At 34.8% G+C, this 118,721-nt stretch overlaps 13 protein-coding genes across 15 annotated transcripts in view; 5 read left to right on the top strand and 8 right to left on the bottom strand.

Moving 5' to 3' along the window:
• The window catches only part of LOC110687772 (galacturonosyltransferase 8-like), a 3,468-nt gene extending 1,720 nt beyond the window's left edge, over window positions 1-1,748 (bottom strand). Inside the window, exons 1-2 of the mRNA XM_021864406.1 lie at window positions 1,199-1,748; window positions 1-754 (exon numbers count right to left, since the gene is read on the bottom strand). The exon at window positions 1-754 is cut by the window's left edge and continues 494 nt beyond it. Coding sequence (XP_021720098.1) covers window positions 1-754; window positions 1,199-1,666 — 1,222 coding nt within the window. The 5' untranslated portion in view covers window positions 1,667-1,748. The remainder of the gene's footprint in view (window positions 755-1,198) is intronic.
• Window positions 1,749-15,831: 14,083 nt separating this feature from the next.
• LOC110687579 (probable fructokinase-5) lies at window positions 15,832-18,176 on the top strand. The gene is made up of 5 exons (XM_021864226.1): window positions 15,832-16,171; window positions 16,730-17,140; window positions 17,252-17,386; window positions 17,526-17,642; window positions 17,830-18,176. The coding sequence occupies exons 1-5, from the start codon at window positions 15,995-15,997 to the stop codon at window positions 17,959-17,961; spliced, it is 972 nt and encodes a 323-aa protein (XP_021719918.1). The 5' UTR covers window positions 15,832-15,994; the 3' UTR covers window positions 17,962-18,176.
• Window positions 18,177-18,545: 369 nt separating this feature from the next.
• Window positions 18,546-20,070, bottom strand: LOC110687771. Its single transcript, XM_021864405.1, has one exon. It carries the CDS (start codon window positions 19,950-19,952, stop codon window positions 18,825-18,827), a length of 1,128 nt encoding a protein of 375 aa, XP_021720097.1. The 5' UTR covers window positions 19,953-20,070; the 3' UTR covers window positions 18,546-18,824.
• Window positions 20,071-37,750: 17,680 nt separating this feature from the next.
• LOC110687770 (wound-induced basic protein-like) lies at window positions 37,751-40,319 on the bottom strand. The gene is made up of 2 exons (XM_021864404.1): window positions 40,121-40,319; window positions 37,751-37,976 (listed from the first exon to the last, which is right to left on the bottom strand). The coding sequence occupies exons 1-2, from the start codon at window positions 40,189-40,191 to the stop codon at window positions 37,907-37,909; spliced, it is 141 nt and encodes a 46-aa protein (XP_021720096.1). The 5' UTR covers window positions 40,192-40,319; the 3' UTR covers window positions 37,751-37,906.
• Window positions 40,320-49,306: 8,987 nt separating this feature from the next.
• Window positions 49,307-50,162, top strand: LOC110687769. Its single transcript, XM_021864403.1, has 2 exons — window positions 49,307-49,390; window positions 49,479-50,162. Exons 1-2 carry the CDS (start codon window positions 49,378-49,380, stop codon window positions 50,099-50,101), a joined length of 636 nt encoding a protein of 211 aa, XP_021720095.1. The 5' UTR covers window positions 49,307-49,377; the 3' UTR covers window positions 50,102-50,162.
• Window positions 50,163-50,253: 91 nt separating this feature from the next.
• Window positions 50,254-53,439, bottom strand: LOC110687768 (protein MAIN-LIKE 1-like). The gene is made up of 4 exons (XM_021864402.1): window positions 53,312-53,439; window positions 51,098-52,435; window positions 50,592-51,017; window positions 50,254-50,496 (listed from the first exon to the last, which is right to left on the bottom strand). Exons 1-4 carry the CDS (start codon window positions 53,378-53,380, stop codon window positions 50,356-50,358), a joined length of 1,974 nt encoding a protein of 657 aa, XP_021720094.1. The 5' UTR covers window positions 53,381-53,439; the 3' UTR covers window positions 50,254-50,355.
• Window positions 53,440-53,540: 101 nt separating this feature from the next.
• LOC110687766 (ethylene-responsive transcription factor-like protein At4g13040) lies at window positions 53,541-57,251 on the top strand. 2 transcript variants are annotated; one of them, XM_021864399.1, is made up of 7 exons: window positions 53,541-53,892; window positions 54,756-54,805; window positions 54,937-55,073; window positions 55,161-55,290; window positions 55,457-55,637; window positions 56,641-56,762; window positions 56,865-57,251. In XM_021864399.1, the coding sequence occupies exons 2-7, from the start codon at window positions 54,763-54,765 to the stop codon at window positions 56,978-56,980; spliced, it is 729 nt and encodes a 242-aa protein (XP_021720091.1). In that variant the 5' UTR covers window positions 53,541-53,892; window positions 54,756-54,762; the 3' UTR covers window positions 56,981-57,251. The 2 variants fall into 2 exon arrangements, with proteins under 2 accessions (XP_021720091.1, XP_021720092.1); XM_021864400.1 differs by lacking the exon at window positions 53,541-53,892 and adding an exon at window positions 54,211-54,491.
• A 293-nt stretch (window positions 57,252-57,544) lies between these two features.
• On the bottom strand, window positions 57,545-61,837 carry LOC110687767 (protein-S-isoprenylcysteine O-methyltransferase B-like). The gene is made up of 2 exons (XM_021864401.1): window positions 61,574-61,837; window positions 57,545-58,683 (listed from the first exon to the last, which is right to left on the bottom strand). The coding sequence occupies exon 2, from the start codon at window positions 58,590-58,592 to the stop codon at window positions 57,981-57,983; it is 612 nt and encodes a 203-aa protein (XP_021720093.1). The 5' UTR covers window positions 58,593-58,683; window positions 61,574-61,837; the 3' UTR covers window positions 57,545-57,980.
• A 1,464-nt stretch (window positions 61,838-63,301) lies between these two features.
• Window positions 63,302-65,790, bottom strand: LOC110687765 (DNA-directed RNA polymerases I, II, and III subunit RPABC5). Its single transcript, XM_021864398.1, has 4 exons — window positions 65,632-65,790; window positions 65,431-65,489; window positions 64,354-64,448; window positions 63,302-63,582 (listed from the first exon to the last, which is right to left on the bottom strand). The coding sequence occupies exons 1-4, from the start codon at window positions 65,665-65,667 to the stop codon at window positions 63,557-63,559; spliced, it is 216 nt and encodes a 71-aa protein (XP_021720090.1). The 5' UTR covers window positions 65,668-65,790; the 3' UTR covers window positions 63,302-63,556.
• A 698-nt stretch (window positions 65,791-66,488) lies between these two features.
• On the bottom strand, window positions 66,489-71,595 carry LOC110687764 (dolichol-phosphate mannose synthase subunit 3-like). Its single transcript, XM_021864397.1, has 4 exons — window positions 71,458-71,595; window positions 69,361-69,487; window positions 69,132-69,239; window positions 66,489-66,910 (listed from the first exon to the last, which is right to left on the bottom strand). Exons 2-4 carry the CDS (start codon window positions 69,460-69,462, stop codon window positions 66,851-66,853), a joined length of 270 nt encoding a protein of 89 aa, XP_021720089.1. The 5' UTR covers window positions 69,463-69,487; window positions 71,458-71,595; the 3' UTR covers window positions 66,489-66,850.
• Window positions 71,596-75,296: 3,701 nt separating this feature from the next.
• Window positions 75,297-86,003, bottom strand: LOC110687763 (FHA domain-containing protein FHA2-like). 2 transcript variants are annotated; one of them, XM_021864394.1, is made up of 3 exons: window positions 85,034-86,003; window positions 77,744-77,901; window positions 75,297-75,895 (listed from the first exon to the last, which is right to left on the bottom strand). In XM_021864394.1, the coding sequence occupies exons 1-3, from the start codon at window positions 85,707-85,709 to the stop codon at window positions 75,686-75,688; spliced, it is 1,044 nt and encodes a 347-aa protein (XP_021720086.1). In that variant the 5' UTR covers window positions 85,710-86,003; the 3' UTR covers window positions 75,297-75,685. The 2 variants fall into 2 exon arrangements, with proteins under 2 accessions (XP_021720086.1, XP_021720085.1); XM_021864393.1 differs by having other exon boundaries at window positions 85,013-85,996.
• Window positions 86,004-98,149: 12,146 nt separating this feature from the next.
• LOC110687762 lies at window positions 98,150-103,566 on the top strand. The gene is made up of 2 exons (XM_021864392.1): window positions 98,150-98,940; window positions 101,881-103,566. Exons 1-2 carry the CDS (start codon window positions 98,648-98,650, stop codon window positions 103,304-103,306), a joined length of 1,719 nt encoding a protein of 572 aa, XP_021720084.1. The 5' UTR covers window positions 98,150-98,647; the 3' UTR covers window positions 103,307-103,566.
• Window positions 103,567-107,230: 3,664 nt separating this feature from the next.
• On the top strand, window positions 107,231-115,830 carry LOC110687761 (oleoyl-acyl carrier protein thioesterase 1, chloroplastic-like). Its single transcript, XM_021864391.1, has 7 exons — window positions 107,231-108,423; window positions 110,916-111,049; window positions 111,126-111,239; window positions 111,711-111,806; window positions 114,775-114,862; window positions 114,978-115,046; window positions 115,320-115,830. Exons 1-7 carry the CDS (start codon window positions 108,082-108,084, stop codon window positions 115,596-115,598), a joined length of 1,122 nt encoding a protein of 373 aa, XP_021720083.1. The 5' UTR covers window positions 107,231-108,081; the 3' UTR covers window positions 115,599-115,830.
• Window positions 115,831-118,721: the final 2,891 nt, after the last annotated feature.

Below are 118,721 nucleotides of genomic sequence, written 5' to 3'. Positions count from 1 at the left end.
CTCCACTATAATCCTTCATTTTCATCATAACCTGCATTGCCCCTAGATTCATCCTGTCTGTCACAACATGGAACACATGTTTAGTGGGGTCTTTTGCATTCTTCACCGCCGAATTTACCACCACGGAAGCTGCAATAACATTATCCGAAAATATTGCATAATGATATAAGTTAGGATCCTCCAATGCAGGCATAGGAGCTTTGCCCTCATCAGAATACTTCTCTGGCTGTGCAATTCGCTCTTCCATCAACCTCATGGATAAGCAGTGCAAGCTTTTAGGTATAGACTTTGCAGCAATCAAGCTTGAAAATGCTCCTTGCTTCTTCGCCTTGGTTAACTGCTCATTCAACCCGAAAATTGTGTCCTTTAGCTTCTGAATCTTAAGCTGATGATCAAAAGACTCTTTGGCTTCAGCAATCAATTGCCTAGTGACCTTGATCCGCTCCTTAACCTCCTTCTCAAATTGGCGCAACTGATACTCATCGATAGAGAGAGCATCGGACTCAAATAGAGCACGATAAACAGGCCTACTTAAAAGATCCGTGTAGTTTCGTGAAAGATCAGCAAAGATCCTCAACATCTTAGAGTTCTCAAGTTTAAGCTTCCTGGCATATGATGCATATGCCAAGACGAGATTCCGGTGATCATCAGCTTGCTTTTTAATTTGATCAACACGAGGCTTTAACGGATCGGATTTAAGTGCCAACACCGATCTCCGAGTCGATCCACCACTAATCCAGTGAGCATTATAACCCTAATTTCACACCACATAATCAATCTATCAACAAAAACTTTTTTTTTTTCAAATCAAAAACGAAATTACAGCCTTCAATCATCTTAACAATAAAACAAATCAATCGCACTCCAATCTCATGCCAAACCTTTCGCATTAAATTTACAGCAAAACAATTTAGCAAAATAAGCAATAAAAAAACGACTAGCGCTATAATTATATTACAATTACTCATTAAATAGCAACCTAGAACATTAATAGAAAAAAAAAAAAAGCAAATCAACAAATCAGTGCAAATTAACACGAAATTAAATGAAGCAAATGCGGCATTAAAATCGACAACAGTACAATTCAGATCGATTAACACTAAAATTAGCAACAAACAATGATCGATCTCAGAAACTTGATTAAGTTTAATAACAAAAATTGCAAAAAACAGATCTAAATCAAACAAAAAAAACTTACAGAAGTGGCAACATCGGAGTAATCGGGATTATGAGTGAAGACGAAGGAAGAGAGAGAAAAGAAAAGAGTAAGAGCAATGGCAATCGACGAAGCGAGGAGTTTATAGGTGATCACCGACACTCCATGCCTCGCCATTGTTGAAGCTTCTTGGTAGATTCCACCTTGTTGTTCAACCAAGATTGTAGAGGGAGAAAGTGAATGTTTTCCAGAAAAAAGGTGTTTACATTTAGATGAGAAGCAGAGGAGAGAGAAAGGAAGGGTTTTTGCGGAGGAGAGAGAAAATGGAAAGAAAAAGGGATTGATAGTTTTTCGTCGGTGGTGGGAAGGGAATGAGCGCGGGGGAAGAAAGAAAGGAAGAAAAGGGTGGCTTTCTTTGCCTATTTCTGTACAGCTAAGAGAGTGAGGGTAGAGTGAATCAGTGAAGTGAGGTTTTTTTTTGGATTTGTTTGATAGGTTGTTAGATAGCATTAAATCATGGTTTTATTATAATAATAATGATGGTTTAGTGGTTTACCTGTTCTGGTCTAGAAAACGCGTATAGTTCAACTCCATAGAACATACGAGTACCTACAAAGATGTGATCTTTATTCCTATTGTGATTCTTGAGATTGGGTGAAGGAGGCTTACATGTAAAGCCGAGTCAGGTTGATGATATGTTCATTTTATATAGTGATTTACCCTTGTCACTTGGTCATAATTAGGAGTATTTTTGGCTCTTCGGAGTCACTTTTATTACTAATATGTGTTTTCTAGTGTTTTCGTAGATTTGGTACTGTTTTATAGGAAATTGCAGATTTGGAGCATTCTCCCGGACTTATTGGAGACGCTACGAGCATTGAAGTAGGAGCGCATTCACTTGATCATTTTCCGTAGCCCAACATCCGTTGGAGTTTTCAAACCGGTAATTAAGGGCTCGGCGAAGAAGAGTTCGAGGCAATGGACCGAGCTATAAAGACCCAAGGAGGATACCCGGATTTGGGCCAAGAGAAAATAGCCCAAGCCGAAGTTGCTCCCTTGCCCAAGAGCCTTCGCCCAACCGGGTAGTGCTCGCCCTAAGGCGTACGGCCGGGCGAGGCAGAAGGAAGAGAAGCGTCCTTGCTCGAAGGCGTGCCCGACCGGGCGCGAGTGAAGATCTTCTCACCAAAAAGGCGCGCCCGGCTGGGCGAGCTTCCGCCCGACCAGGCGCATGTTTCTGAGGGTGTTTTGACGTTTTTAGTTTGTTTTTAATTAGGATTTTTGGAGCTTAAGTATAAATACGTTTTGTTAAGCTAGATACGGGGACGTCATTCATTAGTTAAAATTCTCAGATTTTAGTTTTAAACTTTTGGGCTAACACTCTTGTTTTCTCTCTCTACACTTTTAGTTTATGCAATTCATATTTCCGTTTACTTGGTAACAATTTCTTCCCCTTTTATTTTCAGTAATTAATTGCTTTGATTAATTATGTCTTGTTTATTTGCTTTGCTTTGCTTAGTTTAGATTTAAATATGTGTGAGTATTTTTATTTCTAGGGTTGTGGGGATCCATAAATAATATGAAGGGGTAATTTACTATTGTTGATTGTCAATGCTTTGGTTGATTTCTTATTGATTGATTTAATGCTATGCAATTAGAATAGGCCTGGTTTAATTGTATGAGTTAAGCAATATTGATTCGAGATTCGAGAGATGAGAATTAGTATTAAGGCTTTGTTTCAATAGGCAGGTTAATTTATAAACGTTTAAGTCAAGATTCGAGAGATGCGATTTAACACCGGTAGATTAATTCTGTAATTGTAATACGTAGCGAAAGCCCTTTATGATCTGATTAATTGATGCATTGATAAGTGATTGTTGTGTTTTACCCTGAAATATTATTTATTGGTGAACCTATACCCTAGGATTTGATTTATTGATTTCTCCCTTATTTGATTTGATTTAGTTTTTCTATTTTTCCCTTAGTTTAATTCTCACAAAATAATAATTTGGCTACTTAATAGTTTAGATTATATTAATTATTTAGGTATAAAAAGACTTGTTTCCCTGTGATTTCGACCCTACTTCCCTATCTGCTTTAACTAGAGGAGTTAGGTAGTTCTTTTGACTAGGAGATACGACTTTATCCTGTCAGTTGACCTGAGTGAGGTCAAACCGAATAGCATCTACTTTTAGACACAAATAGATTTTTTTTTATTTTTTTTATTTTTTTTCCCGTTGCTGATATAAGCGACGAATTTTTTATTTTTTCCCGTTGCTAAAACCAGCGACGGAAATAAAAATCTGCTGCTAAGTTCAGCAACGGAAAACAAATATGTCGCTAGTCTCATTTAGTGACAACAGTTTTGCCAACGTAGTAATTCCGTTTCAAAATCTGTCGCTACTTATATTTAGCGACAGAAAAGTACAATCTAGCAACGGATTTGATCTATTGCTAAATGTCTATTTTTTTTAGTGTTTATTGATGGAAATTTATGCGTTTTAAAAGAAGATTTCAATTTTTTTGTCTACAATCAACTAAAATAAATTACTACCTCAAAACTATAACATTTTTTTTTCCTTTTTTTTGACAAGTGTGAAAATCTGATTACGTTTTCATGGCCTGATAACAAAGCAGGGAGGACAATTTAAAAGTACATTAGGGGAAGACCAATGGAAGGATTCATTAATGACATCCATGTATCGATTTCATACACGTCAAATTTCATTATCGAAATGACAATATCATGTTTTATACAAAGTACACAACAAACAGTTCACGTTTCACAGACATAATAGGAGAACTCCACAATCTTCAAATATATTTTTGGCCAATGCAAGACCAAAAAGACTGCTTTACAAGCCAACATGGTAACACCGAATTGATTAAATGGTTGTTCAATATGAAAAGAAAAGCTAGAAGTAATCTGAAAACTGTTACTGCGGTGGAGTTAAATAAAAATCCAAACAGAGGCTTCACATCAAATTGCCCAATATAGGCAGCAAATGGTATCTTCCACAATCAACTGTTATGGATTCTACATCTCTCACAATTCAGAATATAAGTTATGATGCCCAAAAGATAGACTAATAGTTATGTGATTGTACGTACATTTTGAAATTGAACATAATTAAATCAAACAAACACACCAAACTAATCTTCTTGCAAATCTTCGATGAGTTTGTGATTGGCAACTGATAATACCAGTCCATAGACAACTCATGAGACACACACACAAAAAAAAAAAAAAAAAAAAAAAAGGAACTCACTTCTTGCCGATCACTAACCTTCTAGTTCTTCGTCCCTTTCTGGTGCAGATGGTTGTGGCCCTAAATATTTTTCCCCTTCCGTAGGACAGTGGTTGTCGAACTGAATAAAAATTTCAGAATGAATTCCTGAAAATGGTAGTATTCCATTTTGGCCATAATAACCGATCTAAGATAAGAGAAATGATGATGTAAAAAGCCAAAGGAGGTGATTTCAGTAAAGCCATCATGAGAAGCCAAATATTAGGCGCAAGGTCATGGTCAAACTCCAAAGAATTTATTATGGTCGAGGAAGGTTGAATATAGTTACGTCCAATATTAAAAGGAAGTTGAACGAATATATCACTGATAATGGATGAGATGACATCCAAAAGGCTACGATCATTTGTCTAGTTACGAAGCACAAGTAAATAAACTACACCTTTTTTAATAACCGGGCTAATGCGAATTTTTCTAAAGCGCTGAAATAATATATGAGTAGTATTGGGATAATGAGGCGGCAATTGAATATCAAATATGTGACTCCATGTTCATATGGAATATTGGAAGGACCAACCACCATGATTGAGAATACATCAGGCCGTTCTTTTTCATGTTCTCATAAATACAGAAGTTTGAAAACTTCCTATATTATTAGATATTTTAATTTTCTCCAAATACACTTGCGCGGGATTGGGTTACGAAGGAGGGCCCATACGGACAGAATAGGATGGTTCATCTAATATCTCAAAAACATGACATCTTGCGTTACTAATGACTTCTAACTAGTGGCGAATTTACTAAATTTTATAAGTGGGTTCAAAATATTAAAAATCAACTTTTATTAGAATAAAATAAATTTATTGATATAAATCATTAAAAAAAACACGTAAATATATTTTCTTAATGACTTACTAAATAAGAAATAAAAATGTATTTCGTTATTAATTATAATTTTGTTTTGTAAATCAAGGTTATATGTTTTTTATGTTCAAATATATAATACGGTAACTTTAATATTTTAATATAATTTATATACTAAATTTAAGCTTGTATAATGCATAGGTATTATAGTTGAAATAAAATTAATTAATAAGATATGAAAAATTAAATAAAACAAACAATATTAAAATTATTTATGTATAACAAATTACGTGTAACTACATAAATATTATATTACACATAATTAACTACATAAATATTATATTGCCTAAGTATAAGATCTTTGAGAATGATGGAGTTACTGAACAAGAAAAGGCAAAAGCCTTAGTGTTACTAAGGCATCATTTGCATGAAGGCCTTAAAACTGAGTACATGATGGTTGAAGATCCCAAAGAATTATGGGATTGCCTTAATGAAAGGTTTGGACACCACAAAAAGGTGCTACTTCCTAAGGCATTATTTGTCTGGACAAATTTACGGTTCCAGGATTTCAAATCTGTATTTGATTACAATTCAACCATACATGAGATAGTATCTATATTGAGATACTGTGATCATCCAGTCACCGATTAACAGATGATTGAAAAAACACTCACTGCCTTTCATGCAAGCAACATACTGTTGCAAGAACAATATCATGAAAGAGGTTTCAAAAGGTTTAATAAATTAATGAGTGTATTGCTTGTTGCGGAACAAAATATTGATCTTTTGTTGAAAAATCATAATCTTAGACCAACTAGGTCTTTGGCCACTCATCATGAGGCAAATGCAACAAGTTCTTATCCACCCAAGGTAAATACACGAAGAGGTGGACGTGGAAATTACAACGGCTGTGGAAGAGGCCGAAGACGTGGTAGAATTAATTTTCAAAGAAACAGTAATTTCAAAAATTCTGAAAAATAGAAGGGACAGTCATCTGGAAGCCACAAACAAACTCTATCAAAAGGAAAAGACACATGTTACAAATGTGGCATGACAGGACATTGGGGACGTACTTGTCGTACGGCCAAACATTTGGTAGACCTTTACCATGCTTCTGTAAAAGGCAAAGAGAAAAATGCAGAAGCAAATTATGTTAATGAAGAAAATGCTCCATGTCCTACTCTTGATGTGTCCGATTTCTTCATGGACAATGCTGAAATTGGAAATGATTTCATATTTGGAGAAAATAACAATACTTAGATAACCCATCTACTAATGTAATATATACTATGTTTTAATGTATTTTCTGTTATGTACTGTATTTTAAATGTCTAGTCATGTATTTTTAATTTCTATCATCAATAAAAGTTTGTATGATATTATTCTAAACTAATCTCATATTTATTTTATGAAGATATGGATATGCCTGAAGTTGGTTCCGAATATCAGTGCCTTTTGGAAAGCGGAACAACACACACTATCTTGAAGGATTGAAAATATTTTTCGCAACTAAAGTTGTTTCAGGCAAATGTAAACACTATTTCCAGGTCAGCAAAATTAATTGAAGGATCTGGAAAGGCTTGTATAATGCTTCCAAATGGAACAAAATTGATAATCAATAATGCTTTATACTCGAGTAAATCTCGAAAAAATCTCATAAACTTTAAAGATGTACGCCAAAATGGCTATCATTTAGAAACAATGACAACAGGTTAAAAGGAGTATTTATGCCTCACGGCAGGAAAATATGGCAAGAAACACATTTATGAGAAATTGCCAGCATATTCTTCGGGGTTATATCGTATAAACATACGACCCGTGGAAATCAATATGATGTCTAACCAGAAGTTAGATGACAAACATTTGATTATTTTATGACATGATTGTTTGGGACATCCAGCAACTGGGATGATGCAAAGAATAATAGCGAATTCAGTTGGACATTCAATAAGAAATGTCAAAATTCCTCGATCAGATAAATTAACATGCTCTACATGTTCACTCGGCAAATTGATAATAAGGCCATCTATGAACAAAATTGCTACTGAATCCCCAAAATTCTTGGAAAGAATTCAGGGAGATATTTGTGGGCCAATTAATTTGGCATGTGGACCATTTAGATATTTCATGGTTTTAATTGATGCTTCTACACGATGGTCACATGTCAATCTGCTTTCAAGTAGAAATGTTGCCTTTGCAAAATTACTTGCCCAAATTATCAAATTAAGAGCACAATTCCCAGATCATACAATAAAGAAAATAAGACTCGACAATGCTGGGGAATTTACATCCCAAACATTTAATGATTATTGTATGTCAATTGGAATTGATTTTTAACACCTAGTAGCTCATGTTCATACACAAAATGGTCTAGCTGAATCACGAATTAAGAGATTACAATTGATTGCAAGACCATTATTAATGAGGTTAAAATTGCCATCATCTACTTGGGGACATGCTATAATACATGGAGCAGCGCTGATTAGATTGAGACCTACAGCTTATCATAAATTCTCACCACTACAACTTGTTTGTGGTCGAGAACCAAGTATCTCACATCTAAAAATCTTTTGTTGTGCTGTATATGTTCCCATTGCTCCACCCCAACGTACAAAAATGGGTCCACAAAGAAGGCTGGGAATTTATGTCGGGTTTGAATCCCCCTCAATAATTAAATATCTTGAACCATTGACTGGTGACTTATTTACGACTAGATTTGCCGACTGTCACTTTAATGAAGCAGTATTCCAAGCCTTAGGGGGAGAGAAAGTGGACCCACGCAAGAAAGAAATAGAACTTATTTGGAATGCAACACAACTGATGATGTTAGATCCATGAACAAATATGTGTGAACAAGAAGTCAAGAGAATTGTTCATTTACAAAGTGTTGCAAATCAATTGCCTAATGCATTTGTAGACACAAAGAAGGTGACAAAATCACATATACCAGCAGAAAATGTCCCAGCACGTATTGAAATCCCAACTGATAATAAGGCCATTGAGAATGAATCTCAAGCACGCAGAAAGCGTGGGAGACCACTTGGTTCAAAAGATTCTGAACCAAGGAAATTGAAAAGATTGGATGGAATAGAAAATGAGACTAATGATGTTCCCCCGTCAGAAGGTCAAGAAAGATCAAATGTGGATGAAAGTAAAGAAAATGATGATAATCCAAAAGGGGATGAACAAGAAGACAACCTTACGGGGAATGAACAAGATGTTCAAAACATCGATAACAATGAAATTTCAATGAATTACGTCTCTACCAAGACTCAGTGGAATAGGAAAGATGTTATCGTGGATGAAATATTTGCAAATTCTATCGCAATCTACATTGTGTTTGATGAAAATGATGTTAAGCCAAGAACAGTGGAAGAATGTCGACACATAAGTGATTGGCCAAAGTGGAAGGAGGCAATGCTGGCTGAGTTGAAGTCACTTGAAAAATGAGAAGTTTTCGGAAAAATAACTCTTACACTAGCAGGTGTAAAACCCGTTGGATACAAATGGGTATTTGTGAGAAAACACAATGAGAAAAATGAGATAGTTAGATACAAGGAAAGACTTGTAGCCCAAAGATTTTCTCAAATTCCAGGGATTGATTATGAAGAAACATATTCTCCAGTAGTTGATGCAACTACATTAAGATTTCTGGTAAGTTTGACAGTCACAAAAGGACTGCAAATGCGATTAATGGATGTAGTGACTGCGTATTAATATGGGTCACTCGATACAGACATTTACATGAAAGTCCCCGAAGGACTAAAACTACCAGAAAACCACAAGCCTAGACAATTACTTTCCATAAAACTAAAAAGGTCACTTTATGGATTGAAACAATCTGGAAGGATATGGTATAACCGTCTCAGTGAACACCTTATGAGAAAAGGGTTCAAGAACAACCAAATTAGTCCCTGTGTTTTCATAAAGCGATCACAATCAGGATTCGCTATTATTGCAGTTTATGTTGATGATTTAAATATCATCAGAACCCCAAATGAACTTGAGAAAACTTCAAAATACTTGATGAAAGAATTTGAGATGAAAGACCTTGGAAAAACTAAATTTTGACTTGGATTGCAAATTAAGCACTTGAGTCATGGTATTTTTGTCCATCAATCAAACTATACAAAAAGAGTTTTGAAAAGATTCTTCATGGACAAAGCAACTCCAATCAACTTCCCAATGGTTGTTTGTTCTTTGAGTATGAAAACGATCCATTCAGACCACGAGAAGAAAATGAAAAAATTCTGGGTCCAGAAGTACCATACTTAAGTGAAATTGGAGCCTTAATGTACTTAGCTAACAACACTAGACCCGACACAACTTTCTCTGTAAACTTGTTAGCCAGACACAACAATGCACCAACATATAGGCATTGGAAGGGAGTCCGACACTTACTCCGGTACCTACGAGGAACACAAGACCTTGGTTTATATTATCAACCGAAACAAGATGCTGCCCTCATTGGGTATGCCAACACTGGATATTTATCGGATCCTCAAAATTCCAAGTCACAAAATGGATATTTGTTCACTTATGGAGGCACCTGCAATATCATGGAAATCAACAAAGTAGACATTGACTGCAACATCCTCAAATCATGCAGAGTTGATAGCCCTTTATGAAGCAGGACGAGAATGTGTATGGCTAAGGTCGATGATTAGTAATATCCAATAAGAGTGTGGAATGAAAGCAATAACAGAAAATCCAATCACCATCTTTGAAGACAATACAACATGCATCTCTCAAGTAACTAAAGGATATATTAAGGGAGATAGAACAAAACATACATCCCCAAAACTATTCTTCACACATGATCTGCAAAATGATGAGGCAATAGATATCCAGCAAATTCAGTCTTGTGACAACCTTGCTGAGCTGTTCACCAAATCACTTCCTTCCAAGAAATTTGAGCAATTAGTTCATAAAATTGGAATGCGACATCTTCGTGAACTATGCTGAAATCAAGGGGAGTATTATATGCACTGCACTCTTTTTCCCTTCGATCAGATTTTTATCTCACTGGGTTTTTCTTGACAAGGTTTTTAACGAGGCAGTATATCAAAGCATATAATACTTTAGCTATGGTTTTATCTCATAAGGTTTTACCTAGCAAGTTTCACGAGACAACCCATACTCCATTTCATGTGAACGTTCAAGGGGTAGTGTTGAAGATAAATACAAAGTGAAGTTCACATGAACTTCTCTAGTACAATATTTGGTAGCAAACTTAGTATAATAATTGTATAATAGTACAATTGTGCAAATAATTGTATGACAATATTTTGCCTATAAATAAGTTCACCATTGTGAACTATATGGAGATGGCAATAAAAATTAACCGCAACAATATTTCTCTACTTGTTCACTCCTCTATTTTCAATATCATTCTATAGTTAGAAAGTCACCTTTTAACATATATATATATATATATATATATATATATATATATATATAATGCCTATAATAAAAAAACTAGCGGTGAGTTTGACTAGCGTTTTCGAAACTTGCGACACGCTTGTTGCTTCGCGACAAGGTCATGAATTCCGGTGGTTTATCTTTGCAAAATATATCCGAAAATGCCTCTAAATATGAAAGATTAAGGTTTATCGCATGAAAAGTTCTATTCAATCTCAAAATCTTGATCTTATCTTTCGGGAAGGATGAATTAGAATCTTCTAGAAGATTTTAGCTGCCATGGGTTTAGGAATATGAGCATTGCGTTGTACTAAAAGGTGGGCCTAGGCTCAGTTTTATATTTTGGCCATTCGGTTTAAGTCGGATTTGGGCTTATAATATATATTGTTGGAATGCTTTTTTCGAGCCCCATCCATCCAAACAATTATTGAACTGAGAAAACGGACCAAAATACTGGGTTTTGGACGTTTACTATGATTTGGGTATGAAAGGGATATTTTTTATTTTGTTTTGGCTAAAAGGCACGAAATGAATATTTTTGGATTTAAGGACACGAAATGGATCTTTTTGGATTTAAAGATATTTTGGGTAAGGTTAGAAAGATGGTCCAGGCTTAAGGAAACTTTGCGCGACCTTTTGACTCTTTGCCGAACTCGTCAATGAAAATCGTGAAAGACATTCATCACTGGGTTTGGTGTTGGGGAGGCACAGTCAGGTATCTATAGTGGGCTTTGTGGGTAATTTGAACGGATTTGCATATCATACAAAAAGAAACCACAAAAATATAGGCTTCCTTCCGGTCCAACAACACCAATCCGTAAAAGACTGAGCCTTTCTTAGCCCGTATGCATATACCTTCTTAGTTCATCAAGCACATTAGTTGAAGATTGAAGATATGAAGTTGACTCAAAAATATAAGATAAAAAATCAAAGACCATCTTAAAAGGTTCTAGTATGAACTCTTCCTCTTCCTACTTTTGTGGCATGTATTCCACAATATTCCATTTTCAGTAATGGAGGTGAGTTTTTGAGCATCGAAATTGAAATCAGGGCATATTGATATATAACCCTCATACACTCTCTTATGGGCCGTTTAATTCGCACGGGGTAAACGGAATGGAGTGAACAAAGAGAATGGAAAAGAATAGAATGAAAATACGTTATATTCTTTATGTTGTTTGTTTTAAAAACAAAGGGAAATAATCCCACCACCACACAACCACCACAAAACCACCAATTAATTCACTTTCCACCTTTTCCAGCCACTATCCATCCACCAAACCATTCGCCACACCTCCCTAACCACTCGCCAACCTTCGCCGGCCCTCCACTGCCCCTCGCCGGCAGCCACGCAGCTCTCCCCTCCCTCGAAAAACATCCCTCAGCCCCGAAAAATCCTAGAAACATCCCTCCCCCGAAAACATCCCTCACTCCCCGTAAAACCCGTCGTCCGGCCCTCCCCCACCCTCGAAACCCTAGCGCCTAGGGTTTCGAGGGTGGGGGAGGGTCGGCCGGCCGTTTAACAGTGAGGGGGAGGGTTATGCGTGGGTGAGGGAATGATTTTGAGGTGAGAGGAGGGGCGGCGAGGTTCTGGTGAGGGGCGGCGAGGGTCGGGGGATGGCGGAGATATTCCGGTGAGGGGCGGCAACGTTCCGGTGAGAAGTGGGTGAGGGCGGATAATGTGGGTACGGTGGTGGTTGGGGAAAGGGAATGGGAAAGGCTAGGGGGGTGGGGAATGGGAGTAGAAGGTTTTTGGGTAATCAAAGGGGAAAGGGAATGATAGAAATGGAAAAAAAAAAAAAACAACAACAGAGGGAATGATTCCCATTCCCTTTCCCCACTACAGCGAACCAAACGACCCCTTAGTGTATTCCACCCCAAACTCTAATGGGTGTCTTGCACTCTCGACAGCACGAAAGCTCATACCACTACATTCAATCTTAATTTCTTCATCACCTCGTACTAAATACCAAATATAAGAGCATCATTCTTTGCCCCATAAAATCAGCGGATTAGATCCAACGAATCCCCTTCTCTTTCACCAATTCCTTTAAAAGAGGAAGAGTTGCAGTGGTATCATCAGACTTTGATCTGTGTTATTTAATAAGAAAAGGTATATGATGTGATAACAACTATATAGACTTTATGTATATGTATATGACATAAAACACCAACACAAGTTGGTTCAAGTAGTAAGCAATGTGATGTCGCTTAAAGGAGGGAGACTCACCCACCATAAGCCAGGTGTAAGACTCGGATCAGATTTGGATGTATTATTTAATTAACTACTTTTTTGGTTCGTACAACGTACAAGCTTATTTTTGGTATTATTTAGTTATAGTTTTTGTAGTATTAAGCGTAATCTATATTTCTAAACGAACACATGGTTGAGTATCGTTTGATAGTTATTTTGTGAGCAATATTTATTTTCCCTCGCGTACAATTGATCTATTCAGAAGACAAATAGTATTTCTAAAAGTAGTTTATGTTTCTTGTTTTGTGCAAACTAATTGATGGGATAGAATCATAGAAGTCATAGAACACAATTAGACAATTAAGACATACTATTAAAACAATGTTCAAGACGTGTTTAAGGTATCTTGACATTGAACATATAGAATGAAAATGAAGTAATTAGTAATTTTGGCATCCATCTTCACTTGATATTTTTTTTTTTTGCCCTTCCATCTTTCATATAAGAATAATAAAGGAAATTTTGTCAACAGCTACCAATTTAAGTCTTTGTTTTGAAAACAACTAGCACTACCACTCTTAAATTTCCGGCAAGAATCTCCGGTGAGTGGGTCCCACTTTCTTCCTTTCCCTCCAATTTGACCATCCGAATTTACCTAATTACCCCTCTTTTATTCCAGACCCAACTACCTTCCCTTCTCTTCATTGAATTCCCGCCTAACTCCCCTATACTCTCCCTCATCTCCATTTTCAACAACCTTTGAAATTCATAGAGAATATTCTCACCACACACTTTAATTTAGCTTAGGTCATTGAATTTGCCTCACTATTCCTCACGTTTTCTCTCTCTGTCGCGGTGGTCCAAACTTTCAACCAAATTGGAGTTGTCGTTTCTACTTTGGGAAAGCTGGATGGAGAAGGGGAAGATGGTGACAGTTGCTGAAGGACAAATTCCACCTGCAAATACATGGATAACAACCAATTAATAAACCCTAATGTCGATAAATCCATTCAATTTACCCAAAACGCAAAAAATTGCGAAACCCTAATTTCCCCAACTTCCCCAATTTCCCCAATTTCGAGTCATTAAGAACCCTAATTAGCATATAAAATTCTCAAATTACCTGATGAAATTATCTAGAAATTATTCCTCTTGCTCAATTGTTGAAAAAAGGAAGAAATTTGGAGAAAAAAAATAGGAAATTTTGTTCAATTGGAAAACGAACATTAACTGTTATATAGAGAGGAGAGAGAAACAAAATTGGAGGGAAAGGGATAAAGTGGGACCCACTCACCGTAGATTCTTGCCGGAAATGTAAGAGTGGTAGTGCTACTTTAACTTTTTACAAGTTTGTGGTAGTTGTTTTAAAAAAATAAAAATTTAAAAGTAGTTGTTTTCAAAACAGAGACTTAATTTGGTAGTTGTTGACAAAATTTCCACACTAACCGAAAATCTGTATCAAAACAATAACCAATCAAACCAATTAGTACCAAGAAAGGCACAAATAAGAAAAAGCTGAACCAAGGTCACCAAATCAATAACAAAGAAAGAATTTGAAGAGGGTATCTCCAATAATGATCACTCTTAAGTAACCTAAAATAATTATAAATGGAACTTTCTCAATCCTCTATCTTACTACTAAACTCTACATGCACATAATCTTCCAATATTAATCACAATTTTATCTTAGCCAATCTTCCACTAAACTCTTAAGTAGGTACTCCGTATATAAACATAATAATTAGTACTAATTAGCTCGCTCATCGTATATCTTATCAAATTTTAGCAAAATACTTCTAAAATAATATTTCCAATCACAATCACAATTTCAATCCCCAATAATATTACAGCTTAATTAGGTTCAAGATACCAAACTTAAGCTACAATAATCAGAATACTTATCAAGAATGTTTCCTTAGCCAAAGAGCTTTACCTCTAGCAAGCACCTTCACATCAACCGCACTACACAAACATACAATAATTTCCCACAATTAGTAATTGGGGTTTCAAGTAAAAATTATTCATGATTTGAGGTAATTTCATGTATTTTTGAATTTATAAGAAAAAAAATAAGATAATAATTACTCACCAAATATGAATTTGAATATGCATGTGAATTTGATGGAGATATTTTCTGTTAAATTAAGGCCATGTTCACTTCACCTTAAAAAAAATAATATTAAGTAAAAATAAGGTGAATTGAAGGGGCCTAAATAGAGTTAGAATTGCGTTGAGAATCGATCACATGATTCCCTAAAAACGGGAGGGAAGGTCTAACCACTTGAATCATCCCTCACTCTTAGAAGCCAAGAAGTTCAACACAGACTTTATCATGGACTAGAATTGTAATTTGTAGAAGTGTACTAATTTTATGGATAATGGTTAATAACAGTATTGTAATATCTAATCTAATTTGATTGTTAATCAAATTGTATAATACAAAATTTAATCCAATAAAATTTTTAAGTACAAGATAAAGCTAAGGTGAACGAACAGGAAGTTCTATCTATCTATATTCTATATGATAATATATTATAGATAATAGAATTATTAAAATATTTTTAAGAAAAAATAAATAAATAGCATAGTGATTACTGATTAGTGGAACACAATATACTATTACCCAAAAAAAAAATCAAATTCTATTAACAATATACGAAGTACATTCCTAATTAAACCAGTTTCCATATAAAAAGTTTTAATCACTAAAATTAAACCATACGTATTAAAAAATTTAATAGATATAATAATTTCTTTCATTCTTAAATTAAATTAAATATTTATGAGATATAATAATTACTTTCTTAAATTGTTTAAAGAGGCTTTTATTGGATTATTATCGATTAATTATGGACTTATGGTACAAGAAATTGAAAACTTTAGTATATTGTAGAAGATAATCAAAATAAATTTATGGATATATATACATGAACCAAATCCTAAATCAAAACGGATTAGGATTGAATAACCAATAAACATCCATACTACTTGATTGCTTATAAATACCCCTTCATAAATCACAAATTCATCAATCCTCACCCTAATCTTCAATTCCCTCTTTTTAGCTAAACTGTCATAGCCAAATTTGAAGACTAATTCATCATTCATAGCTAAACAATGGCAAGAACACCTTCAATCGTGTCGTTCGGAGAGATGTTGATTGATTTTGTACCGGATGAAGCCGGTGTTTCGTTGGGTGAATCTCGTGGATTCATCAAGGCTCCTGGTGGTGCACCTGCTAACGTTGCATGCGCCATCACTAAGCTCGGTGGTACCTCGGCCTTCGTAGGAAAGGTAATATAATTCCCTCACCCTTTTACCTTCGATCATAACTCTTAAACTTTTTGCAACCTTATTAGCGATAACATTATTCGCCTCTTAATCCTTTCTTTTTTTCTTACCTTAAAAAAAAAAAAAAATTTACGATAACATTATTATTCCGAATTGAATTAGTTGATTGCTAGTAACACAATAAACAAACTATTTATCGACCATTAAATTAATATTATTCTAGCTTCGTAAATATTTTTGAAACCTAGTGCTGGAGAAAGATTAATCTTTCTTTCTTTTTTTTTTTTTTATATTTTATTTTAATTAAGAATGTTGATAAATTATTGTATAGATCCCGTAATTTTTTTGTATGTATATTTTAAATTAAGGCTCAATTAAAGATTAAAATATTATTTGATTAATTGATTATATGTTTGTAAAATATTGTGTCGATTCGCTTGATCAGTGAAAAACCCTAATTGTACGTGTACATGTATTATATTCTCCTAAGTGTTAAATTCACTTAATTCGCGAAAATTTCTTAAATTGATTTCATGTTTCATTTATCTAATTGTGTTATAGGTTGGGGATGACGAGTTTGGTAAGATGCTCGTGGACATACTCGATAAAAACGGTGTAAACACCGAAGGAGTGTGTTTCGATAAGGTTGCTAGGACTGCCCTAGCATTCGTTACATTGAAAAAAAACGGTGAAAGGGAATTCATGTTTTACAGGAACCCTAGTGCAGATATGCTCTTAGAATCATCGGAGCTACCTCTTGACCTAATCAAGCAAGCCAAAGTGTTTCACTATGGCTCGATAAGCTTGATCACTGAGCCTTGTAGGTCAGCTCATATCGCGGCTATGAAAGCTGCTAAAGAGGCAGGGGCTCTCCTTTCGTATGACCCTAATTTGAGAGTACTTCTTTGGCCTTCCCCTGAGGCTGCTAAGGAGGGTATTATGAGTATTTGGAAAGAGGCTGATATCATTAAGGTTCGTTTGTGGTCTTTTATGATAATAATCTTAATTTTAATTGAAGTTGAAGTCTTAACTAATGTTTTGATTGTTATAATTAAAATCTAAATTGTTTTTTGTTTGAATTAGGTGAGTGATGAAGAGGTTGAATTCTTAACCGGTGGAGATGCTAGTGATGACGAAGTGGTGAACAAATTGTGGTTTGACGGCCTCAAGCTCCTCCTCGTTACATACGGAGAGAAGGGTTGTAGATACTACACCAAGGTAATACTTGTTCATATGTTATACTCCCTTCGTCCCTTAATTAGATGCCTATTTCTAGCATTTATTACTACCATAAATCAAAGTATAAAACTTTTGGCTAAGGAAACTGATTATTGGATGAAATTTGAATAATTTGCAGGATTTTAAAGGATCATTGAAGGGTTATTCGGTATATACCGTTGATACAACAGGAGCAGGAGATGCATTTGTTGGTTCTTTTCTCTATTCGCTTGCTAAGGATTATTCAATTTTGAAGGTAACATTAACAATTTTCAATCTTCGATTTCTCCTATATCATTGCTCTTTGTACCATTACTAATTTATCTTCATATATTAATGAATATGATGAATTGAAAGTTCTCTAACATATTTGTTTAGATATCTTTTGGTTCTATTTTTATGTTGTCAATTAATTAATTAATTTTTATAACAATATTGAACAGGATGAAGATAAGCTAAAGGAAGCATTAACCCTGGCAAACGCTTGTGGAGCTCTTTGCACGACCCAGAAGGGTGCCATCCCCGGTCTTCCAAGTTTACCTGCTGCACTTGAGCTGATCAAACAAGGAAATTGATCCAAATTCTATTTTTAATAACAATGTGCTCATATGAATAAGACTAGTTTTAGTGTTTTGTTTAAGTCCGAACAAGTGTTTTATATTTTGAAAGGCTAGACAATGAAGATCCTTTCTATGCTTATTTATTTCTCGCATTTGTCTTTTACACACAATCTCATGATTTTCATTGTTATTTAAGAGTCTAAAAAAATAGAGTACACGAAGTTAATTAGTATGTTGCATAAGCTTGCAACAACAAAATCGATTATCAATGTGTATGTTTCCTGATCAAAGTTTTAAAGTAAGATGCCTTTTTTTAGATAAAATTAAGGCGACATCATAATTTATCCGATGTATAGTTACTTTTGCCATATCAAAGGGGAAACACAATCCATAATTTACCTTATTACGAGTATTTTATTTGGGTAAGATGAGTTTTCTTACAAATAGCATGAAGATCTTACTCGTTTGGGGTGAGAACTGAACCCCTCCTACCGGGATGGAAGGAGGGCCAACGCCATACGGCCTAACTTTTATTGATAGCAAAGCAATAATCTGATAATTAACCAAAAAAAGAAGCAATAATATGATGCTAAAACATCCTCAAGAGTAACAACCAACCCAAAATCTAGTGGATGATTTGGTGTACAATTCTTAATGGATGATTTTACAAACCTTTACATGATGTACAAACTTTATTCACAAGAACAAAACATATTTACTCACTTTTTTTTTTTTTCCTTTGGTGATGATTTTATTAATTTCTCAAATTAACACATTTATTACTACTTCGTAATTTCGTATACATTACCAAATCAACATTAACCAATAATCATACAAAGAAATATAAAAATATTAAAACAAAAAATAAAAAAATAAAATTACTTGAACCCTTTTTTCCCTTGCTTTCTAACATGATTGTGCAAAAATCCAATCCCCTTAAAAGCCTTAGAAAATTTCATCCCCATACTTAAATTCATCTTCCCAGCAGACAACTTCAAAGCTTGTAAACAACAAAATTTACCATTATCTTCATAATAATCATCTTCATCTTCATTAATCATCATTAAATCCTCCATTTTTTCTTCCTTCTTCTTTCCTTTTTTAGTAACCTCTTCAACCTTATTAGGTTTATTAATCTTGTTTAACAACTCTGTTTCATAAGTTTCCCATAACAAATCCATACCTTCTTCGCCTCCTCCGCCATTAACAGCTGCTTGATTACTGCTCCCATTATGCCTTTCTTCGAAGATTTTACATGCCAAAGTTCTCCTCCATTCTTTTTCTTTCCTCATAGACCCAAAACTCCCCATATAAGGTTGCCCACCAAGTGTTTGTGAAAATGTCTCAGTGATTTTTTTCTCATCATCAACCTTAAATGACCTGCTTTTTGGTGTTTTAATTGCCTCGGATCCTATTTTTGACTCAACTTTTTTCAATTCTTCTTCTTTTTTAACCTTTTTGGGGTTTGTGCCAGCTTTTTCTCTCCCCATAGTCAAACTTTCACACAAATCCCCTGTTTCTTTTCCCACAATTGAAGCATTTTCCTCGAAAAATTCAACTACGTATTCTTGAATCTTCTCAATTTTTTCTGGGGTTTGTTGAATTTGTTCAATCTCAACTGGTTTTTCTTCAATTGTGGGAATATCGAAGACAACCTTGTAAACTTCAAACTCTTCAATGTGGGTTGCATTCTCATCTTCATCCTCTGAATTTGGCCGTAAATTCTCTGAAATTGAGTTATAAGCTGTAAGAAGTAAACCTTCTTTAGAATTGATGATTGATTTGAGTGGAATAATAGTAGTGAAGAGTGACAGAAGAAGAAGAGAAGTGGTGAAGAACAGAGGAGATAGAAAAGATAAGAGTTTGAAGAGGTAAGGGGAGAAGAAGATTAAGTAAGAGAAATAGAGTGGGTGAGATAGAATAAAAGAGCAAAAATTAGTGAATTTAGAAGCATTCTTCTTGGTTTTTGTGGTAGATTTGGTGTTTTGAAAGCAAAGTTCTGTCATTGTTGTTGAATTTGGAGAATGTTTGAAAAACAGAGGAATTGAAGAATATGGTGCAAATGAAGGTTTTGGGATTGATTTTTTTGTTTAGTTGTGACTGTGTTTTGATGGATTGGTCATTGAGAGAAGAAGAACAAGATGATGGGAGTTGACAGAGAAGTGAGAATTGTTGGCGTGAATAAAGGAGAGAGAGTGGAGAGAGTGAAGCTAACTAACTGATTGGAAAAAGTGGATGATTGTTATACTCGGTCCATAGTGGATTACTTTATCCATATTATAATCAGTATATCGATTTGACTTTATGCACTATTTATATACGAATATTAGCTTTAACTTGATTTTGTTTTCATAAGTACTTAGTACGAACGTATATTTAAAGTCTTAAGTAACTTAACCAAAGTAATGCACTTATTTAAGTACAGAGGCAAGTAGATTAGTACTCCATAGCTATTAAGTATTAATTAATAATTTTGGTTTGTTTGTATTTGTAATTACCGCATCACATCAATTTTCTTTCTTCCTTTTTTTTGGGCAAATTATATCTTCTTGTAGCTGGAATCTTTGAAGAATTACAGTGTGATGATCTAGATAAATGAAAATAAATAAATTAAACAATAGTTGGTGAAAAGGTTAAAAGAAATGTATGTAAGGCAGTAAGGGTATGTTAAGATTGTTAACATCGTCATAGGGGTAATGTTTTTGTCATCTAATGTTTGAAAGGGAAATCTGTGTTATTAACTTGTTAGTCCTTTAAAAATTTAATAAGTGTTATTCAATTATTCTAAATGAGTAAATCTTCATCACTTTATCCTATCATTTTGACCTCTTCTTGTATTAAGGAAGCCAATGCGACAATCTAATTTTACGACCTATAATGCACATATTGCTCCACATGTATCTCGACTTCTCTAGTATGGAATAATTTAATTCGAATAGATCGAGCTTTAGCTAGGTCATCTAAAGGGTAAAATAAAAACAAATTTAAAAGCTTTCAATTCCATAAAGCTCAATATATATATTCGTTTCGTTGCAATAGTAATAAGTAGCTTAGCATGGTGAATGTATGTGTGTTACATGTCTTGTAATTTTAAAATAGTGGCATTTATCGTTTTCTTACCTCAAAATAATGATGAATAATTATCTCGGTGATTGAGTTGGAGAAATCACATTATAATACTTATCTCATTAATTACTACCCCAATAATCCATTATAAGAAACCCAAAACCGGAAATTGAAACTAGGAGATGATTTATTTTGGATCAAAATCATTCTCTCTGGCAGTTCATCATAATAAAGCCTGAACACCAGCTGCTCGACCACATGTTCTAACTTGAATACCAACATAAGCTACATAACTAACCATGAGTGATAACTCAAAACAATCAACTTTCTGACACTTCTTGGATAAATGCTTTGGGCATTCCATAAGTTATAAATACCATCTTCATCATATCCCAAGACCAAAACCACATTGACTACTCCTTATGACTTCTTATATGTCTATATAACTATGCTGAAGTAAGTTTACGACTTTGGCTTTGGTTTTCTTGTTGCTTGTATTTAAGCTAGACAAGAGAGAAAATTTTAAATGAAGTCACATCTTGCAATCAATAAATAATTATCCATATTTCAATCTCTTCTAATATACGTAGTAGTATAGTCTTATTATTGATGATAACTTTTCTTCCCGTTTAAATATATATACTACCTCCGTTAATTATTATGTGCAACTTTGGGGCATTATTTGTGAGACATAATATATTCCGAAGTTGCACATAATATTTAACTAGATAATATATATATATATATATATTATTTTTTCTCTGTGAAGCACGTATTGTAAACATTTAAGTTCCATCCACAAACACATAAAATTTTCTCAATATTGACATTGACATAATGCATCAGATTACTACTTTTTTTTCTAGTGCTGTTAAATTGAGTCTACACATGTTAATGTAAAGGATAATCAAATTATTATTAGTTATTGTGAAAATTGTGATCCCTTGATTTACTCTTTAAATTGATAGTTAAAGATATCACTAACTCTTAGCTAATGTATCTACACAAATGTATCTAGTCATATTTTATTGCTTACTCATGCACTATATGTCTATATATACTCTTGTATACTCATCAATATAATTAAGCTTTCCAACATTCTCTTTCTCATAATTCTATCCGTTAATTCTTTAAGAAACTTCGTTTAAAGGGTTTTTAATTAATTTTAATTATTTAAATAAAAGATACATGGTTCTTATAAGTATCCCCTATTAATTAATCTTATTTTATGTAATAGTTCGTGCTATTGATTTTGACACTGTCTTACTGATTGATAATGTCATTTTTGGTTTTCTAATTTAACTCTTTGAAAATATTATATATTTGTATATATGCTTACGATTATAGTTTTAGCTAGGTTGGATTATTCAATTGAACATAGCCTTAATTTGTAATTTTAAGATGAAAAGAATATGTGGTAAAGCATATGGTGGTTACCGAAATGCCACAATTAGGGGTAATAATCATGACTTTATCTCAATCAACCACCATCTAAGCCCTGGCCATCGGGGTTTTGGTTTTTAAATAGTGAATCCACATGAATTTAGTAATCATATACTTGTCGACAAAGTTTTTTTTTTTACTTCATAATTTACATAATATTACATACTACTCCCTATATATAAGATTATAAATTGTACAATGAAATTCATATGAGTTCAAATAAGGGGTAATATGTAATAATGTGATTAAAACGAATCATAAGACCATTTCCAAGTTCAGATTAGTTCAGTAAATTTTAATACACTTATAGTACTTTTTTTTTAATTATTTTATTTTATATATATATATATATATATATATATATATATATATATATATATATATATATATATATATATATATATAAGGAGAATGACCTACCACAAATTAGAAAAACGCCAATTACATGGGTCAACTCTAAAGAGCAGAGGGGTGAGTAAGGAATCCCCCAAGCATGAAATTATTTGAGTATTTTATGTATGGGTATGGTCAATGAACTATGAATTATGAAAGTCTTAATTGACCATGTAAAAACTAAACAAATAAATCAATAAAGCTTTGTTGTAATGAATTCTTTTTAAAATTTAGAAAATTTTAGAAAATAACATCACAGAAAAACAAATTTTGATTATAACACCAAAAAAAAAAAAAAAAAAAAAAAACCTTTTATTATAACACCACAAAAAAAACTCACAAATTTGATTTCACTACCACTTAACGGATTTTTGGATGGAATCTGTTAATGGAGCCCATAATTTGACACGTGTCAATAGCTTATAGGTTTAAAAAAAATGAATTAATAAAAAGAAAAAAAATAAAAAAAAATGAAAATCCCTTAACCCAGCTAGCCCCACCACCGGCGCCACCTTGCCTTAGCCGCCGACACCGTAACCCAGGCCGCCGACACCCATCTCCCCCGCCAAAACCGGCGAAACCACCCCACGCCGCCGAATTTTGCCTTCCCCTTCCCCGAAAACCACCCACGTCGCCGAAATCCTCTCCTACACCAACCCAAAAACCGCCCACATCGCCGAAATCCTCTCCCACACAACCCAAAAACCACCCACGTCGCCGAAATCCTCTCCCACACCATCATCGTCGCCGAAATCCTTTCCCCTACCCAAAGCAATGGTCGAAACCCCAACCCAAAACCGCCCTCACCTAAACCCTAACCCGTTTCCAGAAACCGAATTAAATCGGGGCTAAGGCTGAGCAGGGTACGACGTTTAAGGGTTAAGGTGGTGCATCATTCAGGTGGTCGGCTGGGGGAACCAGCAACGACGGTGGGCAAGGGGAACCGACGCAAGTGGTGAGTGCGGTGGCTAGGTTAGGATTTTAGGGTTTTTCATTTTTATTTTTTTTTGTTTTTCTTTTTTTTCTCGTTTTTTTTTAATCCAATATATAACTGACACGTATACTATGTGGGGTCCACTAACGGTTTTTGGATGGCGTTAGTAAGTGGTGGTGAAATCAAATTTTTTGGTTTTTTTGTGATGTTATAATAATCAAAATTTGTGTTTTTTTTGTGGTGTTATTTTCTAAAATTTCCTAAAATCTATTCATTAAATTAGGTCCAAAATTTATGTAAAGAAATTAAAAATTGTGCAACCACTACGTTTCACATCCTGCCTATGTAACTTAATCATGGAGATCGTTGAGTTGTCTAATGCTTCGTTTCATATAAAAGGAGTCATGTCCGACAAGATGTTAATCAAAGTGTACTCTATTTTTTATACCACATTTTCCTTGGTAGTATTTGCAAATGATTTGAATAAATAAGAGGATAATCGAACTTGAAACAAGTTATAATGTTGAAAATAATGTACTTTAGTTATTGTGAGACATACAATCCCGTACCCTTAATGACAAATTGACAACAGCATAACAAAAAATAATGATTATATGAGACTCAAAGTTGGGATTGTTGTGTATTAATCCATTATTATGATTAATAATAAACTTAATATTGTTTCAGATCATCCTTAATTTTAAATGAAATATGTGTCATTTAATGATATTCAGTATTAAGAACTAATTTAATATAAGAAGATCTTACTGGATTAATTAATAACCTATAAAATGTGATCAATTAATCTCTTACGACATACGCCGCTGTACAAAATTGTAAATCATGTTGCCTCATTAAAGGTTTATTTATTTATAGTTTTGATGTATAGTTTCGTGCTATTTATAGATTAATCAGAGTCACTTAAGAATCTATTTTTTTTTTGGTAAGAGTCATTGATTCAAGCTTTACACTAAACATTTAGCTAATAACAACCTTGTAAAATTACCTTTTTCTTGTTCGTTGTAGCAAGATAATTTCGCCATTTGTTATTTAACTAATTAACTAGCTACCACTTAAAACACTTTGTATGTGTTACACAACTTACACCCCAAAATAAATCCGTATCAAAGAATTGAATGCACTTGCATTAATAGCTTAACTTATTGAAAGCCAAAGGAAAGTAAAGATAGATCATCATAAAAGAAGAGTTACAAAGATGAGATGACTAACAAACAACTTTAGGGTTATTAATAGAGTAGAGGGTGGATGAAAATGATGGAAGGATTTGATGCTAAAAAGTGTTTGGTAAAGTTGATAAGAAGAAGATAGCACTAGCACATGGAATATCAATAATAATGAGTAACGACTCTAGTGCATGCTATACTTGATATCATTTTATGCTTTGCCAATTTATTTAATTATAATTTAATTATTTTTTATTTTATTTTTTGCTCTCTTTGTTTCTAACCTCTTAAATTTAAAAGGGTCCCAAATGTTTGTTTAATTTACCTCCACTTTTAGTTGGTCCATAAGGTGGTTTACTCATTAGTAAAAATCTATGTTTTTCTTTGTTTCCTTCTCTTATGGGACATTTGTCCTCTTCGGTTTGACTAATTTCTACCTTTTATTTCTTATCCTTTCTTTTTAGCTAGGGGTAGAGGTGGCCAGTGGGCCGGGTTGGACCCAGCCCACCCTAACTCGCACGGCTGGTGGGTCACGTGGGTCCGACCCGGTTTCAATCCGGCACAGCCCGGCACAGCTCGGATTTAATCCGGGTTGTGTCGTGGGTCCAAAATTTTCGACACAACCCATTTCAACCCAGCTCAGTTTAACCCGTTTGATTCGACCCAAATCGCACAACCCGTTTTGACTCATTTAATTCGACACACCTAGCCCGTGAACCCACCTAACCCGACCCACCTGGCACAACCCAGCCCGCACGGCCCACCCGCACGAATGACCCACCCAACCCGCACGAGCCAACCCACCTAACCCGCACGCATGACCCACCCAACCCGCACGCATAACCCACCCAACCCGCACGGCCGGCACAACCCGCACGGCCCGCACAACCCGCACGGCCCGCACAGCCCGCACAATTCGCACGACCCGCACGGCCCGCACGGCCTAACATCCATTTTAAAAAAAAAACGGCTAGTTTTTTGTATCTAACGGCTAGTTTTTTGTATCTAACGGCTAGTTTTTTAAGTGTATGATCATCCATTCTATTTTTCCTATAAATACCAATTCCATTTCACTCAAATTTCCACACAAATTCAAGCTTTCTTTCTCTCTTACTTAAAAATTCTTATTGTTCTCAAATTCTCAAGTGTTATATAGAGTTATATTTTTGTTAAAAAAAATCTCCTTAATATTATTATTAGTATTCTTAAGATTCTAAAAAAAAAAAGTTCTTCTCCATATTATAATTAGTAATCATACAAAAAAAAATGAGCTCAAGAGGAGGAATGGGAAGGAGTCAAAGTGGTGGTCGAAGTGGTAGCCAAAGGAGTGGTGGTGCAAATTTTTCGTATGAAATTAATACGGAAAATTTAAACCAATTTGTCAATGAATATGGAGATTATGGTTTAGGAGATAGGCAAAATATTCAAACGTCTCCACCACAACATTTCTCCCACGAGTCCCACCAATCATCAAGTTCAACTATGCCACCTCCATCGCAACCAACATCTCAACCTTCATCTCAAGGTAATTTCTAATTAAATTTTTATTGTTATGAATATTTAAAAAAACTATTATTAATGATTATAAAGTTAGTTTAGTTTCCAATTTTCTATGATTTACAATTAGTTAATTACCATGAAAAATGCGTTTAAATAAGTATAATTAAAATATTTAAAATTTAAAAGCTTATTTTCATGAATAGCATTTAAAAATTAATTTTAATAATTTGATTTATGAAAGGTGGTGGCGGTGAAAGTAGAGGTCGAGCACATTTTTCTTGGGTGTGGAAACATTTTGAACGAGTTGAGGTCACACCCCCGGGATGGCAACCTGGTCAACCAAAGAGGTTCACGTGTACATGCCTAGTTTGCAAGGCGCTAGGTGCAAATGTCAAGTCATATAATTGGAAAACGGGAGATGGAACCGGAACCTTGAGTCGGCATTTGCAAAATAAACACGACTTGTTCGAAAATGGCCCCCGTCCTTCGGGGGGTGGCGTCCAAACACAATTGGGTGGATACATGAACCAACCCGGCGGAGGTACACCTTTCATTTATAATAAAGATAGAATGATTGATGAAATGAGTACTTTAGTTATTGCTAATGAATACCCTTTTAGTTACGGTGAAAATGCAAACGTTGAGCATTTTAATAAAGTTGCATTACAACCTGCATTTACTCGTGTCCCCCGAAATACCCTAAGACGTTATACACAAACTTCTTATTATAAGTATAGGAGTGGTTTGATTGAATTATTTCGTACTTTTGATGGTCGTGTTAGTTTTACAAGTGATACATGGACTTCTAGTTTTGGCGAACCTTTTCTTTGCATTACTGCTCATTGGGTGGATGATGATTGGTTTATTCAAAAACGTATACTATGTTTTCAAGCTATGGAAGAAAGGCATACCGGTTTTAACATCAAAGTTCGTATTTTGGATTGTTTAAAAGAATTTCACTTGAATAATAAAGTTTTTTCTTTGTCTCTTGATAATGCAACTGCAAACACAAAGTGTATTAACTATTTGAAAAATGACTCCGAGTTGAATTTGTTGTTGGGTGGTAGTCTCTTGCATGTTAGATGTTGTGCTCATATTTTGAATTTGTCTGTTCAAGAGGGTCTCGCTGAGTTGCAACCATTGCTAAACCCAATTAGAACAGTTATAAAATGGATTAGGATTACTCAGTCAGTTAGAAGAAAGTACATAGCTATGTGTAAAGAGAGAGGTCTTAAGAAAAGACAATGGTCTATTGATACCCCTACCCGTTGGAATTCTACTTTCAAGTTGTTGAGTGATGCTATAAAGTATCGTGATATTTTGACCCAACTTTACAATGAGACTCGTGTTGATCCTACTGAGTTAATAACCGAAAGTCATTGGACTAATGCTTCTTTTGTTCGTGATGTTTTAAATGCTTTTGATAGTGCAACTCATATTTTCTCTTATATTTATGAGCCTAACGTTCATTTAGTCATAATTGAGTGTGTTAAAGTTGTTCACACCATCGAAGAGCATATGAAGATTGATGGACTTCGTCCCGTTCTTGATAGCATGAAACGTAAGTGGCATACTTATTTTAGTGAATTTCCAATCATTTATGGAATTGCTGCTATTCTTGACCCCGGTGTCAAAGCTGAAGGTTTGGAAAATCTTTTAGAATTTTATTATACAAGTTTAAGTATCGATTATGATGTTAGTGAATATATTAACAAATGCAAATCTGTTTTGGGAGACCTTTATGATCATTATGCATCTATTTATGGTTTTGATTTGGCAACACCAACTACTACTAGCACTTCCGATTCTAGATTTGGTTTTCTTGATAAAGTTATGAAAAAAAAAACACAAAGCATCTACATCATTCTCATCATCATCTTCTTCAACACTTGCTATTAATGATTATTTGTCATATCAACATGAGACCAACAACAACTTTCAAATTATAAAATGGTGGCAAGAACATAAAAAAAGTTTTCCTATATTGGCGAGAATTGCAAAAGATATACTTGCAGTTCCCGCTTCATCTGTTGCTTCCGAGTCTGCTTTTAGTGCAGGTAGAAGAGTGTTAGATGAAAAAAGATCTCGCTTAACTCCGGAAAGCATTCAAATTTGTGTTTGTAAGAAAGATTGGGATCAAGCTGAAAGAAGAACTCAAGGTTTAAAGGAAGACGAAGACGATGAAGATGATCCTATGATGATATTGGAGTCGTCAACGGATGATGCAGCTTCCGGGGATGATGATGCAACAAACATGGGTGGCTAGAAAAGTCTAAATCAGGTACGCTAAGAACTACGTGGGCTTTGATTCTTTCGGGATACGTAGGCAACTTATTTTTCGAAAATTACAATTTAATTGCAAAATTAAATTTTAGTTTTCTAAAGATAGGTCCAAGTCCCCCCCCCCAAATTTCAAAAGAAGTACAATATAAGAACTACGCTGGCTTTGATTCCTTATTTTATAATATAAGGATACGTAGGCATCTTAATTAAGAGCAAGCCATCAAATTGTTAATTTTGTAAAAATTAAAACACCACACAACCCACCCGACCCTAACCCACGAACCCACCCGACCCTAACCCACAAACCCACCCGACCCTAACCCACCTAACCCACAAACCCACCCGACCCTAACCCACTAACCCACCCGACCCTAACCCACCTAACCCACAAACCCACCCGACCCTAACCCACTAACCCACCCTTCGACCCACCCTAACTCACTAACCCACCTTGACCCGTCTAACCCACGAACCTAGCTCGACCCACCCATGACCCGTCTAACCCACAAACCCAGCTCGACCCACCCACGATCCGTCTAACCCACAAACCCAGCTCGACCCACCCACGACTCGTCTAACCCACGAACCTAACCCTGGTGTGTCCAACTTCTCCGACCCAACCCACGACCCGGCCCACCCTACCCTACGTGTGTCGTGCCGTGTGTCATGAAACCCCAACCCGCGACCCACCTAACCCTAACCCAGCTCGCACGACTCGCACGGTGGACACCTCTAGCTAGGGGTATTCTTTTAACTTTTCTCATTAGAAATACTTTATGGTGCAAGAAAATTACAAGTTACAACTACTAGTTATTACTCCGAAATATTTGTCAAGTAAATTTGTGATGTTTCTCTATCTAACTAATCAACGACACCTTGATAAAATCAAATATTATGTTGATCAGAAACATAAATTAACTTTAATCGAAAACCTAAAATTCTATCAAAGAAGCATGTGTGATAAATAATACATGAATGATTAATTTTTTAGTTCTCTTCATCTAAAACATGGAGATTTGGTCTGATTTTAATAAGGTCTGATATGGTTTGATATAAATTTTTATTATCTGGTCTGGTCTGATTTGATTTAATAATTTAACTAAACTTTGATCACATTTTACTATTCTAAAAAGAAAAACATTATCAGAATGGATCTTGTAAGATTCATCTCATTATCAACTTTTTAAATATTTAGTTTTCATAATTATTTTTAATACGCAATTAACGATATTTAGCAATAAGTACATGATAATAAAAAGTTCTAATTTGATCTGATCTGAATGTTTTTGATCTGGTCTATCTGATATAAATTTATTAAGGAATAAATAATAAATATCTAAAACAAGTTGAAGAGAACAAGTTGTATAAGCCACTATCTACACTACAAAGATTACTTGTAGAGTTATACGAAATATATATGTTAATAAAGAATCTTGACATGTATCAGATGTTTGCCCATTAAAAAATAATGTATTAAATATTTAAATGTATGCAAATCCAGTACCCTTGCATGCTCTTCGATTACCATCATATTGTTTGATGTTGTAACGTTACAAATGCTTGTTTAGATGTAAAGTGTAAATGCTTGTCAATGGTTAATCGTTTAAAGCCTTTTTTTAAAGAAGATCATAGGTCCTTACCAAAATGTTTTTGCCCTATATAAGGCTATTCACGATAATATCTTATTAGTTCAGGAGATACTGAATATTTTTAATAAGTCAAAAAATAAAACAGGTTGGTTGACACTGAAATTAGATATGGAAAAAGCTTATGATAGAGTTGAATGGGATTTCCTTTGGACAACTCTATCGGCTTTTGGTTTCAACGATACTTGGATCCGTAGGATAAAGGGAGTGTTACCTCTGTCTCCTCATCTGCTCCTATTATCCCTTGCCTCTTATTTGCAGCCAACAGTTTATTATTTTGCCGTGCTCCTTCAGCGTCTTGTTCTCACATCCGAAACATACTTAGTGAATTTTCGACCATGTCTGGTCAAATGATAAATTTTCACAAGTCCTCTATTGTTTTTTCTAAATTAATCCCTTAGCTTCCTCGAAAAAAAGAAATTTGGCTAGTTATTTCAATATGACTCCAAAGTCTTTTTTGGATAGATATTTGGGGTTTTATTTACAACCCGGTCTATTACGAAACAAAATTTCGAGCATTTAGTAACTAAAGCAGAGCAGAAATTGAACAACTGGTCTTCTAATACAGTATCCAAAGCTGGGAAGACTGTTCTCATATAGAGTAATTTGGAAGCTTTACCTTCTTTTTCTATGTCCATAACCCGCCTTCCTAAAAGTATTACTACCTCATTGGATCAGATTAATAGAAATTTTTTTTGGAACAGTCCCCACAAAAAATGGAATCCCCATGATTTCTTGGGATAAAATTTGTCATCCCAAAAGTTATGGTGGTTTAGGCTTGCGTAAGATTGAAGCTATGAATTCGGCTTTTTTAGCCAAATTAGGGTGGAAAATAATCTCAAACCCAAATAACCTTGGGTACGTTCGGTTGCCGCTAAATATCTCACTAAACAAACCTTCTTTGAGTATAGGCCTCAGCCGAAGGACTCTTGGATTTGGAAAAAGATTCTTCAAATTCGCCCTCTTCTTCTTAAGAGACTTCATTGGAAAATTGGTAATGGCACTAGTGTTTTTTCTGGTTGGATAATTGGTGCTCTTATGAAAATTCTCTATTTTAAATTTAGATATTTCAAATATCCACACTCTAGATCTTACTGTGGATCAATTTATTACGGACTCTAATGAGTGGAATGTTACGACCCTATCTCTTCTTGTTCCTGATAATTTAGTCCAAATTATTCAAGGTATCCCTCTTCCTTCCTCGTCTATCCAAGATGAACCTTGCTGGGGTTTGTCTAATACTGGAGATTTTATTTTAAAATCTGCTACTTGGTTAGCCCACAATATATCTTCCCACACTAAGTGGGAATTTGGTTGGATTTGGAAATTAGATATCTCTCTAAAATTGAAAATTTTTGTTTGGCAACTTCTTCATAACGCTATTCCTACTAAAGCAAACCTTGCTCATCGTCAGTTGGACGTTCCCAGTACATGTCCTTTATGTCATTTACATGCTGAAACCCAGGATCATTTATTCCTTTCATGTTTATTTACTAAACAGTTTTGGACTGCTAACCCTACTACTAATTGGCTTGGCCATGTTCCTCTCGATAATAATTTTTATCATCTTTTCAGGAGTTTACGTGGGAATTTTACTTTTTCTGTGATTAAGATTATTACTTCTATGTGGAGTATTTGGAAAACTAGAAACTCTATTGTCTTTCAAAACATGATTTTCTCTTCTATGGCTATCTTATCCCGTGCCCAAAAAATCTTTCACATGGAAGTTCCGCTCTTGTTTGGATCCTATGGATAATCAGTTAGCTCCTTCTCCTTCTTGTGCTAATCCTCGGACCATTCGGATTTCCAAGTCTCCTCCTCATCATGGCGTTTTTAAGATAAATTTTGATGGTTCTTTGCGTGGTGGCTCAGGTGTTGCAGGTGTGGTTATCAGAGACCACTTGGGTAATCATATTTGTAGTCGGTCTTATAATATTGTCACAAGTATGCTTCTTATTGTTGAGGCTAGTGCCCTTCGCAATGGCCTACTTCTTGCTAGATCCCATAGTTTTTCTCATATTTTTATTGAAGGGGATAACTTACTTATAATTAATATTTTGCAGGGTAAAGCTCAGTGCCCGTGGAAGATTCAGTTGCTGCTGGAAGATATTAGGGAGCTCCTTTGTCTTTTCTCTTTCGTCGAGTCCAGGCATATTTATAGAGAGGACAATAGAACAGCAGATTATATTGCTTCTTTAGGTCATTTCATGCAAACGCACCAGGATATTAATTCTTTTTTAGATAGTAAATTTTCTTTTTTTATTACTTCAGATTGGTTGGGTTACAATCTTAAGAAAAGACTAGCCTAACTTCTTGTTTCTTTCCTTATATATATATATATATATATATATAATAAATATATATATATATATATATATATATATATATATATATATATATATATATATATATATATATATATATTATATATATATATATATATATATATATATATATATATATATATATATACGGGGAGGTTCCGCTAAAAACAGAGCTTATGGTGAAAACTAAAAACAAGCAATCTTAGCCATTGCAAGTTCACTAGATGATCTGATGGTGTGAAACAACCCAGAGGTCACTATATATAAAAATAAGGTAATTATATCAAGTTATATTAATTTTGATGACATTTACACCGAGGCCACTATATATAGAAATAAGGTAACTATATCAATTTTTACAATATATACTTAGAGGTCACTATATATAAAAATAGGGTAATTATATCAATTTTGACCACATTTACATAAAGGTCACTATATACAAAAATAAGGTAACTATATTAATTTCGACCACATTTACATAAATGTTACTATATACAAAAATAAGGTAACTTTATCAATTTTGATAACCCCATTGGAGGAGGAATCCAACGCCTTGGCCCGGTACGGGGGGCAGTACCTATATGTTGGGGAGGGTTCTTCAGCTTTTCTCACTCCTCTGTCCACCGTAGCACACGAGCCTTTAAGACAGCAACGGGAGTTTCTTTCTCCTAGAAATTTTCACATTTCTATCTTGCCAAATCCTCCATATTAAAATCTAAAAAGAACTTACATTAACATATTTTTGCTAATAGCAGTGGACTTATAGCAATGGAACAGCTACACTACAACAAAATAAGATCAATTTCCTTCCAAAATTGCAAACTTTCATCATATATCTCAAATCAGTACTACTGTAACACAATTTGGATATAGTGTACACCAATACTAGACAAATATGGGTTGTGACCCCTAAACTAAAGTTGGCGTTTCCTTATCTTGCTCAGTACCCTTGTCCTCATCGCTTTGGCTTCCAGCATAACCATTCTGTGACATCTTGAGCTCAGATGGAAGATTTTTCCTGGCTTTGCGGCTACCCTCGATCTTCCATTGATCCCACACCTTTGTTTTTGGAGGTGGGGCAGTATCTCCAATGGGTGCAACCAAACCTGGTGTTGGAAATCTCGCTCAATCGGTGAAGGCGATTCAACCCAATCCCACTCTCCGACGACCAATTACGGAAGTCAATCACATCTCTTCACCGATCTCATCTTCTTCGTTCACCCCTACCCCCGAACCAAACTTCGGTGATAAACCCATCCTCACAAACACCGATTGTAACCCCCACCATCCTAAATAAAAAAAAAATAGCAAAATCGCAAATTAATCAAACAAAAAAAAGCAAAAACCCTAAATTGAACAGGAAATCGAACAAAATTGAACAAAATCGAACAGGAAATCGCAAAATCAAACAAAATCGAACAAAATTGATGAAAAAAAGTCAAAAAAATTGATGAGCAAAAGTCGCAAAATCGCACTGGAAATCGAACAAAATTGATGAACAAAACACGCAAAATCGCACAAGAAATCGCACAAAATTGATGAACAATTTTAGAGAGAGAAGATGCGTGAAGGAGAAAGAAGTGAGGGAGTGTATGTCTAATACACGAAGTTACTAAACCCCAAAAAAATCAAATCGAAAAATCAATTTGGTATTTCCAAAAACACGTATATAATACCAAATTAAACAAAAATCATAAACGAAAACTCACTTTTTTGAAGCTATTGACGAAGATTGAACCAAATTCCTCTGTAATTTGATGATGTTCAACATTGATATTGAATTGGGAAGCAGAGAGAATGAAGAAGATGGTGAACGTAATATGGAGGAGAGAGAAAAATAGAGTAAAAAGTAGAGGAGTGGATGGATTTTCAGAAATCAAGGAACAAATCCCACGGTCAAGAATAACTATCACACGGATATAATCTCCTCCGTCAGATTAGAATTCAATGGTCTAGATTACTTGTTTTTAGTTTTCAGCCTTAGACTTGTTTTCACATGATCCACTCCCTATATATATATATATATATATATATATATATATATATATATATATATATATATATATATATATATATTAGTCAATATTTGTTTTTAGGAGAATCTCTAAATTTTTTTGAAAAGAATGAAGATAAGTTTAATAATATAGAACATGACCTAGTAAGAGAAATGAAATGTTATGGTAGATCATTTCTTAAGAAATGTTTTTTCTTATCTCACGATCTTCTACAAATTAAATTGGCAACCGACAATTCAAATCATTGCAAGTCAACTAATATTTGTTGTTTAAAAGAATCCTCAATGAATTACATATAAAAAGAACCAGAACCAAAAGTCCAAAGTTTTGCTGATAAACACTTCTTTTCAAGGCCATCTAATAATTAGTTGAAATTAGGGCATGATAATTAGAAGGGTAAAAAAATTCATGAGATTCGAAGCAAAAATGGCTTGAGAAAACCACCCACTCACCTACCAAAGTTACCACTGTAAAAGTTGATCATTCATCATTGTTGTGGATGTCCACAGTGATTAAAATGCTCTTCCTAAAGTAACTTAGAGTCATAGAAGCTGGAAAATTGGCACCTCCATCTGGTTATACTCTCTTTTGACTAATAATCAATGAATGAATAAGCAACAACTACCATTTACCTCACTTTCAATTCTCTTTAAAGTTCACACCCCATGTACAAATGTTTGTTGTGAACATCCATTATGTTTTCGAGTAAACCTAAAGTTTTTAATTACACTATACTCAAGTTTATTTTTATACCTCGTTATTCATTTGGATTTTGCTCAACTCATTTCGAGTCATCCAAATGCAATAAATAAATAAATAAATACATAGCCTCGAGTATACTTATCTCTCAGTTTATCCTCGAAAATCTATCGATATATATATATGTACACTCCATTTCATTTCGTAAGCTTTAAGGGACAATGGGATACATAATGTCCATGAACTTTCTAACTTCCTTATATTTTTTTTCTATACAATCTAATATCTATTGTGAGAGAGCATGCATATTTCCGGGCATGCAATACAATAACTGAATAACTAATAATAATATTAAGGGAGGCAGTCTCATACAAGTATTTCGGAAAAAAGTTGCATCATAAGGACTTTTTTTTTTTTTTTTTTTTTCTCAAGAGCAATATTACTTTGATGTTTTCCTTACCGAATTAACTCCTTATTTCATTCAAAAACATTAACGAAGTAGTCAACCTTTAACTCCTTTCATTCGTGTATTGTCTAACTCTTACGGAGTAATATGTATTTAAATAGCTATCATTGACAATTTGACATGTAAGGTTTAGTCAATGGGCAAATGGGCAATTAGCTTTACAACGCATAGTCGTGGGCTCTAGAGGTGGTAGTTTGTTAATTCTCATCGTTCTTCATCGGCAACTCGAATTACATGACTTGTGACCCGAACTTGATCCAATACTAAATTTTATTATTATTATTATTATTATTATTATTATTATTATTATTATTATTATTATTATTATTATTATTATTATTATTATTATTATTATACATCCAACAAATTATTATTAGTTTAAAATAAATGTGATATCAATTATGATACAAACATAGAAGTTTGACGACAATAACAAATATTTACTTATCCAAGAACAATAGATATGAACGCCTACCCTATGACAAACCTAGTCAGTGTAGGTTAGCAAGAGTAGGATTCACATTTGAATTCAGATTCCTATTTTTCAACCACCTAAAATTATCATGAAAAATTACAAGTATATGTTAAGTTGATAAATTAAACAATTAAATTTGAAACGGTAGCACAAAGGATTATAATTGTATTATATAATTGTACGTATATTTATACAATGTACTTCAAAATGATATACTTTCTAAATTTGCATATTGAAAGAAACAGCTGTCAACGGGCACAAGAAATTCAAAATAATCATTATATTTCAATTCATGTGGCTCTTGGCACTTGGGATATATGTGGACAACCTCGGGAATATGTAACTCAGGAGTCAGGACGGAGGTGTAAATTGTAGTCCAGTTCCCTTAGAGAAGGTAAGGATTATAGCTTCAGTAATGGCTAGAATCGTACCTAACACCTTGGATCACGAAAGCCAAATATGTATATTCAAATTCTCCCTCCTAATCTAAAGGAACTGTAAATAATTAAGGTTATTTGTTGTTTAAGATTTTTAAATTTTGTACCCGATCTAACTATTAATAAGGGAAATAAAAGAACTTTCCACAAATCAAGCTATTCTAAAGGGTTAAGTAATATGTTTGGGATTATAAAAATATATGGTGGATTTATTCTATATATCAAATTCCTTTAGTGTTTATAATCCTTGTTATTGTTAGTTTTAGTTCAATTTAGTTATTACTTGTTTGACTGTTTCTAATTCTTAAACTACCCCCATTCGTTTTATTTCGTTGCTAGCATATTTTTCATGGAATCAACCATATGGTCCTACTTCCACTAATTACAAGTTAGTAGTTTTAGGGTATTTATATAAGTACTGTATTGATTTGTTTGCCTTTTAACACGACAATAACACATCAACTATTCGTACAATCGACTTATTATATATTTATATAAAATCTTATTAAAATCATATTAACTTTCATAATATCAAACTTGTATAAATTTTAGCGGTTGGAAATTGTAAAACTAACCAAGTAACAATTGTTTGTGAGGAATGAACCACTAATTACACCTGTATACATGTGTTGACAGCATAAATAGGTAGATTTTGGTGTAAGTTTTTTATTTGAATTTCATAGAAAAGTTTGTAGGATTACAGTGCTAAGGGTTTACATTGTTTTGGTTTATACTTAAATTAAAAGTTGACAAAATGACTATTAGATTATTATTACCTCCTCCGTTACTAAATAATTGTACCATTTGTCTTCTCAATTGTATAAGACTTATAAGAGGCAGGGTTCTTAGAAGTTAGAACAGAAAGAAATAATCAGATATTCTTTTTTTTTTTTTTTTTTTTTTGAAAAAATAATCAGATATTTAAAAACTTCAAAATCAACAAACTCACAAGAACTTTTCTCACATAATAACAAGCTAAAAGTTCTTTCTTATCCCATTTCAAATTATAAGCTGCTACATAAAGGAACAATTCATGTCACTACAGCTATTACATGCTAACATCAAACAGTTGTCCACCAATCAGCTCAAAAATTACTCATTCATCACAGGCTTGTTCTCACTAGCTTTGGGTCTCTGCTCCTTGGGCTTATCCTCTGTTTTCCTGCAAGTCCAAGTAAAACTCATGGTCATAATTTAGTACGGAGTACTAGAGTACAAAAGTGGGGGCGAACCAGAAACAAAATAAGGAGTACTCAAAACAGTCGAAACTCAAATTTTCAAAAGTATAAGACTGGAAGTATATTATAGCAATGATACATAGCCCCAAAGTTCTCCTATATCCCAAAAATTCATTGCGCTTCGGACCCCTCTATACTAAGTTACAAAAAATTAATCAAATATACAAGGAAGATATAAGATACAGCCACAAACTCTGAAATGCATGTCCAGCCCCTGAGATGTCTTCCACTGGTAAAAATACACCAGGCGAATAGCCCCAATTAAAAACCATCCTTTTAATCCTATCTCATCAGCTATGAAGCCATTATTAACTAAGTAAAATCTAGCCCAACCAACCAGTAGAAGACCGGATAGACCCTCAGTGTAGCAATATATGCATTCAGCATGCAATTATAAAAGGAAAGAGTGCACGCAAAAAGTATGGGGCTGATATATATTTAAGAAGTCATCTTTCAGACCACACTGAAGAAGCATAAAAAGAGTTGGACCTGTTTCCATATTTCACACAACATACAAGGCTTTTCCTAATGGATAATTGGGCATGAAGAGATCTCAAAATTCCCACAAAAGCATATCTGATCAACACCAAAGACCAACCCATGTTTCTGTTTTGCAAGAAATGTGAAGGGGGAAACACATGATACAAGAACCAATTGAACCCTTCTTAGACCTCATGCCTTTCAATATGTCTAAGATTCTCATAGGGTTCCCACATAGAGGCATGACGCATGAAAAAAAATATTTAGGACTACCAATACTTGAGAAACTGACAAGGACTACAATAACTACAAATGGCTAAATACAAAACACAGTACTACAAAAAGGTTTTTCTGAGTTGAAGTTGAAAGCGTGAAAGAATGATATGTAGATTACAGTTGCTGCTCTAAACAATAGTAATACTAATTAAGCATGAGTAACTATACAATACAAAAAGCACACTACTCTTAAATTTCCAAAGCAGATCAGCTTTGTATCCAACCAACTACTTTTAACATTCTAAAATGTAAAGCAGGCTTCAAGCATCATGCCCAAAACGTATGCATGCCTGAAGTAACTCACATAACACACAATCTTGACAAACAGCCACATGAATACCTTGCCAGGATACGATTAAACAAAAGGGTGGGCATAGTGGCAAGGGACCGGGTCGATTAAGAATTGTAAAAGTGTAAAACAGCACTTGGGATTCTTAAAGCAAGGATATTATGACTTTTAAGGGTATAAGTGATTCAAAATAATGGAATGGTCGGATACCTTATTACCTTAATGGGCAACAATGTGATCAATTATCAAAATCTAGGGAAGATGATCAGAGTCAGAAATATTTCCTTTTGTCTTCCAGACTCTCACACCCATAACGGAAAAGGTGGAATTTAGTTTTACGCAGAATCCATTTCTAATCAACCTCTGAAAAAATAGAGTCAAATCAAAATTTTATTTAACTAACATCAGTAAGTTCAACAATTTCCACAACCATTACAGCTTGCCTTCTCCTCACATTATACGAGTAATGATTGATTTCTTGCGACTTTGAACGCGATAACGAGCAGAATGTAATCTCATTGTTGGACGACTACACACTAGCCACTAGTAGTACCATGAACACCACCAAGTGTACCATAAGTCTATTTACTCGGCTACACCGTGTCGAAATTCTACACTTTCAGCGAGTCCTAATAACATTCTCAGCTTCAAAAGACACAACTCCTAATTTCCTATCAAAGTTCACGGTGATTCTTATAACAAACCATTGATGCCCAGATTACTCGAATCAAAATATACACAAGATAAACAACAGAATAAATACAAGCTAGCATTTCCATGAATCAGCAATAACCTCACCATTTATAACACATTACAAAACCTAAATCCTTCTACAACGAAAACAAAACCCTAATTTCAGCATTTCAATCAATTTCTTCCACACATTTAAACCTAACAATCAATCAAAAACCATTCTAACCTAAATTTCACAAAAATTAACACATAATTAACAGATATAAACAGAAACAAAAAAAAAAGTCCCAAAAATTTCATCAACAAAATCAAAGAGAGAGAAAAGAGTACCTCTTATCAGCAGCACCACCCTTCTGGCTGAGGAAAGAACGGAAGAGATGAGAGTTAACGTCGTAAATCATAGTGTTTGATTTGTAAAGATGATGTTCAGAAACCCTAAAATGCGATTTTCTCTCTCCTCTGAATTTTTTCTGGAAAATTCGACAATTTTGCGGTAAGGTTTTGTAAGGTTGACGACGAGGTGGTTTTTATATTGAGAGCTTTGAAGTAGGTTAAGGTAGTCGGGTTATTTTTAATTAGGCCTAATCCACAAGAGTTGGCCTTTATTAACAATTAGCCCAAACCATTTTTTAGGGATCAACATTAGCTCAAACCTTTTACCTAGTCACCCCATAATGGGGTTTTACCAATTTTGTTGTTACCCTACCCAGTGGCGGATTTAGGATTTTCGGTTAGGGGTAGCACCAACCATTAACTAACTAATGAAACAAATAGTACGGAGTGATAGACAATCTCTCTCACCCTAAAGGTTTAGATTGAAGAGTTCTTTTCTCTCAACAATCATCACAAACCCCTCCTAATAAAAACTTGTTATTACTCGGTAGTCGGTACTATATTATAAATGTTTTGTAATTGTGTTTATTTGAACAAAAATCATTGTCAATAAAGAAAATGGAGTAAAATGATATTGAGTTATGAACTATTTTTTGGCTCAAAAAAATTACGCAGTATTATCGTTTGAATTATAATTACATTAGGTAAAAGCTCCTAGTCATATATAGAAATATTCTTTCTGATTATTGATAAAACTAAAAGCAGTAAATAAGGGAGTAGTATGTCTCGAACCCATGACCTCCCAAAAAAAGAGAGAGAGAGTGTTTTATGCAAGTCCAAATAACCACTAAACCAACTTCCATTTAATGTATATGTTGAATATCACAGAAAAATTATACTATAATTAATTAGAAAACGAAATATAAAAAAAAATTAATTTTTTTTTTAAAAAAAAAAAAACAGGGGTAGCAAGTGTTATTCCTTGTGCCTTCATAGATCCACCAGTGACCCTACCCTGATTCGTGGAAAATAAAAACATAGTTACGTATAGGCGGTATCGCACAAATAATGTGAATGATAATTAGTTTAGTTGGTTAATAAAATTTAAAATATCATAAGAATGATACATAAAATTTGAGGTTATATCTTATCCCAAAATAAAAACATTGTTCTAATCAACTTATAAAATCAATTACCAGTGAAATTGGCTCTTAGACTAATTGGAAAACTTCCAAAAAAACCATCACATCAACTATGTTTCGGCATTGTTCGATTTTTCCACTTATTTCAAGATAAATGAGTTCAATTAAGATTCAACAAGTTTTGGTAGGGTAAGTTTCAACACCGCCGAAGAAAAGAAAAAAAAAAGTAGGTTGCAAGAAGAGGTGTGGTGGTGAGGGCATTCCAAGTCTAATACTCCCTCCGTGTTTTAATAAGTGTTACACTTATCAAATGCCACCATGTTTTAATAAGTGTTACACTTCCTTTTTTGGCAAAATTTACATTTTAATATTATATCTTTCTCTTCTCATGGTTCCCACCCAAACCCAATACTACTTTTTTTATTATTTCTTTCCTCTCACGTTCATCACTTTTCAATAAAATATTAACCCCATTATCTTTAGTTCAGTTAAAATACGTAATAAGTTGTGTTAAACTCATGCCTACAAGTAAACTAGGGTGAATGCCACATGGCTTGCCCATAACCTCAACCTACATGACACATTGGCGGATTTATGTGTGTGCACACTGGTGCATGTGTATCACAAGCCAAAAAATCAAAGAGATCAGTTATTATAGATAACTGGTCTCTTTGCTACTGCTACTGAGCGTGAAACTAGCCCTAAAAGTGTAGTAGCAATATAAAAGAGACCTGTCATCTATATAACAGGTCTCTTTGATTGTTTATAAGTAAACAGAACGGTTTTCTTTATAACAGGTCTTTTTTTTTCTTGTTTCTATTTATATCATTTTATGTGTATAATTAATTTTTTTTAATTTTTTTTCCCTAAAGCTTCTCAATTAAGTTAAAAAAAAATCATAAAGTTAAGTAATACGAGTAATTTTATAGTACCATTTAATATATTACTTGTACAACTTTCGGCTTGTAAGATGAAATTTTTACTTATTACTATTCGGTTGTAGTATGGATTTTTGTGTCCTATTTTTGGATTGAATTAATTTGGTTGTAATATAATTTTTGGATTGAAATTATTTATGAACTAGATCCAGGGAAAAAAAAATTGTACTTTCACAAGCGATCAAAAATTGATGGCGACTCACCATCTCGGAAATCCTGGATCCGCCCCTGAGATGACAAATGGTCACATCGTTGGATGTGGAATTTAGATATCTCTCCTAAGCTCCAAATTTTCTTGTGGCAAATTCTTCATAATAGTCTAAGCGTTCGTGATATCCTTCACAAAAGAAACATAATTCCTTCTAGTGATTGTGGTTTACGTAATCTTTATAGTGAAACAATGAACCATCTATTCCTCTCTTGCATACATTCTAGAGATGTTTGGAATCATACCATAATTAAGAATTGGTTGGATTGCACAATTTCCTACAATGATTTAGTTGAAGCACTTTTATGCTTAAATAAGCACAAACATACCATTAGGAAATTTATCTTCCTTGTTTGGAGTATTTGGAAGGAGCGTAACTCTATACCTAGAATTTACCACTGAGCGCATTTTGCGTCCAATAAGTGGCATTACAGCATTCTCACGGATACCTTTTTTTTCCTCAGGGTCTCCTATCTGGAGATCCCCATCTACTCCGCCTCCTCATTCTCCAAAAAAACTCCATCATGGTTACTTGGGAGGCACCATCAACAAATTTCTACAAACTCAATTTTGACGGTTCAGTAGTCAATAACTCAGCAGCAACAGGGGTCATCATCAGAGACAGCAGTGAAACAGTTTTAAGAGCTCGAACTTTCAACCTCGACACCACTAAGGTTTTTATAACAGAGGCCTTGGCTCTTCATAAATGCATTCTTCTAGCTCTTGAGTATGGGATTAAAAATATTCCAATAATTGAAAGTGATAATCTTTTAGTAATTAACTCCGTAAAAGGCATCTAGTCAACACCATGGCAAATCGATCACATCATTAAAGACATTTGTTCCCTTCTTGGCAAGTTCGATAATTGAAGCATTCGTCATAAATTTCGGGAGGCAAATCAGGCAGCGAACTGAATAGCAAATGTTGGTCATTTAATTAGTGATAGTATGAATATTGTTCCTTGTAATGATTCTTCTCTAATTCCCATCCTTTTTTCCGACGCATTAGGAATTTTCCTCGTGAGGAGGGTTTCCTAATGTTTTATTTTTTCTTACCATTAAAAAAAAAGTAAGAAAAAAAAAAAAAAAAGTAAACTAGGGTGAATAAAATAATAACCTGAATTCCTCGAGAGAAAAAGCCAAAAAGGCCAATTACTAAACATAGTAATGTCTATATGCGCCTCATCATTTTCCACATCTTAGATCTTTACCTCATTGACTCACTATTGTTCACAAGATCACAATTCACATCTCCTTCAATTCTCACTAGTCCATCTTTCCATTGACAAAGAAATTAAACAAATCCTTACCATTTACTTCTACACTTACACACTAACACTTGTCAACTCTTCGTAGAAAGTGTACGTCCTAGAAAAGGTATTAGAGTGAGAAGAACGTAAGAATATACAAGTAGGAAGAAATCATGTAATCGTTTTTAGAATGAGTAGAATAGTTGACTGATAGTAAAAGGCCAACAAAACAATTCTTTAGGCACTAATCATTTTATACCCTGATTTTATGAAATTAAAAAGTGGAGAGGAGAAAAATAAATAGATAAGTGTAATACTCAATTGAAGAGAAAAGGTGTTGGAAAAATCAGACTGCATTTATTCTTATGTAGATGAATAGTGAAAAATGTCAACATTTCATTTATTTAAATATAGAGGGAGTAGCTTGTTGCTTTATTTACCGTTTGCATCATATGAAAAATTTGTAAATCCTCTTCTTTCACTACTTTTTTTTTTTTTTTTTTTTTTTTTTTTTGGGTGTATTTCCCAGCCTTGTGTTGCAATATTAACGGAACAGATAACATAGCTGTGTAATTGGTATGCACAAAATAAATGTGGCATATATAAGTAAGAAATTTCAATGCAAACTAAACAAGTAGTCATAATAAATAAATAAGGCAAAGGTGGCAAAGACTTGGGTTTGAGGTGGGAAGTGTTATCTCCACACGCTTGTATGGCAGAGCACATACCCAATCATATTCATCTATTCCCGTCGGTGGCCGTGCTCTTCTTAGCTCCTTTCTATTATTGTCTTTCAAAGTTCATATATTATGTCCATATTTTAATTTTTTAAATAATGTTTTTATTTTTATGTTTGTAACTACCCACCTATATGGATAAATGTTATTGGTTACATTATTAATTTATTACTTATACATATTATTGTAATTTACCTCCAACATACTTTGAATTTATTTTTGTTAATAAAATGACTACATTGTCTTATCTCTTTCTTCATGGGGTTTTGCAATGTACGTGCCTTATCTCAATTGGTTAATGTTATTTGTTTTTGGAATGAGAGGTCAACAATACTTTGTTTTATTTAAGGTTATATTAAATAATCTTCAGAAACTTAAATTAATAAGATCATAAGGATGTTATTGGTTGATTATGTGGAGGTCAGAAAGTCTCAGCCAATAATAATTCTGGTGCCCTTTGTTTTCAATCTCTATATACACAATATGCATTTTTTCTCTCAAAGTTAACAATTATTTTATAATGATAATTGTTCCATTAAAAGTCTTTTGAATGATGTTTAGGACTTTGTTTATTTCTCGTGTTATCTTTACATAAGCTAAGTTCACAATTAATGAGTTCAAATGGTTGAATTCAAGTAATTACAAAAAGGTTTATAAGAAACACACGCCAAGCAACACTAACCAACAACTTGACACAAACTATTGGGTGCGGCAGTTCGCACCCAATGTTTTGTACGACAGACATTATGTTTCCTCCTTTCTCCATTGTTCTTCACTTTTCTTCTCTCTGAAAATTGCAGAACCTTTTTCTCTCCTCTTTCTTCTCTCTTCCACCCGAAAAACTCCATTACATGTTCATTTCTCTTTTCTTGTCGGAAGATGTGAAGCAACGAGGCGAAATTGGTGGTGCGATTGGTGGTAATTTGCATTTAGTGGTCCGATTGAATCTAAGGCTACTAATTTTTTCAATTTTTTTAATTTTCATGTGTTTGTGGGCGTTTTATTCTCGATTTCTGGATGTTTTGTGCATTTTTGGGTGGTTAGGGTTGTTTGAAGTGGTTGAATTTGGTTGTTTTATGTTGATGTTGGTGGTTAATTAAGGTTGTTTTGGGTGGGTAAGGTTATTTTGGGGTGGGCAGGGGGTTGTTTTCGAGAGTAGGCTGGTTGTTTTCGGGGTGGGATGGGTTTTTCGGGAGTGGTCTGGTTGTTTTCGCGGGGGATGTTCGCTGCTAGTGGCGGTTTGATGGTGGCTGGGTGCTGCTGTTGTTGGTTGGCAGGGGAGTGTGTTGCGGTTGCGACGGTGGTTATGGTGGTGGCGTGAGGATTTGTGGTAGTGTGAAGATTTTATTTGTTTGTTGTCAATGAGAAACCCCATTCTCATTTGAAACAGAGAGAAAGAGGGGAAAGAGGATAAAGAAGGAAATAAAAATATATTGTATGTTGTTAATCATATTAGCCAACAAATGACGCATATCAACCATTAAAATGAACATATAAGCTAATTGATGTCTAATATCAGTCAACATTAGGGACATATCAGACATTAATAAAAACGTATTAGTCAACTCAAGGAACATATCAACAAACAATATATAAGCCAACAAAAGGAACATATCATCCAACAAAAGATGCATATCAGACAACATAAGGAACATATTAGCCAACAAATGAAGCATAGCATCCAACAAAAGGATGAAATCAGCAAACAAATGGATGAAATCAGTGAATAAAAGTACTAGGTAAGCCAACAAAATAAACACTTCAACCAACAAAATGAAACATATAAGCCAACAATTAAAATATACATATCAGCCAACAAAATAAAGATATCAGCCAACTAAAGAAATATACCAGTCAACTGATCTCTGATAACAGCCAACAAAAGAAACATATTAAACATTAAAAAAAAAAAAAAAAACAAAACATATCAGCCAACAAAAGAAATATAACAACTAGCCAACACAAAAAACATATCAGCCAACAAATGAAACATATCAGTCAAGTTTGTCGTACGCATAATTTGCGTACGGTAGCCCGCACCCAATACCTTCTCACTACTTAATACATCAATTGTGCAAATAAATGAGTAATGTGTGATAGCTAAAGCTAGCTAACCTTGAATGTCATAGCCACCATACAAATTTTAATCCTAGGTTGTGACAACATGAAGGGTAGTTAAGGGAGTGTTGGTGAATTCTTGAGTGTTTGTATGACAATTCCAAGATTTTTATGTTTACTATACTCGGTATTAGAGTTGTGACTTGTGAGTAATTACAAAGTAATTATATTAATAAATGTGTTGGCGCACACACAATTTATAAAAATGTTATTATATAAAAATTTATCGCGTAAATCACTCTTTCAAAATGAAAAATAAACAAATACGGGGTATTAGAAATAACATCCACCAGGGCCACCAATCCACCATCCACTAAACAAGACCTACTTTCCAAAGATATAAAAGTTGTATTCTACCAAAAATATTGCCTCTCATCAAAGAAAATTGAACTTGATCATGATTGAATAATTTGGATACTTGTCAAAATTTGGAAACCACACAAAAAGTGCAATATGAATCCCATCCTTCCCATTAAATATTCCCATAATAAATTTGGTAAGTCCTTTAATATACAAAATCTTAAAAGATAACCAATAGCAAGATGATACAATACCAAAATATATGGGCAATAAATAAATTTGCATGGCAATATACCAAAAACTCCCCTTAAATTTGGTCCTCAAATCTTTCCATAATAGGTAATCACAATTTCAAGGGTAAAATTGGTCATTTAAATAAAATCAACCTTAAAATACACCTTTTTCTTTTTTAATATTTTTTTTATTTTTTATTTTTATGGGTTTATAGAAGCATACACATACGTTCAACCTTCTTATTCTATCATTCATCAACCTCTCCATAAAAATAGGGATTTGTTAAACATCGCCCGCGTTTTTCTACATAAAGCCCACATTTTTTAAAAATGTTGACATTATTGCCCTTGTTTTAATTTTTACCGAAAATAAAATTTTTCACTCATAAAAAATGTGGAGCAGGACTGGATCGCCGAGTGAAACCGAAGAGCCCTCAACGTCGGGTAGATGCACCGTAGAGACGCCGTTGACGCCGGAAAAGGAGGTACGAAGCCATCTAAAACCACGAATTGGCGGCTGGCGTCCTGCCGGGACGCCGTGACCGTAGTGGTGGCGCCTAGCCAGGACGCCGCCACCGTGGTTCTGGCGCCTGGCCAGGACGCCGCCACCGTGGCCGTGGCGTCTGGCCAAGACGCCGCCGCCACGGTGGCGGCGTCCTGGCCAGGCGCCACCGCCACGGTGGCGGCGTCCTGGCTAGACGCCACCGCCACGGTGGCGGCGTCCTGGCTAGGCGCCACCACTATTTTTTTTTTTTTTTTTAATTTAATTTAAAATTTGTTTATTTTTTTTTTTGTGTTACAATTTTTTTCTTTTTTTTTTTGGTTTTTTTTTGTTTTGTTTTTAATTGTTTTAATTTGTTTTTGTTTTTAATTTATTTATTTTTTATTTTTTTTTTTACAATTTTTTTCGTTTTATGTTTTTTTTTTGTTTTTATTTTTTTGGTTTATTTTTATTTATTTAATCTAAAGTTTTGTTTATGTTTTTTATTTTTGTGTTTTGTTATTTTTTTTTTTTTGAATACTTTTTGTTTATTTCTTTGTTTGTTGTTTATAATTTATTATTGTTTTTGCTTTTGTGCTAATGTTGTGTCAAATGTATTAATTTAATCTACTCTTATGTGATTATATTTATATGTTATTGTTGCAGGATTATGGTGGAGACGGAAATGATTATAGTGGGATTTTTGTACACGATGGTCTGTTCGAAGATGCTCAACAAGCGGTTGATTGGGCGAAACAGGTTGCAATTAGATCAGGTTTTTGTTTAGTAGTAGCAACTCATAAATCTCAACGGGATGGTAGAATGGATCGCATTTTGAGATGCGACCGTTATCGCAAAAGGGAGGAACGAGATTTCAGTCAAGCGATTCGGTTTGATACAAAGCGGAAAGGTTGTGGGTGTCAGTTCAGAGTAAAGGTTCGACAACAGCAAAGGGGTGACGGTTGGGAAGTGAAGAGTTACGGTAAATGGGGGTATCACAACCATGAGATGATCGCATATGAAGTGGGTCATCGACAGTTAAGTGGCCTAAGTCCTGCTGCGAAACTAATTGTAAAAGAAATGAGTGATGCTCAAGTGAAGCCTGCTAAAATATTAGCATCTGTGTTGGAGAAATTTCCTGAAGACCAGCCAAACCGAAGACACATCTACAACGTCAGACATAAATTGAGGTTTGAACGGTCAGAGGGAAGGAACCCTATACAGCAGCTTCTACACCAGGCACAAGCACGTGGTTACCTGTACTGGTTTGAATCTGATGAAGACACATCGGAGGTGACTCATTTGTTCCTTGTGCATCCTGATTGTGCTGATATGATTTCGTCTTGGCCATCTGTGATTCTGATCGATTCAACGTACAAGACAAACAAGTATAAGTTTCCACTGGTTGAGATGGTTGGGATGACTCCAACGAACCAGAACTTTTTGATTGGTTATGCAGTTATGAAGGATGAGACGGTTGCGAGTTACCGTTGGGTGTTGGAGAAGTTGAGAAATTACATCGGCCCAAGTGTTCAGCCATCGGCCATCGTCAGCGATTGTGAGGGAGGTCTCTTTGCCCCTATAGCGGAGCTGTTTCCGGAGTCGAGCCATTTACTGTGCACATGGCACATCAACAAATGCGTGAAAGTCAAAGCCTACAACCTTTTCAACAAGAACTTAGATTCAGCAGAGAGATTGGTAAATGGTAAGTGGCAGCAGAGATTGGTAAATGGTAAGTGGCGGGAAAGGAGTGCGTTTGAGTACATTCGTGGTCGTGGTCGTGGTCGTGGTCGTGGCCGTGGTCGTACATCGTCATCAAGTGGTAGTCAAACTTCTTCGTCGGTGAATATGCCCGGCACCGGTACGGTACTTTAGTTTAATTTACTTTTTAGAGTGTTTGTTTAGTTTTCTGCTAACTTGTTAATTGTGTTTTTTGATGTGTGCAACAGGCAGAATGGACATTGAACATTTTCCATATAAAGACAGGATCCCTAACATCATGATGCCGTTCCTGGACGGGTGGAATGATGTGGTTGCAGATGGTAACTGTGGATTTCGGGTTGTGGCTGATGTGTTTCAGATGGGTGAAGACAACTACGGTTTAGTGCGTCAGTTGATGTACAGTGAAATCGCCTCAAACCGAGCTGTTTATCGCCACGTGTACGGACAGGACTTGGATAGGTCTCTGCAGCGTATCCGGTGGGGAGGAGGACGTTGCGGTCAAAATCATTGGTTCGACGCGCCCCTTGATCTCTTCGCCGTTGCAAACATCTACAAGTGTGCAGTGATGCATTTCGGCCTTGGTTTGCATGGTCGAGCTTACTATCCGTGTACCACGGTTCTGCCTTGGTGTTCGCGTGAGACCGTCACCAGACCGGTAAGAGAGGTTGCTATTGGATTTCTGGGGCCGTCATACAGACATTTCATCCGACTGGACCTGTCACCCGATTTTCCGGTCCCACCGATTATACCAACGTGGTACACCATTCGTACAGCAAGCGTAGAGGGCTGGGATGCGTTATATCATGACCGGGTGCAGCAGTGGAACAATCTAGTTGCCTTTTCTATGTGACCTAATATTGCTATTGCTATGTTTTTCCCATTTATTTAATTTTCGGATTCTAATTTTCGTATTTAGTTTTCCCATTTAAATGTGAACCTGTATTTAGTTTTCGTATGCCCACTAATTACAACTTAAAATAAAAGTTATAAAAACTAAAAATATAATGTCAAATTCTAAGAACTTAAAATAATAATTATAAGAACAGATAATGTTAACTTTTACAAACAACTAGGAAAATGTTTTATAAATGCACTGCCGACATATCAATAATCTCTCTGTGACGCCCACTGCCACTGCTCAAGGGCCCGTTCCAGTTCATCAATAACAGCTCTGCCTGTTGCAGTCGTCATGTTGTCCCTCTCCTCAAAAAGTCTGTGTCCCAACTGCGTCATCTTTCCCATCCACTACACATAACAAAACACATAAAATTCAATAACGACGTATTATGAGACGTATTATATGAAAAAAAACACAACTACAAATGTTTTATGAGACGTACCGCATCCACGGCAGTGGGCGGTGGCACATCATCATCATCGGCGTCGTCGCCGTGGTGGACGTCTCTGATCAACCTCGGGTGCGAGTGCCGGTTGTACCACTCCATGTAGTGCTGGTCACACATGGCAGCCACCCCAGTTGGCGGCCGCTGCAACTGCTCAATCCATATGCGGGCAACCATCGGAAACTGCTCCCACGTGCCAATCATGCTTGCCGGCCATTGGACGACGTACTCCTTCAACGACGCAGATCGGACGGCCTTACTGGGCCATGCTGGTGGAGGAGGAACAACTTGGACATATCCAAGCTGGCGAAGACAGCGCTGCGGCATGTACGCCTCTACGATCTCACGATACTGAATCAGTCCCGTGTAGAGGGTCCTGGGTACCCTATTACTAGGGTTCTGGCCGAAAGGCATCCAGTTCACCTGCACATTTTTTAAAATTAGTAAGATTCATACAATAAACACATCAAACTATAAAAGTAGAAATAATTTAAACACTTTACCTCTAATGGGGACATCCTGTCAAGCAATAACCGTATCGATCGCAGGCGGTCAATGGACTTCTTCTCGACACGCGGACTCCACGCACAGGCACGTGGCTGGCCATCCCCAATAGGAACCGGGTCGCGGTGTGGTCGAAACGCCGGGAAATACTCGTATATCCACGTCTGTAACAACGTCATACATCCAGTGATACCTGCCGCATCAGCCCGGCTCGAGAATCCTAACTGGCGATACATGTACGCTAATGTAGCCGACCCCCAAGAAAACTGGCCTACTCTGTCGGGCTCACACGCGTCAACTATGTCGCGTGGCCTGAGCTTGTTTCCGCTCTTATCCGGAAACAAGGTACACCCGAGAAGAAGAAAAACATATGCAGCCAGCTGTGTGTCCTGCGTCCTACGTGAAGTGGGGTGCAAACATCGCTGCAAAACTGCTGCGATCTTAACACCGCCGTGATCCCACACACCAAGTGCCGCTGTGTACAGCGCAGCCCTATCCACCGCCAACAGCTCCGCCAATAAATCTGCCTGATCCGCATCTGTGACAACAGATGCTCGGTTTCCCTCTACGGGAATCCCAAGGATGGCCTCGACGTCATGCAACATGATCGTCATCTCACCGAACGGAAGGTGGAAAGAGTTCGTGTCCGGCTGCCATCGCTCAACGAAAGCCGTGATCAGCGTCGAGTCAATCCTCTCATGCATGGTGGCAGGAAGGTGGCTCACTCTAGTGGCCCTCAATCGGCCGACCATCTCGCTCTCCTCCGGCCAAGCCTCAGCCCAACTACACAAGAAGTTACAAGTCCTCTCCCGGGTTTGGCATTTCAAAATGCCGCTATCCAAAGCCCGCTCTTGGTCCTCCCAAATACGGGTAGCGATGTGTCCTAGAAAGCTAGGAATCACACTCCCGTCTATAGGTCCCCCAGCCACCTCGCCCCTCACCACCCAAGAATCATTAACGGCCCTCGACCGTTTTCTGCTAACCGCAGACACAGTGGACGCAGATGATGTGCCAGATCTACTAACAAATCTACCATCTCTACCCTTACGCACGTCTACCCTACGCGTCTCATACACATCATCAAGCCTCTGACTGAATGGACCGTAATCATCATATGGTCCACTCTGATCGTCCACATCCTCATCTGCATCCTCCTCCTCCTCCTCCTCATCACCATCATCATCTTCATCATCCTCAGAATAGTGCACCCGTTCTCTACGAGCCGAGGCCGAAATACCACGGGATCTAACGTGTCTGGGCCCCGAGCTCTCCATTGAGTTCATCGTACTTCTCATAATGTCCATACTCTTCCCAGCCCCAGAACGAAAATACGATGCCTAACACAAAATAACAAAACATGTAATATGCAATATAAACATGTAATATAAACATAAAAAAAGTAATTAAAATAAATAAATAAAACAATATACATATGATGGAAAATAAATTAAAAACATTACAAAATATTAACAACCTAAAAATAAAAAAATTAATAACCTAATAAATAAATAAATAAAAAATTGGAAAAAACAAAGCAAAAAAAAAAATTACCCAAAAAAAACAAATTGGAAAAAACAAAGTGAAAAATATAAAATTATAAAAACTTAAAAAAAGAAGAACATCAAAATTTTAAAAAAAATTTATAAAAAAAAAAAGGGAACATAAAATTTTTTTTAAGTAAAAAAACTAATTCAAAAAAAAAAAAAACAAGAACAATAAACAAGAACATAAAATTAAAAATTAAAAAAAAAAAAAAGAGGAACATAAAATTTTTTTAAAAAAAACCAACAAAATTTAAAACAAAATAAAAAAAAAATCAGAAACATAAAATTTAAAATTAAAAAAAAGAAAAACAAATTTAAAAAAAAATCAAAAAAAAAATAATTATTTTCGAAAATTAAATTTCAAATTTAAAACCAAAAAAAAATAAAAAGGCGGCGGCGCCTAGGCCAGACGCCGTGCCGGTGGCGGCGGCGTCTAGCCCAGACGCCACTACCACGGCGGCGGCGCCTAGGCCAGACGCCGGTGCCGTGGTTCTGGCGCCTGGGCCAGACGCCACCGCCACCGTCACGGCGTCTGGCCTAGGCGCCGCCGCCGTGGTGGTGGCGTCTGGCCTAGGCGCCGCCGCCGTGGTGGTGGCGTCTGGCCTAGGCGCCGCCACCGCCTCCGACCTTTTTTTTTTAATTTTTAAACACAAAATTAATAAAAAATACCTTCTCGCCGGAAAACCGCTGTCCACCCGCCGCCTGTGCCGCCACTTCCTTGCCGGGCCGCCTCGACATCGCTCGGAAAGTTTTTTAGAGAGAGAAAGTGGAAGTAGAGAATTGAGAGAAGAAATTGTGTTTTTTACTTTGAGGGCAAAAGTGACAATTCACTCTAATTTTGTGGGCTTTATGTGGAGATTCGCGGGCGATGTTTAGCAATTCAGTAAAAATAAAGAGTCCCACCGCACCACACTCTTTTCTCACACATTGTTTGTGTGCGTGTGTTTGCGCGCGCCTCCTCTCTCTCTCCGCCTCCTCAACCACCACCGCCGAACCACCTTCCTCCTCCTCCTCCTCCTCCTCCTTTCCTTAAACAGAGTATAAACCCGAATGCCGCGACGATAAGGAGAAATCTTTTATAGCAGATAGGGTGGAAGGTGGTAGATTGCATGATCGACCCTCAACAACCTATTTTTTCTCTCTTTATTACCCTTTACCACCTTCCACAATTTTTTTGGTAATTCGCTTAATTACAAAAAAAATTTAAAATTCACAACCCTACTGCCCTACAACCCTTAATCCTTTGACTGGTATGGAGTAAATTAGTTTAATGTTTATGTGATTTTTGTTTATTTTAATCTATTTACATGTTTTTGATGATTAATGATTATATTCTGTGTCAAGTATTCTTGGATAATATAGTGTTTGCTAATTTTTTTTTGTTCATTAGTGTAGTACTACATTAATTAATTTAATGGGTAATCACCAAGTTGTTTAGTTTTTGTGTGATTTGATCATATACTCTGCATTTGATTGTGTTTTTGGGGTCTAATTTTGGTATTAGTTTCTCTGTTTTTTCAATGTTACAAAGGTGGTAGGTTAGCCTAGCTTGACTTGGAGAAGACTTAGAATAAAATCAAAAAAGGGGTTGTCTTTTTCTTTGAAATCCACTTTTCTTGTTTAGGTGGAAATATTTTTGTTCATGGAAAAATAAACCTATAGGAACCTTCTTGCTTTCTTCGTTTCGACTCGATTTTGATGTGATTAATGGTTTATTTACTTTACAATTTACATCAATTCTGATTCTGTTGAGTACTTTTCCTCTTGTACTTTGCCTATTCTGTGGGAGTTTGAGTTTGAGTACTTGTTTTTACATTTGGCGGCCCTATGAATCTGATCATCTGTAAAGGTTCATATGTTAAATCATTCTTTAGCTCGAATTTGTCCAAAAATTGCTCTTCTAGTTACATATCATACTAAATAACTAACTGATTTTGTTTGAAAAAGGGGAAAAAAGTGATTAAAAGAAAAGGCATATGCTGGAGCCGTAATATGGCTTTGAATTTGGCATCTATTTGTGCCTTGTATTCTGACAATGTTCTGAATTAATAGTGTATTCCTGTTATATTGCTGAAGGTATTTCTCACTTATATTGCTGCTCTACTTTACACAGATAAACTATGGTGAGCTTACGAAGGCGCAGGCTCTTGGGACTTTGTACTGGTATGATTGTATAGAACTTATGTGGTTTCAAATTTTTGACACACGTACACTTCACAATGAAGAGTATTGATAAGTTGGTTTGTGTTGCCTTTCAACTAACACCAAGTCTAAATTGTGTGACATTGCTGCAGGCACCGCAGAGAATTCGTTTCTTGCTCCATTCCCTACGTTACAAGACGAAAATGCCTCTGAAAATGCTACATACAGCTCAAACTCTGGCAGTGTGTATCCCATTACTTTCAATGATATGAATTTACGCATTGAGGAGGTAAGTTATATAATGACATATGACTAACTCGTTTATCTTATTGTGTATTTGTGTGTAATATATGTATGTTGCAATTTTTTTTATCAGAGGAGTGATCCATTGGAAGAAATGGAGCCGGTAACAGCTAATGATTTCGGCTCTTCCAAAGATCAGCATATTCAACCAAGTATTATAGGTTCAAATTTGTCAAAAGAGCTGGATACTCAACCTACTATAGGTTTGTCTGCATTCTACATGCTTACTATAAAAAAATAATAACATCCATAAAAGATTACTATAAAAGAACTATAACATCCATAAAAGATACATGTAATTGTAGAAGAATAAAGAGTAGTTAGAGTGATATCTTGTTGGTTGTCATTGTAATGCATTCTTATTTCTAGAGATAGAAGTGAAACGACGAAAGCAGCACCGCAGAAGACGAATACATAGTGAAGAACAATGTGCCATGACAGGGGTTTACTTTAAGAATAAGAAGTGGCAAGCAGCAATAAAGGTTGATAAGATACAAATTCATCTAGGGACAGTTAGATCACAAGAAGAAGCTGCCCATTTATATGACAGGTTTGTGCATATATATATATATATATATTGATCATATAAAAATACAAATATAATCTTAGTGGCTTTTTAGGTTTCTAAATGGTACATAATCATCTACAAGCTTTCATAAACTTCCATTTTGATATCTATACTGGAGTAGAAATGAATGAAAATATATGCTCACTAATTTAGGTCGAATTTGTCGTATAAATGATGATGACAAATAGTTCATTACTCGAGTAATAGCGTTTTCATATCTTAAGCAATGTATATAATGGGATGATTGGGATCTTTTGTTTAAAAAGAAGTACTAGTATGGCATTTTTTATATGGATTTTTTGTGATGTATAGAATGAGGTATCATTTTATTCCATTTTTGATGATTTATTTTTAAAAATGTACCCTCATTTGGCCCAACACAACTTACCTATATTTTAATAGCCACTTGAACTGTTGGGTGATTAACGGCTACTTATTTCCTAAATCTACATGTATAGTATGTATCGGTGTATTGGAGGATATGTAGGTGAATACATGCCACAAATAATGCCCAACACCACTATTTATAGGTGATGTATAGAGGAGGAAGAAGTGTGTGGAAAATTCTACATGCTATATAGATTGCCATATAAATTTAGAATCTTTATGACTATTCGCCAATTTTAAATTATTCTACAATTCTCTATCAATTTCTCAATATACGAGAATTTTCTAGAAATTTTAAATACCTCGAGACATAATTAATTGAACTTATAGAATTTGAGCCATGCTAACCCAACAAAATACACCCTCATTTGGCCCACCACAACTTACTTACTTGCAATATTTAATGGCCATGAATTGTTAGGTGATTAACGCCTACGTATTTTCTAAATCTATGTGTTTTCTAATCTTTACATTATCTTTCATGTTGCCTTTACAATGTAAATACTACTCGTGTTAACATCTTTATGAATTGGGGTGTCAACAAAATTCCTTTTAAAGTGTCAATTTTAAAGACTAAGGCATCCTTGTTTCTGTGCAGAGCTGCATTTATGTGTGGGAGAGAGCCCAATTTCGAGCTCACAGAAGGCGAGAAGCAACAACTTAGAAAGCTTACATGGCCTGAATTTTTGGCGATGACACGCACTGCTATAACTAACAAAAGTAACTACCTTCATGATTTGGGGTTTTAAAATTGGTTGTTCTTTCTTTTTCTACTTTTAAGTCTTTACTGTTTCTGATAACCTGTGTAAATGAATGTTTCAGAAACTAGAAGAGGGCGGGTCACCGGAAAAGCAGCACCTTCATTTCAAAACTCTGTTGAAGGTGAACAAGGAGCAGAGGGATCCTCAGCCTCTGATGATGCAAATCTAGACTCCTAAATGTTTTTTTTGTAGAATTCGTGGCTAAGCATTTGTCGAAAATTACTCTCGATTTAGCAAGGCTGGGAGATATAGAACTTACCTCTGCTGCCAAGCAGATAGTGATGCATAGATTTAGTTTAGCGATTCTATACAGTGATAGATTTACATCAGATTTATTAGCATTTTTGTTGATTCAAATGTATCTAGCTCACCTCACACAGTTAGTAGTTGTTCCATATATTCAGAATTGATATTCAATTACAATTTCAGGCTTTCAGCAGGTGTCGAACTTTTGGCTCTAAGTCTCTAACAGCATATACTTTATTTTTTTCATGCCATTTCTTCTCCCTGGAAATGGAGAGCAAAGAGGGGTGATGGGCAAAAGCAAACAGATGAGAACGCCCGCAGAGAAAACAAGGATCACATAGGGGGTAGATTAGAATGTGTTTTGCAATGGGTTCTTTAGTTTGTTTCACTCGAATTAGCAATTATGAAAAAGCAGTTAAACATCCAAAATCAGCGCGAAAAAAAAAATCAAATAAATGTAATTAATCTATTTTAGAGCAGACCGGCACAAACAGATGCAGAGACTGCTTTCTGCTTCAGTTATCACTAACTCACTGTATTAATTGTTAACAAAGAGCTGGATATGAAGATTCATACAGCAGCAAATGCAACTTCAGCTTCAAGACAGTACTTTATCAACATAGCTAGAGTAAAAATATTGACTACAGTCAGATTACAAATGCAACTACACCATCTATCCTACAGTCGTGATTGCCACTTTCAGCAGTTTCTACAGCATGCTCTTATGTGACATTCTGAATGTACCCTTGGCTTGAGTAGTAAGACCATGCTTTTAAACAGTTCAAACAGGAGGTGGAAAAATGAATCAAGTCAAAAGCTTAATTCTCTTCATATGGTATCCGTCCGGCATATGAAGCATATCAAGCCGCTCAAATGTCAGCATGCTGCACATCAGCTCGGGAATGCATGTTATGTCAGCAACCACTCTAGACTATTTCACAAACGGTATGCCTGAAGGTACCCTCTGGGCATATTGTCCATAATCATTTCCAAAAAAGCGCCTCAAGTAATTCTCTTCATATGGTATCCGTCCAGCAAAGAAACGCCAAACTACTAAGGCAAATGCTATGGTTGATATGGGGTTAATGAGAATAATCTGAGTACCTACTGACCAAATAAGAAAGCCAGTATAACCAGGATGGCGTACGAAACGATAGATACCATGGGTTATCAGTTTATGATGCTCTTCATGCTGTATTTTGATGAGGTGTGTGAAGGACCTTCCAGCTGTCAATATTGCCATTTTGCGTATGATTTCACCAATCACAACCAACACAAGACCCAAGTTGCTTAACCACCAAAATTCCTTTAACCTAGGAAAGAATGAATATTCGACCAAATATTCTACCAGTGAGAAAAGCATGGCAAGTATGTAGTGCTTGCTTATCAAGAGAGACTTGAGGGTCACGTTCCTTTTCCCATGAATAGTGATGGCTAGAAAATATTCAGAAGTGTGAAAGAAGAAAATTGCTAAAAACATTTGTGATAGCTGTCTGCTAGCAGTATTGTGGAACATATCCATTCCTATAAAGCAGGCTAACATGTAGAATTGACAATCTTCAATTATAAAAGCAATGTATGCAAGTCTTGCAGAGAACAGAGCCCTAACTTTAACTCCAATACCTTCTTTAAATCTGTCAACAAGGAGAAAAAAAAATGTCAGAATTAAGATTTGGTGCTATATGAAATCCAGACAGTGGAGAAACAGCCATGGGATTGCTATCTAGATTAGAAAACTGATATCCACGGTAAAAGGCACCTAAACTTACAAGGCAGAAACCTTATGAGAGGAAAGTATAGCAGCCACACATGAATGCCAGAACAAATAAAACATACATTGATAAGCATAAAATTGTTTCAAATTTTGATGCTTTTTAATAGGTAGGGAAAACAAAAGAAGGGCATTCAACAGGCCCTCAAATAAAAATATTTTAACAGAATTTATGTAATGTGAAAGCATTGGAGTTACTGTAATCCCTATACTTGAGTCTCTGGATATAGAATTTTGCTGAGCTCCAATGACACTTTTAAATGTGTGCTATCTTAAACTCCTAATTCTATCTTTCATTATTTTTATTTGTTAGAAGCTTACCTATATTACTTGGATACAATAATAATAATCATAATTAAAAAAAAAAAAAAAATCAGTCATGTTGCTTTTTATTTATGAATGTGTGCTATCCTAAGCTCCTAATTCTATCTTTCATTTACCATTTTTTCTTTACATAGGCTAAGGTAGGTGATGATATCAGTCACGTTGCTCAGTTAGATATAATAGGCTTCATAGTTGTGTATACATCGATATCACAGCATCCCAACACCACTGAAGACTCATTTTCTGTGGAGAGGTAAAACAGGGTATTCCATAGGTGTGCTACTGTGCTTAATCAATTACTATCCAGTTTGCAAAATTAATCATACCAGGAGTAGTACTACTAAGGACTAGGTAGCTGAGTATAGATTAATGGGATAGGAAACTTTAAATGCAACACTTGAACCCAGTTCAGTAATTTGGTAACACTTAAATGAACGAGATATGCCCTAAACTGGGCCTAAAGCGCACATGAAGCATTAAGAAAATGGAGAGCTTTTTCTAAAACCAACATTTCTATTACCTGAACTTCATTTTTAATTGATCCAAATAGTAGTCAAATGATGCAGAAGCCTGACTTAGGCTTGTAATACAAAATCTAAAACATGAAACTACTATTTCTTATCGTATGCAAACATGAAACTACTATTTCTTATCATATGTGGGAATGCAACATATATGGCTTCACCATTCATTCAATTTAAATATGAATAGAGAACGGTACTCTAGACTAGTTTGCATTTAAAATATGTACTAATAATACCATCACAATTTATGAACAGCATCCACCATAAAACACCCAGATTGTGATTTCCTACATATAAGTGAACTCTTAACTGCTCAAACAGATCAAATCAACTGAAGCACAAGCAATATGTAACACCCTTTCTGGAAACCAACCCATTAGACCATCGACGGAACAGAGACAACTACATGACTATAGCAAGCAAATTATTTAGGCTCCATTTTAAAACATTTCAGGTTTGTCTACTTGGGCTATGGGCCCCTTCCCCTATGGCCATATAGACATTATATGTTTTTAAGCACCATATTCAATAAAATGCTTAACTTTTATCCCAAAAAAGAAAAAACACACTCACTAACATACACACTCGCATTAAATCTGTAGAATCACAGCATATATTATGACGTGATGGAGCCTTAAGATCCCGAAATGCAACTAACAAAGAGGTGGAGATCCTTAAAAATTCAAGATTGGCGAGATCTTAACAAAAGATTGAAGGTGATTGACTTAAACATCTTGAAAGATCCGTTCAAGAAAACATGTAGAGACGTTAGGTGCTTTGCTTCTTTAGTTCTTTCAACCTAAGCACTTAAACCTACCCACTCCATTGAGAATTTAGTAGTTATGGTACTATTTGAGAATGTTAGGAAAAAGTTGTCGCCATTCCTAATATGGTATTGGTTTATCATTAGATTTCCCAAAAGGCCACTACTTAAATTATGTGATAGTGAATTGTTAAAAATGACATAACTAATGTGAAGGATATTTCTTTAAAACTATGCCATATAGTCTCAAGAGGGATTGGGACAGTGTCAAAACTACTTGTAAAAGAGGGAGTATTAATTATCTAGGATGCTTTGATAGCTTCACCCCTAGAATAAAGTTTAGAATTTGATGCCTTATCATCAACATCAAACCACACATCCACCCATATCAAGAACTATCCCATTATGAACAATAGGGCCATAAGGGAGACTTTCAACTGATTTTCCATTCACACTGCCAAATGAATTACGAAGGTTTTCATCAACAATGCGGAGCACAAGATATAACGGACACCTATTCAACTATTAAGTACAAAAACAATGTCTAAAATAACTTTTCAGCAAGTTCTGCAGAACAAAAAACTCCGGGTACAGGTACAGCAATCAAACACACAAATATTAACATGAAATATCCAACATTGCTCGAAAACGAGCCCATCGAATAATCACAACTAGGCTCAAATTCCACAGTGCACCTCTATTCTATGTGTTACCTCATGGGATCAATCATCTCCTCCACCCTCAACCATAAAAGGACCAGCATAAGCTATAAAGCCAAACAAAGGGTAAAACACTTTCCCTTTAATTCAAGTTTTTGGTTTTTCTGAATAATTGTCCAAAAATGCAAATTACCCACATAAAAGCTCTAATAAAGGAGGAATTAAGTGCTACAATTACCCAGTATTAAGCATCATATTTATACAGCACCATATTACTTTTACGATTCCAATATCATAACCAAGTAATACAAATATCAAAAAACAAAATCAAGAGTGCAAAACCTAAAGATTGCATCTTGAAAAACTAATCGTACTAAACTAGCTGAAAAACCCCAAATCCAAATAACGAAAATCAAACCCAAAAAATGAGGTTAATTTTTCTATCCAACGCTTAAAGAAAGAGGGAGGAACAAGAGAACAAACCTGGATGAACACCCTATGCAAGGATGATACTGAGATTTGTGATTTCGCCTTGCAAATTTGAGGGCTTCCTATAAATTACCAATTTTTGTACATCAACTTTCTGGTAGCTGATTTTTTGCAATAATGTTAATAAAATAAACAGAGAAAAAGCGAAGTAGATTAAGTGACTAATTGAGTGGAAGATCCTTATAAAACGATGAAACAAGTGACTGAAAACCTCTTATAATCGACACCTTTGACTTTTTTCACTATTTTGAATCTTTGTTTTTTAGGATTGTATAAAACACAAATTTTATCATGAAATATATGGTACATAGATATTTACATAAAGTTTTATAATATTAATTTTTTTTTACTAATATTTAATCATATATATCTGAGGTCAAATTGATGTATTAGCATTTGTGTCAAGTTTGACAATGTCGATATTTTAGAAACGGAGGACATACTAGTATAAAAATATAGAATAAGTAATTAAAGACAAGGAATATTAATTGTCATGATGGTAGGAGTAAAAAAAAAGAGCTAATCATCACCATATAAGGTCAACTTTATTAGTGATCTTTCAATACGAAGTACAACACAAACTATTTCGACCCTATTTGACATGTGGATTAGTTAGTACGTAAGTACGTTGACTCGATACAAATTTTCATAGGCATCTTCCAAGGTCCAACCTATTGGAGCATAAGCCAATTCAGCCTGACCTGTATCTATCAGTAAACCGAAAAAATGCCTTTTAATCTTAAGCACCAAATGACTATTTCAGGGTCCCAAATATTTCATTGGAGATTACTAGATTAGGTATGTATGTCGTAGATTATATATTGATACATGCAAGAAAGTAATAAACTCGGCCCTGGTAATTTAAGATTACAAGCTTCGTCCCCGTTGAAACCACCAAGAGTCAAATTGGAATTATGTCAAGAAAGGCCAAGGGTTGCTTGCCAGTATATTGTTGGTTATTGCCTTATTGGTTAAGACTCGAAATAAAAGTGTTTCTTTTGTCTATCTGTTCACGTAATAGAGAGTGAAGAAAGCACTTCCAGAACATAAGTTGTTCTCCTTTGCAGGTTTGAAAAAATTTCATAGTGGTAGTGACCTAGTTAATTCTAGCTATCTGGACATCATTCAAGCTCTCATTACAATCAGCAAATTTCAATTTCCTCTAATGCCGAGGTTTAGGTAGTAGAGAAAATCATAACATTGCTACGCTTGCAAAAAAATAGGGGGGCAGCTGTATGGCTTGCATAGTTACGATGACTTTCGACTAGAGCTAGCAAAATGGGTAAACAAGTTGGGTTCATGTATGGTTCTATATCGATTTCAGGTTGTTCACCATATACATTTAAAATACTTATGATCAGTTGGTTTGATATATGTTCGTTATTATATCAAGTTCAGGTTTCTCTCGGTAACTTTGAGTTGGATCCATATTGTGTTGTCATATCGTGTCCAAGATTGCCAACTCTAATTACGAGTCTTATAATCAAATTCATTGATTGCTCATGTTATCAAGGTTTGGTATTATCCCAACTCCAAGAGTGCATATAGTTCAGAAATTCGTTAACAAAAATACTCCCAAGAGTATAGCATTACTGCATTTAGGGTTTGATGGCAGGGTGGGTAACATGAAGTAAAAGGAAGGATTTTGGAGGTAGGGAATGTCTATTGTGAGTTCTACAAACTAACAAGAATAAATATAGATGAATTTGCACCACCCAAACAAAGAAGAGAAACATCAACTTGGGTGAGGTCGTTGGAAATCAATATTTTGAAAAATACAGAGCATGACAAGCTTTTCTCAATTTAGTAGACGGGCAATAGTTCATGAAAACAGACCAGGATAATATTCATAGTCGAGTACCATATCATTACAATCTTGTAACTCTACTCTAACCCACCAAATTCACCTTGTGATACTACTATTTATAAAGAGATGAACGTTCTTCATTTCATCTACCACTGCCTCCACAAGCTTGATCAGCTAGTATCAGACTTGTCAAGAGCTGCAAGAAACAATCCAGTTTAGATAGCTTGTAAATGAAATATTACCTAAAACAAATTACAGATAAAACGACTATGGGTTGAGTGATAGTGTGACACTAATACTCAGGTGTTGACTGGCAGAAACAAAATAGGGTATTGTGCCACCGTATCCAACAGCTTAAACTTGCCCCAACCAAAGGTAGGAGGTCATATCAGGTCATGGAAAAATGATATTATCTTCTACAACAAAGCCAAGTCTTAACTCTGGAGTCTTTTTTGCACACTTGAAGCAGGAAAGAATATTTGATAGTGTCATCAATTATAGGAGATGTGTTTCCAATTTCCACATAAAGAAGTTTAGATTTTACACTACTCTAGCTTCAAACAAGCACATACCATCAAACAAACACCTTGTCTAAAATTTTCTGTAAGGCAGATTGCCAATCAAAATTAAGATCCATGTCAATGAGAAGATTGAGGATAAGATGACCTCTTATACAACTCAATACAAATAGACTACAGATAGAGACAATTGCACAACTAAACCAAAAGGAGTACTCTTATGCTCTAAGACAACAAACCAATAAATTATGATCCACTCATTGTTATTAAATTTAGAACACTTAAAAGTCCAAACCAAATATTTCATTGGATTCCTTTGCGAGTTTACGTCTGCATATAACCAAGCCCTTAGAATGCACATGCCACATGGTATGCAGATATATACATGAAAGTGCTCTGAGTGCGTAAGTGTAAATGCATGTGTGAGCAAGGGAAAATAAGAAAATTACTGTTGTAGTTCAAGAGCTTCTCAATCAAATCAACATGGGTCATGAGCATCCTCCTACAACAATAGCGGACCAGCCCCAATGCATCAAGGGCATCCCTGTGCAAATGCAATGCAGTCAGCAACCTCTGTTATTTGTAACCAATACTCTGTACTATTAAAGAACTATGAGTTTCAACCTCTACGGGAACTTCAAATCATGCAGGATTTTGTATAAGAAACAGAACGGCAATACAAGGATATTGTCAAATCACAAGACTACATGAAGCCTACATGATTATATCAACAACCATGTCTCTAAGCTAACCTCTCCCCAAGATCCCAAGACAGACACAAAGAGATAAATATGTTCTTTGGGCTCTTCCAATTTTCCAGGCCTTCTTAGTATACTCATACAAGCAACTAAGCAGGCGAACCTTAACTTGGTAAACCAACAAGACTATGTTAGCATACATTAAACAATTATTACATTTTCAAGCCTCGGTCTCTCCAAAACATGCAATACACGCACATTTGGAAAACAGGGGGTTGCTGACAGAAGAATCAAGGAAAGAATGATTTGAAAGTGGTAAAATCGCAACCACCCAAACAAAACTTACAAGATAATGAGCAGAAATTAGATAGTCATACTATATAATAGTGGAAAAAATAGTTCGTCAAAAGCAAGGAGGTTCTTGACAAGTATTTCATCCCATAATTTGGGATTCAGCTCTTATCCAGTAAAACTGGAATCAGCTTCACTATACCTATATTCTAACGAGATTTTTATGACAATCCGGTTCACACCCCGATTCGATTTTGGAGCCAAAGTTTAAATTATAACAACAAAGCAAAAAAAGTAACATTCATTCACATGCATAATTCCATCAACAAAAGCTTAATTAGTCGAACAATTAACCTAACTACATTCAACCAATGCAAAATATGAATTGCGAAGCTCCAATACCAGAAACTCAAAAACTCATTCAAAATCATACACAAATTTGCATAAAATAAACTCAAAACTAATCCAAATACTAGCTGTATAAGCAGAAATTAACCCAATTAAAATAGAAAGTGGGAAGAAAAGTAGAAAAAATACCCTTCAGTGTAATCAGCTTGAAGAAGGTCAAGGTAAGTGTCCCATTTATTTCCGATCACCTGGAAAACATTCAGTCCCAAAATTAATAAAATTTTTTTTAAAAAAAATTAGGGTTTAAGAAAAACCCTAAATCAAAAATTGGCCAGCAGATAAACCCTAGAAAAAGAAGAAGGCGCAAAGACAGGAAGAGAAAGACGTAACCTTGCCACAGGTGAAGCAGCGAACAGGAATAATCATTTTGAGCTTCTTTCTCTCTCTTCTCCCGCTGCTTCGCCTCTTTCTTTAGGCTTATGTTGAGGATGCAATAAACTGCGGCTTCGGCGGTATATAAACTAGTTCTCGTTGGAATTCCGCGGTATGTCAGGATTGGAATAATATGACTTTTGGACGGTCTTTTAAAATTCTAAAAATAAAACAAATTTTCAATTAGTTTAAAATAAAATGGCCTTTGACAGATATTTGTTCTACAAAAAGAAAAAAAAGATCATTAACTTGTTAAATTAGACATGTGTCTTACTATGATTAGTTAGAATTGAATTATTGGTTTTACTCAATATATTGCTATTTCAATTACTAGGTTCGTTGTTGCATTGTCATTGTTTAAAATTGAATTATTGGTTGAACCCAATAATTACTAATTCAATTAGCGTTTTATCTTCAACTTGTATAAAAATTTGATATTTGCAAGTATGAGGTGTCACTCGACTCACCCAATCGAAACCGACCTAAGCAAAATACGATTTAGATTTCCACGATCTTACCGAACCCAACACAGTTACTTGCATTTACACATTTACTTGCAAATGTTGATGTGTACAATAATTTATTTTTATTTTTTTTGGTTCACATCCCTTCTTTTTCTTACCAACCCTTGAACCTTGTCCTTGTGCAACCAAGCAAATGATTATGCCAACAAGACACAAGGAGGGTTGGTGACGTGCACAATAGAATGGAAAAGTAAGTAATAAAAGAAAACGAAGCAATTAAGAAATTTTGATATTTTCTGCCATTTCTATGGAATTTGCTCAAAAAAAATGAAAAAATTAATAGACACAATATAGAATTTGTTCAGTATCATAACTATCATTATCAAGATTTAGCTAAAAGTTACATACACCATTTGTTTCAAAATTAATATCGTTGATCGACACATTTGTTTACACACAAACCCAATTCAAAAGGGTTTTAGAAGACTACAAAAAATGAATCAGTGTTCCAGAGGCTAAAAAATTACAAACAGCACTAAACCAAGTTTAACTAGCAAATCAGATTTGTCCGAGTTTGGATTCAAAATAAATAAATTGTCCGTGTTTCTCATCAAGGTTGTGCGGTTGTGCCTAATTATAATTAGTATTAATTCTGCAACTAGACCCTTTTTTAAATCAAACTTTCCCAAATTGCCGGAGATTGCATAAACTGATCAATCGGAACCAATGTCAACTCCTTTTTGCCTCAAGAAGTCCTTCGCTTCGATGACATCCTAGAAAAAAAAGGGACAGCAACTTAAGTTATAATAACCGCAAATACACACACATACACACACAAAAAAATAAAAAATAAAAAAATAAATAATAATCAGATAGGGACTTCGCACTTTGGCAGATGCAATACTTCAATACAGACTTGAATATGCAATTTCTAGCAATAAAAACAAGTATAATAACATGCATGATATGCTTCAACTACCACCATAGGCATAGTATCCTTCTCCTCATCATACTTTAAAAGTACAGGCTAGAAATACCCAAATTCCTTCCAGCCTTTATTTTTTATTTATTTATCATCCATTAATTTGCGTACAAATTGTCCATGTGTACATAAGGATATATCTCACTAGGACAATTATTAATCCACAATTCTTGACAAGCTAAAGGCTCTACACAGGCTAAATGATGCGCAGCTAAGTTGCCCTCACGGTTGACATAGGACCAAGAAATAAAGTTAAAGGAAGAACAGACATCCAAAACATCTTCAAGCACATTATCTAAATCCGAAAGGAAGATAGAGCCCTTGAAAAATTGTGAGATTATGATGCGGTTGTCAGATTCAAGAATAAGATCCTTAATGCCATATTTATGAGCCAAACGAACTGCAAAAAAATAGCTTCACATTTAGCAATCTCAGGGGACCAACAACCTCTCATCTATCTTGAGCTTGCAAATATTACAGCACCCAAGTGATCCCTCGCCACTGCAGCAAGAACAACCCAGTTGCCATCCTTGAGAGATGCGTCACAATTGACTTTGATCAGCCCACTGGGAGGAGCTGCCCATACAGCCGGGTTCTTGCGCTTCCCCTTCACAACACCCCCATAAATCTTCTTATTATACTTGTTATAATCCTCACCAAGCTGCAGCGTTTTCATAATAATGACATCTTACTTATAATACTTGTATAATCCTCAACAAGCCGCAGCATTTTCATAATAATGACATTATGAGTAGTATCCTTATTGCTGAAAACTTTGTCATTACGCTTCTTCTAGCCTTTAGTTACTTCCCATACATTTAAATATTTGATTTCATGCAAAATCTTGAACAAAGCTATAATTCCTAGGAGTACTTTTTTCTAAGGTTGCCTCTATAAGCGAAGCTCTTGTTGGGAAAAATTCTAAGTGCATACCAGTGGCAAGATCAACCTATACTGAGAGCATCCGGTAATCAAGAAGCATCTAGAAAACAAAGGCAGTTTATACTTTTGTTTCCAAGTAATTCCTGTATAATGGAACTGTACCTATTAAGTGAATTGAAAAGGTTTTGTAGTAAAAAAAAAAAAATCATGGTTAGATCTATACTATAACTTCAAAGCCGGACAACAGTATGCAGCATTTAGATATTTTGGAAGAGATGAATTTTGATGTTAAGGTTGGGAGAAGGGGAGAGCTGTTAAATAAAAAGCATCCCTCATATCTTGCTATCCAACCAAATTATTAAAGGCTTGTTTGGCATCGTTTTTTGTTTTCAATTTTCTGATTTTTTTGGAAACAAAAAACCACATGTTTTCACTTTTCTGTTGTTAGTTTTCATTATTATCATGATTTTAATAAGTTTGACTAATTTTGATTCATCAAATGACATATCAATGATTTTGAAAACCAAAAAAATAGAAAACCATAGTGATACCAAACGGATCCTAATTTCCTACTTAAATAAAAGTCACCATTGCATTTCCAACAAAAAGAATAGATATCTTTTCTCATAAAACGCAAGAAAAATGAGCGTCTGCTTTCAGCAATTTTAAGGCCTCGTTTGGTTGATAAATAAAAACATGAGAAGTTGAAATTCCTAGGAATTGAAATTCTTTGGAGTTGTTTGGTTGACAAAATCATGGGACGCAGAAATTCCCATGAATTTTCACTTCCCACAAAATGGGGGTATTTAATTACCTAGGGAGGCTTAGGTAAGTGGAATTTCCCATGGGAATTTCCACTTCCCATGGTTAACCTAACACAATTTAGCATTTCCTAGGAATTCCAATTACATGGGAATATACATTTCCAAGGAATTTGCATTTCCCACATTCAACCAAACGAGGCCTAAGTTTAGAAAATTCCAGTCCCCTTTGAAATTCTCATACAAGAGTTGCCTCTCTAGTCTCTACCCCCATCCCATGTCCTTTTTAGATGCAAAATAAGGAACGAAAAGCTTCACTTTTAGGCCAGAATCAGGAAAACAAAAAATAAAAGAGGGGTTTAAAGATACCTGTTGTAGCAACACTGCTTCTTGGGGGCAGGTTGGAAAGCGCATCAAACCGATGCCAACCATCAATAGGCCATAGCATGCCAGTGATATAATCAAGTATAAAGGCAGCTGGAAAGCAGAAAGAAATGATAATTGAGACAAGTATTAATCTTGTAAAAGTGCAAACAGCAAAGGAGAGTCATATAAAAGACAAAAAGTCCACACAGAACAGGTAAATACGGAGACGCACCAGCCAAGTCTGGCTTTGTGGAACTATTGATGTATGGAGGAGACCAATCCAGAATGCAGCAATGGCCACCAGTATAGACAAAATCTTCACAATATGCTTCATTTATTTAAAAAGAAAATGCTGAGTCCTGAAAATGAATCACCATGCAGAGCTAATTTCACTCAGTAGATGAAACCATTATTATGTCCTTTTTTTCAAAAGGGAGAAGAGGGGGGAGTCAAATTGGTAGCTAATTTTACTCAGTAGATGACAAATCAGTTAAGAATCATTAATCAAGAATTGCAGCAATGGCCAACAGGATAAACAAAACCTTTAAATACAATTTATTCAATAGTAAAAAATCCTATGTACTGTGAGAGAGGAGGGCAGTCATATTAGTAGTTGATCCCCCCTCATTAGATAAAGGAATTTGTAAGTAAGATTGATATAGAAGGATACAGGATAATAAGGCATTAAGTCATTCAAAGCAAGCCACGGTGCATAAGACAAGCCAAGGGACACAGTAAGAGATAAACCACTTGGTGCTTAAATATGGACACAACTTAATGAACTGCTGCCATCAGATCCTAACAAATTTTCACAGTCATTTTAAGAAATGAACTCAAAGCCCTTGCGCAATGTTCAGATATCATCATTTGGCAGCTCAGATTGTGTTAAGTTCTAAAGAATAGCAACCCTCTTACAAATTACAATCCCACATGAGATCCCAAAGCAAAACCGTCGCTGATTCTAATCGATAAATCTAGGAATTCACATAAGTTGATACAGGACTGAGGGAAAAGGACATATTAAGATAACTAGATAAGCAAGCCAAAATACATAGGACAAGATATAGTCGGAAATAAACCACATAATGGCTTGACGCTAATTATTGTCAAAAATCAAATAAACTGCTGCCATCAGATTCTAACAAATTTTCATGCCATTTTAAGAAATGAACTCAAAGCCCATGCGCAATGTTTAGATATCATCATTTGGCAACTCAAGATGTAACTCTAAGGCTATAAAGTGGTAATATTCTCTCCTCATCCTTATAATTGAACAGAAGTACAGAAACCTAAATTTGTCATAGAAACAATAAGCCTCGCAGCGTTAACTTTGGTATCAAAACTTCAAAATTTTGACCAATACAAATCCGAACTTATGCTTTATGAACTCTTCGTGGCAATCATAAATTCAAATTGAATGACCATATAACAAAATTTTCTATCAACACAAATTCCAAACCATGTTCTAAACTTCTTCATTTATAATCATATTGTTGATGTCAAATGCTCAGGTTGTGAACATAATAAAGGTTTTTATTTATATTAGTTAAGTCCTCATTTGAAATAAATTATTGCACAGAAATCCATATTTAAAGGGTCCAATTAGCCAATTTCAAATGATATCTTAATATGCTTTAAGCAGTGATACAGTGACTATTCTCCCAAATCACCCATCAAGTTTCTAGTCTTAACCTGAGTAGACAAATAAATAATAAATAGCTTACATGAATAAAATCACACGAATCAATAAAGAGCACCCAGTTATAAGTTCATACAGATCAAATTCTTATCACCATCCTTTTGACATAAAATTGGGAAATTTGTCACCGCCATCAGATAATATAGTCATTTTTCTTTACATAGCCTCATCAATAGATGAGTTCAAAGCCCTTGCGCAGTATGTATATTTCATCATTTGGCAGCTTCTAACAATTACTCAACGAACATGTCATAAAAAATAAAAATAAATCTCAGACAGGCAAAACAACTGAAAACAAATCACTAGGTGGTCGTGAAAAACAAGTTTCATGTAAGCAAGGCTACCATTATTCATAGAATTAAAAACTGTAAGAAATAGAATCAGGCCCGTCCCTGAGGCAGGGCAGGAGGGAAAAGAGATCTAATTTCATATTCAATTATCTCATAATTTTAGGGATATTCATAATTTTCTTTTCTTTTGGTTATGATGTTTCATAATCTAAGAATTTAGAACCATTAGTTGAGATTTACGAACCCTAAACTTAAAGCACTGATAGCTAAATTAGATTAGATCAAATATAAACCCTAGATTGTGAAATTGATATGATGATAACAACAACAAACAGCTTACCTTAGAAGCTGCTTCAATGGGGGGATACCAGAATTAGATTCAGCGGAGAACGCTTCAATGGAGAACGTAGAGTCGCGCTTCAATGAAATAACTGAGAGAGGTAGGAATGGAGGCCTTGAGCCCTTTTAAAAGCCATGACCCGCTACAGTTATAACATGGGTTAGATCCGTCTAATAAATTAATAAGGCGGGTCTTTATATGATCATTTAATTAATAAGGGTTTTAAGTAAGCCTGTTTTAAAAGTATTGATTTTCCTTGATTCTTCATTTCTCAAATATTATTTTCACACACTAAATCTTGTATCAATTATTTGTTAGTTTTTTAGATTTTTTTTTTAATTTTAAAAATAGTTAAAATTACATTAATTAAACTTAGTTTACAACGAACGAAACAGTAAAGTAACATAAGGGGTTTTTTTTTTTGTTAATGACAATGTAGTAAGCAAACGGGAAAACAAAGACTACTTCTTTTCTCTAGCGCTACAAGTTAAATTATGAGTAGTCTTAAAATGAATACAACTGCACTTAGAACTAGAATTACAAATACATGAACTATTATTAAGCTTCTTCCTTGGATGTTCGGAGAGATTCATTACCATACCACCCTTCCTCTTCGTACCTGCATGAAAACTGGACTTAATGTTAGAATAGGCTACATTAAGAAGCACACTCTTCTTCTTCGAGCCCTTTCTCTGGTTCTCCACTTCTGCAAATTGGGATTGTTGGCCATGGCTTCACAAAAACTTTTTCTCCTTGACTTACTCTTGAACTTGGGTGATGAAAAAATGTTGTCCTTCCTAAGAACTGGCCCACTGATGTTGTCTTTCATATCTAGGTCACGGACTTAACGCTCCTTCAATTCCTTGTTACACTCAGCCTTTTGTTGCAGATGAACATAATTGAATTTCACATTAACAAAAGCATTCTCCTCTCCATCAGATGATGACGACTTTTTTGGACTGGTGTCATCATCATGGGTAACACTCGAAGTGGGTATCGAGTGAGAGACCGCTGCTCTCAAACTATGTTTATGGGGGCCTCCATCATGATATGGTCTTTAGGAGTGAGAGTACGTACCCTCAACATAGACATTAACTGTGGTTGATAGAGCCACAACTCTTTCCCTTGCCTCAATTTTTCTAAATCTGCAGGGGCAATGCTCAAGTATGAAGATGGTTTTTTCTGATTGGTAAACGATACCTTAGCTTCTGGAAGGCCAAGATTTGAACAAGGCCTTGATTTCGAGTTTTTCAACTTATCAATATTCAAGGGGTCTCCATCTCCCTTTGAATGTGACTCATGACTGCCAGCTTAGTAATAGAACACTCCTCCGTATTCTTCTCTTCCTTGGACTCTACAAGTTTTTTGCCATAGTCCATCATTCTTTCATTGGGTAGACTTTTTTGTTCATCAACACACTGTTGGGGGTGCATTCTCTCCTCAAATCTTAACTCCTTGCCATCAAGATTTTTCCCAAAGCTAACTTGTTCCGGTCTTTTCAATTTCTTCACTATTTCTTTGTTTTTTGGTTCTATCTCCATTGCTAACTTGAAATCATCAAACGCTTTCTCCAAAAATCCCAACTTCTCTAACGCTACTCCTCTCCTAAACAAGGCCTTCACGTTCCTTTTATTGTACTACAAAACTAGAGAACAGGAAGTAATAGCAACACTATACTTTTTGAGTTTAATTGCACTAGCTGCAATATTCAAATGCAGGTTAATAGCAAGTTCTTTTAGCTTAAGACTAACCTCATGCATATGAGCATCTTTACAAATGGCACAAATTATAACACATAAGCAATTTGATACCCTTATTGTAAAGCACAAAAGCAGAACTAAAATCATTCAATTTGAACAAGGAATTCGCCTCTTCCTTCAGGCCGGACACATACAAGATAGCCCTTTCTGGACTGTTGGTTTCCTCAAACATCAGTATCATCCTCCTCCAACTCATCTAGGTGATGCAACATTAAAGGTCCTAAACTTAAAAATTCTCCCATACCTTAAAAATACCCAAAACAGCAAGATCCAAACTACAACGAGCTAAAACTGCACAAGCAAGCAACACAGATGCAGGCTGAGAAACAAACAAAGGGAGATAGATTCAATGAACTTAAAGAGCACCTAGTGACGGCGGCCACCCACAGATTCTTCGAGGGAAAAAATCGGAGCCAACTAAACTCTGTGCTGCCCTTTAACAAAAAGAAAAGCTCGCCGGCGACCTACGGAGGTCAGCTGCTGCCGGCGAGCTTAAAGCCGTTGAAATGGCAAGGGGGAGGAGGGAGCAGAGTCTACGAGGGAGCAGCTTGTCTAACCATTTGTGGACTATTTCAATACTTTATATCATTAGCCCCAAACTCAATGGCCAAAATTAAAAGTTGAGCTTCCTAAATCAATGTATATGTAAATTAAAAGAGAAAATAATTCTCTTAAGTTACTATAAGTATAAGAAACCCTTACACAATACCAACTAAGGTCATTAACGATATTTACCTTTAAGTTATTACAACAAGTGAGGATTAGAGGTTAAAATGGTATAAAACTAGTTTAACCCCTAATCCTCAATGACACTAATTATATGATAAGTAAAGATATGAATTGATGATATAGGAAACCATAGAATTTGCAAGACTTGCATAAGTGATGATAATAATTTTCATGAAAATAATAGTTTTTGTAACAATTTGATGATACCACCCTTCAATTCTTAAGCAACTAAAATAATTGGCATGGTTAATTTGAGCAACTTTTGTTTTCGCTTTGCAGCTCCTTCACTAAACACAAGAATTACCATTCAAAAAAAAAAAAAAAAAAAAAAAAATTATCTTGTTTTGGACTCGGTAATTCTTACACCACCAATCCTCACAAAGTTAAAATCCCCCACTATATGTTTATCATATTGAAGGGGTTTTCATGCAGATTTAATGAGAATTTCATATGACGTTTAAGCAAATTGAAGTCACTAAGGCCTGTTCTTTTGAGCTTCTGGCAGAGCAGATTTCAGCAGAACAAAGCAGAGTAGAGCAGATTTCATTATTATTATTATTATTATTATTATTATTATTATTATTATTATTATTATTATCTCAAAAAAGACAAAGTCATACAACCTACAAAAAAATTAGTGGGAAGTCGAGATACAATCTGGGCCCCCACTCCTCTAGGTATAGCAAATTATTATTATTATTATTATTATTATTATTATTATTATTATTATTATTATTATTATTATTATTATCGCATTATTTTATTATTATTATTATTTGATTTTTTAAGATTTTTTTACTCTTTTTATTACATTAGAAAATGTGTAAAATAATATAAAATATTAATTATTATCGTTAAATATTAGTTATTATTATCAATTAATATTATATATTTATTATTATTATTATTATTATAAAATATTTTTTATTATTATTATTATTATTATAAAAAATATTAATTATTATTGTTATTAAATATTAATAATTATTATCTATAAATATTAGTTATTATTATTATTATTATTATTAAATATTAATTATTATTTTTAAGCAGAATAGAGCAGAACAGGACAGAGCAAATTTGAACAGAGCAGAATAAATTTCAGCAAAGCAGCTCAAAAGAACAGGGCCTAAAGCTGAAATTAAACTTAAAGGTAAACATTCCTCGCTCATACGAGAAGACAGTATGTTTCAACCTTTCAATGAGGCTTCGACTTTCAATGGATGCTAAAAGAATAATGGCAGATGAACTATACCTGCTTTTGAGCAGGATTATACAGGTCCAAATCTAAATGAAGGAAATACAGTGGGACGGAAGGAAAAAAAAAAAAAAACCAGTTAAATCAAAATAAGAATGATCGTAATTTAGGCCCCGACCCAAGGGCATTGCTTTACTTCAACACAACCTACAAGTTTACATGTTGATGATAAATTAGCAATCTTAATTGATTAATTGATTAGAGCCAATTGGTAACTTTTAAACTGTATCCCACCATAAGCAGTTGCTTCTGTCAATCAACATTTCCTGCTGAAACTTCTTTATACACTAAGCAAAGTATCTTGGTGGTCATGCTGCAGGTGATGAAAGGCTAGATTCTCAGTTCTCAAACATAGCCAAAGCAGCGAAAGCAGTTCAAACACAAACACTATCAACTTTCGCGTACAGGGTTTATGTATGAGCCAACCAGCTAATTTGGATCTAACTAGGATACACATGGATTTGCCTAATGCTAAACAATCTCAGGAAAGAAGAGACACGAGAGAAACAAACTCCAATGTTACACGGTTCTTGGATCGCGTATTGATGACAAAATGTTCTGGATATTTTCTCAGCAACATCAGCAAGCCAGCCCACGGTTTTCCTTTAGAATCTGAACTTGTAAAGTCTTCAGATGAGAGATACCTCCTTACACGGCTATGATGCCAAACACTACCATATTGCTCCATTAACTGCATGATATAGTACACAACAGTAATTCAACAAACAAACAATATATACCATAACACATAAAGCAGATATACGTAAAACAAATATGATACAGGATGAAAATAAAATTTACTACACAGTAGCAAATAACTGAAAAACTCCCGCAAAACTGTAAAACACCAATTCCTATCATTAGTAAAAGACTGAGGTGGAAGGGAAAGGTAATTTGAGTAGAAGACAATATGAGATGATCAGTAACTCAAAAAAAAAAAAAAAAAAACAACAACAACAACAATTGGTTGAAACCTAAGGATAGTTGTGCAAATATCCATCAGAATGTCTAATTGCTGCTTATACACAGATTTAACCTCCCCCAAAGCCCCTCTCTATGCACGCCAGCATACAAACACTTGATTCTTTGCTTGCAATGCTTATCAAAGCTGCCAAGTCCCATGTATATGTATGACTAGTATGAGCCATTGAGAATTATCAAATCCAGCTATGACGGAATTTTAAATTTTATAATACAAGATGTTTCTTCTAATCCTTTTTGCTCCTCTTGTCTGCAAGGCTTAAAAATTATGCCAGGCTAATGTTTACTCATACAGTCATACTAATAAGCCCTGCTATGCTTATTTTAGAATTTATGAAAGGTACAAACATTGTAGCGATAACTATCTTGGTCATAATTGAAACCCTGACGAGACCCAATATCAAACTAAACAACTGAAGTCAATAGTAGTGCTAGACAAAGAACTACAAGTATTAGAAAATCATTAAATCAATGAGTATTTAGATAAACTAGTGGTTTTTCGAGCACTGCACAGGTTCTTTGTAGACTTTTTTTGAGTGGTGGTGGCAAATGAAAAAATACTGGATGGTGAGAGGGTTTACTGATAATGAGGTTGAAGGTGACTGATAATGAGGTTGAAGGTGATTAAGAATTAATAAATGTGATAGAAGATTGTAAATTAAAACATAGAAATTCATTTCTTTTATTATTGAAGAGAAAAAGAGGCAAAGAAAGATAGTGAAGTATATGGTTTATCCCTACAGGTAAATTGTTTTAAGAGTATCAGTGTAAAAACTGTATATGACAACTCCCAAAAAAAAAGGTTTACGGGATTGTGAAACATAATATTGGCTCTACCACTTACAAAATACATACTAGCTCGAGTAATCCAATAGACCATATACTACACATCTAGACTCGCACACTGCTGACATATGACATCCAAAAAAGTTAATCAGGAAGTAATTCCACCTCTTGAATTCTGCAGAAATGCACAAGAATGAACCCAAATGCAAGCAAAGAAAATCATTTATTATATTAGGCTCCATTTGTTTTGATGGAAAACATTTTTCATAGATATTCTAAAGAAAACAATTTTAAAAGGAAAACATGATTGTGAAAAAGGTTTTCCTTTGTTTGTTTGATTGTAGGAAGACTTAAGAAAATAAGGAAAATGGAAGTAAAGGGAGGAGAAGGATAGAGGAGAGAAACTAGAGAAGTGGAATAAAGATGAAAATCTTTCATACCTTCTTGATAAAATGTACATGCTTTTCCTTCATCAATAAGCAACTTTCTACCCATGAGAAAATTGTTTCCACCCTTTAACAAAACAAACAAAGGAAAATGGAGAAATGGAGGAATATCGTTTTCTAAGAAAAGGTTTTCCGCCAAAACAAACGGAGCCTTAAAATTCTGATTTCCTACGTTAGCATCATATTGGTACTGTGCTGAGTACAAAGCAAGTAAAGAAAAACATTTATTATAAAAGAATCCAATAAGTCCTAAGGATTTAAAAAAACATTCAAACTTACTGATTATTCAAACAATGAGGTATTTCAATATTTGTACTAAAACTAACCTCGGTATGAAGTTTCTCCATGGGCATCCATTCACCTGGACCACACAGATCAGACAACACTATAGCTACAGATGATACTACATCTTTCTCCTCCAATTGCATAAGTTGTTGATTGTCAGCTTCAGGATCAACTCTTGATCTTCCATCAGATTTCTTTTCTGCGATATAAAGACCATCAGTAATATAACAAGCACTTCAAGGAGATCAATAATAACATAACCATGCCTCTGTCCAATAGGTGGAATCATTTACATATATTTAACACCGAGGATCCATACAATAAGCAACACAAAGTTTCACATGGAATTCTAGCTTCCTAAAAAGCAAAGATTCATTGATTGGATGGAAAACGACTTACTAGATATAAAGAAATGGATAGGGTGTACAGTAGTAGTGAAACAAGTAAATGTATAACACTAGTATCAGACAGTCACTCAAAAATGGAAAGGGAATATATAAGCAAAAGTTCAACAAAAAGATACTGCATACTACTTGCATACGAGATTTTTTGCAGCCCATCTCACACCTCATATTAAGTTAACATGACCATGGTTTCAGGGTATCCATAGAATAATAACATATGCTCAAAGGTCAAAACCTCTTAAGGTTCTTATAAAAAAGACATTATCCAACATATTTTCAGGGACACAACAGCAACATGTATGGTACCAAAATCTGTTGAGTCCAAAGTAGCCTCCTAAAACAAAAGCCGATTTTAATCCAAAATCATTTGACAAAACGTCTGCGTTGAGGAGATCTGGGTCTTCTACCCGGTCTTATAATGTACCAACTAATAAGGTAGAGATAACAATGGAACAGTCCTCATTTCAAATTAGGCTCTGTCCTGATGTTGCTCTGACAGCCTATGTTACTTTGACATGGGAATAAGGATCCTATACAGCTGCTATCCAAGAATCCAATCCTTGGAGCAAAAAAGTTCAAGATATGGGACCCTGCTCTAGACACAACGACACAAATTCCAGACAGTCCTCCCATTTCCATAATCTCTCTCTTTTGGAAGTGTGTTTGTTATATCCAGCTTATGTGTGGATCCTAAAAGAATCTTATTAAGTATGGATTCCAAGCAGGTTAAATAAATATTTAATGGTTTAAGCAAATTTTATTTTCCAAAAGCTGCATCACAAATCGCAATTATTACAGACATATTCCCTGCTTTTATTTAAGCTAAAAAAATTAGGATCACAAAAACATAATAGGTCAGTTTTTTATTTAAAACATACAATTTGAAGCTATTTTACCTAAATTGCCCCGACCCCTTGTGAACTGTGAAACCGGTAAGGTGGATTATGTGTATTGGTAATATTTGGCCCAACTTACCAAAATACGTAGGAAAATGCAATACATATTAAATTGCATACTAGCAAATTAGGTAACACTAATTCAGTGATTCCTAGGTCAAAGTTCAATATTATAGACTACTATACTTTCAGTAATATATATGGGGGGAGGGGTTATCGTGTGGGATCTGATTAGATTTGTTTCAATGTGTGTAAAACACAAATTTTTACAAAATGAAAGATTTTCATGATCAATGGATGTGACTTAGAGATAGTAAAAAAAACTATATATATTGGAATTTAAGTAAGGGGCAAATATGGATGAAGTAGACAGAACCATATATATTGACCTGTGGCAGAACAATCAAGATCCTCTCCGTCCATAAAATAAAACTAGCACTATAAAATAAAATAAAACTAGCTTGGTATCCTACCCTCAATATTAATACAACCTACGTTTTTTATTAGTTGACACGTTTTAAATATAGCACTATTCACATGCTTCCCTTTGATCGTGTTTTTTGTAATTTATACGTAATGAAAAATATATTTATGTGGGATCTTGTTAGATTCATCACGATATATATTTTCAAAGTATCAACTTTTTATAATTTTTGCTTAATGGTAGTTAAAGATATTAATGGTTAAAATTATGCATTGGCAAACGTGACTAAAGAAATATGTCAACTAAAAAGAAATGGACGAAGTATAAAACAATAACATAACTATTAATATATTGGATAATCATAATTTAAGTTAATATTTTTTGAAAAAAAAAAAAAATCATCTTCCTCTTTCCTTTATTAGCTATTGAAATCAAATTGAGATGATCTAGATTGAATAAATAATAATTGAGTAATTGAAAATTTGTATCTTTACGTTAATTTATTGATTAAAATGTAATTATATTTATTTTTGGACATAATTCAAATAATTAATTTGTTAATTGTCAATGATTCTTTGTTGATTAATCAATCTTTCCTTTTTCTCTGTGTTAATTGATTGATTTTAAATTAATCAATCGTACAATTCCATGTGACGATTCATGTTAGCCGACCCCAAATCATTTTGAGACTAAAGTTTTGTTGTTGTTGTTGTAGTAGTAGTATCACTATTTTGTATTTAAAGAAAGAGGGGCATTTTGGTCTTCACAGGGGGACACCACAACCCCATGTCTTGGCTTATATAATAGAGATAAAAGGGTAAGGGTGGAGGGGGGGGGGGAAGGGGGAATCCTAAAAGCGAAACGCTCATGCTCCACTCCTACATCATCCAAAAAGTGACTGTCATTTGATTGCACAAGCTAATGACCCACAATGTAGTTTCCATCTTTATGGCTAACAAAAGCCCCAAGGCAATCCTTCAAAAAAATTTCAATTGCTTTTTTTGTTAAAAAAAAGTAATAGTTTCTTTTTTGAAGAAAAAAAATTATGATCATACATCTAAACTCTCTTTTAAGGGTCATCAAGCACAAGTGGCCATGATTCATGGTTTAGAGTCATTCTTATAGCTCACATAATCAATTATACATGTTCACAAGGTTGTACCCAACATTGGAATAGGTGTGAGATTTTAGACCATTTGTGTTAAGTATGACAAGCCAAAAGTCCAATACAGTTAGTGGAGGCCAAAGACATGAGGTGAGTTTCAAGTTTAGGTTGTGAAGGAATAACGATGACCAATAAAAGGCAAAATACAGGATGTACATCCGTGCACTCTTGTACATGTCCATAGAGGTAGGAGGCAGAAGCCTGCAGGAAGCTACTAGGAGCAGGCTAGCCGATTTGCACAAGTTTGTCTAGTTGTTTAGGACTCTGGCATTAAAGTTCATGATTAATTATAGCTAGACTGAGATAATATTTAGTTTCCTATTATCCCTATGTTTTCTATATCTAGTTTAGAATTTTCTTTTTTTATGAAGAAGGGATAGGATTACAAGTAATATACATAGTATTTAGTTTCCTAAAATCCCATTGTGTTTCATTTTTGCTAATCCTAACATTTTAAACTTTTGAAGCCAAGAAAAAGTATCAAAATCAATAAAATCATTTGATCAAATAAGTATGGGATTCAGACCTTTAAAGTTAAGTAGGACTGTAGGAGTATTCCAAAAAAAAATTAAAAACTACTATAAGCTGATTCCAGTGTCCAAATTTGCTAACAAGAAACCAACTTGGAAATTTTAGATCTTTACATGTAAATGGACTTTAATTCTGCAAACCTATCTCCCCTTATGTCTTATCCTGAAATGTTTTACAAGAAATAATGTAGGAGTGTAAGCAATGTAGCTCCACCACATACCTCAGATTGCTTTGGCTCTTTCTATGTATATTCATCTATATATAATGACCAACTTAGTGCACTACAGGGTCAAGAACTTGAAGAAATAGCTGTAATCAGCATGCTACCCCCAGCATGTCTTCTGATCCCTGAAGAGTACATTATGGCATATTTTTGGTACCTATGACAGATTGACATGTTAATGCGTCATTCTGCATTTCATTTCCAATAAACATCTATGTTTAAAAAACTCTATTAATTTGTTAACCAACGATGCAAGTTCATATATATAGCATTGAACTATTGACATAAAAAAATGTGGATCCTATTGATTTTGTGAAAAGAAAAAATTTAGGTTATATAGATACTCCCCCCCACCCCCTCCCCCTTCTTTTGTTTTTTACTTGCAACATACCCTCTTGACACGTAGTTTATGTAAGGAATTATAGAAGGTCAACGGAAAACTTAATTAAACAAACTTAAAACCTTAATGATCCAACCCTTCTTTCTGAATGTGATTTTATTAATTTATCCATTTTATAACCTCTAATATCCTCCTTAAAATATGTGCCAAAGACACGTTGCAAGTAAAACATCAGAGGAAGTAAAAGATTTGCTAAAAAGAAAAAAAAAAATCATAGTTTAGGACTAATTCATGGACCTGAGCAAACCAGTTCAGTATGTTCACTTGTGCTCGTTAACAAATACTCTTTGGCTTCTACACAGGTGTGGGCCAAAATATTTGTGTCAATTTCATTTAAGCTTGTTCTTTTCAATTTATTTCAGAAACTTATTACAATTTTTTGTCAAAATCAGATTTGACTAGAGCTTTAAATCTCTGATCACTTATCAGAGGATATATCTTTTATTGGGCATTGATGAAAATTACATATTTGGAGGCAAATCTATTAAATAGTGTAATTTTGTATACATTTGTGTAAAAATACAGCCAAAAAGATCTAAGACAGACCAAACCTTCTAATAACTAGTTTCAACCTAAACCAGCAAGTCAAAGAGCAGCTTTACATCTTTATTATATCACATATTTCGTGTACATCAGATTTTTTAGCTCAAGCTTAGGGTAATATTCATTTCCTATACGGACAAATGTTATATAATTTGTCCTATACAACAATATAGAGCTAAAAAAGTTGCCAGCTTATTGCCATGTTGTAAGAAATTTGTTTAATGTATAAAGGTCGTAAAGATTTAGGCCCTATTAATATAATATAAATTAAGTTCAGATAAATGAAGGCTAAGAAAAATAGGGAATGACAATAAATTTTAAGGCTTAATATCAGGAATGAGAAATGATTTTTCTCGAACACTCAACTCAAAAGCAAAGCGCACTAGTCACACAATACCACCATTCCAATTAGTGGTCCATTTAGATTCCAAACTCATAAAGATAAATTCAAACATTTTTTATTTAAAATCCTGAATAATTGTGTAAACATTGACATGAAACCACATAGAACTTTCCAACACACAAGGGTTCAGGTGAAACCAGATTAAGGGTTGAATGTTCTAGTTAATAAGCAAAAGATTTCAAGATGTCTAGGCCAACTCAAACCTCAACTTTATATAAAAAGTATACACCTATAAAAACTTCATAAGCTCTCATAGTCAACCATCACCAATTCACCACTACTTCCTTCTGTGGGAAAAGTACGTAGCGGGTCTTATATACACTAGAGTCCAGAAATACAATTTCTAAAAGAAATAAGAAAAGGATTGACAAAAAAGGCAATGAACCTAGGTGGAAGCATTCGACAGAGATCGGATAGACTTAAAAAAGAAAAAAGGCGCAGCGCAGCACTACTGCAACAGATAAGAAATGCAGCTTAAGGGGAAACAAAAATTGTCAAAGTCAATGTTTAAAGCAATTTAAACAATGTTGTGGTTCACTGAGAATGTACATGACCGGGGAATAAAAAAATGTCAGGATACTAGCTCTCAAATCAAGATACATTGGTTGGAAACACCTAGCCAAACACTCCACAATTTCTTATCTCTGGTCCAGTATCAGATGGACTTAAAGCTGCAATCACAAAGTCCCATAGACACAAGCTATGACTGGCTGAGGCAATTTCGAGACATGACAAAAGATGCTAAAAACATGGGTGTCGTTCGCAATGGCAATAAAATACTATGGCAGATTATTGGTCATTCTCAAAAAATCACATTGCTTACATCTTATATAAGTTGTATTTTCACTGGCCTAGCCTCGCTGCCTCAGGACTACATCAGTAAACTAGGCAACAAGTAAATGAAGTCAAATAGCTGACCAAGATTCAGAGTTCATGGTGGTCTGGGAGACTGAGACACAATTTTAACTACTGAAAATTTGGTGTTTTAATGAGGAATGATGAAAAGGGTCCTAAACCATGATAATCATCTCCACTTAACAATCAATTCTCCAAGCATCGGACAGGTTGGCCCCTGGAGGATTCCTTTTCCACAAATGTAGACAAAGTTTAAAACTTTCAAATCAATTCATCTCCATAGTCATACGTCACAATCTTAAGACTCTTAACCCCAACCACAAACTCTCACATCTAAAGCAAATACTAGACTTCTATTGATAAATTCAACATGGAAGATGGTGTATAGATGCAATGCTACCAGCCAAAGAAAGGGGAAAGGAGAGAGTGAACTCAAAGAAGCATATGCTACCTAAGAGAGATCAAGAACAGAGGAAAGGGGATAAAAGAACCTAAATAAGAAGCAGGAAACAGATTGAAGTATTGAACACAATTGACACAAAAGGAATACAAGAGAGAGATGCTGCTTAAATATTTGTAAACAATATACAACGAATGAGATGAGAAGAGAAGGGAAAGGAGAAAATAGTCAGACATGGTGATGAGGTAGAGCTTAACAAAGTCAAACATAGCACAGGGTAGGAGAAAATGAGAAGTGATTCTAGGAGCAATTGGCATATAATTAATGATCCACACAACAAAATTAAATCCAAGGAATTCTAAATCTAGTGATCATCAACAAACTGTACACAACCAAAGATATGAAATGTGGTCAATTACTAGACGCAACGCCTCCTACATCCACAAAAGAGAATCATAGATCTCTCAAACATATACCATCACAACAGCATAGCACAGACCCAATATCCACAACATAGTCCAGCCTAAAAACAAATAAGACACAAGATGAATTATATAGGGATGCTAAATCATTCTATTCATTGCCTTCATCACTACTTCTTCTCAACTTAATAACTCTAACCCAACAACCCAATATCAAGTTAAAAAAACTCCTACTCTTCTTTGCAAGAGACACTCCATGCCCTTCCTAGTCAAAGCCCAATACAACACTTAATTAGACCCTTCCTCGACTTCCTAGACTCACAAGTCACAACCTTTACACTCTCGCTACTGAAACAAAACCCATTCATCCTTAACTTAACACAGTAATTCAGCATACATTCTCCATAGAAGAAACCTAAGCAACTACATAAACATAATCATACAACTAAAAATCAAATTAAATCATACAACACCAATAACATCCCATCATTAGCAATTCCATTAATTTCCATTTCAATTTCATAATATCACATCAATAAAACCAATAGTTGAAACAATCAAGTCCAATAAAACTTCCAGTAAATTTGCATAATCAACCATTCATATTCAAATACAAAGGAAAGGGAAAGAAACAAATTACTGACCAAGGGTTCCAGAAAGCCCACCTTTGCCACCACTACCACCACCATACCCATAATTATCATGCCCGCCCCCGCCTCCGCTACCATCACCATACCTCCTCATCTTCTTCGACAACCCAACACCATCCTCTCTCCCTCCACCATCCTCCTCCTCATACTCATCCACCGCCACGCCCGCTGCAAAATACTCCTTCATCCTCCCCTTCCTACTCCCCCCTCCACCACCACCACCACCACCATACCCAGTATTCCTCGCCGGAACAGCCGGCGGCGGAAGAGGACTGTTATACACATGATGACGTGGAGCAGCGGACCCACCAAGAATATTCCTAACAGGCAACAAAAAGTAGAATTCCTTATCACCGATCTGAAGAAGATCCTGCGAGTCAAGCTTCACCGGAGCATTACCAGGAAGATGAAGAACGCCTTCAACAAGGCACCCATTTTTGCCGAGAACTTCTAGGGCAAAACGACGTCGTTGGAAGTCGTAGAAGATTCTAGCGTGGTGGCGAGAGATGTTCATTCCGCCGCCTAAGGAGGCTAAATCGACGTCGACGGTGGATTTCTTGGAGTTTCTGCCGAGAATAATGGAGTAGGTTTGCATATAGTACTCGAAATCTTCGCCTTGTAGCTTTGCAAAGCCTGCTTCGACGTCGCTTCCCCCGCCACCGCCGGCGGTGGCTACGGCGGTGTGCGCCATTGATGAGATGAGTGATGGGTTTGGGGTAAATAGAGAATTAGGATCGATCAAGGGGAAAATTTTGACAAAGGTATCTAAATTGATCTTTTACTTTCAGTTTTATAACACCAAAAAAAAAAAAAAAAAAAGAAATAATTTATATAAGACCAACAAAAAAACAAACATTTATAAAGTCTCTGGAGTCTGGATTGATCACTAGTTTTGCTATTCAGAAAAAAAAAAACAAAAAAAATTGATCACTAGTTTTAAGTTGGGCTAGTTTCAGTTTTGAGTATTTAGTTTCGGGTTTGTCAAAAAAAGAAACGTTCATAAAGTATTTGAATTGAGCATTAGTTTTAAGAGGGAATTGAAATTTTGACAAAGATACCCAATTGATAGCTATTTTTAAGTTGGGTTAGTTTTGGGTTTGAGTATAACACCACCAAAAATTTGTTTTTTAAAAAAAATCATTTATAAATCTCCCGTCAATTTTAAGTTGGGTTGGTTTCATATTTGAGTATTTAGGTGCTTGACCATTAACCAGAATGTTGGATTGTAAGTTAGTTGATGGCTAGGTGGAGGTCATCTATCTATATTTTTACTATTTCAAAATTTGGCAAGTTTCGGTGTTCTAATAATGTAAATTTTTGGTTTAAAAAAAAAATTAATGTAAATTTTTATTTTTATTTAAGGAAAATTTGTCGAAACAAACCTTTTTGAAAGCTATTTTTTACGAGAAATAACCTTTAAAATTTTTAAATGGCAAATTTAAACCTTAAACAATTTTTTTTCTTGCAAGATGAAACCTTAACTTGTATTTTGGCCTTTGACCAACGTGTTTTGCGCATTGACTATAGCGTGCGATTCACATGCTTTTTTTTTTTTTTTTTTTTTTTGCTCTGTACACACCTTCTTTCTGTATTTACATGTTTTCCGTCCCTTATTACATTCGAAAATTCAATCAACAATGAAATTCAATGAAGAAATGCAAGAAAGCAAAGTAGAAATAGGAGAAACAAGAAGAAGCATGTGACCCGCACATTCCAATGAACGCCGAAAAATTAGTTGATGATTGGAATACAAGTTAAGGATTCATCTTGGAAAAGAAAATTAGTTAAAGGTATGGATTTGCCAGAAAAATTTTAAAAAGTTGTTTCTTGCAAAAATTGACTTTTAAAAGGTTTATTGTAATAGATTTTCCTTATGTAATTTCCTTAAACAAGTTTGTAATTACTAAATCCAATTTAAAAGCCAACATAAATATTTACTCTAATAAAACATTGAGGCTAAAAGAATATGTTTCAAAAAAAAAAAAAAAAAAAAAAAAAAAGCTCAAAGAATAATCATAGCTTTTGATTATTTTTTGGAAAAATTGCAAACAAAATAACACAACATTTGGCCAGTTCTTTTTTTTTATTATACATTAATAATACAACCTTTGGGGGTATTGAATTTAAACAGGCAAAAAAACTTGTAATGTGCTGAATAGGTTACCATGACACGTGTCATAATGTAATTGGTTTTAAATATTTTCTAAAAAAAATTAGATTTTTAAATTTTAATTAACTTATAATTAAATTTTAATTTTTTGATAAAATAATCTTAATTAAAAAAAAATTCTCACCCACCCCTCCCCACCACCCTGCCACCACCACCTCTCCAATTAGTACAATATCAATATTATGACAACTGATATTTAAAATCCATTAAAAAAATAGCCAAATTAGAAAATAACACCTGCTAAACACCCCGATTTTGATATTAACACCTGTTAAAAAAAAGTTTTATTATAACACCTACAAAAATCCCAAAATTTTGGTTTCACCACCCACTAACGGACTTTTGGATGGAAACCGTTAGTGGGGCCCGTCATGTACACGTGTTAGCTGTGTATTGGTTTTAAAAAAAAAAATTAAAAAAAAAAAAACCCTAACCCCCTAACCCAGCCAGCCCCACCACCGGCACCACCTGCCCAGCCGCCAGCATCCCCTGCCCTCACATAATCTGGCGAAACCAGCCCCAGCCCAGCCCTACCTTCGGCATCCCACCACCTCATTTTCACCCCTCTTCCCTCGAAACCACCGCAACCCCATCCCCCTTCGTCGAAAACACCACAGGCTTGGCTGCTTCCTTTTTCGATTCGGCTTGGCTGCTTCAACGATCATCATCACCATCAATATTCACCGTTAATCCATCATCACCATAAAATCGTGGCCGTTAGATTATCAAAACAAAACCGCAGCCGCAGTAGGGAATTGATGGTTCGTTAGATTATCAAGGGTTTGCGAATTGGGCTGAATTAATTATGCTTGTTGCTGCGATTTGTGGGGCTGCCAATTTCGATTGGTGCAGTTAGCGGTTGTTGACGGTGGTTGAAGTGTTGGTGGCGCTATAGGGGAGCGACTGTTGCAGCTGCAGTTGGGAATTGATGGTCGCAGATGGTGATAGCTTTTAAGTGCGGTGGCTGAGGTTGGGTTCTTGGTGAGGCTAGGGGAGGGGGTCGGTTTCTGGCAGGAGGAGAAAGAGGGTGGTTTCAGGTGAGGGGCTGGGCAGGTGGTGGGATGCCGGCGATAGGGTTGGGCTGGGGCTGGTTTAGCCGGATTATGTGAGGGCAGGGGATGCCGGTGGCTGGGCAGGTGGTGCCGGTGGTGGGGCTGGCTGGGTTAGGGGGTTAGGTTTTTTTTTTTTTTTAATTTTCTTTTTTTTTAAACCAATACACAGTAACACGTGTACATGGCGGGCCCCACTAACGATTTCCATCCAAAAGTCCGTTAGTGGGTGGTGAAACCAAAATTTTGGTATTTTTGTAGGTGTTATAATAAAACTTTTTTTTCAACAGGTGTTATTATCAAAATCGGGGTCTTTAGCAGATGTTATTTTCTAACTTGGCCTTAAAAAACTGATATTTATAAATTAAAAAAAAAAAAAAAAAAAAAAAAGGTTATGAGCACTTTAGATACTATGAGTAGCTATTTATAAATAGTGTTTAGTGAGAAATCAAAGAATGACGCATTCGTACCTGAATATGAGGACAAATATAAATATAATGGCCGGGTATAGGTTTGATACAGCAGCAACTTTTGTCGCTGAAGATAGTAGTAAACCTACCACTGTTAGGTTACTGCCACACTGCAATTTAATACAAGTTTAATTAATCCATCAATCATAATATAGTTATCGTGTGTTGATTTCTAAACATACAATACATTATACTATCCCTAAATCAAACTTGAACACCCATCGAATTATCAAATTAAACTATCAACCTTGCCGAGTTGCCATACAATTACCTATTAGGTCTCATTATCACTATCCTTAAAGCATCATCACTTATTAAAAAGAAGTCCAAATAGCACAAAAGTATTAAGTGAGAAAATGTTATTAAGAATTAAGATAATATGAAATGGATGGGCCTAGACAAATATAAAAAAGAAGGAGAAGAATTTAATAAAGTGTCCTATTCCATTGGAGGTAGGTGTTGATATACATACCCAAAAAATCCACATGGAAATGCTAATCCAATAACCGTCTGTAAACACTTGATTGTGCCTTCCAAAAAACTAAACCCAATGATGAGTACCTTTTATGTCTTTGATTATCGAGTTAGGTGAAGAGTTAAAAAGTCTCGTGAAGTTCCTTTAGCCTTGACCATATTTCTAACCTTTCCTAAAATGTTTTAAATCAAAATCATTCATTTTGTGTCTTTTGAAAATCATCCATTTCGTGTCCTCTTTATAAAACGTCCAAATCAGATTTTTTTTTGGTCCATGATATTGGTCCATTTATTGTGTAGTTGGATGGAATTTGAAAGAGCTTTCCGATGATATATTATAAGTCCAAATCCGACTTCTAACGAATAAGTTATTGCCAAAATACTAAATCGAGCCCAAACTGGACCAAGGTCCACCTTAATACGACCCAATGATCATGTGGAAGGTCCAATACCTTAATCTCATTCCTAAACCAATTAGGATTCATTAGGAACTTCTAGAAGTCTCTAGAAGGTTCTAATCTATCCTTTCCGAAATATAAAGATCGAAGAGTTTGAAATTGAATAAAACTCCTGTTTTTGAAAGTCCTTGTTTTATTCAAATTCAAATACATTCAGATATTATTTTTGTGCCTCATAATTTTTGTCCAAATCTTGGATGGTTGGATAGCCCTTAAAATTATCTTTCCAATGATATATCATAATCCCAATTCTGAGCTATAACGAAAAAGATATGAATGGAATACCAAACTCTATCCAAACCTGACACTGTTCTGCTATTTCAATCATAACTTTTATTCTACAAAATATATCAATCTGATTCTAATTGGGTTGGAAATTAGACTTCCAGAACTTTTCGACAATATATTATTTATCATATTTTGATTTCTGGATCAAAAGTTATGATAAAAACAAAAACAGCAAAATTGCAGGATCATCGCGCCGCGACAAGGCTGTTGCACCGCGATGGAGCCTGTTTTACTTTGATTTGATTTCTGACTCTTTTCTGATCCTTCGACCCTCTTTTTTCCTTATAAATAGAGGTCGTTTCACCCCGTTTTCAATCATCAACAAGCTTGATCACCAACAATCATCATCTAATCCCCTCTCTAATACTTTCTCTCTCTCTTCTTTCTTGATTTCTTAGCCTAGCCTAAACACATCCTTGACACTCTCTTCGATTAAACATCATACCTCCTTCACGAGCCTTGAATACTCTAAGTCAATCTCGAAGCTGCCTTCGACCTCGACGTGAAAGGTTGATAGTTTTGAGGGTTTGGTCCCAAATTTATATTTCAATTCTTATTTGATTTATTTGGTTTATTTGTTTAATCTTTCTTGAAGTTACTAATGTGTGTATTGTTTTGATAGAAAGGGATACGGAGCATCAAAGTAAGTAATTCGATTACTTATTTATTCTTTTGATATAGAAATCATGCTTAGAATATTATTTTAATTCCTAGTATCATGTTAGGATGTCTTTATGATTTCTAGTATCATGTTAGGATGTTGATTTTGATTCCTAGTATCATGTTTAGGGTGTTCTTAATATTTCTAATATCATGTTGGTTTCTAGTATCATGTTTAGGTTAAAACTTTGATCTTTATTATTAATGACACGCTAGGGTTTGTTACTAATCCGTTTAGTATCATGCCTAGGATCTTGCTAATTAATCATGTTTTGATGATTTTTATAATGATGATGATTGTTGTGTCAATTAATCATATGTTGCTTGATTATTCGTGATTGATTGTTATTGCTTGATCACGCCCCTTCTTGCAGGTTTAAAGTGAATTTGTACTTGAAATCACGCCTAATAAGATAATTAATAATTTGTTTTAGGCTTAATATGGTTTTAATTCAAGTGATCACCAATAATAGATTTATTTGTGCATTAATAATCAACCAACGTAGATTAAACACGTTTAGGGCTAATTTGAAGTATGTATGTTGATCGGAAAGCGCACATGAATATCATAAGAATTAAGTAGAGGCCGATTTAGTGCGGGTTCAATCTATTTTAGGTTGGATTTGTACCATCATCCCCGAATAACTAGTCATGGTTCCGAACCACTATGGAGTTAGCGATCTCCGTGATCGTGAATGGGGTGTAACCTTCACACCCGTGAAACTTGTTGGCAACTCTTCTTTCTCTAGCTTCCTTCCCTTTGGACGCCATCATGCATAAAAGCATGATCACAGTGGGGCTCAAAGTTGATGTTTGAAAAATTCCCTACACCGTCCAAGTAAGAGAAGGCTTATTATCTCTGTTATCTGGATTTTCTCTCTTTATATATATTTGGAATCACATTATATAGTTGAATAGTAGATAATAAATACTAGCTAGAATTTTATTTTTATGTGCTGATTATATGATTACTCTCAAATGGAAATTCCTATCTTATAAACTTTACTAATAAATAAGGGTATAACTTTGATAAACACAAACACTAGGTGTCAGATAATCTAAAACTCCTTTATTAGAGTGATTTCCATTGATCAATATTTATAGGGTTACATTGAGAGTCCTAATCATATTAGGTAACTAACAAGATATGTAGAGATATCATAAAGATATTATTATACAAAATATATCCTAAACCTAGGAGGAAAAAATTCTACGGATATTCTCTATCACACCCCCGCAGTTGGAGCAGGAGAAAATCGGATACTTAGACTGGATCTAAATCCTGCTTTGAACGGAGAAGGATATTATGGTAACCCATGATCAAAAGAAACGGTAGCAATAATGTGTCGGTGATGATGAGAAGAAGCAACAACCACAATCTATGTAGAGGAGAAAAGAGCGCTGCTAGGCTTGAGGAGAAGAGCCGGGCGCAGGCTGTTGCAGATATGCAGAAAAAGAAGGTATCAACCATCATCGAGGAGAAGACACTGCTGTAAGAAATCACCATTGAAGAAAAGAAAACAAGGGTGTTGTACCGATGCGTTTATGATCCCTTGGGCTGACAATGTTGTTGTTGGACTGTTGTGGCACGCCAAAGGGCTGCTGCACACGGTTAGAAGAAGGTCCATCTCTTGAAATTAATTTTAGTGTTGTGTGGCCAAATTAGAGAACACCATTAAATCTAAGAGAACAAATAATAATGTCACGCAAATCCACAATAGACAAGACGGAAGTCTATAAGGCCACGTTGGGAGATTGTGGAAATTATGGTACAACATTGAGTGGATAGTATGATCCACATACAAATTCTAAAAAAACTTTGAGAAAGGAAAAAAAAAAGAATTTATATTTGCGAGTTTGCGGAAGCATTAAAATATTGTGATATCCCGCCGGTGGGTTTAATTATCTAACCCACCGGCAGGGTGGAAATTTTTGTATATGATCCCAAGATCTCACCTAAGCTCTAATACCTTGTCAGATAATCTAAATCTCCTTTATTAGAGTGATTTCCACTGATCAATATTTATGGGGTTACATTGAGAGTACTAATCATATTAGGTAACTAACAAGATATGTAGAGATATCATAAAGATATTCCACTAGTAGAAAAACATAAATGAGCACCGAGAGATAAACACCGGTTATTAAGAACCAGTGCGAAAAAAACAAGGCGGGAGTTAATGAAAGAGTAATTGCACCGGTTCATCAAACCGGTGCGAACTTGAGTTAATCGCACCGGTTCGAATGTTAATGTAAAAAAAATAAATCTCGCCCCTCTTCTTTCTTTCTCTTTCCTCGATCTTTGGTTCTCTCTCATCTGCCTCTTTCTCTCATCTCTGGTTCTCATTCTCAACAACCATTGTTGCTCTCCTTCGGAAATCGCGGTCAATTTAAGCTAAGGACAACCATCATCGCCGCCGCCGTCTATTTCCTGAATCTACAATAATGGATGCTCTCTCTTGCCTTCTCTCTCCTCAAACTCGCAGTCACATGCAATCGAAGCCATAGCCGGCCAAATATCGAAGTCATCGCCGTCCAGATCCCTCAGCCACCGCCGCTTTCCCTTTCCTTTTCTCTCTCCTTCAATCTCCTTCTCCATCACTGCGCCGCAAGCAACACCATCGATGGCTAGGGTTTTCTGAAACAATATTCATTCAATTTATGCAATTTATCTCCTTTTACATTCAGTTTTTGTGAAATTTCACAATTATTCTGATTTTCCTTTTCATGTTCTGTAACTTGATGTTTAAATTTCAATTTTTGCCGATTTATTGATTATTTGTGTGCTACTTTGTAGAGGATTGCGATTAAATGGTGAGCTACTACTTGATACGAATCATCGAGGCTCAATTGAAATGAGGTACTCCTTGATGTTTAATTCTTGTTTCTATTTAATTTTTAAGATTTTATATTGAAGTGTGCGAATTTAACTTCGATTCAAATTATAAGTACTTAAATTATAAATTTTCTTTGATTCTTCTTAAAATTCAATTTCTAGGGTTTATGTGATTGATTCTTTGTCAGTACGCATTATTGAATTGTATGCTATGCAAGTGACTGAATGATAAATGTTTGAATGCTTTGTTGTGCGGATTTGGTGCCTTATTTTGTTTGTAATGGTTTTGTGAGTATAGTAGTATCCAATGTGATTTTGTTAATAATTTTGGATGTAAATTCATATGATTATGGGGGCTGCAACGCACTTGCTTGTGAATTGGAGCTGCTGAGATGCGTGGTGTGATTGTGCGTTGGTGTGGAGGCTGCCCATGTATTTGAATTATGGGTACCCGAAGTATTTGAGTTGTGAGTATATAGAGTATTTGATACTTGAAATTTCATTAGTTTGATTTGTGGATGTATTGTGAATATTGTATTGGTTGTCATTTAATTTGATTTTTTGGGTAAATATTTGTTTGGCTATATTTTGATTGATTTCTTGATTGTGGTATGGGTATATTTTGATCAGTTTTGGGTTTCTTTAGATTGAATATGCAATTTAAATCTCATTTGGTAGTGGATGGTGGATTACTTCATTATATTTTGTTTCTAGTTTATCTTCTTATATTGCCTTATTGTGCCACAATTGTTGAGTTTCTTGCTAGTATAGCTCGAATTTAAATTTTGGGTTTTGGATTGATTTTCTGAGCTGTGTTTTTGCGTTTATCGAATGACTTGAACCTGCTGCCCTGCTTTCCTGTTGCTACCAATAGTGAACCCCTGCTGCTGCTACTTTTGCTCTGCTGGAGCTGCTGCTTTTGCTCTGCCGAGATTGGGGGCAGGTGTGGCTTTAAGCCTATGTTTTTATATTAATTTATACTTGTTGCCTGCAGCTGTGGCTTCAATATCTTCTGGAAATGATTACTTTGTTGGGAGTATTCTTGCTGAAGCCATCGACAAGATTAGGGCCGATGGTTTATTCTTTTGAATTGGGTTTGTGTTATTTTTGTTGTTGATTTATTTATTGTTGTGAAAAAGATTGATTAGTAATGTGGGATTTTTTTGTAAAATTCGATGATTAGTATTGTGAGTATTTTTTATTTAGCAAATGAAATAGGTTGCTTTGTGAAATTTAGAAGGGGTGAGATTTATGAAGTATTTGATGAATGGTATTGAACTGTTGATTTAAAAATTACAAGGTGTGCTTTGGGTGGTTGTTTTGAAGTAATTTGGTCTGGGTATGCTTTTTATTTCCTGTTTCACACTTGATTGGTGTTCTTTTGTTTGTTTATTACTAATTTTGTCATTGCTCTGTAAACTGGAAAGACAGTTGATCATATCTTTGATCAAAAGTTTAAGGTCTTGATGTAGTACTTGTGATTTGGCTAATAACTTTTATTCATTTTGCTTTGGGTATGTAATTCATTAGGGTTGTTGAACTTAGTGCTGGGGTTGCATTTTTATTGGTTGCATTTATCTGGCAAGAGTACTTGTTGCTTTAGAGGTATTTCAGTTTTGAGGTTATGATTGAAATATTATTATACAAACTTGTTGATTTAGGCTCAAAGTAAATTAATGGTTTACATCGAAAGAATCAGAAATTAAGTTTTGATAATTTATTTAGTTGTCATTTATAGTATATATGGGGAACCTTATTGTAATTTGGAGGGCTTTGATGCTTTGTTAATAATAAAGGCATGTACATTCAACCATTCTAAATTTTGGGCATCTTTCATTATTACTATACCTTGCATTCTGAGCTTAAATTATGGGTTTTGGATTTGATTTTCTGAGTCGTGTTTTTGCCTTTATTGAATGACTTGAACCTTCTGCCTAGCTTCTCTGCTGCTACCTAAAGTGCACCCCTGATGCTACTACTTTTGCTGTGCTAGAGCTGCTACTTTTGCTCTGCTAAAGCTGCTACTTTTGCTCTACTAGAGCTATTGCTGCTACTTTTGCTCTGCTAGAGCTGCTGCTGGTACTTTTGCTATGCTAGAGTTCATCCATAATAATGCAGCCTTTTTCTTTAGAGTCATTATCTCTAGTTTGAGCTGTTTTCAGCTTCTTGTTCAAATCGTTAAGTTGTCACAAAAGAAGGAATGGAGGGTGATAATGGAGGATGGAAGGAATGGAGGGTGACAATGTTGTTCTGCTACTATGCAATTCTTTGCTGCTGCTTTTGTGCTGTTGTGCTGCTGCTGTTGCTCTTTGTGTGTAAGTGGATTTGGTGAAGTCTAAGGGTAATTTAGATGAAACTTTCCCATATACAGAATTTTATTTTATTTTATTTTATTTGTGTGTAACCTTGTATTTTATTTTATTGGACGAAAATTGTAATATTACAGCCTTATTTAATGAAAATATGTAACTTTATATATATGTTAGTGTTTATATATCAATTTAAGTGAAAAAAATGCAATTTTATTTTATATTTTATTTTTTTGGGGCATTAAGCGCACCGATTTTAAACCGAACCGGTGCGAATAATCTCACTTATTCGCATTCCTCAAATCTAAACCGGTTCAAAACCGGTGCAAAAAGCTAGTTTTGAACCGGACCAACCGGTGCACATTTCCCTTTTTCTACTAGTGTACCTAACTACCATATCAAATGGACTTTTAATACAAGGGTCCACAGATCATTGGTAATTATTGATTATAATTATTGCAAGTGTAACCCAGAAGTTAATATTCTTGTTTTGTTGGCCGAGTTGACGGAGCAATTTGTTGCACATGTTTTATACTTATACCACCAAGTATATAAGATTATACTCCTGTACAATATCACAAATTCACAATGAGCACCGACATCAAAACTCACACGAGTCGACATTGATTCCTTTATATTCATTGAAATTTTTTGAAGTAACTCTTCTATGACATTCTGTACTCTTGGAAGATTGTAATTTATGGGGGAGATAACGTATTCTAGTCTCATTCCGTCAATACGAACTCATTCTGAGGTATCACAATCTGAAGATGGATAATATTTAGGAATTGTAGAGTCATTAATTGGACAGTTGGAAGTTAAATTACATTTGAAATTTTAGTTTAAAATTTTCGTAAATCATATTTTAACTATAGATCAAAATGTAAAGGGACCACAAAAATAAAGGCGTCAAATATATTCCTTTCAGCTAATCGATGTATAGATTCTATTGTACATCAAGTGTACATCTATTAGCTCCCCTAGTGGCTTCCTTTGGAGCTAAAAATTGTCATAGTTAGCTTACATTCTCATTGTAAATTCTCAAGAGTGTAGTCAATAAATACATGTGAAACAACGAAGCAACTTTTATACTGGGTTTATTATGTTGGTTAGATGGTCACGTAATAAGATAAAAAAAAGTGTAGTAAGAATTAACTTTTCTGCTCATTGAGTTGTCACTCACACAAACAATAAGGAGGAGAATTTTTAAAAATCATTCAAAATACTTAAATACATATGACATTTGTAAAAAGGAAGGAGAAATGAATAAAGATTATAGGAATTTCAATGAATATATATTTATACGTACTTCATATTATAGTGATTATACTAGTTTGGAATTCAATTCTATTCTTAAACATCCCAAGCATTTCTCTTCTACCAAGTACCAACAAAGGCAGGGTTGCTATCTTTATTTAGCATGCATGCTTCTCCATTGTATGAAGAGCTTTTTTGAAGAATTGAAAAGGTTTTCAAATGTTTCTAATCAATGTCTTCAATGATAAAGAATAATTGTCAAACTAAAATGACAAAGGTTCGAATTTGGTTCTTTTTAGTTTAGTGGATATATAGAATTAGAGAGAGTTGAGTAAGATCGTAAAACAAATGATATTGAACCACTAGTTAATACGGAGTAATTGTTTAATTTCCCTGTTTTAAAATAATTACACTATATTGACTTTTGATACTATTTATTTACATTACTTTGACCATATTGTATAATTTACTAGTATATATTACAAGTAATACAAATATAGAATTGCTTTGTATTTTTTATTTTTAATGGAGCAAATTCAGTTAGTCAAAATGACAAAAAACAAGGTCAAACTTTCAATCTCATATACTACGTATAAGATTTGAAATAATTCAAACTTATTTTGTACCACTAACAAGATTGTTATTACCATCCTACATTCCTACTACCAATTATTCTTCAAATACTTGTGCAATCGATTTTTATTCCTATTCCACTCAAAGTCAAACTCTATCTATCTTCAAAATCCAAACATACTAAACATTTAGCTATTTAGAATTGTACTCCTTTGTATTATCACTTTTTGACACAAACTTTTGTTTATTCCTATTTTACTTTAAATCGAAATATAATAATTACTTTAATATCGCATTACTTGTCTTTTAAGCAACTTTCACAAATATTGCATCACTTTTATTTTAGGACAAAAAATATCTATGTTCACACTACAAATACCCAACATACCCTTACTTCTTCACACCTATTTTTTATTTTATCTTTACATTACATGGACAATTTTGTAATTTTACGTTCTTTTCTCTTACTTTTTTCAACTACCAAATTTTATCTCCAAAACCCCTATAATGCAATAAAAAAAGAACGAAAGAAGTATATAAAAATTCAAAAGTCCTTGATGTACTAATATTTCAAACTCTATCTTCAATTGTTCATCACTACACATCTTAATTATTTGTGACAAGAAAAGAAAACGATGTAAAATTCAGTTTAGTTCATAGCACGTCTCACTCTTCAATACTCACGTCGGTACCCTTCACTATCCAAATCCTAATCAAGGTCAAAACTCACAATCCCCTTTCTCCTTTCTTCAGTCTTCCTTTCATTTTTTGCCCATGAATTTCAGAAAACTTAAAATAAAGTTTCAATTTTTATCTACTGTAAACATTCCCTAATATTCCATTATTCTGCTGCCTTTATTCTGAATATTTCCTTAAATTAATTTTCTTCTTTTCTCTTTCCATTTTAATCCCAGTAAGTCCAATTTGAGCTGAAAAGGGGATGAGAGAGAAAATTTGACGAACTACCCATTTCTCAAAATGTCCCAAATTCTTTGGATCTAACCCTTAATTTGAAGGCCTACCCCACATTGTATCTCAAAAACCCCATTTCAATTTTTGAGTTTTGGGTGAAAAGTTGGCTAAAAATGAGGGTGTTGAGTGAATCCTGGTGTTTTTGCAATGGTGGGGGTAAGTCTGAAAGACTTAAAGCTGCCATTTTTACTACTAAAAGCTCAGCAATGGCGAAACTTTCAGCTTCCTCCGCTTCTTCCGCCTCTGGAAGCTCCGTCGGTGGCGGCGGAGAAGCTTCTGGAACTGGGTTTTTGATTCACCGGAACCTTCTTCTGACAACACATGCCAACATTCCTTCTGTTAATGCTGCTGAGTCTGCTGAGATCCGGCTTCAAAATGGTGTTCCTGCCACTCTTGTGCCTCACAGGTGAAACTTCTTATCATTTTTTTGTTTGATTTTTTTGGGAAATTGATGTGGAGTTTTCTGGGGTTTGTTGTTTGAATGCAATTTAGTAGTGTCAGTAATTTTTTTGTTCTTAATTGGGTTGTACATTTACCAGATTTGAGGATTATATTCACTATTTAGTTCATTAGAGTGTTAATTGAGAAGAAATGATTTGATGATAACTGTTGATTGGAATTTGATGAATTTATCAGTTAAAATGTGAAAGTTGTAGGTAAATGTAAAAAAAAATGCAGATAGTTTGGTGTGGTAATTGATTTGCAAATTTGTAGACCCCATCCTTTTTTTTAACCTTATCAAAGTTTGTGAGTTACTATAGACTTTTTTTTAGATAATAATTTGTATAATTGATTGCTTTTGTTCAAGTTTGAATATGAATTAAAAATTCAAAAAAGAATCTTGTGCTTTGTGATTTGAAATTTAGAGTTTCAGGATGATGTAACTGATGGAGATCACATTTTGTGAAGCAATGATTTACAGTAGTAGAGCTTGTGCTTTAATTTGAAAACTTGTCAATTGTGATTATTACGAATTACATTTTCGTTACCCTTTACGTCTATTAAGTATGATATTGTGTTAGGAGCATTCGAATATCGGATGTGTACGATAACTATGGTAATCATGTGGTAAACTATGATGTCAAATCAAGAAAGGGAAAATATTCTATTACTTTGGGCCCATCTGTTGTATATAGAATAATCTGACATACTTTTCAGATCCTAAGAATCCTTGCTGGTCATAAGTCATGACAGGTTGTACATTGTGAGTAGGTAAGTGCTAGAGCATGTGATAAACTGTGATGGCAATGTTTGACATGTAAGTGGCTGGATTTAGTTGGTAAACCAGGTGTATAATAGACGGATTGAGAATTCCAGTCCAATGAGCAGATAGCAGGTTTGCATTAGACCAGCTCAGTAGAAAGGAGAGGTTAAAGGAGAATCTTAGTTGTATTGACTGTTTAGAATTCAATTTTTAGTATGATAATTGGCTGTTGAAAATGAAGATTGATTATGGAATTTATTGTTTTTGAAGACATAAAAAGCATGATGGAAAGGTTAAAAATGACCTTATGACGATTCTGTTATATAAGGAGATGGTCTGGGATTGATGTGTTTGTGGAGCTATTTATGATGTAATTATGATCTTTGCTGAGGTTGATATAGAATAACTCGGGTTGATAAAGCTATGGAGGAACTCAAGAAGCTTTCCTAGTTTCCTGGCATGGAAAATTAAAAGATATGTTGGAGATTCAGCTAGTCTTGGAAGTTTTTGATTTAGCATATCTAATATAATTGGATATATAAGAATGCACATGGCCACAATGTAGGTGAAATTATGGCTTGTTCTGCTAATCTTGGAGTGATACTTGGAATGCAATCGGTTCTATAAATCCTATTTATTGATGTTTTTCCTGATGGTAGAGGTTCCGAGCAATGTTATTGTAAAGCTTATTAGGTGTATGCATTTTTGGGATTAAGGCTTCGTTGTTTTTGAATGTAGACTTGTTAGTATCATTCCTTTACGTCGATTGAGTTGCAAACAATTGATGGAGTGTGCCTTTTCAGTATATAAGCAGACCTTATAATCATCCTGGTTAAAGGTTTTGGGGAGAGAATTTCAAGACTTTGTGGTTATATAGGCTTGATTCCTGTTCAGGTATTTCTTACCTGGGCTGTATGTTTTTAACGAGATAGAGAGATGGGAATAGCAAATGGGATCCCAGAATGACAATTCCCATGTTTGGTTGGTGGGATTTGGTTAAAAAGAAACACACACACACACACACACACACACACACAGGGATGAGATTAAGATGTCTTATTATCTTTTGATTGCGACGGGGTTATTAGAGTAGGAAATCTAACTAAATATTAATTGACCAATCTGCCATATCTGAAGGAGGGAAAATATTTAATTAGGCTGTTTAGTAATCTCATTATACATTCACAATATTTTTCATAACAAACCATATAGAATGACGAAAATCTCTTTGTAAATTTCTTAATATCACTCCCATATCTATTTCCGTCATTACTCTTTAACCTCCAAACTACTTGTGCTAATTAACAAGTAACCAAACACCCATATATGGGTTTAGGGACATTACATGGTATGTTAACTTGTTTGAATTGAAATCTACTCCCTCATATTAACATGTCCCATCACCTCAATTTGATGTTTTGCATGATTTAACCAAACTTTATTTCATAGATCATAATACACTACTTATTTAGGATACTGGAAAATAAAAGATATACACTAGACTGAGAATAAAATCCAGGTTCAAGTTATGGTTTTTTGGCTATTTCTTTTTCAAATAACCTAGTGTATTCATCTGTATTCTAAAGCATGATTGTTGCTCTCTTGGAAGAAAATCAAAGTTACTTTCTTAGAAGGATTTTGATTTATGAATTGTTGGAAGCCGCTTCTGAATAAATGGAAAAGAAAATTTAATAGATTATCCATTTATTGGATTTTAAAAGAGTATGATTAGATTTAAGGACTTACGTGACGAGGAGAGATATATGAAACAGTGAAATGTAGGCTATTTTTTTTAAAGCTTCGAAGCACATTGGTATTGAAAATTGCTGGAGAGACTAGTTGACTGTTAGTTTTTAGGTAAGTGAGTACGATGTATTAGGAATTAAAATTATAAATGTAATGTAAAATATGTTGAAGATTTCCTAATTATCTTATCCGTGGTGATTTCCTTATTAGTTCATCTGCTCCGTTGGTTGATGATTCAAACTATGAGTCTATGACTAGAAGATACTGTCATCTATTCTATTAACTTTCGTCTGCTCCGTTGGTTGACGATTCAGACTATGAGTCTATGACTAGAAGATACTGTCATCTATTCTATTAACTGATCCTTTATTTTTCTAACTCCAAAACTGCTCTCAGGTTTTTCATCACCAGTTCTGTGCTTGATCTTACTATCGTGGGCTTAGATACCATTGAAGGAGATTCAGTTGCACATGGTCAGCAACCTCACTTTAAAGTTTGTTCTAAACCAAACCTTGAATTAGGCAACATTGTATATCTTCTTGGGCACGCAGAGAAAAAAGAACTGTCCGTGGGAGAAGGGAAAGTGGTTATAGCTACAGATAATCTCATAAAACTATCCACTGAAGGCTTTACTTGGAGCCCTGGATCTGCTGGTTTTGATTCGCAAGGCAACCTTGCATTCATGATCTGTGATCCAATGAAGCTAGCCACCTCACCAAATACCAAATCTTCTTCAACTTCATCATCCTCTTCAGCATCTTGGAAGAAGGATCTTCCTATGCAATTTGGCATCCCGATGCCTATCATCTATGACTGGCTAAATCAGCACTGGGAAGGCAGCCTTGATGACCTAAGCAAACCAAAATTGCCACTGATGAGGCTGATGTCAGCAGGCCATAGGAGTGAGCATTCTTGTGCTTCTTTTACTATGAGGCAAGTTTTCAAGGCAACTGAAGAAATTGAGGGAACCACATCATCATCAAATACCGTATCAAAACCTAGAGACCAGTCTGGACAAGGATGTTCTGCTGCTGGACACAATGTTGAGGAGGAAAAGGTAGTCTTGCAACCACATGGTAGCACCACTCACCTTCAGGGAATTCCAACTCCAGAAATCTATGAATCACCAAAGGTCACTGCAAATCCTGTGAAGAAGAACGAAACTGCACAAATCCAACTCTTAGATATCAACTTCCCTCCAAGAATATTTAAAGCCCCACCAACCCAACCTTCAAAGGATCTTCTCCCAGGCTCAGGTGAGAATTGTGTGAATGAAGCTCCTTTACAAAGTTCATACAAAGTGGAAAGAGAAGAGGAAAACCAAATGAAATATAAAGAGGCTGCAGTGATGGAGGAAACTGGCTCAACTGGATCAGTGGGTGATGCACAGAGCGAGGTGCAGTCTAGCTGTTCACCAGTTGGGGTCTCAGGAGTGAGAGATGCAGAGAGTAGTGATGGAGAGACATTGTATTCAGCAGAAACTGCCGAAAGCAGAAATTATACTAGCCCTAGGGAAGGGAAGTTTCAGCCTGTTGGGAGGAGCCAAAGTTGTGTGAGCTACAATAGGTGGGGTCCTGTTCACAGGAATCCTGTGGCTCGAAGAACATCATCCTTGGAACAGCAGAGAAGTTTTATGCAGCCGAGAAAGACTTACTCACAAGGAGCTCCATCTCATAAGACAATGGACTATTTCAGTCCTACAGTCTCTTCTATCATGAAGAAGCGGAACAACGAGCAGCAACAGCAGCACCCTCCACCGCCGCCACAGCCAAGCAGGCCTCGGCCAACTGCAGTAAACTCTTCGCCTAGGTGGAATTTTTGATGTACCTACAGATTGTGAAATGTAGAAGATAAAAGGATATACGATAAAGGTATTACTCTTCTTTTGTGGTACATGAAAAGTGAAGCCGCTTGCAATTGTTCCATTTTCTTACTCTGTAAGTTGTAACTAATTTGTTGTCACCACCCTTGTAGACAGGCACCTCTTATATAATAAGAAAAATATTAGAAAGGAATGTTGTAGCTCCACTGTACACTATCAATTACTCATTCTTCATGTAATACATAATTACATATGCCTAAGATTGAATTGCAGCTATTAGCCATCGACAGCTTGACACCAATCAAAATGTTACATAAAGCATTGTATGTTTTATATGCAGCTCTCGTCACATCTTATCATCAACTAAGCTAGCTGACATGAGGATCGTGAAATATGGACACATGGTACAGTTTAGTACCTCATGTCCTCATCGGTCTCCCAACCTTGAGATTAGAAGATCCAATCCTCACCCGACCCCCTTCCTTAGGCACAATACCACATTGGCTATCTTAAGAGAGAGACGACAAACTAGCCGGCAAAATTTTTTCATACAGACATTAAATTAGCTGTTCTACAGACTTTATTTTGTTGCATCAAAATTTTTGATAACAGGACATATAAAGGTAGTAGCATGGTCCATGTATTGATGTATACCGTTGTTTAAACTGTCAACTACTCATGTTCAGATATCTGCTATGGTATCAACAATTCAACATGATTATAATTTTATGGCTCTACTATAGACACGAGCATATCTGCATATAAGCTGTACAACAGAAAGCTCAAAAATTCTTTATCCACTTGTTATGCATGTAAGGACACCAAACCTGGGTGGTCCCTTCATTTTTTTTTTTTTTTTTTTTTTTTTTTTTTGGCATATATAATGATACTAAACCTTAAGTTTTTTATGTGAAATAATTGGGAGGATTTGGATAACATGCACATGATCTCTTTGTGGGACATTGGGGGTACATGAGGTCTCGGCTTATTAAAAAAGATTGACGGTTTGTTTACAATAGGTTATAAATTCGAATTTCTCCCTCTTTGATGATTTGTAATGCCCTTGTAACTCATTTGGATAAAAAAAATAAAATAAAAATAATAAATAAATAAAAAAAATTATGAATAGTGTTGCTTTTGTTGGGAAGATAAGGAATAGCAAAAGGTGTGTATTTGGCAAAATTTTTGCTAAGAATTTTAGTTGCTGATTCTGAGGTTTGTTTGTTTGTTTTTTTTTTTTTTTTTTTTTTTTTTTTTTTTTTTAATGTCATAGATGAGAATAGTCATGTTATCATTTGCAAGTTTTGCCACCTTATTATGTTCTATGAATTAACCATAATCCAAACTAATGTGAACTTAGGTTAGAAAGCCTCAATTAATGGTCTATTAGCAATTGATCACACAAAAATTAATAGCAGATAGGAACTAGCAAGAATGTAGCTCGTGCAAGGTGGGACTGCATATCACTCAAAGTATCAATCATTTTGGAAAGACGTGTTAGCGTTTTAAAACAATTAAATGATGTGTTTTATTATGAATAGACTGCTCATATAGTTGAAATTATTCTTTTCGGGTTTTCCTTTCTATATTAAGTATCATTAAACATTAAAGTGTTTAGATTTTAAAAATGTATGACCATTTGTTTAACATCCTCATACGCAACTATTGTTTCTAGATGATTAATCAAGTAGATCTATGTTTAATTGTTGTGTTCCAAGCACAATTTCCTTCCTCCATACAACTACTTTGACACAACAAATTAAACTAGCGTTAGTCGAGACTTTCAAGTTCAAGTAATAATATTCTAGATGCAAGCAAAGAAAGAGGAAAGGGTCGAACACAAAGTTTGGCAAGACATATGAAAGCATTAGGTCAAGTAGAGTAGATATTAAGGGCTAGTAACTACTCACTGAATAACAACTAACAACCTTTGGCCTCAATTTATTAAAGGTGTTACTAATAAAATGAGAGGTAAGAAAAAACTAAAAAGCAACTCAATTTCTTAGATCAAATTAATCAAAGCAAAATAAGTTTCTTGTATGATTAAAATTTTTAAATACCCTAACTCTTTTCTCAATGTCCTTATAGCTTATTTAGACTTAATGATATATATTAGGAAATTGAAGATCTTCGTGAGACGGCCGCCCAAGTGAGAAGTATTTGTCTAAATTTAAAAAAGAAATTTATTGTTGTAATGAATTGAATCTAGGTACTCCGTAACTCTTACTTTTCATGATTGGACTTATTTGAACATATTAGTCAAGTTAACACGGTTAATTATTTGTTGTATATGAAAATTGATTTATAGATGTTGCATAAATCAACTTTTAATACTCATCAATGATTAAGCTTCAAGGTGTTTTTCTCACATCAAATTCCTCCTATGATGCTACAGAAAGAACTTGCTTTATGATATGCAACAAATTTTCTAGATTACTTCAAAAAAATTAACTTTTATCGGCACATAAGCAAAATTATCAAACTTGTTTTAAGCTACGAAGTTCCTACAAACTTTAAATTTAAGTGACACATAAGTAAAAAAAAAAATGTAATGAAAGATGACTTAATGGTTTAAAATTAAATATAAAAAATTATCTTTCGATATTATGAATTTTATCAAAATATTTGACAAATGAGATCGTAGAATTAAATAAATTTATTAATAATTAAAAAAAACATTTAGAGTCCAAAGAAAAACTATCTTTTTTATATAAGAGAATTTATACTGAAAAGAATTTATACTAAAAAGAAATGGAAAAAATAGTTAGAAATAAGATCAAAAGAGATATACAAGGTTAGATAAAAAAGAAGAAAGGATAATAATTATAAAAATAATCAAGTAAGCTAAGTGTGCATTAATATTTTTCTAATTCAAAAGAGGCATAGAAGTGTTAGAACCAATAGAAACAAGAACATATAAGTAACAAAAACAAACTAAGGAGGAATAAACCAAGGCATAGCAAACCTTGATCGTTCTACTAAGAGCTAACGGTATATAAACACATTTATTACAAAGTAGTTATTAAGAACCTACTCAAGAATTGAGATCGAATTAATTTTTAAAAATTTCTATTATCCCCTCAAATAAACTCTAACATAAGTACGTAATAATTTAATTATGAGTAATTTGTTTTAAAGGGTTGACTATGAGCAATTAAAATTGACACTTTTTTTTTAGAAAGTAAAACAGTGTTAAAATTGACAATTTGACATGGATTGTAAATTTGCAAAAAAAAAAAAAGAAGGGAAATTCTACATGGTGGTCTCATGAATTTAACTTTTCTACGTGTAAGACAAACTTTTTTCCAACTCTCTTCAGTGGCACCAAGGTTTAGAAAAATTGATCATAATGACATTTTTTAGGTTTATGGCTAACCTTTTCAGTTAAAATGGTTAACCTTTGATTTTTTTTTTATTAAAAAATGATTTAAATTATATTTTAAAATAATAAAATTAAAAAAAAAAAAATCCAGTCACCCCACTAACCCTAACCTTGTCGGAATCCGGCCAGCTACCAACTCCCGACCACCGAACCACCTCCCAGCCAACTCCCGACCACCGAAACCACCTCCCAGCCCAACCCCCGACCTCCAATTTCCGACCAGCCCACCTCCTTCCTCCTCCTCCATAATTTTCGACAGCCCATTCCTTCCTCCCTCCTTCCTTTCTCTTTCCATTCACTATCCATTAATTCCAATCCCCTCCACCCAGCCACCCACGACCGACCATGCACCCCTGCCAACCTCCCTTTATTGTCCTCAATTTCTCTCTCTTCTTTTTCAATTTCCGGTCGCCGCCTACCCTCTTTCGACACCGAAATCTCATCTCGCCCCCCTCGAATAATAGAACCCCTTTTTCTATTTCCAGGGTAGTCGGAAACTGGACAAGGGAGGGGGAGGGGCAGCAGCGGTCAGCAGTGGGGTAGGGGTGGGGGTGGTCGAAAACTGGAAAAGAGAGTAGGAGGGGCCGCAGAAGGGTGGGGGTGGTCGGGGAAGGTGGGTGGCTGGGTTCGAGATTGGGAGAAAGAGAGGAGATGGAGGTAGGGGATCGAAGGCCGGCGCACCGACGAAGGTGGAGCTGGGCGCTGACGTTGGTAGGGGTGGGGGAGAGGTGGCTGGTGGACGTCGGGGGGAGGGGTTGCTGGGGCTGGGAATTTTTGGGAATTTTTTTGTTTTTTTGTTTTACTTTTTTTAAATTTTATTATTTTAAAATATAATTTAAATAATTTTTTAATAAAAAAATCAAAGATTAACCATTTTAACTAAAAAGGTTAGTCATAAATCTAAAAAAGGCCACTATGGTCAATTTTTTTAAACCTTAGTGTCACTGAAGAGAGTTGGAAAAAGTTCGTCTTCTACATAAGAAAAGTTAAATTCATAGGGCCAGAATTTCCCAAAAAAAATTCCTGAAAAGAAAAAAAAGAAAAAAAAACCCCAAAAGAATTTACTGTTATTAATATCGATCACATGCGTAAATGTAAAAAAACCAAAAAGTTTGCTCCTAATTTTATGGGAAACAAGTAGACTTTTCTCACCTGCATCTTTTTTATTCCAATTTTTATTTATTTTTAATTCAGTTGCACAGTTGTAGTGACTCCATCGTCCCAATTGTAAAAGATAAATTTCAGAGCCAAAAAAACTAAAAATAAAAACCTTCTTCGGTTTTATCGAACTTAGTCTAAAACCCACGAAAAATATAGGCTCAAATTCAATTTGTTCACAAATAGAAACAGAGAAAAAATCACTGAAAATTTAAATCAGAGATCATAAATCACGATGTTGAATCCATCATGCAATGTAGTAAGTGATAAAATTCAATCTTTTACTCAATGCAGTTTCTGGGGTTCTCCCAAAATCCTCCCTAACTTGAATCGTCGCCGAAACGTTTCTTTTCCGTGCTCGAAACGCCCTGATCCGTCTGTTTCTGTTTCAACGACGACTAACAATGGGCTCACCCAAACTGAAAACGGGTCGGGTTCGATCGGGTTGGCGGACCGGCTCCGGTTGGGAAGTTTGACTGAAGATGGGTTGTCTTATAAGGAGAATTTTATTGTGAGGAGTTATGAAGTTGGGATTAATAAGACTGCTACTGTTGAAACCATTGCTAATCTTTTACAGGTATATCTCTTTTTAACTTGTTGGAAATTTTTGTTTTTGTTTGATTTATTTTTTTTTTGTTAAAGTTATGATTTTGAGTGGTGATTAGTGGATATTGCATTATGGGTTTGATTTAGTTTGGGGTTTTGAGTGGTAATTTGGTGAATTTTGTGAAATGGGTTTGATTAATTGGTGAATTTGGATTAATGGGTTTGAATGTATGATGTAGTTTTGGTTTATGAGTGTCAATTGGTGAGATTTTAATTATGGGTGAAGATTATGTTTGATTTTTGAGTGGTAAAGTAGTGAATTTGGATTAGTGGTTTTGATTAAATGTTGTTTTATCAGTGTTAAAATGGTGAAATTAAAGTAGTTAGTTTTATGAAATTTTGCATTATGAGCAGTAATTTGTTGAATTTTGATTAACATGTATGATTAAATTTGGTTTCTGAGTGTTAAATCAGCTAATATGGATTAATGGATTTGGTAAAATTTTTGGTTTACGAGTAGTAATCTGGTGAATTTGGAATCTTAGGTTTGATTAATTTTGGCTTTTGAGTGGTGAATATGGTAAAATAAGCTTTATAAATTTTGGTTTAGAGTAGTAATTTGGTGAATTGGAATCATGGGTTTGGTTAATTTTGGCTTTGAAATGGTGAGTTTGGAATAATGAAGCATAATTGATCTTGGTTGGTCCATGGATTATTGATCAAGTTTTTGAGTGGTAAAATGCTGAATTTTGGATTGCTGGATTTGATGAAGTTTTGGTTTATGAGCTGTAGTTGAGAAACTAGGTTAATGAGTTTGTCTAACTTTTGGCTTTTTACATGTTTATTGGTAAATCTGGATTATTTGGCTGTTAAAATTCGTTGTGGTAATTGCTGAATTTGGATTAACAAGTTTGAGCGATACGGAGTATGAATTTGTCAGTTATTAGATTAGTTCCCGTGTCATGCACGGTAATTTCCAATAACCATTATTAAACTACGATTATAATTAGTTTTTTTTTTATATAAACATTCTAAATATATACTCCCTCCGATTTTTTTTAATTGCAACTTTGGTGTGATTTGCGGTTCACGAGGCAAAAGTTAAAGGGCATGTGGTAGTGGGGTTAATTAAAGGTGATTAAAGTTTTTGGAGAGAGAATGTTTGACCCACCCCTTAGGAAAGTAGTGGAAAGTAAGGGTAATATAGTAATTTTGAAGGTTTTTGTTTACCCAAAATAGAAATAAAATAGAAAGTTGCATTTAATTTTGATCGGACTAAAATAGCAAAAGTTGCAATTGAAAAAAATCGGAGGGAGTAGTTGACAAATTTTGATTATTATAAAGGATTACAAAAGATATGTTAGATATAAAATGACGTAGAATAATTTTTTTTATAGCTATATAAATATTTGTGTTAAACGTATGCCAAATCTTTTTTTTATTTTAAGTAATTATATTGTATAAGATTAGGGAATTATTTTTGTATAAGATTTATTTCTTTAATTGAATTTTATTCAAAAAAAAAAAATAAGTAAGGACACACCAGAAGATGACACGTGTCATTGCTGGTGTGTCTTTTAGTATATTGTTATTGATTTGTTGTTTGGGTATCATTCAGGATTCATAGATGTTGGAATTCTCTCATATTTAAGATTAATATATCATATGGAACAACCTTCTTGGTTTATGATCTTGATGTAAGACAGTTTTATGCGTTCGATTTGAGCCTTGGGGACTTGAATTTGGCAGTTTATCCTTAGAGGAGATTTTTAAATAACAGTTTTGCTGGAATTTTGGTGACATCAGTTAAAATAAGCTTGATTAAAAAGTTTCTAATGTATGCTTGTCCAGTTGATTCTTGATAGTGATGTCATTTGCAAGGAAGTTTGACGTTTTACTTTTTGATCTTGTCAATGGTCATTTGAAGGAGTGGTCTTCTACATAAAACAATTGGGATCATGACTGTGATTGTGATTATGGTTCACAGAAGCATGAAACTTCTTATGACTGTTACACCAAGAGCTTAGACATTTTATTTTTCAAGGAACATATGACAAAGATCTTTGTTGATGATTACATGGAAATATTAAATTTGGTTCATGTAGCCGACCCCACTTATGGGATTAAGGCTTTGATTGATTGATTGATTGATATGACAAAGACTGTTGTTACCCGTAGTTCAAGAGATACTGAACTTGAATTATTGGAAATTTGTATTCTGTAAATGCCAAATTTTGAATTAAGACTCATTTGATCATGTCTTTGATTATTCTTTAATCTGTGTTATAGTCATCGTGTAACATTGTGCTGGTAATCCTTTATGCAACTTCCGTGAACTGATTCTTCCTTGTCATTTTCTGATATCTTCTACTATGCATAGATGCTTGATATTGGTATCACTTTGAAAAACAACTATTGTTTTAAAAGTGCTGTTAAGATATCTTTTCTCTTACAGGATATGCTTTATGAAAAAACACTGTATTCTGTTCCATTTTAATGTTAGAAGGGGTCTTTGTGATGTAGGAAGTGGGGTGCAACCATGCACAAAGTGTTGGATTCTCAACTGATGGATTTGCAACAACCCCTACCATGAGAAAGCTTCATCTCATATGGGTGACTGCACGCATGCACATTGAGATATACCGATATCCAGCTTGGTATGTTTACTTTTGCTATTGCTGTTGAGGTTTTCCAGGTCATGTTATTCATTGACATGTCTTATATGTGGTGCAGGAGTGATGTAGTTGAGATAGAGACGTGGTGCCAAGCTGAAGGAAAAATTGGGACGAGGCGTGATTTCATTCTGAAGGACTATGCAAATGGTGAAGTTATTGGAAGAGCTACTAGGTAATTTCCATTCATCAGGCCTATTTCTTCTCATTTCTCTCATGCCTTGTAGGTAATGTCTGTGTGATTGGTGTATAACTAAAATGTGTATTTGTACAGTGTACAGGTTGAAATTACATAAGGATTTCCCCTTACAAAAGACTGTTTGCTAGATGTATATTTCCTGTCTTTGCTGAAAAATTTATTTTAGACATTATGGAATTAGCCTTTCTTCTTCTATGTTGAATCAGATGACACTAAAGCACAATTTGATTCAGAATACCCATGGACATATTAGATTTATGTTCATTATTTACAATAGTGGATGGTGGGAACTGAGTAAGAATTTAATTTTTTAGATTTCCACTGGGCTAGGAATGTTGTCTGGTACCATATAAACCTATATATCTTTGGTGCATTTTAAAAAAGCCTTAATACTTGTATTGGTTTTTGTTGAAGATGGCTGCTAACCAGTTCTTTTTCTTATTGCAGTAAGTGGGTGATGATGAACATGGATACAAGAAGGTTGGAGAGAGTTACTCCTCAAATTGGCAAGGAATATTTAATATATTGCCCAAAAGAGCTTCGGTGAGCCCTTTAATATATCTGCCTGTACATTTTTAGAGTGTGATAAAAGACTGAGATTGCAATATATTCTGATGTATCTTAGTTGTGGTCTTCACTAGGGATGCTAATCGAGCGAGTCGATCACGAGCTAAGGGGTGCTCGACTCGTGATCGAAAACCATGGCTCGTGCTCGACTCATTACTCACTAAGCTCGTTAACATGTTGCTCGTCTCGTGATCGGTTAATTTAATCGTAGCTCGACTCGGCTCGTAACTCGTGTAGTTCAATTCTGCTCACAAAAAAAAAATAAAAATAAACGGATGAATAACTACAGATCTACAAGAAATAAGAGTTAAAAAACCAAAAACGCCCAAATTGTTCCTCTAGTTGGCTAGCTGCTCAAGTAGATTGAAAAAATTGACCAACTTTTTGAATGAATATGTTAGAACAACCACAGATCTACAAGAAAAGAGGGTAAAATCTAAAACGCACCTACCATTTTAAGATTGAAGCTTATTCCTTGTTTAAATAGCCTTTTAGTTTATCTTGATTCATGGTTCCTTCTTCAACTCATATCATAGAGCTTCTTACTTGAAATTTGAGAAGTAAAAAGAGAAAAAGAGCAGATTATTGGAACCCCAACAGTGGGTGGTGGCTGAAAGGCGTGACTGTGCGAGAGCTAGGGTTTTTTTTAGCAGTTGAAAGCTAAGTAAGTCAGTAAGTGTTTGAGTATAGTTTGTAAAATTGTAATGGGCCTATAGAATGTACTACTTCAGTACTTCGTATTAGTGGTAGTGGCTTTAGTGATTATTTTTTTTTATTAATAACTTTTCTAATAATATGCAACAATTAATTTTTTACATTTTCTATTTTGTTTACTATAATTTTTTATTTAATATTTTAATAATAAAATATTATCGAGCTGCTCGCGAGCTTATCGAGTCGAGTTATAGCTTGCTCGACTCGTGTTCGTTAAGGTTTCGAGTCGAGTCGAGACAACTTGAGTCGATTTTTGACCGAGTCGATCTCGAGTTGCTCCCGAGTTGCTCAACTCGATTAGTACCCCTAGTCTTCACCATGCTTCCCTTTTTGTTATCCTGCATTTGTAGTTTATTAGCTGGTTTACTGCTCATTATCACTTTTTTGAACCCTTTCATTATATGAATCTTGGTATGTAGGTACGAATTTAAGTGTCTAATATGCCTTCAGCCTTTCAATTATCACTTGTTTGATTTATTTCCAAGCGTTCAGAACAATCATGGTGATAATTCTTTGGCAATGAAACTCTGGCTGTTGACTAATGTGGGTTTTTATTAAAAACTAGATTTGGTTTAGATTAATCATTAATGAAAGACAATATACTCTAGATAAGTGCAAATGAAACAAGCACAAAGTTATGAAAGATGGATAAGTGCTCAATTGGATCATGTATATGCATGCCATGGTTGTGTATAAGATCTCGCTATATCTATGTGACAACCAGATAGTATACAATTTGACCTTGCAAATTTACATGGTCTTGCACTTCTTGTGCTCAATTCTATGCTTTGTGGTGGTTTCATCGTTTGAGTCTAAGGCTGAGAGGAATATATTCTTAGGGAATATGTGTAACAGTTCCAGTAGAGTGGACAGTAGCTGAGAGGAATGGGAATCCTCATTATTTATTGTCTTTTACATGTATACTTTAATACTTAGTTTTTGGGTGATGCAATCACCAATAAAGGCAAACTTCATTGTTGATTCGTAGTGGACAAATAAAACTTAGGACAGTAAACTTTGTATGCCTCAAAGTTCTGCTTGGCATCAGCCCCAATTGGAAATGAATTCCCATCATCTTTTTACAAGTTTCAGTGTCTCTCTACCTTGCATACACCTGATATCTTCAAAGGATAGCCTGTTATCTTTTCATACAATTTTATCTGCATGCATTGCCTTGCTTAGTGACATAGAAATTCCATATACACTTTTGATGGCATATGTTGCATTAGTTCTGGTGCTACAACCTTTGTGTACTCCTTTAGGCTAGCATAAACAGCAATGAGAGTTTAGGAGGATTTTTGCAACCATTCATTAGTTTTCCCCTTTCCAATAAATAAATACACAAACATCTTGAATGATCAGAATACATGGGTATATTTTATCTTGGCTGTGGACTATCCTAATCTTTTAACTTAATCTTCTTCCTTTTCATCATTAGATTTAGGTAGAGCAATTACAGCACAACGCACTTAAGCTTCTCTCAATTTTTTGAGCAATTCATTCTCTTCCTTTGCCTCAAAGATAAAGAAGGATTTCTTTAGCAAAGCTTAGACTTTTTTGAGTCTTCCTTGGGCTGCTATGTAATACTTTTCTCTCAAGTCTTTATTTTAGAGAGAATTTTTGTCACCATCCTTTTTCAAGAACCTTCTAGAGTTCCAACTAAAAATATGACTTAATTTATCATTTGATTGCCTATTTTTGCTTTCTTAAACCTTGTTCTGGATTTCTGGGCCATGGGATTCCAATACTATACATGTTATATACTGTCGTATGTAAGGCTTCTTATAGGTTCACATAGATTGCCTCATTAGTGTTTTACCCAGTTTAGTTCCTTTTCTTTCACCAGAAAACAAAATTCTATTCATCCAGAAACTGTTTTGCTTTTGGTCAATAGGGAGCCACAAAGAGCAATGATGTAGATGGAATTTGATCCCTAATCTTAGGAAGTCACCTCCCACCCCTCCCGACTTTACCAACTAAGCTAGCTAATGTGCACATCCCTTCACCCAGCAATTAAATCTTATACTTGGATTCCTCAGCTGACCCTCTGTATTTTTGTAATGTCCCTCTAGGTGGACTATGCAAGGTGGTTGTCTAGACTTTGAAAAATATAATGTGATGCCTCATTCTAATGATAGCTTTCTTTGTATCTTTAAATTATGATGAATTACCGAGCTTTCATTTTACCCTTAAAATTCTCTTATAGCTATTTATGTGATGACATCTGTAGATTAGCATTTCCTGAGCCAAACAACAATAGCTTGAAGAAAATATCAAAGCTGGAAGATCCTGCTCAATATTCAAAACAAGGGCTGGTGGTAAGATTGTTAAATCGTTGAGCATAAACACCTTACAAATGTGTCTTTATTTTTTGTGCTTGAATTTCTCTATTCTACCTAACATGAAACTTTTTGTGTGTCGAATATTATACAGCCCAGAAGAGGTGATCTGGACATGAACCACCATGTAAATAATGTCACCTACATTGGATGGACTCTGGAGGTGAGTTGAGACCCTTTCTATTGCTAGTTCCTTGCAGACTCTCGTTTTCCATCATAGGTGGCTTTCTGTTTACCAAAATGATATGTGTGAACTTTCATCCATTTGGAATAAGTTCATCTAGTTGTCACGCTGTTTTTAGCCATCATGAGTAAGACTAAACTTTATATTTAAGGAGTATTTTCTATGCTCTTCCCATCAGGTCAGCGGGTGTGTACTCGTGTACAAACAGTATGGTCTAATAATTTGCAATTAACATAATTTATCTTTTGGCAGAGTACTCCTGAAGAACTCGTGGACACTCATGAGTTGCGAAGCATCACCTTGGACTATAGGCGAGAGTGTCAGCGTAATGATGTTGTAGATTCTCTCACAAGTGTCGAACCAATAAAATTAAATGAATCCATCTTACAGAATGGAGCAAATGGATCTCCCACATCAACTAGAGACGAAAATGATAGTGTTCAGTTCTTGCATCTGTTGAGATTATCTGCTGATGGGTCCGAAATCAACCGAGGGCGCACTGAATGGAGAAGGAAGCCTGAGAGACAATGATCATTCTTTTTTTGTTTCTTTTCATGTTTATTTTCAGTATACCCTAGTTATTGAGGTTGATTTTGCATTTATATTATTTTGCGTTCTTTTTGCGCTTGATAAAATAATATTTTGATTTCATCGTAGAATCAGGAAGAACACTAGCCCTATGCCGGCCCAATTAAATTTGTATGTAGTATTTGGTGCAATTTATATTACTGCTTTCTTTATCATTTGGGAATTTGATTGTAAATCATGAGTTTCCTTTGCCAGCATAGTTGCGGATACTTAATACTCCATACTTCATAATTTTGCAGCTACGGTTTTTCTGATAAACCCTAAAGAAAAAAGCACCCACAACGAAGATTTTGATTAGCCTCGAACATTCTATCTTCACTGTGCTCCATATCAATGAACTGTGTATTGCATTGGCTCAGCTTAATGATCTAGGTTCACAATCAACCCAGAATAATGGTAAAATACTGCCAATAAATTGCTTTGATACAAATTACTTAAGGGTAGAGCAAACTTTTCCCAAGTTGGTGAAGAAGCTGAAATGCATCTAAATGAACAACTAACACATACTAAAACAGAATGCAATATATTGTCATTTTCTGTAAAGTGGAGATTATACTCACCTTGTGTAAAATTCAAGTAGTAATTCTACCAAATTTATAACCAAAATAAGAACCACCCCCATTTTTTACCATCTTGTCAGTACAGAGTATATTAAACAACAGTACTTCATATACCTCTATAAGGTTGAGGTTTTGATTTCGATTTTTGTCAAACGTGTACATGTACTAGTTCCTCTTTCGAAGTTTTCATCGCACAAAAGAGCAATATCTTAAGGAAGAGTGAGGGAACCATGACGAGAATGCATACAACATTGCTGGTTTCAGTCCTGGTCCTCGGGACAGTCCTTACTGTTTCCGTGTCTGGAAGAGTCGTGCCAGCGGACAAAGTCTATCAGCCTCAAGGACTTGGTTTGTTGGGGCACCCATTCCTTGGGGTCTTCCCCCTCGCCCCTCGGAAGGCCTGGGTTTCTCTTTGGTCCTTTTGGCAGATTTGGTTTCTTCCATGGTTTCCAAGGAAGCCTATACAAGGGTAATCTGAATGCTGAAGCAGTAGCAGCTGCACCATGATCTGAGCACTATGCTAGAAGTATATGTATGAACTATGAATAAAGTATTTTACCTGTTTGGTGAAGTTTGAAATGACACTGTTATTTTCATGCTCTAAACAAAAAAATCATCAACTATTATATGATTCCCGTTGTTTAAGCCTTTGAAACATACAAGGGTAAAGGGTTGCATCGTAACAAAACTTTATAATTTTATTTCATCTGTTAGCACACAATTTGCAGGTTTGTTCAAGGTTAGACATGAGAACAAAGAAGCATTGGAGAAGCAAACAAAATAAACAAATAAATTAAAAGAGCCTCCTTCAACCTCTTCCTTTGCACAGCATGTGGGGACTGTGTAAATAGGTCCGGCGAGACCCTAGCCTGAATCCGTGAATCACAACATCACCCCAAGTATGTGTCTCATATATAGATGGGGCAAAGACAGATCGTTAGAGTATTTTAACAGAGGACAAATTATCAAACCAAGAAAATAACTCTTCAATCTTTTTGGAAAAGCAAGGTTACCAAGTATTCATATCTTCTGCTGCTATACACTGCACTAGGAACAGACAATACAAATTAAATTAATACAAAGTGGCATGTTAAGCAGCTTGTCTACCAAATCCTATGGTAGATAGAACCGCTACCCTTCGCAACTATAGGAGAAATTATCAGTGTATTGTACTGAAATCTCAAGCCACAAGAATAACGACCCTTTAAAAAGGGGCAATGAGTCTTAACAACTTATCAGCTAAAAAAGCTGAAACAAATCTTCCTGTAATCAGAATACAATTGGCAAAATATGCAGAAAATAAGACAGATTATGAAATTTGCATAGTATATCAGGGTGTACCATGCTCACGGTACACCCTGTAGAAAATAAAGGCATTCTTCAAATTAATTTTTTTTTTTAAATGATTCCTCCTTAATTTAAGGGATTTGTTAGTTATTCTCCATATTAATTGTTTCAAAAATAGATTTGATATTTTTGGAGAGATATAATTACAATTTCGAAATACAGAGAGAATTTCCAGAGAGAGAAAATTTTTAGCAGAGAAAATTAATGGCAGGGTGTAAGACATTCGACATGATTCCATTACAAATTTGTTGATAATACGTATAAGAATGAAGATTTGGTTAATAATGAAGATGAATTTGAGGAATTCATAATCAAAAGTGAAGGTAATTTTTTTTTTTTTATATAGGTTTTTTCGTATTAAAATTTTATAATTATAATTACGATGTTGATGCTAATGATAATGTTCTCTTAAATTGTTAAATTTCATAATTTGTGGATTATTTTGTAATCAAAGGAAATTGGTTTTTTTTTTTTCAAAGGTTGAAGATGATGTTTTTTTGATTATGATGAATGTTCCTTTATCACGCGTTCAATTTGTTAATTGTAATGGAATATGTTCTTTAAGTCCGATTAATATGTTCTTTGAGTCTAAATTATATGTTCTCTACGTTACAAATTACGTTCTTTAAGGTATAATGTTCTTTGTGTTTCAATAATATGAACTATGTTATTTTTACTTGAATAATATGTTCTTCTATATTCATGTTCGTTTGTTTTAACTCTTATATTCTTTTGGGTTTTGAGTGATATAGCACATATTATTTTAAAATTAGTTTTTACATCATTTTTAATTATTAAATTATTCATCTTCAATATTATTTATTAAATTTATATTTTTTTATGTTAATAACATTATATTAGTGTGTACATTTTTGTTTTCAGGATCACGATGGTTGATGGAGATATTCTTTTTGGACATCATTTTTTGATGATTGATTTTCAGATCCAAAGAACATCTATAACATTTATAAAGAACATGATTATTTTATGTAATAAGCACCACTTAAATTAAAATATTTAAATTTAACAAGGATGGCCCAAACAAAAATTAAAGAACATTTTCACAATAAGTAATGGATATTATATGACAATAAATGTACATTACAATTACAGTTAGAGAACATGGACATTTAAAATATTTTATCAAAAGATCTAATAA

This window comes from Chenopodium quinoa, unplaced genomic scaffold (genome assembly GCF_001683475.1).
Source record: "Chenopodium quinoa cultivar QQ74 unplaced genomic scaffold, ASM168347v1, whole genome shotgun sequence".
In the NCBI taxonomy this organism is placed as follows: Eukaryota; Viridiplantae; Streptophyta; class Magnoliopsida; order Caryophyllales; family Amaranthaceae; genus Chenopodium; species Chenopodium quinoa.
Note: the sequence above shows the minus strand (reverse complement) of the source record. Positions and strands in the feature narration are given on the sequence as shown.

Excerpts from the sequence above, each read along its gene's own strand:
- LOC110687579 (XM_021864226.1), top strand. The coding sequence starts at position 15,995 with ATGGCAAGAACACCTTCAATCGTGTCGTTCGGAGAGATGTTGATTGAT. Across the intron at positions 17,141-17,251 it reads AAGAGGCTGATATCATTAAG|GTGAGTGATGAAGAGGTTGA; the intron begins GTTCGTTTGTGG and ends TGTTTGAATTAG. Across the intron at positions 17,387-17,525 it reads GTTGTAGATACTACACCAAG|GATTTTAAAGGATCATTGAA; the intron begins GTAATACTTGTT and ends AATAATTTGCAG.
- LOC110687771 (XM_021864405.1), bottom strand. The coding sequence starts at position 19,952 with ATGACAGAACTTTGCTTTCAAAACACCAAATCTACCACAAAAACCAAG.
- LOC110687770 (XM_021864404.1), bottom strand. The coding sequence starts at position 40,191 with ATGATTTACGACGTTAACTCTCATCTCTTCCGTTCTTTCCTCAGCCAG. Across the intron at positions 37,977-40,120 it reads GGTGGTGCTGCTGATAAGAG|GAAAACAGAGGATAAGCCCA; the intron begins GTACTCTTTTCT and ends TTGGACTTGCAG.
- LOC110687768 (XM_021864402.1), bottom strand. The coding sequence starts at position 53,380 with ATGTCGAGGCGGCCCGGCAAGGAAGTGGCGGCACAGGCGGCGGGTGGA. Across the intron at positions 51,018-51,097 it reads ACAGGATGTCCCCATTAGAG|GTGAACTGGATGCCTTTCGG; the intron begins GTAAAGTGTTTA and ends AAAAATGTGCAG. Across the intron at positions 50,497-50,591 it reads CGCCCACTGCCGTGGATGCG|TGGATGGGAAAGATGACGCA; the intron begins GTACGTCTCATA and ends TGTTATGTGTAG.
- LOC110687766 (XM_021864399.1), top strand. The coding sequence starts at position 54,763 with ATGGTGAGCTTACGAAGGCGCAGGCTCTTGGGACTTTGTACTG. Across the intron at positions 55,074-55,160 it reads TGAATTTACGCATTGAGGAG|AGGAGTGATCCATTGGAAGA; the intron begins GTAAGTTATATA and ends TTTTTTTATCAG. Across the intron at positions 55,638-56,640 it reads GCTGCCCATTTATATGACAG|AGCTGCATTTATGTGTGGGA; the intron begins GTTTGTGCATAT and ends GTTTCTGTGCAG.
- LOC110687767 (XM_021864401.1), bottom strand. The coding sequence starts at position 58,592 with ATGTTAGCCTGCTTTATAGGAATGGATATGTTCCACAATACTGCTAGC.
- LOC110687765 (XM_021864398.1), bottom strand. The coding sequence starts at position 65,667 with ATGATTATTCCTGTTCGCTGCTTCACCTGTGGCAAG. Across the intron at positions 64,449-65,430 it reads CAAGCTGATTACACTGAAGG|GGATGCCCTTGATGCATTGG; the intron begins GTATTTTTTCTA and ends GCATTTGCACAG. Across the intron at positions 63,583-64,353 it reads GAAGCTCTTGAACTACAACA|CTCTTGACAAGTCTGATACT; the intron begins GTAATTTTCTTA and ends TGTTTCTTGCAG.
- LOC110687764 (XM_021864397.1), bottom strand. The coding sequence starts at position 69,462 with ATGAAGCATATTGTGAAGATTTTGTCTATACTGGTGGCCATTGCTGCA. Across the intron at positions 69,240-69,360 it reads CACAAAGCCAGACTTGGCTG|CTGCCTTTATACTTGATTAT; the intron begins GTGCGTCTCCGT and ends TCTGCTTTCCAG. Across the intron at positions 66,911-69,131 it reads AAGCAGTGTTGCTACAACAG|GATGTCATCGAAGCGAAGGA; the intron begins GTATCTTTAAAC and ends TTTTTTTTCTAG.
- LOC110687763 (XM_021864393.1), bottom strand. The coding sequence starts at position 85,709 with ATGGCGCACACCGCCGTAGCCACCGCCGGCGGTGGCGGGGGAAGCGAC. Across the intron at positions 77,902-85,012 it reads TGGGCTTTCTGGAACCCTTG|AAAAGAAATCTGATGGAAGA; the intron begins GTCAGTAATTTG and ends TTTATATCGCAG. Across the intron at positions 75,896-77,743 it reads TGGAGAAACTTCATACCGAG|TTAATGGAGCAATATGGTAG; the intron begins GTTAGTTTTAGT and ends TATATCATGCAG.
- LOC110687762 (XM_021864392.1), top strand. The coding sequence starts at position 98,648 with ATGAGGGTGTTGAGTGAATCCTGGTGTTTTTGCAATGGTGGGGGTAAG. Across the intron at positions 98,941-101,880 it reads GCCACTCTTGTGCCTCACAG|GTTTTTCATCACCAGTTCTG; the intron begins GTGAAACTTCTT and ends AACTGCTCTCAG.
- LOC110687761 (XM_021864391.1), top strand. The coding sequence starts at position 108,082 with ATGTTGAATCCATCATGCAATGTAGTAAGTGATAAAATTCAATCTTTT. Across the intron at positions 111,240-111,710 it reads GTTATTGGAAGAGCTACTAG|TAAGTGGGTGATGATGAACA; the intron begins GTAATTTCCATT and ends TTCTTATTGCAG. Across the intron at positions 115,047-115,319 it reads ACATTGGATGGACTCTGGAG|AGTACTCCTGAAGAACTCGT; the intron begins GTGAGTTGAGAC and ends ATCTTTTGGCAG.